The following is a 144,179-nucleotide window of genomic DNA, read 5'->3' on the forward strand; positions in this document are numbered from 1 at the left end:
CATCTTTTGTGGATTAAATTGTAATATATATCGTTTATCCACCGATTCTCATGGGAAAGGATCGACTCTCATCTTCCAATGGAGAGGAGGCTTTTGCTCAGTGATCGGACACACGCATAATCTTACTTTAGTTTATATATTTTTTATAAAATATAAAATGACAGATGATGTGTCAATACCTACCATTTAATTTAAACTCGATAGTTTAAAATTCTAATACAAAACCACAGTAGCATGTTAGCATCGAGTTGGTTTGGTATTTCAATGCAAATAAGTGCAAACCATAAACTAAATTAAATGATGCTAATTATGATACAAATTTCGATTATTCAATTTAAAATAAACCACGAATAATATATAATAAATGCCAAACATTATTTCTTTTTGAGGAAAATATAAATGTGTAGACAAAATTTAAATGATTTACTTTTGACTCAACAGAAAAAAAAATAACAAATCATTGTTGTTGTTCCCGTTTAAATTGAGAGCAATCCAATATAATTATAGGCAAAGGGAAAACATCTTTGATCCACATTAGAAACCCGGAGGCTACCGAGGCGCTTTCTTGAAGCAAAGAGAGTAATGTTAAAAAAATTTGGAAATTTCTATCGCAAACTAGAAATAAGTAATAGCTACACTATGACAGCATTTAGTATTTGATTGTATCAGTCGCTGTTTGTGCTTATAAAATTTTAAATTCGGAACATAAATGCAAAAATTAAAAAAATATATATATGCAAAGGAACAGACTCGGTGGTAGGGCTTTGTGCAAGCCCATCTGGGTAGGTACCACACACTCATCAGGTATTCCGCCGCCAAACAGCAAAAACAAGTAATTTTGTGTTCCGGTTTCGAGAGATGTAAGGAACGCCAATTTCTGGGGGCGGTGGTGATAACTTAACATCAGGTGGCCTATTTGCCCGTCCACCTACCTACCTACAGCATACAAAACACCCATCAGTATTAAGTCTGCAAAAAAAAAATCTTTGACAACGTTAATATTAAATCAAGTGTTGACGTTACATACTGTTTTCTTGTATTGAATTACACCTAATATAGGTTATTCATATCAAAATAAATAAATATATATTAAGCATTTAAATTTTAAATACGAAATGATCAAAAACTCATCAATAATATTACAAAACTGGAACAAGTGTTCGCAATACAACATCCTAGCTCTTTATCTGACCCAAATGGTCAAACTTGGACAGCGTTCCCACTAACAGACAATCATTTACAATAGATAATGTAACTGGGCTTTGCCAATATATGCTTTTGATACGTCACACACATTAAATAAAATCAGAACAGATAATTGGAACGAACGCTAAAACCGTCTAGTATTCAGTAAAATTGTTATTAATATAATTACAATATTATTATAACGAATGAGTCATCAATGGATAATTATTTGTATTTTTGGAGCGAAGTTCCTTATCATCACGCTTAAGATCAATTCCCACCATATCAGTCGTGTCACTGGTGGGTCGAATAGTGGGCCCTGCCTATCCTGGCGTTGATAAAGCTATAAAAGTCCTTCTCTTCAGTACCAGTTGTATAAAAAAATAAATTGGATTAACTTTTTTTATGTAATAGGTAGACAGGCGGGTAAATGGATCACCTGATCGTAAGTGGACTCCAATCATAGACTTTGACGCTGTAAGTAATAATAACCATTCCTTACATTACACCAATACACCAACAACAATGGCTTACTCATCCTTCAAATTGGAACACAGCAATCCTAAGTATTCCTGTTTGGCTGTTGAATATCTGATGAGTGGGCGGTAGCTACCCAGACGGGCTTGCACAAACCTACCACAAAGTGAACTAAAATTTAAGTTGATGCTGAGACTACTACGAAAACCATGTTATATATATATTATATATTTATTTCTTTTTCTTTATGAAAACCAAGATAATATTTAGTATAAATAATAATAAAATGTTTATAGTCATCAATTAAAAAAAAATGTATTGATTAAGTTCACGATTTCAACATTTTAAAGATATATTGTAAGTGAATTTAAATTGCTGGAAGGGTCTTCTGCAAGCCCGTCTGTCTGATACGACCCATTCATCCCAGCATATCGCAATGTTTAGTATTGTTGTGTTACGTTTTGAAGCATGAGTGAGCCAATTTGACTAAAAGTATAAGATTGGTGCCGTATTTGACAATTTAAGTAATTACTGTCAGGATCCCCATTAGCAAATATACTTACTAATTTAAAAATTATAATAATCTGCGATTTGTCAATACTATAATACACTTAAATATCGTTTAAAATTTACATCGTTATAAGATAAAAATAATTCCACATCACGCGTTATTTGTACTGGGAATAATAGCCATCCTTTAGTATAGGTCAAGGTAATGCGAGATCTATACCCATAATTTTATCTTGATCTAACATCGTGACGTTAGAAACTTTGATCGCTCACATTAAAAAGAGGGTACTTACTAAGTTACGTAAGTCTTACGGTTAAGACACGTTAATGAACAATAAAAATTTTCGAATCAGTTAATATAATATAACCATTCTATCGTTCTCTAACCTCTTTAGAAAAACATTTTTAAATATATTGTAACGTAATACCTACGTTTTTTTAAGGGTTCCGCACCCAAAGTAAAACGGACCCTATTACTAAGACAGGCAAAGTCATATGATGTGTTCTTAAAAACCGGTCAAACGCGAGTCGGTTTCATGAACGAAGGTTTCCGTATCAAATCAAGTCAAATCAAAGTAAAAAAAATCATGTTTGTTGTGTGGGCTCCCCCTTTGACATTTATTTTATTCTGTTTTATGTATTTGTTGTTATAGCGGCAACAGAAATACATCATCCGTAAAAAAATCAAGTGTTAAATTATCACGGTTCATGAGATACAGCATGGTGACAGACGGACAGACGAACCAACAGTGGCTGTATTAGGGTCCCGTTTTACCTTTTGTGTACGAATCCCTAAAAAGAAAGTGATCTGCTTTCATATATAAAAGTTTATAAATATTCATGTACAATATTAAAGATTCTAACTATATGAATCAATAAACAAATCGTATAATATCAGAATCAAACTATCTAACTCACAACGCACCGAAAAAATTTTAAGCTAAAATTATTATTTATTCGATTAAAAGTCAATACTCAATGATATCTCCACGGCGTTTTTATAATGTTGGCAATACTGGCATGTAAATAAATCAATTAGCCTTCTGGCATTTGTTTATCTTATAAAATGTACGAATTTGTACTCATTTGATTGACTGACACATTTGTGACGTGACCGGTCGTGTCTCCACAACTTTCTAGTTATCTTAAATCGGTAGATGTATGAATAGTTCAAAAGGTTACCGAATGGACTAAATCTTTGAATGTTGATAAGTCATCCTATCTTTTAGCCATATATAATAATTTGTCCGTTTATTTTGTCTCAGTTTAGTAATATATATAAATATTATTATTATTTGAATTATGTCTGTTTCTGTAGAGATTTTAAGTTCATTATGGAAATTAATCGTTTCTAAAACGCTTATCAAAGTCAAATTAGGTAACAATTTTGCTTCAACCTGAATTGTAATTGGTTGATAACAGCTGATGAAATTATAGCCGACCAATGAGCGGTTAGTATTTAACCTGAATAAATCTCAATTTGAACAACGTTTTAAAACCGGATATTAGTATATAAAGGTGAGTCTCCGGTGACCCAGTGCTGGGCAAACACTTGGCAAGCTTAATACGCGTATTTAAGTGTGCTTAATTTTCGTTTTTAATTCATCTCGTGCGGCGAAGGAAGTCACCGTCAGCAAATGATACACCAGATGTGTATCCACCAACCCCACTGGAACAGCAAGGCGGAATTAGCGACAAACCTGACCTTCAAAAGAAGATTTGACCTTAGCCCAGAGGTGGGTTAGTTACATTGTTAGATTTTTTTACTTTAATATATTTGTTTAGTTAAAAACAAGATAAGCTTGAATCGTCTGATATATGTTAGTAAATAATTTATGTAGATATTATAGATATAATAAATTAAGTGCTATGCGTAAAAAAGCCTATGTTCTCTCTTGCAGCTCAAACTTCGTTCATAGCGAATTTCATCAAGTTAGTTTTTTCGGTTTTGCCGTGAAACAGCAATAGACAGATAGACAGTTTTACTTTCCCATTTATAAAATATATATAATATAATAATATGTCATACTAATTAAAATTTTAAATTTATGTTTCATTGAAATGAAACATCTGCGGCTAGTGTGGGTATATTGTATGTTTAGCATTTGGTATATTTTAAATCCTTGGGTACTCATGTTATCAAATCATAATCACGGCTGTAAAGCTTCAGTTTGTCGACTCAGTAGCGACAACTGTTTTTAATAATGAAATAAAACACATTTATCGACTTAGTATATCATGTTTCGTCGCCACATTGAAATCATTAATTTTGTTATGACTTCTGTTATGACTCACAAAACTTCTATTGGCAAATCTACAAATTTGAGTCAGAAAAAAGTCATAACACCTCTAATCTTACCAGCTTCCACTTTCTTGTACCACCAGAACGTGCTCCGAAAGTACCGGTTAGGTGTGGGAGTAAGAGGGCAATACATGGTCATATGCCTGAAAGGGATAGACAGTCGACGCCCGACAGGGACCACAACACAAACGCGCTTGCAGTGAACGAGATAAAATATCTAATATTGCTTGTTGAATTCTGCGTTTGATGTTGCCAGGCAAGTTTGACATTTCTATTAATGTTTTAAAGTTCAAATTTGAATGTATTGTTTGTGGATTTAAGGTTTTCCAACAATGAATTACAGGGTAGATACTGGGTTTGCTGACATCGGATGGTCAATTTGATTCTATCAGCATTTTCGTAGCGGGACGTATTCTTTGAACGTATGCCATTTTTTGTTTCGTAAATTATTGTTAGATTCTCGTCTTCATCTGAGATGTTTCTATTATTTCAGAGATCATTTAGTTTAAACTGTTTGAGTTGCAAACAATCTGTATATAACCTAAGATGTATTCGACCTCAAAATCCGACTGTTCTTTCGATGACACTAATACAGGAAATATTAGAAGTTACCTATATAATTGGGAGTACCCCGAGCATACTTCTTAGGTTTTTTTATATCATATGTTTTCAAAAGGCTAGATTTTTATTTTTAACCACTTTAAAAAGATTATTAACGCTCATATAACACATAGTACTCTAGAACCGCAATACTAAAAAAATATTTTAAGCTTCATGTTCAAATTCAATTTTCAATGTTTCAATGTTCATGTTTGTTAGATAATATTATAAGACATTTTAAAAACGTAACTTAACATGTAAACATGTTAATATAACAATATAATTATATAATTGTGACTATAAAGACATATTATTTGGGCGTAACAAATCTGCCCGAATCAACGTTCTTGTCAATAAGCCACTTTTTACCTTATAAAATAGATCAATACATCTTCAAATTGGAAAAGAATATTCATCAAATTCAGCACAGCATACTCTAGAGATAACCCGAGCTCTATTATGAATGCAAAGGTCTGTTTGTTGGCTTATTCTTCCTTTTCGCAGCAACGTAGCTATAGGTCGAGGTAATCTTGTTGTATAAATATCAGTTTGATCCTGGAAAATATCAGGCAAGAAAAGGAGGATTTCTATTAAGAAATGGAAAATACATTTTTAAGGAACCGGTCGATTGTAAAAATTACCAACAAATTTGAAAAAAGAATGCCCCAGCGTTTTGTTTATTTTTGGGTGCCATGACAATTTATATTTGTTTAATTTTAACTCTTTGCTTAGTATTTTGTTTTTTTTTTGCGCTTCGTATATGGAACATATATATTCGAAAGTTAAATAATGACGTATGCTTTTTTTACTCAAACGAACACAACGCATTTACGATTAAGGTATCAAATATCGTATCAACAAAAATCACTGTCACCGGGTCAAGGGTGATATCATGTCATATGAAACCTCACAAAATGCGCGCTAAGTAAATTTTTTTAACAAAGCGTGTCACCCAGTTTCTCCCTTTAAATAATTAGTGTATATAATTAAGCATTTAAATAATAAGTTATATTAAAATAATGATGAAGCATAACATTAATTAAACGTAAAAAATATTTTAAGAATAGAAATATAACCAGTTAAAAACCGCTGCTGGTCTAAGTCCTCTTCTCGTTTTGAATATTAAACATTAGAGTACAACATTAGAGAACAAAAAACTGGTTTTTTAAATGGGTGTTCTGTTCCAATCTGTTAATTATTGTTCTCACCTCAGTAAAATGTAGATTGATTTTTGTTACTTTATCAATAACGCTACTGGCAAATGTGAGAAAGTTTTCGGAGCTATAAAATTTACACTTTTTATGTAACAGTCAAATGAGAACGTATTTATATCCAGTGCAGAATCGTAAGGGGGTATGGAATCGTGCGTAATTACTAGGCAAGCGATTGAAGGACCCACCGACGACATCGGCGCTTGAATATCATTGCTATTCATACAACATATAACAAATTTTTGGTCATAGTTTTTGTTTTAGTGGCATGTTTGCTATGGCATATTATGTGGGTGTCATTTTTGATTAAAAAATTAAGGAAAATGTATTTCCAAAGTCTGTTTTAGTAATGAAGTAATGATCATCTAGACCAGTTACCAATTTTTTTGCGCCAAACCTTTTCCGACAAAAAAATTACCTGCCGTGAATTTAACATAATATTTTTATCATGTATGAGATATAAATCTTAATTATGACTTTAATCAAATACATAATTGGTTGTTTAGTTTGAATAGTTATCTTGTGAATAATTCAATATAGGTGTGTAAGGCACGGTTCGAGTGCATGTTGAGACATGTCAAGACTCGTCGAGCTCGAAAAGCGAATAAATAAATAATTAACTTATGAATTAGAATTGATTTTTTGAAGAAGATCCAAACGTAATTGCATGCCTTATCATCTTATGCCTTTTTGATCGGGAAATCTTGATTTAAACCAATAATATTTAATGAGCTATCGGAAACTGTCACTTTGACAGATTATAAATGAAATACATATTGAAACTCTTTGTTATCAACATTATAATAATAGCATGCTTATCAATCATTGCACCATCAAAATCATCTTCAGCATCAGTTTCATATAACTACAGAAATTACTATGTAAAAGGTCAATTAATCAGGATGCATGCTGTAAAACTATCAAAATCCATCGATTTAGATATTCTTTCGGGAAAAACACTTAACTCTCGAAACTCAAATGTTTCGACTTTTTCTTAGTTTGTCCTTCGTACATTTAGCGTTATACGTTAGTGTATTATTATAATTAGTGTACTCAACTCTAAGTTCAAACAACGTTTGACATTTGAAATTTTTGAAAACATATTTTTTTAATTGCTTCTTCAACTAATAATAGAATAACATGCCTTTATAATTGTCTAGCGAAGATAAATATATTATTTCAATGCAACCAGTAAAATAATGATAATGTTTGAATAAACAGACATCGTGATCTATTGATGTATAATGACGTTATTAGTTCACGTGTTCAAAACGCTCACTAAGCTTTATATATTGGTGATTCAGCCGATTTGTGACGAATCGATCTGACTTCCTGTAATATTTGGATGGATAGTATAGCGATGACTTTTATTCAATTGTGTATACAATTAGCGCTAAATGAAAGTCGGACTTTTACACTGGCTCACAGTTTATTTCTAACGTGACTCTCGTCAGCTGTTCCTTTAGCACGCAACGCTAGTTCAATTGAATTGTCATTAAAATGTCTCCTTTTTATTTGCGATAAATAAATAATTAATTCCCACTAAACCATTACGATAAAATACCAAATCGTAAGTGTAAATTTGGTTGTAATCACTGATTATAATTTAAAATTCGAATAGCTCGTAACACTCTTATTATTGTAAAAGTTGAAAAAAATAAATATTTGAATTGGCAGTATAGAAATTATTTAGTTTAAAAATGTCACCATCATTCATGCGATACAAGCATCAACTAATTTGATAAATTTCATAGGCGAAATTTGATTTTATGAATGCTGTAAGTAATGCAAATTTATTTTAATAGAGATAAGCACAGATTCAGAGATGAGCCTTACCACTGGTCATTGTGGCTGGAATAGTTGAATTTTAACCAGAGATTGCGTGTCCAACCCTAGCAAGCTTTTTTCATGTGATTAAATTGTTTTTAAAATTAATTTCGAGAATATAGTAAAGGCAATAAACGTCCTTAGGAAACTTAAATATCGAATTTCACTGAAATTCTCTCCCGAGTGCTTCCACCGACTTGCATTTGGACAACGTAGTGTAATAAGCTCTCTTCTCATCAAGAAAGGAGATCTTTGCCGAGCAATGGCATATTTACAGTGTTCATGTTACTTATTTTATGAATACACATCAATACGTACTTTCATGTGAACATCTCACATTTATCGCCCATAAATTAAAATAATCAATCATTTCTCGTTCGTGGTCCTTTCATGATCCCATACGAGCGTTCAATCACGGTAAACATTTGGAATGGCGTTCTTTTTCAAAAGGCGATCTCCGATTCAGTAATTATAAGGAATTCTATTTTACTGGTTCCGATTTATTTTTATTACATCCCTAGTGATGGTTAAGTTCCACGAGATTCGTTTTGCTATACGTACTTCTTTGTCAATTTCAAAAATCAAACAAAGACCAAATTTTTGATGGATCATCTCAACCTATCATTGTGTATCAATTTAAATATTAAGTACCTATAGTGTGGCCGTATAGCTGCTTATTTCAGTGAGGTTTATGACGTTATATATTAATAGCTTTATTTTTAAATGGTTTTATTTAGCTGGACGGCGGTGATCAATTACCAAAAAGGTCTCGATAATTCTTTTTACGATCGGTGGTAGTTATTTTTTAGCTTATCAATAGATTAAGTAATTAAGTATATTTTCATCTAATCTTTCGTAGATTTTGTATTAATTCGCGATTCGCGCTATAATGTTCGAATCCAGTGGAAGTCCAGTTCAAAACGGGGTGAAATTCTTTATAGCAAATTTAACTTTGAATTTCAAAGTGAAATATTCTGATAACCGCATGCTGTACTATTTATTTCATTGAATATTTAACTCTACGGATAAAAATCGTTTACAATATTTTAATTGAATTCTGATGAACTTATTTGTTTTAAATTGAAAATATAAACTGTTACATTAAAATTTGTAGTTTTATTGCTACAGTTCGGAAAACCTCATTTATGCAGATTTTAGCCATTATTTTTTATACATGGTTTATTTTTTGTTTAATATACAGCGTAATGAATCGACTGAGGTGACTGCCTCATTGGTCTAGTCGATACAATCCACTGATCCAGAGGTTCTGGGTTGAAAGCCCAGACCGGGCCGACAAATAGCCATTGGATTATATTCTGTGGAAAATTCTCAGTGACAGTCCGTTCTGTAAATTGAGAATGTGTACGTTCGTGCCCTGTTATGTACGTAAAGACGTTGGTTGTCGCCTGAACTGTTTCCGATCGTGTTGGAATTGCCGTCCCATTGTATTATGAGAATGAGAGAATATATTACCTATGTGCGCACACTTAACCACTATAATATGTCCAGCGTAGTTGGCTGGTATCCCTTGACATTGCCGACATGATCAAAATCAGTCAGGGAAATAACATCATCATCAGAATCACATCCAAATGGTAGTGTAGTGTATAAAATATATATATTATGTTCTAATATTATAGACGTTAGAAGTTAATACTTGCAGGTGGATACCACCCTTCCACGTTATCTATCTGTCTATCCATCCATCTAACAGAGATAGTTGCTGTTTCAATGTTTCTGTTTATAGTTAGTAATTATAGACACAAATGCGTTACATAGTCTAAGGGCAAAGGCCAATTACCGTTACGACCTATTTGCTCTGTATATCGAAAATGTGCCCAGTAAAATACTCTGTTTAAAATAATGAAATATAATGATGGATTGGTTGATAGTGATTTATTTTATTTTTTTATTTAGTTTCATATGTATTAATGATTGAGTTTTAATTAATCTTTTATATCGTATATCTCTCTTCTCCTTCTATCTGACTGTCTCTCTCTTAATCTTTATTTTTATTACTGTCATATCGGACTGTAAACTATTATTTGTTAAGTTTTAATACATTTATATTTATAATGTTTTAAAACTGTTTGTTTCCAAAATAAAAGTAAAAATTTGCATAATTGTGTTAAGTAAGAAATATGGCCCGTAATGAGCTAAAGCGTCTCTCTTGAGAATATTCCTCAAGATATTATCCTTCATCACCGAGTACGAGTTCTGCTTGGCTGGTCTTACGCCCCAATGTTTGTTTTTTACATTAGCAGCCTATAAATTTCCCACCGCTGGGCTAAGGCCTCCTCTCCCTTTGAGGAGAAGGTTTTCCACCACGCTGCTCCAATGCGGGTTGTTGCTCCAATATTTGTTTAAGTTTCACTTATTTGAACTTCTAAGCCATCCCAGTCTACACTCATATGTGCGTGATTTTTTACAAATTTCTCAACCAATTTCCATAATTCGTAACTTGCTAATTAAAATTCATAAAGTCGATTGTTAAGTTTAATTAACGTCCCATTAAATGACCGGCAACTTGTTCCATATAGAGTGTTTGTTTTATCCAACATAATCCAAAGTGGCTCTTAGATTTATAAGGAGCGGATGCTGTCCTGATTCCGTATCACTTCCTGATCTTAACTGACTTCCTGTTTACGCAAATATTAGCTATCCGAGGGAATATTAAGTGTAACACAGGTATACTTATCGTTCTAATGAAATGTATTAATACTTTTATCGTTAACAATCGATTATGTTATATTGTTATAATTAATTGTTAAGAGCAGAGATGGCCTAGTGGTGAGAACGCGTGCATCTTAATTGATGATTGCAGATTCAAACCCAGACAAGCACCACTGAATTTCCGTGTGTTTATAATTCACCTTGTACCCAGCGGTGAAGGTAATTATCGTAGGGGAACCTGCATGTGTTTAATTACAATGAAATTCTGTCGCATGTGTATCCACCAACACACATTGGAGTAGCGTGGCGGAATTCGTTTCAAACATACCTTTAAGTACGAGATTTGGCTAGCCCAGCAGTGGGAGATTTACAGGTTGTTACATTAATTGGTAATGCGTAATTTATGGATATAAAATTAATTGTTTTTGTTAGTTTATTTAAGGCGAAACATGAAATTAGTTGTTAGTACTCGCGGGAAGAATTCTAGTTACATCAGCTTAATATAGATGGCGTGAGTTGTATTAAACAATTGCTTAAAAAAATTAAATTAAAATATAGTATTTATAAAATAAACATTTTCTTTTTTTAATTCCTGTCATAAGTCCCAGTGTTAGGCAACGGCATTCTTTACTGTCAATATGTTTTGGACCTTATTCTATTTTCTCTATGAATTGGAAGATCATCTGAAACTGGCATGATTTCTCAAGATGTTTTTTCCTATAAATGTATAAATCAAATAGTTAACGTAAACCGAATTCGAATAATTCTCTGGCGAATAAAATTACTTATAAATAAAATTCTACAATTTTCCCATAATATTAAAAAAAAAAAAAAAACATTTCGTTTTTTTTACCAATAAAAAAATACCAAGCACCCCGTTTGATTTTTTTTGACCTCTGAAAAAGAATACCAAATCTAAATTGGTTCATAAATCACGAACTCGGTTTGCCAGTTTGCCCGATTTTGAACCGCAATCTCCTGTCCTCACATTCTATCCACAAAACCATCGCGACTCAGTCACTTAATTTTACAATTATATCAAGTTATTCGATCAATACGTTCAAGCAATAAACTGTTAAATTTAATTATTCCTGTCCTAGAGGGCGTCCAACAAGCCATTACTTGTCGCTAACGAACTTTTCTGAACAACATACATCAAAGTTAAGACTATATGCTAGTGACATACATCGAACAACTACTGCGCCACTTTATCGTTAAAAAAGAACCCCTTGGTATCGCCAATTGTCCCATATCATTTGCAAATGCTCTCACAATACACCTGACATCATGATAAACGATAATCACTCCTATTTTTAAAATGATAAAGTTGATTGTCCCGTTACAGTTACAGCGATCAAATTATAAATAAAAAAAGTGCGCTGATATGCGGGCGATCGGCAGATGTTTGTTCCATTGAATTATTTAGGCTATAATATTTTTTATTAAAACATATAGCCTACTATATCTTTAGACGACTTATTTATTGTACCTAACTCGGGCTAAATCGTAATTCTCATTATATTAATTTTGTTTGTTAATGATTAGGTTGGAGTTGATTTTTTTTTGAAGGATATAAGGTACGGTCAGCATAACTTTTTTTTTACCTTTTTTTATTTTATTATATTAAGTCGTCGGCCACGGCTTTGCTCGCGTTTTTGGGTATAGGCTTACTTCAGATCGAATTCCATCAAATTTATAATATTAATATAGATAAAGTATAATAGATTTTTTTCATATTGTCACAAAATAATAATTGTTATTATTATAACATTGATCCATATAATGTCCTTGCCTATGCAGAAGACTCTCTGACTACATCAATTAATTTGTATTAAATTAACTACTATGGTATTTGAATATGAAATTGGTAGTTATTCTGTTAGCGGATTGTGGGTAATGTTAGTCGAGTATCAATATCGGTGCTGAGATGACCCAGTATACTTTTTTAAGGGTGAGCGAGCCAGTGTAACTACAGGCACAAGGGACATAACAACTTAGTTCCTAATGTTGGACTGGTTCATATTTCTTACGACGCCAGTGTCGATGGATTGTGGTGACCACTTACTATCAGGGGGGCCCATTTGCCCGCTCGCCTATATTTATATTTCATAAAAAGCAGGTTCAAATGGTTTTTATATATTCAATATGTGATGACAAATATCTTGGACATAATTCTGCATTGGATCAGCGTGGTGGAGTAAACTCCAAACTACACTAGGCCGACACGAGCTGTTTGATAAATTTTTTTTACTTGTTTTATAGCCTTATATAAAAAATATAAACGTACTTTTTATTTAATACTAGCTGGGCCCGCGACTTCGTGCGCGTTTGAATTTAAATTATTTGGACATCGCAGCGTGACTTTATTTTAATTTTATATATAATTCTAAAATAAAAGAAGCCTAAGTTACTCCTTACTACATCAGCTATCAGTGAAAGTCCCGTAAAAATAGACAAAAAACAGACAGACCATTTATACATTCATATGCATTTAGAAAAAAGCTGTTATTTTAATATTACAAACAAACACTCTAATTTTATTATATGCATATAGATTAAATGTGGAATATACAAAATGACGTTCGAAGTTTAAAAACAATTCCGCAATGAAGTCAGACATGTACATTTATAGGTATTACTTTTTAATAAGGAATCAAGTCCAAACAGACATGGATTCCTCCCATTTGATAACATTATCAATGACGCTTCTCGCTCGTTATAGCAACTTAATAATATTCTTGTTAAATATCTGTAATCTGTCTAAATGTCTGCGAAGCAACTGTCTGATACAAACTTAAGTATTCTAGTAAAATAATTTAAATTTGAACTATTTATCAGACGCAATATTACGTTTATTTATTTATCACAATCAAAAGTAAACCATATGTACGAATTATAAAGTCCATATTGCAGTGCAACGTGCGGATGTGTACATCGCATCGTCCGATAAAAGTAATGTTCGGTTGTAAAAACGATACGCGTGTACATGTGCACTCGTGTCAGAGCTCCGCACGAGAGTGAGGCGTGCGCGGGGGGAGCGGGGCGCTTGCGCGGGGAGGGGCGAACAGCTGAGCGGGTATATTGACAGCACTCTGCACGTTGCCGACCAGTTAGTAGGTTCTCTGTCACCGCCGAGTGCTGACGTATCCGCCACGATCGCGATTATGCCACTCGCTTGATAACTAAGCGGTTTCGTCCCGCTGAAATTATGACTTATGGACTGATCGCCGAGGAACAAGACAGCGGCAGATTTTTAATTCTAGAGCGAAAATTAAGAATAGTTTCCAGATATTGGGAAGTCTTCGGCGATAAGTCCGCCGAGAGGCTCCCGCGTCGGAACAAGCAGAAACCGCTATTTGGACTGCAATAAACTTTTCAGGACTTGAACGAATTAATATTTAGTGTTAGTGCAATAGGTGAACTGTGTTTGTGTTGTTTAGGGGGCTTTTTTTTGGATTAGCATAATGGTACCCCAGCAAATTTCGGATGTGCGGTCCCTGACGCCTACTTCGAGTGGGGTCCCGGTGTTTGGATCGCAACTGGTCGACAAAAATTCATCAACGCCATATACTGATGCCACACAGGTAAGCCATTTACTGGAGAAAAATTAGGACAGTGAAAATGTGTAAACAAAAATAAAATCGGGTAAATCATTAATTCAAATAAAAACCGATAATATATAAAAACAACAGAAAATATAAAACGTATTAGAAAAAATACAATAACGAAAAAATAAATATTTTTAAATCTCCTACCTCCAAAAAAGATTATTCAAATTATAAAGATTTAAATCTTAATATTTATAGTAATGATAAAGTAAATAAAAAAGTCTCATTAATAATACTTAAACCATTCCTAATTTAAAATAGAGTTAAAAGAACTTCTAAACGTTACCAAACTTCCGTAAGCGCTACCTCCTGATTAAATTACCGTTGAAAATTCAATTTCAAAGTTTTGAATTCGATCACAGTAAAAACGTTGAAATATCCTTTTAAAAATTAAAATGTTACAAAATAGTCTTTTAATGTTTGATTGAATAGAAACAACAACATTATTAAAAAACGAATGCGTAATATACTTTATCGCCGGGAAAACGTTTAAATCGCTTAAAGAAATTCGTAAACATGTTTTTCAACACATCGTATCGTATTGGTAAATCAAAATAACAAGTCTATAAAATAATATTACCTAATTAAAAAGTTCATAAATAATGAAATTATTAAAATGAAATATTTAAAAATAAATAAACGATTAATTTGTTCAAATATCATTAACTGGGTAATTTAAATTTCGAACTGTTATATGATTTATAGTTTTTGCGATTAGAAATATTATGATGGTTTAAACACATTTAGTTTTTGTTTATACATACGAACAAAATTAAACACCTCGTTAGTGGAATATTAAACAGTAATCATGACATGTGTGATTTAAAAACAAATAAGTTATTTACAAATTAAAAAAAAAAATAACATGCGAATTAAAATAACAATTTTTAAAAACCATTACATCGCCTTTAGAAAAACCAAGAATAATCCGTCATCGCGAGTGAATATTAAATTTTTCACAGCAAACGCTGTTATTACTAATACAGAAATTAATTTTTTTTTAACGGGTCGGTAACGAAGAAAAATTATTATAAAACATGCAACTGGTGAGCTTATAGGGGAAAATGGATTTCCCTGGCCGATAAAAAATGAATCATTTAAAACGCTAAGTGCGAGTCTAGACTTAATAAACGAGTGAGATTATAAAAAAGTGTTTTCATGACATATAATACTTAAAAAAATGATATATATTACGTATATAACCTACTGTATTACAGAAAATGTTTGACGAACAATCCTCTAGTTTCAAGCTCATGTTTAAAACGAAATAGTTTTTGTTTTTAATCTCGCTAACATAATAATGAAACTGTGTCTGTATATCTCCAGTATTCTAGAGTTCAAATGAAATTAAGCAAGTGTTAGAATATGACATATTATATTTAAAATAAAATAAAAACAAGTATTTACAAAGAATATATTCATTAAAAATCTTAAAAAAAACTGGTGTTAACATCCATGTCAAAAAAAGATCCGAGTTTATTTTACGTTATTTTCAAATCGTAATTTACTTTAATTGTGCCGTGAACCTCAAGTGAATAATTTAAAAGTAATAAAAATGTTAAATTAAACATAAACAAAAGATATAAAGTTCACAAATTAGATTATAAAGTACGAAAATCTACATAAACCGTCCAAAAACTACACTTTTGTTTAATTTAATCGCGTGATCAAAAACAATAAAAATAAACCTAAATTTAAGAAATTTTGTGGTAAATGCGTGCGGATATAATCAAACTTATTTGTTTAAAATATTTGATAAGATCAGGAAATTGTTAAATATGCTATTAGGTACAGGAAAATAAGTAGATATATCACTTTAGATATGAAACTAAGATTAATTTTAAAATCTTTAATATTATATTTATAATTGGCATTTTTAATAATTTTTTGACATCGTTTTTGAAAATGCTTATTGCAAATAATTAAATTATCTTAAGTCACGACAGCAGTTTGAAAATGTTTCGTAATATTATAATTTAAGGATTTCGGCAAATGATTGATAATATTAATTAGCAAGATGAAATAAAATACGTTGTGCAATAAAATATACATGTCCAAAGTCACGTAGAACGAAATTCTAATCAAAAACACACGAATCTTAGAATAAAACATTGTATAGCTAATTTTATTTAAACTAAACTAAAAATAGGTGTAAAAAATTTATTGCTCATAAAATACAAGGACTGATTTAACTATTACAATGTTTTCCTTTTTTTGGTTACGCTTTTTTTTTGCTCGAGAAGCAATTTTGATTAATTTAGCTGAGGATTTGAATATTAGTTGATGATTATAGTATTATCCGTTTCAAAATTTATTGATTCTAAGAACCATTTAAAATTAGTATGAATCGTTTGCCGTGAGCAAAATAAACTTTTTCATGTTCTTAACCTACCAGGTCGTAATAAATTTAAACAGCTTAAAGTCAATATTTCTAGCGAAGCAATGAACGTTTAATATTATCAGAAATTAGATGAAAAAACAAATAAGATGAATTGCAATCGCTCGAATGACGTAGACGTGTCTGCGTAAAACGCGACTGGAACCGTCGACGCTCGACGTTATATATTTTACATTATCGCAGTAAACACACTTGATCACGCGATAGATACTATCAGAGCAATGGAAGTTAAAATAATCGATATTATGAAAAAAATGAGTCTCAATTTTATTACCGAGTCGAGGATCGAGCGAAATATCCGTAAAATGCGCCGGCGAACCCAAGAGTGCATTAACATTTCAATGTCAACTTGTAATATTTTTAGTCATCCTCTCGGCGTGTGTGAGTGGCCTTTCGCGTACAGTCGGTGAGTTCATGCGAGTACAGCTCTGTGTGTGTAATGCGTTCGCTACTAGGAAATGTTAATCTCAGGTCATTCGCGCCAGCAATTTTACCGAGAATATTAAAGGGAAATGAATTTTCGTACGCTCTTCTTTACTCACAATTTTCCGATTTTTTCCTATCAACGCCATCGGATATCTGATGCCTGAGACGTTTTACCAGTAATGATAAAAAATCTGTTCGTATCCGTAGCGTTTGATATTAATTTTCAAACTTATCTGTTGCAACTGAATTTTTGTTATCAAATGCTTTACAAAAGTCAGAAACACATTATTAGAAAGTAATGTTTATTCTATCAATAGCTTTTTTATATACTTCATATGCGTCAATTTATTTAACATTGTTATTAACAATTTATAGGAGGCCTTTGACCTGTAATAATTCAATAGAATATAAAATATTTTGAGCGCAAAGCGTGCTTGTAACATAAGGAAACGATTTATCAGGATTGTATCATTGTAATGTAACAGATTGCAGTACAATGGTGTAGATAATTAACACTATTTCATTAGTCACGAGATGATATTATATGTATAGAGCGTGATTATTATCATTATTCAATAGGGCAATACGATTGAGAAATGATCTAAGAATTATCGTCTATTTATTTTTTGTTGTAAGTAATAATTTATGTCGAGATTAAAAACGTTGAGGAATATTTTATTAAAGTCAGTTTATCTACATTAATTTACATCATCTGTAAAATTTTGCGCAGTGTACTTCTTTTTAGATATTAAATACGAACTACATTTTTGTGCTCGAATTCGCCAGTTTGTATAGCTCAGTGGACCACTTTGCAAAAAAAAACTAAAAGGGCGGAGTTTCGGACGGTTATAATCCGAACGTCGAGCTACAGACTTGTGTTGACTCTGTTTTTGTAGTATTTTTTATTCGACATGTAGCGAAGTCGAGTATGGCAACAGATCTATTTCCAAGGTTGCAACGTTCCTCGGCTTCATTTATTACTGGAATTGTGATTGTTACGTTCTCCTAACCGATTGTTAGATCAAAGATTGAAGGAAAAACTTGCCTCGCTCGTTTTTAATTTACTTTAAACACTTCCTTGAAATAAAAGGTACCGCGCGACCAAAGTTAACTTTTTCTTCGTGCCTGTCTGCTATAATGTTGAATACAACTTCCACTCACGAAAGGCTAGGTCTCGGTATTTAGGGAATTCTCATTAGCTTTGCTTTCAGTTTTTAGTTTCGTCTGAACTTTGACGATAACATCGGACTGAACTTTCTGGCGATACTTTAGACGGTATTTAATGAACTGATTTAAAAGATTACTAATTAAAAGCTCCTTTAAGCGGCATTACTGCGACATTTGAAGAAACCGAACCGTTTGCACGGCGAAACAATAAATTAAACGTTTAATGCTGCCCGCTTTCAAAATCAATTTCGTGTGAATCCTTACTCAAGTTTATCGTTTAAGTAAGCAAATTTATGTACTCTAATGCGCTCTTGGTAGCTTTGGAAATCAACGTTTGATTGTAAAATACGTACCCATGTCGGCAAATGCAATTTGCTCTACACTTGTGGGTGGTGTTTTAATGGTGCCATTATACTGGAGAATGGCGTTTGTTGCACAAGAATTACCTCCGTGTATACAGAGAGAGACATTACCTGGGAGTTTGTTTAATATTAAAATTTTAATGCGTTCAAGTGTTGACATTTATCTTCTGTCGCATTTATCAGAGACTCGAGTCGCTTTATTGTTACTGACCTTCAATTACTTTACATAGATGAGTGAGTAATGCTTGTATATTATATATTAATAAAATATGTTCTTTAACTATTCTCACTTTAAAATAGTTTTCTATTATTATAAGAGTTTAAATGTTGTAAATTGTCAAATATACAAAACTGAAGTAGGATATTGTACCAAAATATCAACTTGAGAAATTCGACCCGTGACATGTGAAAACAGAAAGTCCAGCAAATAGCAATAAATTCAACGCCACGTTGACGCCGACTGAAAATCGCTACGACCAACTTCTAGGCGAAACACCAAAACTCAGCCATATATCTTTCAATTCCGCATAAGCTTTAGTTCGCTATTTGATTGTAAACACACCGGACTTTAGCAAATTAAGTTGAAATTCATCCGTACAACCTATTTACGTTGTTTTCACGAACTGCTATAAATCAATATTATTGGTCAGAGAAACAGAGACCACGCTTCTTAAAATTCTCACAGTATAATTCTTTACATTTACCGAATGTCAATATTTTTTCTCTTTATTAATTCGAATGTTTCATTATTTAGCTTACTTTATTAATTTAAATGTCTAATCATTGAGAAATCAGGAAAGGAAAAACTAATAGATAATTATTGTTGAACAGTTCAATTCAAAATCGGCTTAACTATTATTAAACCTTTTATTACAAACGCTGGTTCAAGCTAAACAAATTCCTCTATCATTCGTTCGACTGCACGCGTGAAAGATAACATAATATACATAGGAATATCGTTACTCAAAACCTCTACGTATAAAACTGACGTTTATACATGTGCGTGATTGTTATTTGTATAATAATATTATATTAGTGTCGTAAATTTGTGATTTGCTTTAAGGATTCGGTTGCTTTGAATTGTAATATCTTTATAACTATAATTGGTAGAACAATAAACGGAATGAGGGCATCAGACACTCGAATAAGCTAAAACTTAAAACCTCGCTGTTTACTCGCGTAATCCTAACGACTGGTACAGTCTTACGCCATTAAGCGATTGCTATTATTGCTGAATGTGCAAGTTCAGAAGAAATCCGGAGTAAGTAAGAAATATTTTCAACTCTGCTAAATTGTTATAGATTTTCGTTTTTATTTTCTAAGCAGTCTTTCTAGGCTACGTTTCATTATATAGAATTTTCGTTAATTGGTTAATTATTTTATTTAAATTCTAAAATTATATGTTTCAAAGCATCCCATATTCAGATGCGTTTGATTTTGTAATAATAATACTCGTTACATCTTTATCCATAATAAATCTCCGAGCTTGGTTGATTAAATGTTCAGAACGGCAACTTTATTGTACAAGTTTTATTGGAAAGTAGAGGAAGTTCTCGTAAGGATAAACCCCATATTAACACAGTTTTCAATCTGTTCGTTGTTAATAATACTTTCGTCAGTACATATAGGTTCAAATTCCAGACTTAGTAATAAGCTATGCGTATAAGTATATAATATTATATTCAGAAAAGTGTTCTTGAAAATAAACGCATTTTATTATTTAAAGAACTCGTAATTGAAATAAGTGAAGTAAATAATTTTATATATTCTCCCGTTCATAACACATTTATGCTGTTGACGATTTAAAAGCTGTCTTTTTTTATAGTTGTATAATAAAACATAACTTTTGAGTTATTTTCACATGACTGACAATAATGGCTGTATTAAAAAGACTCGGCTCGACGTTTGTTGTCATTAAAGAGACTGTGAACTTTTCAAAATGAAATGTCGACCTATCTATAAAACTTAAATGTTAGATTACACTCTGCAAATGTGTTCTGTTAAATTTATAACATAAATCCGATCAAAAATTACTTGATAGGCTACAGAAGCATCAAAAAAAACTAAAACACTTTAAGTATCCTTTAAGAACATTGAAATAAAACTCGCTTTTGATAATTAACAGAGATGAACAATCATTGATGATTGCCCATTTTCGTTTAATTCATCGCGACGGTACACCGAAAATCATAAAGTTTACGACTCTCCCAAATTGCAGGACGCTCGTCCTTTACTTTCGAAAAAGAAATTTCTTAAAACTAGAATCACTCCGAGTTGCCTGTTATTTCACTTTATGACTCCTTCGTTATCAACTGTCCCGGTTTATAGCGTAATTAATTCGCTTATACGCCTTGCTGAGAATGCAATTTTTTATATCTACTTAAATCGAGTGCGCTTGCTTAAATTCTCCATAAATTCTTTTATTATACATCATTTGTCTTTCCTTAAATTATTCCGGTAATAGAATTATAAAAAAAATATAACCAAGTTACATGATTTTGTAAGTTACTTTTACAAACGACCTCTTTTTCATTGTATCATTAATATCTGAAACCAATTTAAATGTAGATTCGATAACTGGAAACACTTCACAAATATTATCGATCATTGATTCTTATTTTCTTCATGACTCTATAATATAGTATTTTAGTTATTAAAATGATATACAACTACTTTGATTATAGCATTATAACTTCTATTAGGTTGTAATACAAACTAATCTAGCTTGGCTATTGCTAATGCCAACCGTATTATCGACAATGACCTTTAGAACTTTTATTTCGTTCAGTTGGAACCGGTTTTCGATCTAAGCCAAGACCTGTTTTCGTGTTGCTATACCGAAGTGATTTTATGTTTCTCAAGTAACCGTATTATTAAATTTAACTAGATACAGCGTTTAAATTTCACTGGATATAGCAAAATTGTTTTCGTGTTACATTAATGAAGCTATTATCTTAAAAGTTAATTTAGGAAGTTTAAGTTACCAAGTAAGAAATTTTAGGTGTGAAATGAATGTCCAAGATTTAAATTAAGTTGGTAAAAAAACTACAGCGGTAGATTATAATCGGGTCTTGAACCCTACGTTTGCTTAAGAAAATCTTTAACTTTTCTTGTCCCACAACTTTTTCTACTGATATTCACTCGCTGCGGTAATCGTGTTAGCCGTTTAACTTGTGGACAGCTTCTTTTATACAATTAGCTTCTTATTGAATTGGAAAAAAAGTTGCGTTTAGTCAAGTTTATCCACTGAAAGGTTTAGCGGAAACTTTTGTTCATTTTCCACAAGTAATTGAATGAGAAGACTTAGATATTTTTTCGACGTCTTTTACAACGTCATTTATTCGAAACTTGTTTTACAAATACAGAATTTGTATATAATATACAATAAACAAATAACATGCACTTTACAAACTTACAAGTACACTATTAATTTACTGGAGTGCTATTATTAATGCCCGTATAATTTATTAAAGAAATGTTTTATTACACCGAGCTCTTATTTTGACTGCAGTCCAGCTAAGAAAAATGCAGGTGTTTTTAGCAGTAAAAGTTAAACGAAATAAAGTCAATACAAAATTCTTTGCACCCAGCTGCAGTGGCGTGTTGGGAGCTAAGCATTCCTGCTTAACTTAAAATTTAAACACATTGCAAGTGCAAAAAACCCGGACGGAATCCTCGGAAGTCTGGCCCCGTATATATTTCACTAACTTCGAAATTACTTCTCGCCATCTTCAAACTCATTTATTTATTGCTCTCTTAGAATTTTTTAGTTCTTGTCGCGTCTTTGCTATTACTTATGTCTTGGAATCGATTGTATAAAACAATTCAATGATATATCTCATTATGATGTCATATTCTCTTAATACCTTCCCTTCTCTTAAATTTGTTTCAGTCTTCCTTATGATGGAATAAATTGCTTCAGAATCGGAATGCCGTTTTAACTTCCGTTCTCACGGCTCAATTTAGATGATCTATATAAGAGAAATGGCCAGTCGAAATAAATTTAATTAAACAAAGAAAGTATCTCAAGGAACCCTAAAATTGGCATAAAGTACGGCATTCGGATGATTTACATCGCGAGTAGCGTGACTCCAAGAACGAAGCAAATCCCTTGGATGCCAGCGAAATTAATCACCCGCCTCGAATTTCCCCTTTCCAACGGGGTTCAGTCCAAATTCCCTTTCTAACAAACCAGTCAGTGTTTTTAATGCATTAAGTAGATAAGCTTTGCTTCTATGATGTTTGAGGAAAAAAATAGTTTAATTTTAGAATCGAAATTATGTATTCATTACTAGTTTTAGTGGAATAACATGAATTTGAAAGTAGTTCTCTATTCGTAATAGTTTATCAAAATAAAATAATAACTTACAATTTTAAAACCTCGAGATTCATTTTTGGTTATTCAAACGTCTACTTTTTAAGTTTCTTCATCAATTTAAATATCTTCTAAAACTCTAGTAACTTCTTGTAATATAAATATGCACAATATATTTTACTGATAATTTGAATTTAAAGTAATCAGGTCTGATACTTGCTCTAACGCGCTTACTTTACTAATTTTATCTAAATAGATTATACAATAGTTTACAGGTCATTTTAGTAATACATATTAATGAATCAGTTTTAATACATTACATGAATATTATGGAGAACATAGTATATAATTCCGATTGTGGAATAAAAATCTTGGAGTCAATTTGAACATCAATATATTTTAAATCCGATGTTGTAATTGAAGCTGCGGCCTATTCAGTCCCAATAATGTTCTGATTATCCACACCATTAAATTCAAGTAACGGATCAACGATGGAAACTTCCTTTATAAGACCATAAAATTCTCATCGAAATCAGCGGCTCCGTTCTAAAGTTATGTCCGGACAGATATAAAAACAAAATTGGAAGTATCCTTTTAACAAGTTGGGCCGTAAAATTGCTTCCATTCGTTAAAGTACTGTCACGTGATGTTCGTAAATATACATATGTAGGTTTAATGTAATTGTAGTGATTAACGATAATATTATGTATAATTAATTAAATTCTAGTAGTATCAGTTAATGATCTTTCAAATTGTAAAATGCCTTTAGCTGTTTAATTTAAATATTCTTAAATTCTACATCTAATTAGTTCAGCATCTTCAAATCAATTCGAATTTTAAAATTCGTTATTTTTTAATAACATTATTTTATGTTTATTCAGATTTATACGTGAAGCACATATTTTATCATATGTAGTTCACATTTTACAGTTTAATTGGTGTACAGTTTTATTTCCACTGTCCCTTTACACTATATAATAGAGCAATGTCAATGACCTCGTGTCCTATTTCGATATTAGTGTATACAAGTAATATTAGATATTTTCAGAATATTTTAATTAATATCACGAGCATAATGTCACCTTAATCAATTTGACGTAGCCATTAAATCAATTGAGTTACGGAACAGAACCGGTTTCGGCGTTATATGCAGATAAAATCATAAGATGCACTTTTCGAATTTTAATTTTAAATAACATTGATTTATAATACTTTTAAAAATATCATATATTAAGAATATATTAGATCTATGATAAAGGATACTGTATTCAACATGATTAATTGTATTACCAAGTATTTTTTGCTACATTTTTAATGTTGAAATAGCCTTTTATAACATTAAATCATGTTTTAAATTAACTTTAAAAATATTGTGATCTGATGCAAATATCGCTATGAACTATTCAAGTTTCTATATATCTGGTACGATGAATCATTTTCATCAAATCGTGAAAAATAGATCGACACGTGCAAACTGTTTGTGCGTTCTGTATTTATGATGTTTTAAATACGCTATAAGTTGAAAATAATAAACCGTGTATTATGCAAATGATAACAAACTTACGTTATTTATAAATAACTAGTCACCGCTTGCGGCTTCGCTTGCGCATGAGGTTGGGTGAAAGGTACCTTACGTATAGGCAATATTATATGACGATCGGTTGAGGAGTTAAGATGTGAACGCGTATCAAAGAAACTCACTATCGCATTTTTAATCCTGTAGTTAGTATATTTCGTCAAACAGGATAATAGAAATTATTAATTAAAAAATATATAACCTCCAAAAGACATCTTAAACACAAAGTAGATTTAATTGTCCAAATAGATGCTATACGATACTTAAAAGATGAGAAACAGCTAAATCAAATATAATCAACATCAAAATTATTAGACATTAATAGTTAAAGACGAACACCATACCGATAAATACGATCAAAAATCTTGCAAAGAACATGCTAGTCCCATACCAGGTAGACGGAAGCATCGCAAATCACGTGTAATAAATACAATTGTATGACCGTGAACTTAAAAATGGTTTATTCGCTTGCTTTAAACCAGTACTGCCTTAGGCTGATCGGATCAAGTACTGGTTTCATGTTAACGCCATGTTAAGTAAAATCAATGTCTTGATTCTAAAAGAATATTTTTGAGACAATCTGATCTTGCATTTAAAGCTTATACTGATTACTGATGTGTTTTATTACATCGTAGATGTTTTTAATAATAAAATATATTTGAATAATACACTTATAACTGATAAAGTTTGTGGTAGGTACTCATATTAATGTACATTGTCAAAGAACATCATTTCCATTCTTTAAGAAACAACTCGCTGTTTCCGAGAATTCGTAATCATTACAATGTTCTTCGAATGTTATTTCAATGGTAAGTCTGACGAAATAAATAGACGAACTAAATGTTTTAATGTATGTAATTAAATGAATATATATAAAGATCGGTTGGTGGCCGTAATCGAAAAATTCCTTATTATTATCGTCTACTGATGGGCGAATGACTTTGAACTCATTTATTTCTGTTAGCGAGTCGGATTGCGATCCGGAGCCATATTTTTAAACTCGAAAATTCATTCCTCTCCGTGTTGAGAAATGGCTTTGAAACGGGACTGTTTTAAAAAAAGATAATGCCAAATTCCTGTACACGACGAATACGGATATGTAGATCAGTTTATGCTGACGATTTATGAAGAAAACCAAGCAAAATATGGCGTCGTCGCGACAGTTTCCATTGAAACTTTTTTTACGGCTCCCCCATCTGATGGAAGATAAATTTGCAAATAGAACGCGCAGGACCACCCGGTTCAGTAAATAATTTTATTGAAATGCAAATCTGTTATCGCTATTTTTACATTTAAAACTAACACTACATCAACTAGACTTATGATGTCGCGTGATATTCGACTTGAGAACAAATTGGGTACATTGGCTTTAGAAGATTTATGACAAACGTGATTTTAAAAAATGATAATGAACAGCAAGTTGTCACAGTAATCGTATCAATAAAACTCTTTCGATTTGCTTTGAAGCTGTGCTATTCGAACTTCCAGTATTTCATTTGTCAAATCGATTGAATACACTAAAGTTTTATATTGTGACTATTTGATTAATGCCTAATAGTCTCCAGATCTTTTGAATTATTTATATATGTTGCATTATGTTTAATATTTAATATTATATCGATGTATTTTTATCGTTATCATATTCATACGATTCCGAAAAATTGACCTTTACATTTTGTTGAAAAACAAGTGTACACAATATCAATTCCCAACAATAAAATTGAAAGACAATATTAGCATATTATAGCAACAGTAAAATATTTCAAGAATGTATATGTAAATACCGTGAAGTAATACTCGTACCAATTCAAGCTTAGTTGCAGTTCAGAAGTTACACGTTACAGTTGGTAATACACCACCAATATTTGTTCTATCAAGTCCTTTGGGATCGGTCGGGACGTTTCCTTGTGTAAACAGTATCCCTCTGTCTTTGAATTCAACCGTTCCGCTTCGCAACCGCAAAGATAATGGCGATGAGTGTATAGTGTTCTCATTGAGACAGTATCAGTTTAAACGATACGTTTACAAGATCATAGTAAGCTAATTATACCTCATTGCAAAAGGTTTCTTTTATAAAAACGCTGAAGCGTGTGCATTTGAGTTCTAATGATGTAATGTATTTATTGAACTATTATATAATAAAACATGAAATGATACTGGTCCGTTCATGAATATATTAATTATTATAAGAGAAACGGTAAATTCTATTTAAAGAGGATTTTTATGATTTAATCTGTTAATGTATAGCTCCATAAAATCTTTATAATTTAGAAGTAATTTCTTATGAAGTCCGTAACTATTATTACCGAGCAAATGGACGTAAAACGCGAGCACATTTCATACACTTGACTCGCTAGCATTACGTGCCTGTACGTAGTTTTTATTAAGCGAGCGAGCTATAAATTTTACATTTACAGCGTCGAAAACTCGACCACTTTGTTGTTCAGCTATAAAAAGTTCAATTCGTAACAAAGTGTCGGGTGCGGGCTCACGTTTGGTCGAATCGCATCTGCGTCCGTTTTCGGATAAACTTATTGATTGGCTGCATCTGGCGACGGTATGCTAGCGTATGCTAGACGTAGGTGTCATTGCCCATCACCATATTCAAGTGGATGCGAGGAGAATACCCTAAGTGGCGCATTTATCGTTCCTAGATGCAAACGACGTTTTCTTCTATATTCAATCGATTTCCACGCAAGTCACGCAAGCTAATGATAAGACTAATCAACGACGATTATTGGACATCGCAGCAAATTGTTTAAATTACAGGGTTGGTTGTGAGTTCCGGCCTTTCAAACGAAAAGGTTGCGCGAGATAGCGAAACCCCGGCGACTTTCTAGTTCATCTTATACCGCCGTCTATTGACTCCGTAACGCGTCTCATTTCCCGAACACACCATCTTTTGGGAATAAGAAAAGTTCTAACGCCTACTTCAGGAAACAAAGGGACTCTATTTGGGCAGTGTACTAGACTTAATGCCTTTGATCCGATACGGAAAGTTCGTATTAACGAGAAAACAAAGATGTTCATGAGTCACTGTATAAATTACGTCTAGAGTTACTAATTGAAAGTTAAATAAGGAGATCAATTTAGAGAGTCGTTTAATAAAGGCGATTAATTGGATCGTTCTCACCTTTTTCATCTTGTGTGTTATTAAATATGTTTCCTCGTGATTTTAATAGACAAGATCTGTTCGTACGTCGGCATCTAATGATGAATCATCAATCATAATGTGTATGCCCTTTCTGTAATGGCGTCATTAACGTAATTGCTTTGCACTAGAGCTCCCATCGGCAATTTTTTAGCTACGTTTTCGATATATCCCCCATTGTTGACTCGCTGGAGTCAGCACATCAAACAATTTACTTACGAGTCGCCTATGATTTCTTTATTACGGCCCTTTTATCCTTTTCTCTGCCGACGCTTTCTAAGCGAAAAATTCTCACTTCTTTACGTATCGTTTCACAGATAAGATACAATATAGTGAAACATAAGAATTCTCGACATGATTTCCTTCGTATTTACAGTACTGTATTAAAACAGAGCTGCGTGGAGTGGCCTATTCAGTAAATTGGGGAACCAATTCGCCTTACAATTTCTTCCGAAATTCGTTTAAGGATTAAAAGGGATCAGCGACGTATTTTTCTCGAGCAAACAAGAGACATAAGCCGCATTACGAAAAGAATTGTGTTCTTGATACAGTAAGGCTCTTACCTTAATGCGTTTATAATTATATGCCTATGTGTTTCGTCGTTCGTGACAGAGCAACAGCTAAATCGCTGTGATCACGTTAATGGGTTTCTGACCGTGAACTCAAATGAGAATCGAATAGCAGTGAACAGCTGAACGGATAACGCAAACGCTGCTCCATATAATCGGTATTATGTACGTAATTAAATCCCTTGCGAGTGTTAAACGGGCGTCCATGGCTGGGCACGTAATAAACAGTCTACGTTAGATGCCGCGTTCCCATGCGCTCGAGAGATGCAGCGTATCCACATATAGCTCCGTTAGGGCAAATATAGTGCGTCGCTCTAGAATTAACCGAGCAACACACGGAAAATTACTGTAGTATTTACGGGGCGTTTTTTTCGTTCCCATACATAGAGGCATGACTGTTGTTGGTCTATGATGTCATTATATAATTATATCAGCTGCTCTTAACAAGTTTCTTCTAGGTATTGTTAAATCTGCATTATAGTGTACTAAGATCGTTCAATTTTATCGGCTTCTTTTGGAAATAATAAAATTAGGATCAAAGATTATTATACTAATTCCAGAATTAATTTAAAAAATCGTGACCGGTGTTTAAATAGATATTTCAATTAATAAAAATAATTATACGCCAAACGTGTAACTGATTTAAATGATACTGTGTGTTTATTTCGATGTCTGATTGCATGTTTGGCATGTTTTCCCACCTCGTGTTTGATATGTCTTGCGTCATTTGATCCTAAAGAAATAATGATCATTTGATTATGTTAAAATGTGTAAGTCTATCTTCAGTGATACGAATTAGTGCAAACGTTGCAATCTGACCGACGTAATAACAATCTGCGTAGTATGTAGCGTTGAATACACGTGTCGGCTTTTCATATTCTATTTTTGTTGTACGACTGCTTTGATGGAGTACTTTCTAAGGATCCGAGTTAAATAAACCTTGGAACATCATTGTTGCAAACTATTACAAATACCTATTAGAATTAGATCAAAGGTAAATCTTCATTAAGAAAAACTCTTTTTTTATTAATATTTTCACTTGAAATCTTTGTATAGACTGAAGTTGATTTATATTAGATTAAAACGATTTAAAATTAATGGATTTGATTGAATCGATTGAAAGGTTTATTTTTTTTAAAGCTACTTTAAATGTAAAATACTAACATCTCATACGAGGTCAAACGGCTTCTAGGGATTTGAAAGTGCTTCCTTTAAATCAGGTTTAGGGGCAATTAGAGGAACGAAAGACGTTTGATGGATGTGCTGTTATTAGTAGATAATCTTAATGTTTGTGTTTACAGTTGAGTTGAGTATAGTTGGCTTCTGATCAGAACCCTGCTGAGAGGACAGACGTACAGACGCCAACACATCAATCGGCATTTGAAATCATAATAAACGTAGCCAATTTCAACAACATAATAATGATACCGAAGAAGCTAATTAATCACATGAACTAATTAATACTATTTACATAGATTTCGATTTGAATCTCGTGAACTTGATGTATTTAGTAATTGAATGAAAACAACGGATCATAGATAACATGGAACTCGAGATTCTCAACAATCGTTTAATGATTTATGCATTTATTAAATAGCTTGACAATAATATTACTTTATAATATCCATTTTATTATTTCTGACGCAGTGACCTAGTAGCCCAGATAAATGGACCTTATTTTTAATAAATTAGCATTGAATGACCCGTAGAAATAAACCGTAAGGGATAATTCCAGAATGTATACTGACTGACTCTGACTCATCGTGTTAACATTCACCAAACAATGATGGACGGTATAAATTATTTAAATTATACAAACAAAGAAATAATTTATTAAGAATATGAATATAACAATAATTCGTTAATTTAAATAGAATTATTATCAAGAAATACTAATGAAGCAATCAAGAGTTTGTCTTCGAAACATTGACCTTTAAATTATTCGTTCGCTTTTTAAAATCTTTAAAATTAATAAGCAATCTTCTGAAAACAAAAACAAACAATCATTAAATATAAAAACTAAATTAAATAACAATGAATCCAAAACAATACTCCAATTTATCTGTTAAAAGAAATACAATTTTAAATCAGAATAACAACTGGTTTGCTCAAAAAGCTGCTTTAAAGCAGTTAATCCTTTAAAAAAACCTGCTAAAATCCTAAGCGTCTGGACATTTCGTTCCCTCGTTATCTTGGTAAAGGATTGGACGATCCGTTAGAGAAGAATAGCACGAACACGCGTCGATAAGACGAGCAAGAGCGTGCCAAAACTCGAATTTATTATGTTTTGATCGAAAATCACAAAGTTCAACATATATTCGAAATCTAGCAACAGATTTTGTATCATATTATGAAAACGTTCGAACGGAATCGGTTTTAACAAATATACTTTATATATCAAAGCGAACATTTACAATTAATATATTTTCTACTGTTAGTAGTTAAATGATGCAAACTCGTCTTGGTAATTGTTTTCACGTCATCGTGTTTGATTTAATCGTTTGACGTTCGTGCATATCTACCATCGCCCATTTATGATATTTTTTTTATTATTTAATTATTGGGCAAAAGTTATATCACATTTATTTGGTATTTGGATATTTTCGCTCTTGGAATTTCACTATAAATATTTTACGTTCAATTTAATAGTACAGGATGCCATGCAACACTGTAACTGTAGTACAAAATCCATCATAACAATCGTATCGCTACGTTACATCATTACACGTGCTCTCCTGCGCCTGCGCCGGTTTATTAATAAACAAACCACGTGTGCGATATACGTGCGCTTGCGTTTATTGGGACACGGGTACAAACTAACGGCAAGCGGATAATGCGAAGTGTTTACTACCAATTATCTATACCTCATTAATAAATTAGTGATCTTCTATTTAGTTAGGAGCAAAATGATTTGTATCAATTTCAATACATTTATCTTCAAAACATTTGTTATTCATACAATACTATTTAATAGGTAATATGCGTGGTGGAATATGCTCCATACCTTCTCCTCAACGGGAGAGGAGGCCTTAGCCCAGCAGTGGGAAATTTACAGGCTGATTATGTTAGGTAATATGTATAAAATATGATTTATAAAATGAAAATAGTGTCTAGTCTATCTAAATTTATTCTATCCGCTCGTCGATGTTTAGTTTGACCTAGCCGGCTTATATCTCACCCGCGCATGTTAGATAGCAGTATAATGTTATGGACTCACAGTAATGTGATCGCGTTACTATTTAGTTTATATATACAGTTAATGTTTAATGCAAAAGTAAAATATCGCTGAAATGTGTTCAATGGTTACATTACAATCGATGCTCTCAAAGCAACTTCAAATGTTTTCGTAACTTCATTTAGATTTATTTCAATACAGTGTATTCTAATTTGTATTTCAATGCAATTTATTATTTGAAACTGTCGTACTTTATGTTCACCTGTGAATGTAGTTAAAATATATCCATTTGAGTTATTACAATGATTTGTTTGTATTACTCTGTGTGGTCGCATAGTGGACTTATCTGTTTCGTTGTCATTTGTTATCGTTGAAATAGCCCTTACTGTCCTGCTAGAGGTCGAAGGCCTGACGTTGATGTTATATTGTAATGAGTGATAAATTTTATTGGCAATGTCATTACTCTCTTCTCCTTGCCCGTTGATAACATCACTTAAACCTTTTAAGCGTTCAATCAATTTAAATATGCAAGACAGTAAAACTATAAAACTGAATGTCTGCCGCTCGGTTGCAGCACCTATTAAGTTGATGATTTGATTAATTATGCAGCAGTACTTTTATGTGTAAAGAAGTTAGCCATATAATTTATAATAGAAAATACGATTGAAGTTAATGGGAATTTATTAAGATTAAAAAACCTCCTTTCCTTCGAGATATAGCTTCTGTTTTATCAAATGTTAACCGTATTGTAGTATTATACCGTGCCAAATCTAACTAGTGAATTAAATATCGTAACGAAAGTCATGATAAAGGTACTAAGATCAGAAATATCTTCGTCGATACATTTTAGATAGCTAAGATTTTGTTAATCTGTAATATATTTATTTTCATTCTCTGTATTCTTAATTGTTTAATTCATAAGCGTGAAAGACAAGATCATTTAGTCACGACGGATGTGCATACATAATTATTACAAATATACCTATTACTGATAGTATAGATTTTATAAAGTTAAGAGAAAAATATCTGTAGGTAAGTGAAAATATTTTGACATCATGTATCCCTGAAATAGTGTTCTAAAAAATTTAAATCAAGAATTAAAAATCTCTATCCGAATGACTGAATCTGTTATTTAACATTTTTTATTATTTTTTGTTATCATTGTTTATTATTAACTGTTAATCTAAATTCAATTGTTTATACGTCACTGCTTCCTATTTCGTTTCTTAAAATGCAATTATCTGCGAATGAAGATTTATTATCAAGTAATACGTGAGTGGAATGAAATGACGCAAAGCCATTACTCTTAAAGAAATGGTCTACACGTGCAAATTTTTCGGTTTAAAATACTTGACGTTGAAGCGTAGTACTTATCAGTTCTACGTTCTATTCGTAAATGCGTCGTATTGTTAACTCGAGCGCTAGCTTCTTTTACATTTATAATTTCAACTGTTAATATTTTTGTGTTATTACTGTGAATAATATTTTTTTTCGCATATTATGATTTACGAGGTAAAATAATAGGTAAAGAACTATTAAGAATATAGGTAACTTGTATTCATATTGATTTATAAACAATGAACTAATCTTGAGAAGTGATATTTTTGAATACAATCGGTCGACCACCCAGTGACGTTTATCGCTGTAAGAATGATTCGATCATTTTAAAGATAACATGCGGATACAATCAAAACCAGTGATCGATAATCGTATGGAAATGACGATCAATGTTTATATATTTTTAACAACATTCAATTTATTCTATAATAAAATACTTAATTCAAGATATTTCAATAAATAAATATTTATAAAAGCTAATATACTTTCTACTTATATTTATAAACTAGGTACCTAAATCAGCGATCTCATTTCCGTTGCCATGACCTATTTGTTAAGTAAAATATCTTGTCCTGCGTCTTAGAAAGATTAGGGAATTTCGTGGATTTCCTAAGTCGCGTGATCCCAAACTAAGTCTCGGTATTCTTGTAACGTAATTGGGACAGTTTTCCGTCTTAATAAAGAAGTTTGATAAAATTTAACAGGTGTATCTTTAGGCGTATGTTAATGTGTACATGCCAATGAATTTTAAATCGTAAAATTAACGAACTTGTTGATGAATCATAGCATGATCAATAGAATTAAATCTGATGGTAAAAGCATTGGAAGGATTCCTAATTTTATGTTCATTTATCTTTAGTAACAAATCCATCCATCCTTGGGCTATTGTTAACATTGGTTCGACATTAGCTTTATGCGAGCAGATTAAATCAAGTGCCGCTTCATATCGATCGATGGTTAACTAACCGTTTGTTTGTCTGTGCATAATTCATAAGAGATCGGCGTTAGATATCTATAATCAAGACCATTCTGATTGATATTCTCACCATGTTTTAGAGGCATTTGAAATTGAAAGCAGCTATATATGTAGTATTTGTTTCCTTGTTTCTCGCAGTTTAATCAATCTTAAGATATTGCACGACGTCCTACTTTAGGACATAGATACGAAATCAAGTGTTATGAAAAAGCATATTGCTAAACAGCTAGACCAGATACTTGAGTAATATTTATATTATTTTCAGCTTCTACTATCTTTATTTCAATCCTAAGCTTGATCCATGTTCCATTTACTGTAACCTAAGATAGCGAACTTATACAAACGTTGAGAAATATAATAATAGTATTTCCTTACTGGGTTATCATAATAAAGTTAGTGTATTTATCATGAGATATATCATTTGCCGCTTTAGCTCAAACTCTTGCGCCAACCGGTTTCACCACTAAGTATTATTTGCACGAAGATAAGCATAGCTCGCAAGGCTGTAAGGCTCAACACAAATGTTTGCTCAAACAATATTTTCTTTCGAGCCCCCACTTGATGTCGACATCAAATTAAACAAGTTTTAAACCAAGACCGCTTTCAGAGTATTCGAATGATAAAAGAATAAATAATCAACAGCTTTGATGTTGATGATAAAAATATTTGTATCGTAAACGAGAGATACGAAATGAATGTTCTAAGAAATCATGTACGATTTGCAGATTCAATACTTTTCGAGTAAAGTTGAAGATAAAATAAATAATAAATAAATATTGGACAAAATCACATACATTACTCTGATCCCAATGTAAGTAGCTAAAGCACTTGTGTTATGGATAATCAGAAGTAACGACGGTACCACATACACCCAGACCCAAGACAATATAGAAAATTAATGAACTTTTTCTACATCGACTCGGCCGGGAATCGAACCCGGGACCTCGGAGTGGCGTACCCATGAAAACCGGTGTACACCCTACTCAACTACGGAGGTCATCAAATGACTGATTGATTGATTGAAATGAGATGAAATGACCGATTCACTTCGAAATATAATAAATAAAATGAAGGTGAGTTAAACAACTGAAATTGACACTTCCACCTTTACTCTAGATGTGATAGCTTTAAAGGGATAATTATCGGTTGCAAATCGTACCAACTGACTTCAATCGAATAGATAAACTTTTGAACACTTGTGTAACGAAACGACCAACACCTGCCGAATTCAATTAAATTTTTAATACAATATATTATAACTTATTTCACCATCTGAATAAATAACTTACGTATACAAGTAAAGTATTCGGTTGATGGTTCCTGTATTACTGTTATCAGATCCGCGAAGAAAACTGCTCGGATAAGTTAAGATTGCTAATGTGATTTTAATTACAGAGTAAAATATAATCTTAAGATAAAAAATGCTGCAAATATTGTTATAAATCAATGTTTTGTTTCTACACCCGCAGTAAAACCCAACATAGCATATCAATTTGCATAGAAACTCGATGGCAATAATAAAATAGAATATTCTACGTTGGTAAATGGTTAGACGTCAGTGATATAACAGACAAAAGAACCAACAGAGAAAGACAAAAGGTCCATCCTTTATTCAAAACCAATTTTAACTTTACAGGATTTTATTTATTTGGCCGTAAATAATAAAGTCTATATTGGAACGAAACAGAACCGAGACCATGAGGGCTGTGTAAAGTGCGGTAGCGTATAATAAAAAATGATGCAACGAAAAATGGTTTTTAAACGAAAACATAGTAAAGGAGATAAGGCTGTTTTATTGTGCCACAACATGGGGGCGGACGGCGAAACATACAAAAAAAGAACCCAATACAGGCTGTTCCAGTATCACGTTACTCAAAAATCCATCGGAATGCCGATAAAATCAGAGAAACGAAAAAGCTACTAAACAAATATTTCCATATAAGATCCCGTTACGTTAAATCACAACATGTCGTTAACAATTAAGATTGTTTCCGAAAAAGTATTTTTACGTAAACGCCGTGTGTAATCCTATATGCTAAACATAATCACTTTTTATTTACCCTGGAGTAAGTTTATTATTCATATAAAAATAATAAAGTTACGAAGTATTGAAGTCCATTTTTATCGTTTCCTTTGAAACACTTTTTCACGAAACATTAAAGAAGTAATATATACAACACATTACGATTATCTGACGTAGCTCCCGTGGCATATGAGGCATGTACGATACGCATCTAATAGAATAATACATCAAAACGTCCTGTGAGTATCAGATATATAAACGTTCTACCTGTCTTCATCAATAATACTTTTTATGAAGCGAGTTTCTTCCTAACATTGTCTAATGTCTGCTCGGTTTGATTGATGCGTTAGATTATTCCAGGGCTTGAGATCCTTAGTGCATTAAAATTTGTTCTTGTCAAATACGAAAGAGTTGTCAGGTTTGTCTTGTTCTCTATCTGGATTAAAAATATATAATCATTACGAACTGGTTTTTTTTATTATAACTATAATGACAGTTCCTAATCTAAAACGGCAGACTAGATATTATTAATCTCAGATGAATTTTAAAGCAATAAAAATGTAAAAACGATCTCCGAATCGATCCTAACATGGTAAATGCACATAAAAGTACTAATTAAAAGCCGGACATTGGAAAATCTGCGCGGAACCGGCTACTGAGCAACGAAAAATAAAGAAACCTCGCTCCCATCCGGGCAATCTCGATAAAATTGTATAAGAGGATTAAAAGATTTATTGTATAAACCTCTTCAAAGGATTTTTTCGGGTGTTCCCATTTTATTTTGTCCGTTTGTTTCTTCGTCGTCAGTCGTTGTACGTGCCGTCGCATAATTTAACTGAAATGCTTAAACTCGTTCGTTTATTTGGCTCGTTCATGTTAATGTTCACTTGTTTTAAGTTTGTAGATTCTTTTTCTGGTGTCTCCAATGTTGTTTTTTCGGGAACGCTAATGGATTCGGCTTGAGTTGCTCTAGAAACGTACAGTTACACTAATTTCTGGCAATAGCGCTCCGCCTCGTGTTTCGATTTTCATTTTGGGTATAACATGCGCTCTGGTCACGATTTCTGCTCAAGTTGATTTTAGCTCGTGATCTTTTCCGATTCAATCTCGGTCTCCCTATCGAGGAATATCTTGGTCATAAACATAACATTCTAGTTTCATATTAATGCAATATTTTTGTTGAATATTTAATGTCTTAAATAATAGTTTGCTTATAACTTCAACCAAGAGACTAAATATAATTAAAGCAATAAATGAGCCGAGTGTTGCTATAGCAAAACACAAAATCCACTCCAGCTTTAAAATATTTCAGTAATCGAATTTCTCAGGGGTGCAGTCACAGACAATCGTTTGTTGCAATATAAAGTACAAGATGGATTCACCAGACGTCTGCAATTAACGCGTCTGCTACACCGGCGACGAGATCGCTGGAGATATCTAATGGATCAGGTTTAAATTATAAATAAATGGAATTATATAAAATTTTCGTTCCAATTAATTTGCTACTTTACTCGTATGTATTTTATCATACGTTTAAATTGGGTATTAAATATTCGTTGACTGGTTTACTAAACTAATCACTTCTTTAATAATCACGATTTCCGCTATAGCAGATGTATGTCTAATATTGCGTTTTTGGATTCACATAAAACCACCTGCAAATAAATGTGCAATAAGACACTAAGTATGTATAGTCATTTGGGTATTTTCTATAAATATCCACTTAAAAGTCACAAAATATATTAGATATTAAATAAAATGTTATCATTTATCACAAAACTGTTTATGTTTACATTAAATATTTTAAGAAAAAATTTTTCTTAGAATCGAAAGATTTTCATTTTTATTACTTTTATCTTCTCGACCACAAACGGCCTAATTATTTGTCTGGCCGGGATCGGCAAGAGTGACTTCTGCCTGACCTTTACAAGTCTTCAGTAAGCTAATGATAATTTAATTTTTATGAACTTTATATTAATGACGTTATCACGTGAACTGAAGATTAATGTCTTTTGATCTTAAGAATTGAAAATAGATGTAATAAAATACCAAAATATTTAAAGGAAAAAGATTTTTAAACCGGATCTCTATATGTTCGTCTATTATTAATTGAGGACGACACCTAACCTCATTATACGATTTTATTAATAGGACCAAATTAATATCATTGTTCTATCTAATGACTAGTGCTAATCTAGGTTTAGCGTTAAAATATCATTTGTTTCCTGCTCAGTTTTTAAGTGACATATTAATTCGTTCGTCCACTTAAGTATCCACATCCTCATTAAGCGTTTTGTTATTATTTATTCTGTCTCGACCACTTATTCTTTCTGAAGTCACCTTAATGTATTAATATACTCTCTGCTTCCTATTAGGTAAGCTGTTCGGTAAGATTCATTTATCTAAATAAGTATTAATGAAGCATAATGTCTGTTTGTAATTTTTTCTAGCAAATTTCTTGTGTGCTGAATCTCGCGTATTATGAAATATGTCAAGATCACTATTTGAGAAATTTTGTATTTGATATGCTAACTTCGACATTGATGTGTTAAAATTGACATGTTGGCACTTATATTTTCAAATAAATTAATTACGGTGAACGTATGACAAAAAATACATCAAAATATCGTATAGACATCATGTTTTAAACTTGTACATATATCGTCTACAAAGTAATATTAATCAGTAAATGGAAAAGCGAGACGGTACACGTCAATAAAACTTCAAAGTAAGTTTACAGGGTGTCGCCCAAATTCCTTTTGTACTTTACCTTAAAACGCTTTTGCGCCTCGTATTGAAATTGTTTTAACTACACAATACGTTTGTCTGACAGAATTTCAATGAACATTCTGTCATCTTCGCGCAAACAGTCGTATTATTTTCTACCGTATAAATTAATTCAAACATAATTTCACAAAATATCACCAAAGTTTTGTAAGAGAATAAAAACAGGAATAGATTGTTGTGATCAGACGTGTGGAGCCAGTTTCCTTTAACAACTTAACGGAGTTTGTACTTTATTTAACGTCAGCCTCTTCGCCGGTCATATGAAATGCTCATCGAAGTTAGAAAAACTTTTAAGCTTTACAAAGTTCGTAGTTCTAATATTTAAAGTATTTTTTATTCAATATTACAATTACGAAATATAACTAAACTTTTATTATATCCTTCATCCTTGTCACGATAAATTAAATTTAGCTTCATTTTATTGCTTGAAGAATTTTGTTAACTGACAGTGATATTGAGGTTATTAATTTTCGCCGACGATATAAATTGAATATGCTAAAATATTAGTAGGTATTTCAATCGACGTCCATCAAAATATACAAAAGGGATAATGACACAAGTTGGGGGATAAAATGGGACATCTTTTGTTTGCTTTACAAAGACCCCCACTGTCATTCCCATTGAATTTCTATCGGTCTTGACAAATTGAAACAAACTGGAAAGTTAAGTTTCAAAGTCGGTAACTGCCTTCAAACGGGAGCAAGGATCCATTAATTCACTGTAAGAAGTTGAATTAAATCACTCGAACATTTAGCTCGTTCGGATTTGGATGTTTCGTTTTTCTTAAATTTGAAACCCATAAAGTTATTTTAACGTTATATTGAATGAGAACATTATTTTCCTTCGCGATCCGCTACCAATTATATAACTTCGTTACAATATAGTAACTTAAATTGGGATCTTATTTTATTAATCTCCAATTTGCTGTATTCAAGAACACGAATTAGTCTTATTCGTATCTGAATAAATAAATCACTTTACAATTTATTGAGGCTACAGAAATATATTTGAGATCATAATAATGAAGTTAACCCTTTCGATCATTTCTTTCGCTTCAGTATTATGTAGTATAATGAACCAGTGGAAAGTAAGTTAGCATTAAGTATTCGCATTTTCAGAGCTGTCTCTGTCGAGGCAGTTAAAATTTCACTTGGCTAAGCAAAATTTTCTGTCCGCTGCAAAAATCTTCCCCTTTTTAGGGAGAGGGAGTTGCGAGCGAATTCTTGCATAAAATTTACATCGAGCGGTCCATACAAATTACCATTTCACTTCTTACTCTGATTAAATGTTGTAGAAAAAATATTGCTCTCTAAATGGAAGAGAAAATTCTCGGTTTTCGACTCATTAAAATTGATGTTTTGTTTTTTTTCTCCCGCTGGCGTCCGCCTAAGAGTGATTTCCTTAGTTTAACATTTAATTTTTTTCGGCTCAAGGCTAGATGTTCTTCGTGTTTACGTAATTGCTTAATTTCTGTAACGGGAATTTTATGACCAATTTTAAAACGAAATTAATAAATATTATTGAATGATCTTTTAAACGGTACCAATACTTTTGTAAACTAACACTTGTTAACGCAGGGCTCTGTCCATATACAGCGTTATATTTTGCTAATGTTCAACAAAACTTGGCAGTGTTTAAAAGAATTTCTTCCAAAAAAGGTGTGTGTTACAACGTCTTTCGCGCGGAAGGGTGAGAAACATTGAGAACAGGGTAGAGGATATTTGGCAGGCATCTACAAGCTAATGATCCTCTTGATTGCGGTAAAGTGTCGCTATAAAACGTCTAGATGTTGCCAACTTGAAAAAACAGTTGCCTCTCTAAAGTGACTATTTTTCCTGGCAGCCAACCGATATTATGAGACAATTGCCTTTAGTGGCTCACAATTGATGCTTTCCTCCCTTCTGCAAACTAACTATCTTTTTCACGTTAATTTTATTAGCTGAAGCAAACACTATGAAGTATGCAAGCGAAGAGAAAATCTGTACTATTAATTTTATTAGTATTCCAAAAAAATTTTCAATGAACTTATAAACAATAGTTGTTAATAATTCGATTGCATTGTTTAATATCAATCTACTCGAGATTGATAGAAATAACAAAGGCAACGAAGACAGATAAGTCGTGAGTGACATTAACAATATGAAATAGATTTTTAGCCTGCAGCAATTCGTGAACTAGTCATCTGCTACTGTCAGATAACTTATTCGAATCCATGCCCTTTGAAATAGCTCACGGCAGGAGAGACAGGAATCAATTTTGAATTCATAATTTAATTTAGCAGCAGTCGAGGCTATGAAAATGTTTAATTTGTTCGTCAGAAATATCATAGATATATAGCCTTGTTCCTCCCTTCCATTTAATTTAACTTTTGATGTGGGATCGTGTATTGAAAGGTTAATTAAATTGTAATAGTACTTCATATACTATAAAATCCAAACTTGTTTTTAACATTTCCTTATTAAACGACAAAAGGTTTATTGTATCTGTGTTATTATATTATTCGGAAATCTTTTAATAATTTCAACTTGAAATTTCCTAAAGTTTGAAATATTAATTTTTAATAATGTTTCGAGACCGCGAAACCATTGCGCTGCCGACACCGCAGCGTAATTTTTGGCCCGACTTTATTAAAAGTTGATACTAGGGAGGCAACTGTTACGCCACTTCACCAAGTAATATAATACTTTTGCGTTGGTCGAATCAACGTTTCAATATTCAGAGGGTTCATTAATCACAGTAAATTGACAGGAGGGGACTTGGACCGATATCTGCCCCCACTTCTCGGGATCTTCTGTTTTTATTTTGTGACGGTGCAAATATTTTCCCGCGATAATTTGGTAATAGGGAGTGTTACTTTCTAAATTGTTTTAATATTAAGATTTGTCGATTCCCTTTTTTGTAGCTTGCTAGATTTTTTTTACTTTTTATTTAGTATTAAACCAATCAGTACTTATAAAACATTAAAATAAAAACATTTCACATAAAATCAAGTCACAACGCAGCTTGTTAATTATCTCAAGTTAAACGACGCAATGTTCGAGATATCTTCTTAAATAGTATATCATAAAACATTAATGACGAAACCAAAAAGGCCGTTGAAGTTAAAATTAATAAAGCTTAAGCAAATGGGCGACGAATTAAATATTTATACAAAATCACGCCCTTTTAGAACGTCTGTTAACTCCGCGTCTAGTTACAGTAAAGGGATATTATCGCCTCTTAGCGAATTTAATCTTTCGTGTAAAAGCATCCATTAATCATTAATGGAGCATTCATCATAAATCAGAACACCAAACAACTGTATTGCTGTCCCTTTTCTTTGCCATATCGCTATCTTTATCCAGATTGCGACATTTACGTCCAAGGGACCTGGAGGATTTGCTTGACAAATTACTTTTTCTCTTTCCTTGTTTATAAGAGGGGTTTGTTCCTTTTTTCGGTATCGGAAGAGTATTGGTCTGTTTACTCCGAAGTTTGCTCGAGTCGTTTGGGAGCGATTTTTATTAAGTTTCAAGGCTTAAAAATAAGAGCAGAAAAGTTTGCGCCTTTTCGTTTAACTTTACGTTCATCGGTTTTACAGCCTCGTTTTCGATTTTATCATTGTTTTTTAATGCGTTTTGCTTAAGAATAAGTGGTGTTTTTAATATTATCGACTTTATTACATTTACTTTTACTAACAATAATAAAAAAATTATATCGATTTTTATAGTGGCTAAATTGATGAAATCGTTGACTCCGTTATATGAATCTCGGGTCCCAACCTAACAGCTTTGGCCAAAGGTTGCAGCCCTTCGTAAAACTTATGCAAATGTCAATTCCACGACCTTTATCGAAACTGTTAATGTACCGTCAACAACGTAAGTTGGATCCAATTTAAATTTTATATAATAGAAATCGAAATGGTTGAATTATTACATAAAATGCACATCGTATAAAAGTCAATAATATTAGAATGTCCACTTGTAAATAAAAAAATGAAATGGTTTTACATAACAGCATCTTAACGTTATCGCCTTCTTTTAGTTTTACAATAATTTTTGTGCCGTTAGTACGCCGTTAGTTGTTTTCAATTAGTGACGACATAAGTCGACTAACTCAATCAGTACAAACAGCCATTACAAAAACGGTAATCGTAAAATTACATCTACATTGTGGTAATAAATACAAAAACCAGCTCTTGTACTATATAATGGGTCTAATGATAATCTATGGCCATCGTTTCGGCAATTGCGTTCTTATTGCTTTCAATTAAGGGTTTAAATTTGAATGAATGGTTTCTGGTTCTTAGAAGCTGATCTATGCCTTCCAGCTAGGACCGTGTGGGTGGTGTTGTACGCAATTTCGAAAGCGTCTGCGCAATATTAAGGACATTTTAGATAAGACCTCTAATAAGCGTGTATCGTAATTAATTATTGTTCACGGAAAATTTGTTGTCTTACGAACTGTTACTATATTAAATTCCCCATAATGATCACATTAGATTTTTTTATTCACAAAATATTTAAAAAAAAAAGTCTGTTACCTCATTGCAGTGTTTGTTTCTATCTGTATCCTTCCAAATATTGCATTTAAATATTTTATGTAAATAATATTGAACTAATAAAATTGCAAAACGTTATTTATTTAAATTTTATTAAGTGGTGTAATTAATTTTTTATTCAAGCTCAATCCAAGGTTTATTCACGACGGGATTGATTAGTAATACCGGCCCTACTATTAATATTTATGCTTGTAAATGATATTCAGTATACATTTTGATGTGAGTTTAGACCACAGGCGCCACCTGGCCTATTACTTAAGATTTACAAATATAATTTATGCTAAGATAAGTAATAACATCCAAGTCATCAGCTATTGAGCTTGTTCCGTTGGGATAATTTATATTATAGACTATATTTATAGTTTTTTTTTATGTATCTAACAACATTAGATCATTATTTATAGTTTTTTCATAAATGTTATGTATATAGTACATATAAATAACACAAAATAACTTTCATAGTAATAATTCTGTTTGCAAAAAAATATGTAAGTACATATTAATAACACTTCTAAGATAAAAGTACAAATATTTGGTTACATTGATCCGAAATTAAGTTTTCGTGTTGACTAATATAATTAATTATCAATATTCAGATCAATATAATATTAATAAAAAGTACTTCAAAATATCGAGCAGAATTACAGAGTCCCAAAGAAAACGAGCCAACACGTTGACGTTCAATAATTCCATATAAATTTCGGTGAAAAACTAAGGTCAAGTTTCTTTAAACTCCCGACCGTGATAATGGTATATAATAAACACGTAATACGTTCATGCGAATGTTTCGTAATTTTCGCCGAGGCTACAGATAAAAAAAACCTTATTACAATACAAGAATTGTATGTTAAGGCCGATACTTAATCGTCGTCGAAATTAAACTCAAAATTGAGCCAAGTTAAATGATTGTAGATTGCTTTTAATTACTTATATAAAATAGTTAACTAGGTCGAATGTCCGCATTTATTTGATCCCTATTATTTTTGCATTTAACTTCCTCGATTTAAGTAAAGTATACATCGAGTATCAATTTTTTATTATTGCTATACAACACCGTTGTGGGTGGATAAACTTATCTCTTACAAATAATTTACCGAAACAGTATTTCAAAACGATATCTAACTTTGCTTAAATACTAACAAGTAAATACGTATTTCTAAATAAAACAATGATTACAACGTATAATATATTTTTATATGCAAAACACGAATGCTTTTTGGAGGTCAATCGGTAGCAATCGTTTTAATTGATGAGGTAGTGATTCTCAGTAATAAAAAATAATTTATAATAACGGATAAATCAATCAATGCAAAAACAAAAATATAACGTATTAATTTATTCAAACGACAAACAATATTAGGAAGTTATTAAAATAAATTGCAAAGCAACGGCTTCGATACGTAGTAAAAAATTTGTAAGTGATGTATTACTAGTGTATGAATCGTAAAACGCTCTGATAGATAAATCTCGACGTGTTGAGGCAAATAATCTCAAATTAATAAAAAGGAACGTAAGCAATAGCACAAGTAAAAATACACACATTGAAAACGACAATACGAATATCTAAACAATTCAAGAACACTCCTATATCAATGATGCTATTTCAACAGTCGGATTAAATCCTTGAAGTTTAAATATCAGAAACCTTTCTAATTCACTGAATTCAGGCTCTAAAGTAATCATCAAGCTGGAACAATCAGTACTGTTGGTATAAATGAAATTTTTATAGCGTTATGATAACATGTAATAAAAATTTAAAAAGTTATCTATTCAGAGTCGGCAATTTGGAAAGAACTTATTGAATTTAATAGATATTTTAATAACGTCAATTAATGCGTCTGCTATTGTTTAAGTTTCGGTAAATTTAATTTGCTTCGAACTACTAATTTTCTTGCCGGTTCGTCTCGGCAGAATCTATTCTAATCTGGTAGTAGCTTACCATTAAATATAATGTTAAATGGTGATTCAAAAGTTATTGTAAAAACTCACTTCAATACAGTATATTTCCATTTGATTTGACTTTACGATGTATCGTTTTCGTATAGATCATTTTGTACGGATAATTAATTAATTAAAATATCAAACCTAGTTAGAACCAAATAGTAGAAAACATTGTAAGAAAAAAAAAGATAGTCTTACTTAAGCAGTCAAAGCAAATATCCATTTTCAACAGAAGCCATAATATTCAGTAAAAAAACAGACATCAAACGAAGTCTTACTGCAGTGTGTTACGTCACCATAAAATTTAATAAAATGCAAAAGATGATTGAACACAAAGGGTACAGGTGGCCAAGCTGAACTTGCCAGGTATCACAATAGGTTGCTATGGAAACGGAATCAAAGGCGTCGCCTTCTCACGGCTTCTTCCCAATATCGGTATAACGGGTAATAAAAGTCAAGAGCGTTTGCCGCACAAATTGTATGTACGTGAGTTGTAAGTGTTTAAATTGGATTTTTAGAAGTATCTTGGCACCATGTTTGAGGATTAATGTTGATACGTGTAGCGGAGTCTCACTGAAATGGTTTCGTATTTTGTGTACTTAGTGCTCTTGCTGTTTTGTTAATTACTTAGCGGGATAATATTACCCTGATATTTAATTATTTTTGTATATTAGCCTTTTATGGTCGAAACTGATTTCTTGTTTAGCATTTTATATGTTACTATTGATAGTTGTTTACTAGATTGATTAGTTGTTGTTTATTAGATACTATAGTTGTTTACATTATGTAATAATCTTAAATTTGTAAGTTAAAACATTATTAAAAGGGACTTTTATTAAGTGTCTAATGACCTTTAATGTTACAAACGTTTTAAAAGAACACGATGTAGAGTAGATTAGACAGGAAACCTTCTCATTCGTAATTAGACAATCATTTAATTACAAAAATAACTGTTTAAGTGGGTAATACAAGTGATAATGGTGCGGTAATAATTATAATAGAACAAAATATTAAAAACGAAGCAATCAACGTTTTATATAACCCGTGTTCAACATTTCAACATCTCATTTTAACGATCTTGACGACTAAATCGTTGACGCTGTAATTATCGTGCCCATTGTTTTAACAAATTATAACGCTGCCAAATCGAAGAGCGGAAATTTAATAGGTAACGTTTGTAATAAACTAACGTCTATATTTGTTTGAGTAATAATACCCCAAATTTAAAACGTGGAAGTTATAACACGCAAAGTAATTTCGTTAAAGATTCTTATCTATCCAATTGATGCTTACATAGTTACGAAATGCTTGAAAATATAAGTTGATGAAGGTTAGATCAGATTGATGATTGAGAACGAAGTGGTTATGTTTTTAAGATATTGTTTTTGTGTTTTCTTTTTAGTTTTGTGATGTAATCATTAAAAATATAATTTGATTAAATCCTCCTTATAGAGTTGTTAATCATTATATTTTCGCTGTATACAAAATTAAGTGTCCCAGTGTGCTTTATGATTAATTTTAAATAAAACTGAACTGATAATAAAGTTTCTACTTTACTGAACAGTTTAAGTACTTCTGCCCAATCTCTCGCCGTCCTCTTGGATTGATATGCCATCTCCATGCATCCCGTGACTGAAGTTCGTTTAATACAATAACAATTTTTCTGAAATGTACTTGGATTCTTCCGCTGTGTTGGTTACGAGGAAATCTGTGATATTTTTAATGGTTGCTTTTTCAAAAAACGGTTTATCTCAATTTTATATTTTACCTCTCGGTAATTAGTCGACTGAAATAAAACCCTTTCAGATTCCTCGATTTGATCTCATAATTTTTTATTGCTGTTTAACGTGCCATTTGTTTGCGTGTTTATTTATTTGTGTTTGTATCAAAACATGTTATTGAATTTGTCATCGAACATTTATTATCTTTAAAAGAAAATATTTCTCAAAATTTCATCAAATTAAAATTTTAAAATAATACATTGAATATTGTTACAAATTTTAATTTGATTAATTAATTTAATGTAATACTGGTTTATGACCATCACGGAATCATTATTAATATACATAGTACAAATTAAAAAAATAATAATATTGCTACCAAGAATTATAACATCTTCATCGATAAAGTAAATAATATCAGCAACATTTCTTATATCATTGTCTACAAATTCACTCTAGTACCCTTTTTTTTTCTTTTTTTATGCTGGAAAAACGCATAACACGTTTCCCCCGCATGTTGTGTGGGAGCCAGTCAAAGCCAACGTTCCACAATATGGGACCGAGAACCGACCCCTGCGGAACGCCGCAGCCCACTCGACGCCGGACAAGTCGCCCATCGCTCCCCTCCCAAAGAACAACTCGATCCTGGAGGTATGCCCCCAACAGCTTTCTGAGATAGGAAGGCACCTCGTGATATCGAAGTGCAGCCCCTATTGTCTCGAAAGGAAGACTGTTGAAGGCGTTCGCCACGTCCAGTGATACCGCCAGGACCACGTTCCCTCGAGCCACCGCCTCCATGATTCGGGTCTTCAGGGTGTTCAGGGCGTCAATGGTTGAGCGACCCGCCCTGAATTCGTACTGGGCTTCTGAGAGACCCGGTCCCACCTCCTCGAGGTGGTGGTCGGCGTCCATTGCCGAAAACAACAAATAGCAAGAACAACAAAAAACGAACCGACAAAGAAACAAAAGAGAAAACAAACAAAACAACCATACCAACAATAAACTACGTCTATAAAGACCTAATCCGAACAAACCTAATCGAAGCAAAAATGACCAGATGTGTCGCATTAGACATAACAAAACAATAACAAGGAACCAACAAACGATAACAAAATGCTTATTAACTTCATCGATTCGACCAATCTTATCACAGTAAGAAACACAACCTCTCTACGACGTCCGAAAGACGAATCCACTCTAAGTACCCTTTAAACAAGCATCGTATTTATTTCTCCTTCCAGCGATTCGCTATTTCCCATGCTTCGATTTCAAGTGAACTCGGTGCCGGTAAATTGTAAATTGTATAGCTATTCCGTCTATCTGTCTAGTGATACGTAAAATGTTCGACCACGTGGAAGAAACGATTAGTGAACGGCATCAGGGATCATATTCCGCGGACTCTCCTTGTTATGTCGCTCGAACAGTAATATCCGAAATGTATCTGTATTGTAAAATTATTAAATCGAGTTTCGACTATATGTATTTATGAGTTCTTCTTGATATTCCATCTGCTTTGGGATTGGAAACACTTCCATTCCATTCCCAAAATTTAAAAGTAAAATTAATTTACGGAAAGTCATTGCGGAATATAACTCTCGTATCACCGATACTCACGATGATATACTAAAAAACAGATAGAAACATTTGAAATAAGTTACCACATTTTTTTGAAGAAATTAGTAAGAACCGATTTTTCCATCTATTCACATCAGATGTCAGAACAACTTAAAGTAACTACCTTTGTTAAGTTCATTCATTGTGTTCAAACATTCAATAACTAAACATCGAAGGCCGATCCAAGTCGTGGGTATTTAGAACCCTAAAGGATTATTGCGTGTGGATTTGGTTTAAATAACCTCTCCATAAAGGTTATTATTGCGTGATCGATTCAAATAATTTTCTATGATATTAACGTTATACATGAAGGTGATCTACGATTACAGTCAAAAGTGAATTATTTTATTATTAAATAGACGAGTTACTTAAGTTATTATACTTGAGTTATTGCAGACTAATTTATCAGTCTGCAGTTACCAAACATTAAATTATAAATAATTCTTTATATCCACGACTGATTCGAATAAAAGTCTCAATGGGTTTTATAAATGACATAAATGCACCGTTAAAATCTATAAAATCATACATTAACTGAACGTCATCAAAACAAAACTCATAAATTGTAATCAAGAATTTTCCTATTAAGGTCAAGATTAGATTGCAACCTTCATTTAAATTTCGACGTTCACTCCGATCAGCCGTTATGAGTAAAATAACGAGATAAAACACCCACAGTGTACAAGCTGCCTTATATAGATATTGACATCTCGTAATAAATGAACAGGGTCAAATTTCAAGAGCCATAATCTTTGCTACCTCATTAAAATATAATTTTTAACGTGACGTCCTCTTAACCACTTGAAAAATTTATAAGCAATTTATAAATACTGTCTAAAAATGTATTCAAATTAGGAGCTGTGTCCGCTTCGTCGCGTACGCTTCAGATATATAAATATCTATGATGTTAGCCGTCAGACATAAAATTAATTTAATTATTATCTAAAACAATATCAGAACCACTTATTAAGCTAAACAGTTTTATAAATGGAGCTAATTGTATTTATATTAAGTATGTATGGAGTATTAGAGAAACAAAGTCCATTTTTATTCGGATACGTTATCTCGTGTCCAAATCCGCATCTTTTCTGTTGTCGTTAAACTTTGTTATGAGTTTTCTTGTTTATATCAAAGGTCATAATTATCTGCTGTTCATATTATTTGCTGTTTATGGAATATTAACAATCTACGTTAACGAAAGCGACTATTTGCTATCAGGTAGCCGTTCGGTTACCTTTTGGTACTCTATAAAATTAATCAAATCTCCGAATGTAATCGGTCCATCGTTATAAAAAATCATATATGTATGCTGTAAGCTACGAATCTATAGCGCGATCCGCTTTGACCCGAACGACATTAAAACTTTTTATTGAAGTTCTTTTTTTGTGGAGGTGCGTGAAGTTCTGTTTTGGATGATATTTCATTTAAGTTATTATTATTTGATTTATGACTTGGTATTATTGACATTTATCATAAAGCCCAACTCGTTCTGATCATTCTTATAATAATAGCTTCAGAGACTGCTTTTGCAGTTCCATTGTAACATTTCAGATTTATATTTAAATAAATTTTTCATTTGCATGCAGTTGGAACAAACCGTGTAGAATCAACAAACGTGATATCAAAAGCAACTAAAAGACAATGGCTATATTTCTAAATATAAAACAGAGACGCAACCTTTATCATAATGTTCGTATAGTCTTAAAACTTTTAAATGCGCCCTTTTTTTTTGTTATTACGTATATTTTGTGGGTAATCGTCGTAAATTCTTTAAACGTTTCCTTTCAACGTTACGGTTGAGACATTTTCGAGTTAGGTAAGAGAAAATCTCCATATACGACCTTTTTATTACATACCCCTTATTTACGCCGGAACATTAAACGGAATTCGTCTTAGGTACAAATATATTTTAGAGATAACAATTTATTTTCATCATTTCAATAATTTTACTTAAAGATTTAAATTGAAAAAAAATATTCCACAACAAAATCTATGTAATGAAATTTATGTATGCTCTACTCATGTCTTAATCTCCTAAACATATATACAGACATTAGTATATTAGGATATTATAGGTATTAGAATATATACCTACATAAAAATCCTTTACTAAATATTAATAAGAACATTCTTACGCCGTCATCTGATTTATCAACATCAGAACCCTCCCCTAAACAAAATATCTCCAGCTTAATATATTTACGTTTGTTTTATTTGGTAATATTCCCCCCCTTTATCACTAAAGCGTTCAAAGTTATCAACTCTGTATATTATGTTTCAACACCCCTGTGTAAAGTATCAACTTTATTGGCTGAAATTGTTTTGAATATAGCATCTACAAAAAACTGGCTTTCACCTTAAGTAATGTAACATTGAGCCGAAGACTTATTTCGTTAAATTAAACGAAATATATCACGCATGGAGCTACCGACATCAAATACATTTCATTTAAATTCTTTGACGTGTCTTTTTATGTGCTTCTACTGGAGGTTTATTTCGTTGTTTATTTTTTTCTTTCTGTATTTAATTTCGTTGAAAGTCTAGAAATGTAAATAGTTTTTCTTATAAAGCCTTGAATATATTCATCAAATATATTAAACATTATATTCATAATCTAACTTACATACCGTAACGTTTGTACGAGAATGTTCTTTAATAAAATTTGCTTCATTTTTGCAGAATGAACTTGAAAATACAAAGTAATTTTGTTTAATAAAATCTAATACCTTATCAAAGACTTTTTCTAAATTATCCCAACGTTATTTGAACATAAACGTGAGCTAAACGAAGCGAAGTTTTATATTATCATTATATCTGGTTTCGTGTAATTTAGAACGGCAAGGGATACGCCAGTAGCCTGGAGGGGGGGTAACCACGAGCCTCTGGGGGGAAGCAACCAAGCATAGAATGGGTAATACAACCATATCACCCGTATACGCTGCGTACGATGCCAACAATTTACCATAAACTTTAATAACACCCATTCTTTATACAACAGAGTATAGATAACCAAAATTTAAACATTTAGATCGGAAATATTGGAATATATGAATGGCGTTCACGTGAAAAATAGACACAAGATACTCATATGGACAGTAAACTATGAATAATGTATGCTTATATGCGATATTAGCATTTTTTTTCTTTTTGAAATCTGGGTGGAGATTTTATAAAAATTTTGCCGGTCATTCAACTTGAGGTCAGTCTTGAGCGATGCTAATGTATTGCGTCATATGTTACGATCCTACGGAACTTGTCAACTGAAAATTTATAGCAAATACCGATACTATTCTTCATAAACACATAACTTTAAAATAATTAATACTATAATTTTTTTGTTATTTTTCAGGTAAAAATGTTGCTCGGTGATTACTGTAATTACTTCAAATTCGTAAGTAATACAATTTTATAATATAACAAAAAAAATTATTTAGTTTACATAATTTAAGTCCATAGAAAACCATGAACCATAATCATAAAATTCCCTCTAGGCTTCCCCATAGACGAATAAAAAAATTACACTCTCAACAATATAAATTTCATAATAAAATAAAAAAGTTTCGTCATTATAAACAAAATTTTTCACATCTTAAATTTAACGTGCGCGCCTTAACGATTTATTTTCAATACTGTATACGATTGTACTTAAAACGGCGGGTTCAAAGCCCTCATTATCAAGCTCTCGCGAATAATATATAGGGCAATTTTCGCGTGATACTATCAAACGATTTCGTCACATTGGCGTCACTCGAACGAACATCCAAATCAGAATTTCATACTACGGCCGAAACGTATTATGGTGATAAGTTAAAAAGTTATATATACGAACGTGATTCATATTTCAACATTTGACAATATAAGATGAACGTATTTAAAAGTAATTATTTAATTTATATGATAGAAAGTTAAAGGTCAATGAACTAGAATTCTTGACATTTAGTTTTAATTTCGAACTATATTATACATACATAAAGTATATATTTACATAATTACGATGATGTGACTAATTTTAATATATATAATAAATCATGTTTCCTTATAAAACTGTCAATATAACGACTCGAATCAATTTGTCTAACCTCTAAATATCGACAGGTTTATAAAAGGGATTTTTTATTTTATTTTTTAATTTATTACTTTTTATTACGACATTAATAGAATCTTTAAATGTATACAGATAATATATATAAAGATAATATCACTTTTTACAGCTTAAGTAATACATTTTCACGGCTCAAGTTAATGTCAATGAACTCAATTTCTCGTTAAATACTAACTTAAGCTGATTTGACTGAGTTTCAAAAGTTCATTAACCTATTTTTTTATGTATACAAATGTCAACACAACAAGAACATACTTAGTAATTTATGAGATTCGAAATATTTAAATCAATTTAACGATGTAATACGAATAAAATCATATTATTCAGTGTACTGTACAGAAGCCTAATTCATAATAAATTATTTAAGCGAGTGATTCGATTCTTACTAATTCGATTCGCAAAAGAAGATTTTTAAAAATAGAATGACAATATTCTAAAAAATCCACTTTAAAAAGGATTTATATTTATTTGCAGTTTATTGTGTACACAGATAAAATAGTGTTTGATTGCGTTTACTTCTAGAAATCTTCTGCGATAAAGCAATTGATACTCGTCAGCCTTCAATGTAATTTAAAAATCATTATATTTAGTTTTACAATCGACTAAATAAATGTTCTCAGCGTAATACTTTTATTATCACGCATCGAAGGAGGTTAATCGACGTGTTTATATATATGTTACAGCCTAGATCCAAAACTCTAAATCTTTCGTTGTGAAAGTCGATTGTCGCTTGGTCTTATGTCGTAGAACTCAAATATGTTCCGCCATATTTGATTTTTCTCGGGTGCTATGTACTCTATATCTTTTTCTGTTTCTCTGAAAACCAGTATGCAAAGCTACTATTGGTCGAGAAGATGACGTTAAAGCGTAAGAAACAAACAAATAAACAATAGTTCAATTAGAAGTGTCAATAGTGCAATGGTTGACGGGCTGTCTAACGATTAAAAAGTCATAAGTTCAAACCTGACTCTTCAGACTATTGTCGTTCCTACTCCCAGCCGAAGTTTCAACTAAAAAATAAATAAACAAACTCACTTTCGAATTGATGATATTAGTTAGCATTTTTACACACACACACATGCGGAAAAAAATCCGATACATTGAATGCGTAGACTTTTTGTAAACACTATGTGTTAAGTATTTATTTACAACGTTTGCGCAGTCACACGAAATGAGTGCGTTGACCTTCTTATATATGTCGTATGAATAGGTTCATATGTTAACGTCTATTAAACTAAAGTAACATTTCTTTGCGACGTCTCGTTATGAGATGAAAATTTATACGTCTGCGTTTTTTTAAAGATTCATTAATAAATTATCAAGGAATACTTCCAATGTTTTTATTTTCATTTTAAATATTTATTTTAAACTAAATATAATTCAGTCTGAGTGAATATATAAATTTATATTTATTTATTGAATAAAGTTGAGACTAAAACTATTTGATAAAATTAGTATTATGTTATTAAAATCAGTTGATACATTATGATAGAAGGCTTGTAACTCATAAAGCTAACAATTCGGCTATGTACATCCGCTAACCCAGATTGGGTTCAATTCGTCATATAAGTTTTCTTCCAAATTAATGTCAAACCCCATAAATACATAAACATAATCAGCCTGTAAATTTCCCACTGCTGGGCTAAGGCCTCCTCTCCAGTTGAGGAGAAGGTATGGAGCATATTCCACCACGCTGCTCCAATGCGGGTTGGTGGAATACACATGTGGCAGAATTTCGTTGAAATTAGACACATGCAGGTTTCCTCACGATGTTTTCCTTCACCGCCGAGCACGAGATGAATTATAAACACAAATTAAGCACATGAATATTCAGTGGTGCCTGCCTGGGTTTGAACTCGAAATCATCGGTTAAGATGCACGCGTTCTAACCACTGGGCCATCATCGGCTCATGTCAAACCCCATCAAGTCTAAAACTCAAGTCTTTGCACGGATTTGAACGTGGAACTTTCATTTAAGATTCTGTTCTAACGACAACAATGTATATAAATATATTAAACTTTTAACAAGATATTTGTACTAACAAGTATACTCATTTACAATCTGGTATAGTTGACGTTTAGTGTTGTAATTATATAGGGAATGATAACCTAGGCAAGACCTATGTTCATGGCTGGACTAGGATATGTAGACGTCTAGGTAATTTAAAATTAAATACCCTATGTCTTGAAATTATACTTTAACATCATTCTAAATTTAAGTTCAAAAATATTAAATGTTATTTGCCCAAATATTATATTTTTATGATATAGGTAGGCAACGGGCGAATGCGCCACATGGTGGTAAGTGGTTACCATCGTCCATAGACATTAGCACTGTCAGAAATATTCATCGATCCTTACATCGCCAATACGTCAACAACCATGGAAGCTAAAATGTTAAGTCTCTTGAACACAACAATGCTAAGCATTGCTGTTTGGCGGTAGAATATATGATGAGTGGTACCAGTGACTTCGCCTTATACGTTTATTACTATGAAGCTAATCCGGCCCTGTATTTTATCCTACTCAATAGTACCTAAACAGCGACTATTTTGTAATATTTGTGTAATAATTCACACATTTACAAATGACCCGGCGATATCACAGTTCCTTAACGTCGTAAACAATGATAGTAATTAATTAACTCATTTAATTTAGCCAGAGCCGAATATTAATCGATTTTAAATTCGATGTTATGTAGCTTTGATGGAGCATTTTTATTGGGCTTATTTGACGTCACGATTAACAAAAACCGTTTTATTGCGTTCCGGTTTTAAGGGTGAGGGAGCCAATGTTGGTACAGGTACAAGGTACATCTTAGTTTAAGGCTGGTGGCCTTTTATATAATGTTTATAGTGGCAATGTATACGGGCGGTGGAGACCACTTACTGTCACATCACGGAGCCAGGCTACTTAAAAATAAAAAAAAAAAATGTTACGACCAAGGCAAGAATCATACTGTTTTATTGAAGGATTTATTTCGTTTTTTTTTCGTTGCTGTTAGTGTTGAAAGTCGAAACCATTTGAATCGTACTGTTGACATTTTGTTTGTTGTCGATTATTGAATAGAATATTTTATTATCAAACGTCGAACCGTCACGAGTATCCTTGACAGCTAATCCCATGGAATACCGACAAATATAATCCGGGTTCCGCATAAAAAGTGGAAATTCGACATTTTCCGATATAACGCATATAGCATATGGATTAAGCCGTCCGTCGGTGCCACTATTGACCGTGCCCGGCTGTTGTGCGACGATAAACGTAGATTAAGCCAGGATCTACGTCCCGTTAATCCGCCGCCGAACTCGATCCGGTATTTTTAATACAACGCCGATTTCATTCCACTATGCGGATTTTTATTGAATGTGGACAGCGTTCGGGGACTTGACTTTTTTTGATTACTTTTTTTTTTTTTCGAATTGTAACTACACAATAAAAAAAATCGAATGTATTTTTTTATTGTGAACTTTTTTTATTGTGAAATTGTGAACTTATTTTAACATTTATAGTTTGATGATTCTGGTTTCTGTACGTTAAATTTTCAACTTAAAATGATTAGAGCTGTTATTGAGGCAATCTGAATTAACTATAAATGACATATCATATCATTATTGTGCTCAGTTTTTTAACTCGTCTAATGCTAAAAACGGACTCACCATAATTCGCTCATTTAATGCGTGTGTTATCGTGATATTGATTATAATAGTCTATCAGTGGTCGAAAGTTTACCAAAATCATTACTGTAAATTAAAAAATATATATACTATAATTTGCAGCTTAGAACATTTTTTTTACTGTTTTTTTTACTTCTATTTTCGTTTTCTTTACTGGTAACACTAAAGTTAAAGGGGAAGGAGAGGTTTCGTGGGACAACCGTTTGGAATGAAGTTGCCTATGCTATATATCATGTATAAAAAAAAGATACGATTAAATATTAAATATATATTCTTTGAGAATAATTAAATGAAACCATATACTGTTATTAAAAATCCCATGTGAATTACAACAATAACAAAAGATTAGTTCAAATAATGTTATGTTAAATAGAAAGAGACAGAAATAAAGAGAAAGGGACGGAAAGATCACCCGGAGTGGGTATAACGCTTGACGATTTCGGCCAGTTTACACTCAATTTTTTTTTAATGATATAAGTTGTGACCATTATCATTATCGTATTAACCGTTCCTTATATCGCAAATGCGCCACCAACTAAGATGTTATGTCCCTTGTGCCTGTAGTTACCCTCGCTCAGTCACCCTTCAAACCGTAACACAACAAATCTGAGTACTGTAATATTTGATAAGTGAACGGTACCTGCCGAGACTGGGTTGCACAAAGCCCTACCACCAAATAATAAATAAGTCCTGTTCAAGAACATCATTCCAAAAAAAAAGAGAAAACGGTTCCTGTTTTATCTCTGTTTATAATATGAGTAGTTAGTCACGCATCTCACTGACATTTCACGGTATATTATGGGTACCTATTAAATATATAATACTAAAATCCATTGTGCTTACATTGAATATAAATTCGAATACAATTTTTTTCAATTATTTCGTTACACCAATTTAAGATGAAATATTATTCCATTTCAGACTAAAGTAAATTAATCCTATCTTTGTATTTTGCAATTCGAAGGACCTATCTTGTATAAATATATTTTTAAACGTTCTTGATTAGATTCGGTTGGAAAGAAAGAAAATGAATTCGTATTATACATTTTTACTTTTGTTCTATTTCATATTTGTAGGTTTTTTATATCATCATATTTTTGACGGTGGGGCCACGTGCAAGACCCGCTGATTAGGTACCATCATATGTTGGGGCACTGTTAATATAAGGAACTTGTGTTTCCAGTTAACATTAGGCACCCCATTTACTAGATCACCTACTAAAGACATAAAAAATACATACATTTTAATCGAACATCATAAATTTGAATTTAGAATCACTTTTTTCTTTTTTTTTAAAAGGTGCGAAACTCCAGTCATATCTATGGGAAAACATATTACATTTTAAAATACAATGTTATATATTATTAATTCAGACATAAAAGTCATACACTGACTGCTTCAGAAAATTGATTGATGAATATTCGTTTTTGTTCTGATTATGAATTTGAATCCAGAACCTTTCGTTCGACCATATAATCTAGCGAAAATACCAAAGCAGTTACCCCGAAACAACGAAATCACTATATAAAGAAAATGTCTGTTTATGTCATGCTATTTAACAGAACTATTTGTGTTTTTTTGTCGTCTAATAGCGAGTTCCTTCAACAATCCAGTATTTGGTAAATCAACAGACTTGCAAAGCTGCGATTAACTAGAATTTCCATATATCTAGGTGGGCAAATGGCAATATATTGTCGACACCGATCTCCGAAAAGACCATTTACGCCAGGTATTGTAGCGAGCGAAGTTTTTATGTGTGCGTTTTGTATTATTTCTCTGAAATTGGATGCAACACATCTGGTGCAGGTCGGGCCAGGCCTGCGCGCTTTTATTGCGATGTTATGACTGCAATTCGAATGGGCCGCGCTACCTTTTTTACTTATTTCATTTATTAACGCACTCTGCTCCGTTTTGGCGAATTGAATTTCACACTCGATTTGTAAGTTCGCTCGTGAGTGAATTAAAAGTCAAACTCTAGCAGCAAAAGAGTGCAAATTTAAATTTGGAACATAAATAAGTAATAGCGTATGGGGTCAAGTGAGGGGTACATTTACCCTATACCTGATAGATATGTATCAGGTAACGTGTTAAAAATTCATCCGAAATGAGTGGCCTAAGCATGGGCTCAATGAGAAGATTTTGTCATTTTTCTACGAGCTGGCCTAAAGTGATAAAAAAACACAGTGCACAGTAACCAGTCGTGCTTGCACAAAGCTCCAACACCAAGTGAATATCATAATTATAAATAAATAAAAACTCTATGTGGTACCGTCGTTACTTCTGATTTTCCATAACACAAGTGCTTTAGCTACTTACATTGGGGTCAGAGTAATGTATGTGATGTTGTCCAATATTTATTTATTTATCTATTATAATATAATATAATTTAAAAATAACTCCGTAAATGAAACCAAGATACGAAACACGGGTGGAAATTGAAGAATGTTAAAACAGTTTTTTCATTAAACACGGATTTTCAACGAGATATAATCAGGCTGATAATCTCTTAGTACTGTTGCTCTTAAAACAGAGTTCAATGAACCCAAAGAAAAACAACGTATGTAATTATTTATGCACCTATACATACGTTCATATTATTGTATATGTATATAATGCACTAATGGCTCCGCGCGGTTTCACCAGGGTTAAGCGGTACTACTCAGGCCTACTAGGTCGTAGCGTGATATTCTGTCTCTCTCTCCTGTGCATTTATTGTTCCCATCTGATGGTGGGGTCTGCCTTCCTAGTCTTTTGCTTCCACTTCGCTCTATTTGACGTATCGTTTTCAGCAGGAACTAAGATATTAAATAGCCGAAAATCTTCCTCATGAATTGGGCTATTAAATGAGAAAATATTTTTTTTTAAATCAGATAAGAAGTTCCAGAGATTAGCGCGTACAAACAAACACCTTTATCATATTAGTATAGATTGTATTGTATATAAAGGTCATTCTACTGAACCTCGGTGCTACGACGCTTATAACTTCTAACTGTACAATTCATATTTAAATTAGCAAAAAATTTGAAATCCTCGTTTTAACTTTATATTTTGGCGAAATCTCCTGAGACTGTTGCCAGCCAATTTTAATAAATAAACATTAAAAACACTTTAATAACAAATATATCTAGATGATTCTTATCTAACCTCCAAAGACTAATGATATGTGTTGAATATATATTAATCATATGTTAACAATTATATTGTTGTGATAAAATATTTAATTAGGTTTCCATAAATCTGATGAAAATAACTTAGACTTAGAATTAATCTCTTTTTAGGTTCGTTTCTCAAAGTATTTTTCATAATCAATTAAATTTAATAACACATAGGGCATATAGCGTAATTAAACACCACTTTGTTTAATATTAAAATATATTATATACTCATTAACAGTAAACATATATTTTTACTATAATTTTAAAATATTGTAATGAAAATGTGCGTAACTGAAACATTTAAACTAATTAAAACAGGGGACTTCACCATAGCCTTCATACCAATTAAATTTGTTTATTATAAGTCAAAATAAAACATAATCATCTAACTATAAAGACTCCCTTGCCGCTAAATTAATCTTATCAAAATTTAATAAACCGTAGTGAAGATCGCACGAACGAAATTCAGAACGCGCCATGCGTCTCGAGCGAGTAACTTTGAAAAATGAAAAGGCTCGAACGACGTCGTCAAAAAGCCTTCAGACCAATCATTTTAGGCGGTCTCTGAAATATTACTGCTTTTAAATATTGAATATAGATACTCTGTTGTCGAGAAAATAGTAAATATCGCATTTCAAAATACGAAGATTGAATACAGTTTGAAATATGCCGGAGGTATTACTGCTGCAGTTCTAATGGTCTGTATGTTGAGTGAATTTGATATATAAATATTGAACGTTTTTGTTGGTTTGTGTTTACACTGAATAGTATAAGCCGTAGTGCCCCGAGCGAATTTGTTTGTATCTTCGGAAATATCTCGGAAGCAACGGATGAATTTTGAAGTTTTCATTAGAGAAAAGTATAGAAAATTTATCCGATGGCTCATTAAACATAGATTTTTAATCCGTTAAATACAGTATAGCCATATTCATTATATAAATATATAATGTAAAACTTGCATAAGGTAACACGATTTTGTTTAATTGAACATCTATAAGATCTTACAGATTAAAAACTACAATCATTTAATAATTAAATATTATTAATAATTTAAATAATAAATTAACTATATATCAAATTCGGATGTATAAAATTGATCAGATATTAGTTTTAGAGTTCATAAATTAACCTTGGCTTCTCGAGTCCAAATATATGGACCTTGGGTTGTAGCGAAGTGAACAAACGCATCGCCTGTCATGTTCTGTGATTTATCAATGTAACGTCCCGCGACCATTAGTTACCGCTAGCGAACACGCAATTTATTGAAAATGGTTTAATTGTCACCCAACGTGTGCTATCTCGACAATATTTACTTGAGTTTCATATAATATAATGATATTATTATATTTGTGGCAGTGATTGCTTAGTTTGGCCATGAATTTAAATTGAAGATTTTAGACTCAAATATGAGCAAGCACCACTGCTTTGATATGATAAATTTGTTTTTGAACTCATCCCCTGCCAGTCTCGGATGAAATTCGGCCGTGGAATAAGCCATGGAACAATTACAGGCTTTTTAATTAATCTACTTTAATACATCTGTGTCAATAATAATATTAATGTAATTGAATTAGACATTCACAAAACCTTCGTATATCCAGTGTCGTTATTGTAAATTCCGTTAACCGCAGAACTATGATTGAAAGCAATTTCTTTAAACACAATAAGTTTCGTAAGTCCGCGTTGTATAATTCTAATAGAACGAAGGAACGTAATTGACAAGAAACCATTACCTATCCGGAGTTACCGCAAGCTTCTATCCGACTAGATTCCGTTCGAAACAACTGTGTTCGAATTAAATTCGAGTAATGCATCATTCGCCTTATCATTCTCTGGTTGCAAATAAACTGCTTTGGAGGCATCTGTTGCCGCATGGTTTGACTAAATCTCCATAGTCAAATTATTCACTTTCGCAATCCAAGCAAAGCCTCCAACATCGCTCCGGCCCGTTCGTGTAATATTAAATTATAGTGGGCCAAGTAAACCATTTCGAAATGGAAAATTGTATCCAGCTGCTAAGTTTTGTCAGGGCGTTTACGAAGCGAACTTTATTGCTATTACGAATATTCTTAATGAGACACAATAATAATTATTGTTTGATTTATTTTTGTATGTGTACGTAAGCGGAGATGGTGCAGTGATCAGAATACGTTCATGATTGCGAGTTGAAACCCGTGCACGCACCACTGCCTGCATTTACATGTTTATCAAATAACGATATATCGTAAAGAAATCTGCATATTTCGGATGAAAATCTGCCACAGTGTAATCGAGAACCCGCGTTACAGTAGCCTTAGTGAGGCCTTAGCGTAGAGTAGTTGTTGAACAATTATAGGTTATTACTCAGATCAATTTGTAAGACGTTAAGTAAATGATGATATTCACGTATTAAATGTACCTTTACTTAGATAGTCATACTGGCATTAATAGTGCGTATATTAGAGGCTCGGAACGTTTGCAGTGTCCATAGAGATAACGATGTTTATACGAACGTATCCGAGTTAAACACGAAGCGGACGCAAGCTGGAAATTGTGAAATATGAGCAAGGATCACAACGTCATTCTCTTCGCCGCGGGAAGAATTTATCACGACACGGTGTCAGTTAACATAGTGGACACACAAAATGTACTACATGTAAATAAGGGTGAAGATCTTACAAAAGCATTGCTAGACTAATGAATAAGTTCCTTGCTGGTATACCATTAAAGCAAATAAGATGCATACTGACGTGGAACTTATTATCATTCTGCCATCCCCGAGCGTAACGTCCATTTTTATCTTCAGCGAAATACATTTAAGTATTCTTTATGGTATAAACACGCAAAAAGGCGGAGCGCAAAAACAACAATGGACCGAATCCTTAGTTTTAATTTATTCGGTTTCCGTTTGCGAACTGGACGTCATTTCATTTTGCGTTAAAACAACACGTTTTTGCTTTTATTTCTTCATTGGGACTATAAAAGATATTTTCCCTTTGAACAGTTAGAACAAAATAATTTCCGGCAGTCCCCTTATATAATTTAATTCGTAAATTTGTTTGGCTTTCTTTAACAGTTAGTTATTTGTTTAAAGTTTCGGACGGCTCCGGGTTGGCAGTGATAAGCGCTCAGAGTTGTCTCGTTAGCTCTGAGTTTAAGTGAATTAGGGATACTACTTAAGACGGAATCAAACTTTTTAAGGTGATACTTCGTAACGATCCCCGTCCAAGAGAATCAAAGTTTCGAGTTGAAAACTTTGAAATATAATACGAAATTGCGGCTTGGTAATAAAGGCTGCCTGTTGTTTATGTACGCCATCAAATGAAGATAGCACCAGCAGCTTTACATCCCGGGCTTAAGTTAGTGTCATTGTTTTGTTACTTACAAGTCTAAGCGACATTTCACAACAGAGCTTGGCTTTAACATTCATGAATATCATTAAACCTCCCCCTGTTTTGAATATTGTGAACCTCTTTCCGAACGAACTTTAGCTGAGTTTTGTTAACGCTTATTGCCTTTTAGGCGACGACTATTTTTCGAGACGACTTTACGACTATTATAATATGCACAACTACACAATGGTACGACGCGACTCCCTGCGGGACCGAGTTAAAAGAACAATCCGACGTTCGGAGGCAATAAGCATCTATTTGAGAACGTCCCAAACGGTTTGCTCTTAAAACAGACCACCTCGATTGTAACCGACATGCAAAGCGTCGCATTTAAAAAGGAGGAAGGAATAGAATCGCTGTAAGCAAACAAGAAAGTTGGCTGCGAGCGGGCGTTCTTCAAGTCGAATGAAACAAGTTTCCTATATACATTATTAAGTTGTGCCCGAAGCGAGCACAGTATTAAACGTATCGGAGTTTTTAAAGTCGGGCTGTCGATACGAGCAAGTTGGTAGACCGCGAAACAGCCCGACTTGAAACAGTTGGCAAGGGACGCCTATTTGAAAAATAAAACGCAGGCAACAGTTTGCCGTATCGACTGCGCGAGCTCGTGAAGCTAAAATAATTATTATTAAAAGTAGGGAGAACTTGTTTATATTATATCAATTCCTCTGAGGACACAAAGTAATCACAGATCTTATTAGAATAGCACCTAATTAATTCTGTATTGTCATTAAAATGAGAATAATTTCATTTGTCAATATTATTCATTATAAGCCGACCGCAACAAATACCTTGCAAAACAATTCCAAAACAAATAAAAGTTTGAAGGATCGTTATTGAATGAACTATTTGAAATATAAGAGAAACATACTTTAAATTTAAAACTTTTCATGCTCAGAAAACTGGAGCATATTTCAAGGGTTCAAACAGTCGTAGGTCCTTTAAGCAAATTGCCAGTTCAACTCGATATTTGCAAAATTCCCCGAACCCTTTGGGACAATTTTGACAAATAGTTGTTGGACTAATAAATTTTCATTGAAACCCCCGATAACTTTCCGTCAGCCGAACTCCGAATTGGGACATTTGAGAGAGTTAGCTTTAACTTAATTACGAGTTGAATTAGTCTTGAGTTAAGTATGATTATGACTTCTTAAGATGTTTCCACTGAATATTCATTCCTTGTATTATTTGTATATGTTTATTTTTTCTTCATATTTTATTAAATTAATTCTCGTTGAATATATTCATATTAAATCGCATATTAACGATACATTTACCCACAAACAAAGGTACAAGATAAATGACTGAATATGCATTTTCATATTCATGAAATGCATTGGTACAGTCACGCATAATAATAGATCTACTTTTTGTGGACCCCGCTGATCGGATTCGTTGTTAAAACAATTTATTTCCTTTGTTAACTAAAGCAAAATATTAATCAAACAAGTGTTAAATTGTAAGGTTTCAGAACAATAAGTTCAAGGATTCATTCGAAGTTTTGCATAATTAGAATGGTTCACGTGCTCATATATTCATTGCGTGTCGTAGATGTTATCATACGTTTATTTTTTTCAAGTCCTAAGGAACAGAACATACTTCGCAATTATTTTTATGTGAATTCCGTTGTTTTAAAACCAAAAAAAAAAAACATTCGAAACATTCAAAATTTGATTTGTAATAAATATATTATTATAGACTCGGTATATGCAGTCCATTAAAACATACAATTTAATCTAATATACTCATAAATTATCATAAATAAGATACTACTAAATACATATAAGTAATATTTGGAAAAGGAAGGTAATGAATACGATCGGTTGAATGACGTAACAGTGTGTAATCTCCTTTATATAGTTGAAATATCAAAATATACGTATAAGTCGCGTGCTCTCTTATGCAAATGATGACTTGGTTTTTTTTCATTGCTATTATCGCACAGTTTAAAAACCTTGATTTTGTAATTAAACGCAGTGTGAAATCTTTTATAATTGTAGGTTATACATTTTAATTTTCTTATATAATATTTGCACCAGTTTATGTTAAAATTATTTGTAATTAAACGCAATCAATAAACTTATCTATGATAATGCTATTTATTTGCACGTGTTAGGCTTTTACCGTGGCGTTACTTTTCTTACTCAATAATAGTCTTTTCGTCGTCCCAAGTTTTGTATACAAGGCTTTACCTGACATCGAGTAAAGGTCGGGTGCGGTTGTGGAAGAATTTCACCGAGCAAAAACTTTGCGTTTCGCGACATCGAGAGGGGGTGAATTTACGAGTTCCCCGTTCAGCCCCAACGGGGATGAGCTGAAATTTTTAGCGAGGAAAATTTAATATTTTATATGGACGATGTAAGAACGCCCTGGGATGGAATTGGGAATGTTGACGAGCCAATTTTCGACGGCATATGAGAAAACTACGTTTAATACAGTATTTAATATATTGAGGATAGAAATAAATTTTCTCATTGTTTCTTTATTTTTATATTTTTAATCTTTTCACGTTTATTATGAGTAACAACTTTAAATCCTTATAATCAAATCAAATCAAAATATACTTTATTCAAATAGGCTTTTACAAGCACTTTTGAATCGTCATTTAATAAGCTATTTAAAGTAAAGCTACCATCGGTTCGGATTGTAGATTCTACTGAGAAGAACCGGCAAGAAATTCAGTAGTTACTCTTTTTCAATATCTAAAAAATACACTCATGTTAGTTAAATACAATTATCTATGTATAATTAATTAATTCTAAAATTCGTAAAATTAATTTCATTGTTAAATCTCCTTTATTCGTTAGATATTTTGATAGTTTCATGTGATTTCTGCAGTCGACAAACCATGAGATAAAGAATAAAGGAAAACTACAACTAACACGGTTTTCGAAATTGAATCAGAGGGTAATCTAAAAGAAACAAATGTTGGTATACGGCTTAATCTCATTCGTGTAGGATAATTTTGTTACACTTCAGGTAGTTAGTAACTACATTATTTATGTGGGAAAGTTTATAGGCAACTTTACGAATCCTAACTCAACCAAGTGTTATATCTTTAAATTAATATGTTATGTTATTTCCTCTAACGTTGGTTTCATCGTAATCTTCAAATATTTAACATTATTTCGATTAATCTTTTTATATTATTTGTTTATTTTGTAATGTTCAGGCATTAATTTATCACTTCAAGTAATACCTGTTGTTTTTAGAAACATTTGACATTATTTCAGCTTGTTGTTTGCTTGTTGAGTAAAGTCATTTAAAATAACGATAAAAATAGAGGAGAACGTCACATAAACCTTACTATTTATTTGACACTATTTGTAAGTGTAAAATAATTCATTGAAACATTATCTATTGTACATCATAATGTCTGTGTGCGTATTCATTTAAATTTAATCTTACCTATTGCATTTTGATATGAATATATATTTTTTAAACCTCCCAACTATATTTTTCCGTAACTTGGTACGAGTATTTACACAGACGGTAGGATCAACAAAGTCTTACGGTTTTATGAGGTAGAAAATTTTAACTTTATTCCATACTTTGCTCTATGATAATAAAGTCATTTATTACGCATGTAAAACTCATGAAACTGTAGCAATGTAAGCGAAAAGTTTGAGCTAAGTGTTATTCTGAATCAACTGAAAAGTAGTTCTTGGGAGTGTCTGATGACTCTGTAAATATAGTTCTTTAAGAGATCTCGAAAATTGTCAAAGTTTGTCACAATATTGCATATGAAATTAATGTATTCCTTTTACACCTACAAACATATAAAGTGAAGCATTTGATGCGCTTGCTTTTATATCACATGGATTCACTTGTTTTAATATTGAAAAAAGTGACAAAGATGATGAGCATATTTAAATTTAACGTGAAAAGTAAACGTGAACTCGAATGAGTCTCGCTTTTGTCCTTTCGGAGATACCAACCCATCTATTTTTATTTGTCGTAAAATGAAATCTTTTCATATACTCCGTTCTTTTTAGACGTTTTATATTACAATGTTTTTCGTCACCATTGTGCTATAAAACAGAGAATTAAGTGGGAAAAATACTATAAAACTACCGTTCCCCTTACAATCTCGTTGAAACTTTGAAGGTAAGGTTAAGATTCTCTTGCCATACATTTTAATAGTTATTTTAGAAATAAAATTGTATGGATAGATAAATAACCTTGTATTTTAATGTAAGGTATTGGAATATATTATTGATATAGATGAACTAAATCTAGAAGTCGAAACGAAAGCTGAGTATTACGTTAGATTATACACCTTTCTAGCTCTCAAACAACTCAGTAGTTTTATGATTACAACGCCAATGAATCGACTGCATAAATAACATAGATTAGTATATGAATTATTTTGTAACAGTACTGAATATTTAATTTTTAATCCAATCAAATATCATATTTCAACCGGTACCTTTTCCACAATATATTCCTTTAGTGGATCCAAGCTCTTATTCTCCAGGGTATGAATTGTAGAAACTTGGAACTTGTCTCTGACATTACAGGCGTCTACAATATAATGACAATGCAAATTGCAATGTGCTGCACCTCCGCGTCAGGAGTCCCCTTTATGTCGAATGCAGAGAAAAGTTCAAAACTAAGTGTTAAACTACTGTTATTTGTAATGTTGATTTGTGTATAAGTTTTCCACAAAGAATCCGTGATCACTATACATTTTTGTTTTATCTTCAACTTTTTCTCTTTCAAGTTTCTCAACGAAACGTATCTTATTTTTATTTCGTTTGTGAAACTATTATTAATATATATAGCGTTCATTGCTTTTGAGATCGTTATGAATATGCACAAGTACGTGATATACTGACGAAAATTATTTATAACTTCGTATAAAATTCACAGACGCAAATGACATTAGGAGGTGGACGTACCCATAAAGAACGCACTGTTTGAATTATATTTTAGTTGGACATAAAATTGAAAAGAAGAGCAGACATCAATACATCGCGACCAATGACTCTTCCATTGAAATTGTCTATTGTAAGAAATATTTTCTGTCTCAATAAACTTTGTCATAACTTCCATCTAAATAAGAATAATGTTTGTTATAAAATCGTTTATGTTTTGAATAAATTTCTTATTTTAACTTACTCGTGTTATTGTTTGTTGAATTGCATATAAAGGTAGATAATACGGCTATAGATCCTTCAGATTTCAAAATATATATTCCATTAAATCTGATATGGCAATGATAATATTTCGCTAAGTTCAGTTTAAGGTCATCATTTTTGCAAGTCGAGTCGCAAAGGTTTGATCTACGCAATGCGATACAGGATTCAATAAACACTGTGTGGTGGGGCATAAAAAACTGCCTATCGGTAGTCCGCACACATCGACTTACGTCGTACGTGATCTGTGAGCCGAATAGATTACGCACAGAAACGTTATACGAACGTATTGTATGTCTGCCTATGCTTTTCTTGACTCTCAGAGTTACTACCTGCACGATTATTCTCTTGTTATAATTTAACTTCATTTACTATTTGATTTATATCAGGAGTATTAGAACTAGCTATTTTAATTTTAATAATAGGAAGTCCTTGTTAATTTTCATATATGCTCGTATGGGTTTGCTTAGTTTCAATTAAAATTTGTTATTATTAATCTGTACTCTATGGTTATGACGTCTAGCACGTGTAAGGTGCATTTGTATGATTTTTATGGATACTTAGTTGGTCGCCTTGAATTCAATGTTGCATTTACTTACTATAAATTTTCCCTTATTTAGAAAGCTGTTGTAGGAAATTCATGTCTAGCTTAATTGCGTTATTTATTACTCTTTGTAGTTGAATTTAATGTTTGTTCCATTGCAAGCTACGCGTGATCGTTAGTCCATTTTGTTGTAAAAATGTAAATAGGTAAACTAATTATTTTTGTAAAATGTTTTTCGTGTCATTTTCTTTAAGCATCATTTGGTTCGCTTCCCCTTGGTATGTTTGTTCAAATACTAAATTTGTGTGATTAAACATCTCTCAAGAATTTTGTTCGTTCAATTTGTATTTGTTGATAATTTTGTCTGCTCTGCAGTTTTATGAACTATGACAACCTTCAAGCACTAGCCGGCTCGACCGCCCGACTCGAATACATTATAATGCAGGAAATCACGAGCCAGTATTAGAGCTAGTATTCAATTTATCTTCTAAAATCATAAATTTAAGTGTAATGATATTTTGCATCCGTTATATGTGGAGTAACACAGCTTTTGGCAAGTTATTTCGTATTTTGGTCATCCCTGTAATAAATATTTGTTTGCTCCTTAGCAACGTGCATTATAGCTGAATATTTCAAAACATGGTGTGTTTACGTTAAAATTGAATTTGTAATGTATCATTGTTAAAATGCGGTTTAAAATAAAATAAATGTAATGTAAGTAAGAACAATGAATAAACCTGAAATATTTAGAGTATATTTATCAAAAGGATCTGGAAATTTTATACATCTTAAATATAAAAATGCTCGGTTATATTTTACGTTACAGTAGTTATTCTTAAAGATAATATATTTCTTCATGAAAATTTATGTATATCACTGTCTTGAGTCCTGCGTAATAATTCGGATATTTTTTTTACATCCCAAATGTAATACGAACATTTCAACAAACGTCGCTTCAAAAAACACAAAAAACAACCTTACAGTATCCTGACTTAGATGAATTATCTAATACAATAACAATATTTAAAAAAAAAAGAGAAATAATTTAGTCTTACTTTTTAACCTTTTACTTTTAAAAAAGCGTACATTAAATACTTTTTAGTATTTATTCTTTTATAATGTTTTCATAATTTTAATATTTTGTGCATATATCATAAACAATCAAATAATACAAACAATTTCTCTTAAGTATTCTTAAGTATTCTAGTAAGAATACTAGATTCTTATATCGTTACAATTACTTAAGGGTTATAGAGGTCAAATGAGACCAATGTTTCTGAATAAACTTTATTAGTACTTGCTTTAAATTTGCTCTACCTAACAAGATTTGCAAGCACATATTGGACTTAGTGAGTTTCGTTTGTTTAAAATTTCCGATCGAAGTTGTTTTAATTAATTCCTTTACTAGGGTGCGCTTGAATTTTTAAGATGGTTAAACGTTTACGTTTCGGGGTTTCAGAGTTTTGTTTTTAGCTGATTTTTCGTCGAGAACACCTTTCGAAGTTTTTGTATGAGAAACGGTTTTTTCTTAACGGTGTAATATAATGTAATGAAGGACATTTTATTTTTAATTCGAATCTTTGTGTATTTTTTCATTAAACTTTTTATTTTAACTTTTTTTTTTTGTTTTAATTTATAACAAATTATATTTAGTTTTTTACCTTTAAAATATATTTTATATGTGAGGATATTTACCTAAAAGCACTTTTATTTTTATCAATACAATAAAATATAGAAATAATATGATACCTTGTTATAAAGATTTTTAATTAGATAAATTACTTTTAACCGCTATATTTAAAGTAACTGTATCTTTATATTAACCAACCGAGGGAAAGGCAATACCGATCTAGTTAGCATTATAAGTTTCACCTCGGACTAAGTGGTTAATAATCGATAATTGTCATGTCAGGCATTCGATTCCTGTTCTAAGCCCGTTTCTATCTTGACCTAGTGAGAACTAGATTATTCGTTAATACGTTTATATATTTATCATTGGGAAGGAACAATCTGTTATTAAGGACGCATATTGTAAGTGTTAAACAATCTCCAATTTCTGTAAAACATATGTCAGAATAAATTAAAATAACTAACCCAATTCTATGATAACGTCGGATTACCGCAAACTGTGGTTCACGTGTGACCCACAAATTATCTCTAATAAGTTACAAAAGGTAATTGCCCAACGAAAAAATCAGACCAAGATTTGTTTTCTCGACCTTCATTTTACCTTCCATGGCTATAGTTATATTACAAACTATTATTTGTGGCGCGGAGAAAAGCAAAAAATCAAGAGTGATTACCTACAGAACGTGATTAGACCGGTACGGTCGGCAAAAAAGTGTTAGAGGTTTTTGAATGATATAGCAAAAAATATATATATATATACGTTATGTTACAGGGAAAGAGATTTTTTTGCTGAAACATGAATACAAGAAAGTATAGATATTTTTTTTTTTAATTGAAAGCAAGTTTGATTGATAGGACTAAGAAAACGATCAAAAGCTAAAAAAATGTTTATTAACGTTATATAAATTTACCATTTCAAAGTAAAATACATTAATACCTCGTTTCGAAATAAAATATACGTAATATAAATGAAATTAATTCGATACAATTTTAATGCGTTGACCGTATTTTGAAGAATTAAAGTAATAATAATCAACTGCTCAATTTTGAAGTATGATAAATGTATAAATTTTATTTGTTCTCAAATGCCCGGGGCGCGTGTTCGACCTTGCGATTCGTAATAATTGTTACTACGGAACATGTTTATAGGTCCTATGGTTATATTTCGGTTAATAATTATTGTTTTAATAACATCACGAGTTAAATTATTCTTGCATTCAATATAGATATTTTGTAGGTTATGTCTTTAGCGAGCCCATTGATTGACTTGATCATTTTATTTAATTATCAAATTAATATTACTGTTAAATTATCATATTAAAAATTGATTTATATTAAAATTATATGTCGTTTAACATTTCTAAATTAGTAACAAGTTTTTAGATGAGTAACTCAAGGAGTCCTACAGGGTACTTTATATAGTCCATTTTAATTTAATATATTCAATTATAAGATGAATGACTGTCTTTCTTGAACACAAAGGCGATGTCTAACGCCATAACATAGGTATATCCATGTTAATGAACTGACAGGCTTATTACGGTTCAGTTAGTAAGCCTAGAGGCGATAAACACGAACGGTTTCGAATTCAATACCCAGTGTCTGACGTTTTGTTGACGTATTGACTCGGGGTTAAATACATATTGCTAGTATATTATAAATATTGTTTCGATTAAAACGTCTATAAGATTAATGAAGTGAATTTAATACAAAATATGTAAATATAAACATTTAATGCGTGCTATTGGATCAGTGTTTTGTTACATAATATGTTATATATTACATAATAAGCGTTTTGTAGTTGTTATTTATACCGAAGCTGCGCGTATCACAATCGATATAGTTTTATAAAACTGAAAATAGAAATATAAACTATGACGAAAATATATGAAATATTTTTTCCTTGTTTAATGGAACTCACCAATGGTATATCTATAGAATGTATGTACTGATTGTATTATTGTTATCATGTAATTATAAATAAAGTATATTTAAAAATTTTTTTTCATTGATGTATGCAAACCAGCATTACGACTTCGTACATCGTCTGTACCTTGCATTAGCAACAAATCTCGACCTGACTTCCCGACACGTGTCAACAGTCACGATGAACGCGGGCGTTTTCTAAAGATACGTCAATTCGACCCCTTTTCGCCATAATCGTCTATTCATGCGCGCATGCCTTGAATCTCAACTAGGCGTACTATATATGTAGATTATCTTTCCACGTTTTTCATAACATGCAGGGAATAACTATGGGGTATTGTTTGATGATCGGACTGTTTAAGTTCTTTTTTCCTAATACGTAACTCCTTTTGAGGGCTATACTGAATAAAATATCCCATTGGTTGATATAATATCTATAAATATATCCTAATCTGACCAGCTGATTTGTAAACATATTAAATCTACAAAAGCAGCAACTGATCTTTATCAAAAAATATAACACGTAACAGTGAAAGCAATGCTTCCGTTTATTTGGGTTAAGTCCACTCAAAAGGATTCTAAATAAAATTTCATAGTTCACAGCCGCTTCAAAACAAAGCCACATTGAAGTACTAGTTAAATGAAAATGTATGTCGCTGACCATTTATGTGTTTACCAATTTGGTGTATCCATATATAGCAGAGGATTATTATTGTTTCATTGTACGTACTGAAACAAATTCGTGCTATACATCAATTTTATGTACGCCATTTAATGCTTTATTACAGCAAGCTACAGTAGAAAATAGCATGGACATTTTTCTCATATAGCGCCATAACTCGTAAACGTTTTTGTGCTTGTGTTACTAACTCGATAATGTATGAGCAATAATTTATTACAAGTAATTCGACGTCTGCGGTCGAGTCTCTGTAGTGTCCTTTTAGATTCAAATTAAAAAACACCGATGACTATTAAAAAAACATTACAAAAACAAACTTAGTAGTCAATTCATTACGGTATTCTCTCTAAATTCGTAGAACAAGGTGTTCGTAAATAAATAATGCATGAGAATGTTCCGCGTTGGGCTCGCCACTCTTAGTTTCAAGCTCGATAGCTGCAAAAAGTTAATGTTTACTTTTATTATCATATTTGAGTTCATACTCTTATTCCTTTTATTTAAATCCATTTATAAAATTACGGACTTATTGCTTAAGTATGGAAACATTAAATTATTCATCGCACTGAGTAAAGACAAGAACATAATCAATTCAAATTGACTCAATTTACACGCAATAGTTTTATTTTAGGAAATTCGTCGAATACAAAGATAATGATTTGTAGTTGTACATTAAAATTATAAGAAACGTGTACAATAAAGAACAAACATTACCCTTCTTACGTGCTCGGATAAGAGCAAGAATTCAATCAGCATCCGTTATTGAAAATGAACCACGTTAGAATTTCAATGTACCTACGCCCAAACGGCTCAAGATTTATTGCTAAAACCGAGTAAAAAACGCCTCAGCGCGAGAGTAGGTACGTGATGTTACATATTACAATGCTAAGAACCTTGGCATATATGTCTCGCTCCGTGGCTTCAAAGGTGAACTATAAAATTTTGATACACAATTTAAAATAATTATTATTCATCATATTACTTACAAAGTTAAGACAGATTTTTCAGAAAATCGACAACATGTTTTGCATGTATCTGAACGATATATTTTTAATGATAGTCCCATTTAAGTACTTTTATATGTACAATTTTATTGAATCTACTTTCCTACCGAATAACGAATGAAACGGTTGATGTACTGAAAAACGAAGAGAAAAAAAATCCCTTTTCGTCGACGCAGTCACTTGACTTCATTCGACGCGTGTTTTGCCTTCCAACAAGACTTCAGAACTTGACAGTTCGAATGAACGAAAACTTTTTCGTGCGGCTGATTTTGATACAGTCGACAAATTCATTTCCAAAGATAAAGAGCAGTTACGAAAAATGAGAGATTAAATTATATTACGATATTCATTTGCAATTATAAATCAAACAGGCAATTAAGGATAATAACAGATAAATGATGAAAATGTTAAGAAATATTATAGAATCAAGAACTTGGTTGTCGTAAGTCAACAATGGACTGCTATGATTACAACTATTGAAAGTGTAATAACCCTGAACTATGACATATGATGGATGGACGTAATACGTTGAATACGATAGAATTTAAATCAAATAATAATTGCATCAGTATTGTGTATTCAAACCAACCTTTTCTATCCAACCATTTTGAAGTATTAAGCCACGTCATGTGATTTTTTTAACAGATAATAATCCACTAAAACTTGAATTGTTTTTCACTATATATTTCTTCCATAATTCCGTATCAGTTAAAAGTTGTGTATCGTACCATAAAGCGGTAAAAATACTCGGTACCACTTAGGCACGGCTTATTCATGACTTATACGCAATTTATATTCGCTTCCTGGTACAATTTTATCTCAGCCTTTTCTCTAGTCCTTATTTAACATATATCGCGTCGACAGTGCCCCTAGGAGACGCTGATATTTAAATTTAAAACAATTCAACATCTCCTTGTATTTTCATTCTTATTTAGAGGACTTGTCGAGCCATTTCTTTTTCATCTTAATTTGCTTTGTTACGCTAACGTTGGTGAACTTTAAAGCTATTTTATAAATGGTCGTGTAAAAAAATATAGAAAATGCAAATGATTATTTTAGTATTTTGTGATATTTCAATAAATAATACATAATCGATTTAATTTTAAAAATGTTTAAAGAAAAAATAAATATTTAACGTTGTAATAATTTCTCTGAAACTCGAAATTCCTCTCAATAAAGCGCAAGATGTCGTCTGAAAAATTCCATTCTTTATTCTCAAACGAACCCGATCAAATTGCTTCAGTAATAAGGGTCTGCCTTAATAAAATGATCAGTGAAGCGTGAATTTGATATAATATTTTGTAGGTTCTATTTATTCGGAGCACCGAAATTATATTTAATATAGCGGTGTCATTTCAAATTGTATTTCATACCGCTCGAACAGTTTAATGTATGATATATATTTATTAGTTAATCGTGATCAACTAACCACACCTATGCATTGGGTTTATTTTAGTATGTAGGAAGTTATTAAACTCATATTCATTATTACTGTTATAAAATCAATGATTATGAATATTAGTTATATAACAGTCCGTGAGCATATTAAATCAATTATGTCCGACAATGACCATTTATTTCACGTTCCAGCTTTTGAATTCGAAGGGACCCCAAAAAGTTTCATTTCGACTATTGTAACTCATTATCAGCAAACACAAAAGGTCTCATCTGTTGAGGCCCTATTACAATGAGGCCCGGCCTAATCGCCATCCTCCAAAGCTTTTGTTCGGTGCTAAAGGACTCGGGATTGTCAACATCTTCATTAATATTTTCTCCTACCTCGCATTATACGCTAAAACTCTTAAGGGCTTAGAGCACTTCAAGTAAAGTGTCAGATTTAGCGTGGCTATTCTGTTTACTGTTATCTGATGCTATGTATTTTGTCACTGTATCTTCCATTTTTTCTGGTGTCCATAATTCATTATCACTTATTCACTAATCGTTGCGGTAACTATAGTAAGTGTATTAATTAGCATATTCAATGAAATGATTTAAATATTACGTAAATTATTACGACTCAAAGGACTGATACCGTTTCCAATATTTCTTTGTCATTAGATATACTAAAACACATAAAGCTGTCAGGCGTTTCTCGAATAAATTAATCTCATATACTTTGCTAAGTTATTAATTACACATTAAAACCGCGTAACGCATCAAACGAAATCATTTATCTGAACGATTATCGAGAACCAATTCACATATAGTTTAGAGAATTCGTTTCCTCGAAGGAAGTTGTTGTAAATCATCTTTAAAAACCTTATCGTCGCGACCTCCATTCGGCTTGCGAAAACCCCGGAATTGAATACGTGCTTAAAACACGGAAACGCTATATGTTACTCAGCTTGAGTATCGTAACTTAATTTTTTTAATGTCGGGCGTGGCATTTCGATAGGTAAACAAACAATTAGTCTTGCAAATGTTATTAATAAAACATGAGAATTATTTCACTGATTCAATTGTAGATTGAAATCATACGTTCGAGCGATAATAGACTGTATCGCTTTGTAATGTAAATTCATATTCGCATCACCCGCTTTATCTCATGATCGATCGTATTGCATGTATTGATGACTTTACTCGTGTATATTGAAATTGAAACTGTGTTTTTTTACGATAATTGTTAACAAAATATAAATAAGTTGATCATGGTTAATTATAATATGAAATATCAATCCATTTTGGTATTACGTATTACTTCAAATCACACATGAAGCATAAACAAGCTACGTTATACCGTTTACGAAAGTAGCAGAAAAACTCGCGTTCAGATTAGAAGGTGAAACCTTAGCAACGAGTAGATCCATTCATAAGATATATGTCATGTTCAGGAAGCGAAGTGGATGCCCTTGTGATGCCGGCATAGTCAAACGACGAGTGTGCATTGACGTTACTCCCAATAGAAGGTTGCTCGACTGTATAAAGGCGTCACGAGCATGCTTTAGCTGTTTCGTTAGGTTCCGTAATCATTTTTTTCCTTTTAAGAACAGATAAAAACGGACTTATTTAAACTTTAAAACAACTCGAATACATTAAAGTTCTGAATGAGTACTCATTTATAGGATAACTTTAATTAATATAAATAGAACAATTTCTCTAAAAATATAAATCAACATAAAGTTTGAGGACCGTAAAATTAAATTATGTCTGCAAATCCAGTGTCAGTCACTCCCTGAATACATAATAAGATATTTAACAAAGTAAACCCAGGAATGAGACTCGAACAAAAAGAAAAAAAGTTCGAAGCATGAAAAATGAAGCTTTAAAAATAGAACCACCTTGTAAAAATTATACAGTCTGTTAAATATCTAGCAACTTCTTTGTTGGTTGACTAAGGTACAATTAGCCTATGAATAGTTTAGCTTTTAATACTTTTCGTGAAATCGCTGTTCTAGGTAGCGTTTTCGTTAATACCTAAGAAACAATTTCTTGATTACGTTATATCGACTTGGAGATATCAACAAGATTTACCTTGCTTACTACTTCAATCAATACTCACCTATGTATTTACATGCCATTATAATTTTAGATTAATTAAGCTAAGGTGACATAAATAATAATAATACTAGCATCGGTAACCTGAATACGTTCGAAAAGTTCTGCAAAAAACCTTCTACCTCAGTTCAGTTCACCTTGAAAGCCGGAGTGGGCGTACCAAACTTGATTTAGTCGCCATCTGACAAACCCCTTTTTTTGTCCTGAATATAAATAAAACGAGCAAAAAATATAAAGTCGAGTGAGATTTTTTTCCCCTCGCTGTTACCATTGGGACTAAAGCCGTGTTTAGCGAAAGTAAGATTTGAATAATAAAAACATATTCGCTTATAGTGCGGTACCGTTGTTATTTGTATCGTTAAGATTGTATGCACCTATTTCCGTGTAGCCGAGTATGGACTCTCGAAATGAATAGGTTTATCTATTGTATGTCTATATTTTTTATGTTTATGGACGCAAGGAAAATGTCTATCATCAAGCACCCTGAATCGTTTTTAATTCTTCCTTCACGATTTGATAATTACTTCCCGTGTCGTCTAATATCCTCGTTGGTCAATGTTATTAAAATGTATTAAACTCGCGGAAGTAGTGATATTATTCGAAATGAGTACTTAGCTAATGTATTACAAATAAAATCCAAGTTATTTGAAATAGATTAAAATTGGGTCACGCGTAACATAAACCAAACACACAGAAATCAAATTATCAGTCTATTACATATTCGAATAGCGTTGGCGTTGTAAAATTTTCCTCCCACCAACTATTTGAATTGATTACATTTATACATGTTTGTAATAATAGTAATAATTCCTATGATAACAATATCATTAATAGTAAGGACGCAGGCTTAATGGTGCAACGTCATGCATACTAATTCAACATAGCCAGCTCTTTGCCAGAGCTCAGCATATCGGACATGCCTGAAATAATAATCGCGTTCCCCATAATTTAACTGATAACACTGATTTCCTATTTAAAACATAAATTTAAGATAATGTCATTTAGAGTTTTCTTTTTCAATGTAATATCAGGGTAATTTCCACTGTAACTAATCTAGATATTTCTTTGTTCACAGACGAAAAAGAACAATCCAAATCACATTAAGAGGCCGATGAACGCATTCATGGTATGGTCACAAATAGAACGCAGAAAAATATGCGAGCAAACGCCCGATATGCATAATGCAGAAATTTCCAAAAACTTGGGCAGAGTGTGGAAAACATTAAACGATGAAGAAAGGCAACCCTTCATAGACGAGGCGGAAAGGCTCAGGCAGCTACATATGCGCGAGTACCCCGACTACAAATATAGGCCTCGTAAGAAAACGGCAAAGCCGGCGCAACGGAGTGGCGCTATTACGAAGCAAAAACGTAAACAACGGGCTGACAGCAATAACAACAGAGGAGTGTCGAGGAGGCGAACGCGGCCAGTTCCTAGTGTTCCAAGTGTTCCTATGGAAACACCCGCCCCTCCACCACTGCCCGCGTCTCCTGCGGGGGCGCCTGATTCTCCCGAATCGGCCTGTTTCTATGATGACAACACGCGGCGTGAGCAGACGGACCTAACGGATCTTTATTCGATCACGGATTTGCTACCATTACCAGCAGACTGTGAGGTCGATCTAGATGCATTGACGGACATGGAGTCCTTCGAGACGGCATCCTCCTCTTCCGGATCGCATTTTGAGTTCTCATGCACGCCGGACGTGTCTGACATGCTAAGCGAAATCGGCGTAGCGGGCGATTGGGACGACCACACGTTCTCATCGTACCTCACGTCGTCTTAAAGAGGTGCTCGGGTCGCCACGGCCGCTGGCCGATACCACTGATCTCATTTTCGAGCCGCCACACGGGGGCCGACGACGCGGCGACCGCTCGCCGCCCCGCCTAGAGAGTGCCTACATCCAATTGACGTGTCGACATTTGGATTCAATGTACAAAGTTATTTAATAAGATTTGAGGGTGAAATTTTTTTTCTAAGTTCATCAGCCACATGGCTGCGTTCGTCTTCAGTTTTCTTGATTTAATATTTCATTTTAAATGCGAACTATTCGGCAACGGCTCCCCGGCGTAGTGCCGGGTTTTAAACCATAGGCTGTGAGTTGGTTCTCGTTTCAAGGTGTTGCTTTTTTTAGATTTTTTTAATGTAATCGGGGTGATTTCCAAACGGCACGTCTCAGACGCATCTCAGTAAATAATCCGTCTTACTCTCCGTCGCCTGATTAGCAAGCTACGGTCCAGTCAGGTCACTCGCATGTATGCACCGCGTTGTCGCGTCCGTATTCTATATTTGTACATTACTCGACTTGGCTTCTAAAATAAGTTCGCAAAACCTTCGCTTTTAATTTTACTTCCTTAACAATTTTATTGTAAGAACGTTGAATCGTTAATTTACGTTTAAACTTCGTAGGTGAAACATGTATCGTTCGATTGATAGAAAAATAAGACTAGGTTAAAATCATATTCGTCTTGCGTTCATTTAACGTACATAAGTTCACTTTATACTTTGATGCACACATAGTTAATAGTTCGACCTTTATAATTTTACTGTTGGAAGCTAATCGGTATGTCATTTGAGGAATTTCGGTACGAAAGAAAGCGGAACTTTCGAGTAAGGATTTTTTGGAAGCAGTTGGTCCCTTGCCGTGTTGAGTTTCTCGTTTTCTGAAACAAGCCACGCGTGTAATTTTGTCAGTCTTTACTCTTTTATTGGTCGCGCGTGACTTTTTTCAAATCCATTCAATGAAACAATGGTAAGGGATTTGTGTAGGTGTTTCGAGTTGGTACGTCTTGCTATAGTGTAAGTAAGGTTGTTGTAGAATAAGTTCAATGGTAAGGTACGAAAAACTTTATATTGCAAAGAAATGACACCATCTCAGGATCGATGCGAAGGGACACTTCAAATTTCTTCTTTTCTTCAGTTTACATCTTCACGCTTCAATTGAAAAAAAAAAAACGTCTATAGAAAGATACATATCAATAAAGAAAATGTATTAGTTCGCGGGACGGTGATAAAATATTCGTATGAAGAAAATACTAGTTCGGTTCCCAATAAATATTTTGCTGTTTAAACTCTGTGATTTACTTTATGAATTTTCTAAATTATAAGAATCTAGTGGAGACTGATATCGCATAGATTAGTTTTAGCAGCGCTAGCTTCTCTAACTTTTTTAATTTTTAGAACTGGGCATAATTTACTAATGGAAAAACGATACTTACATATTTTTGATAATCTGCTTTCCTGTGGAAATCGGGAAGTGGTCTCACAAAACATTAGCAGACGATGAGTTTCTATAAAGAAGCTAGATAACGTTTTTTACGAATTTATAGTTGCAAAAATATCAACATCAAAACATTCCCGTCCGACGTCCACAGCAAAGCACGAGCTAAACACAATTTGTATAAAAAATTTCGCAAAAAAAAATATAAATAAACTGTCAATTCATTGAAAATGGCGTCAGTTAGTTAGCGGGGTAAAGTTTCAGAAATGAATATTACCTCAGTCAATATAAGATATAATTATAAATCTTCTAAAATATACTGTTTCAGATAACGAAAACAATATTTGTAGATATTCTGTGTCCCTAAGATACATATGTATATTTCATAATAATAAGGGATCCGTTGTGCTCTGATCGATAAAAAAAGTAAATGCTTTACTTATATTATTATATTCTTATAAATATATTATGTAAATGACTTCGTGTAATAATTAGTGAGTGTCTACGAAATCCAATTATTTTTAAAGAAATGCATAAATACACGTTATTATACATTGTATTGTAAAACTGTAAGTAACTGTCTCGTGTGTTGTAGACGATATGATGTATCATACTTATATGGATAATAAAAAGGAGGAATAAATTTGTGCCTAATGAATTACTTGAAAAAAATAATAATTTCATAATATGTATATTTTAGTGATGCTCAATATATCTTTATAAGCGCGTAGTAGTTTAGATGCTGTTAAAAAAACATTGTAAAATTGTATACTTAGTCTTTTCGGATGCCAGATATGCATTTTGTTTTTCATTTCTCTAAGGCTTTGCTATCACGCTGCTAAGTTAAAGATACCACTTGCGTTTTCAATCATAACATTTATACAATCAATCCTAATTGTTGCGTATACTTTCAAACTTTAAAGGCTATTAACATACGAAAACAAAGATCTGAATGTTGCTGTGACAATTAGTTTGTCAATAATGTATACGTAAACATCATATGGTATTAATAACTTAACTTCTAGTATTATAATGAAAGAAGTGTTTGGTAATGTATCGATTTCTAAAGTTTCATTGCAGACACTTTTGTCATTAACGTTTTTTAATAATACATCGTCTATTCAATCATTTCGAGATACGTAAATTTTTAAAGGTTTATGTGATTGTTTCGAAATAGCTTTTGCTTCGACTAGTTCATTTTTTTTCGTTCGGAATTTAACGACGCAAATTTATTAATAAAAAGCAATACAGATAATAACACGATCGCTCAAATTAGAATTAAATCTCCTTCACTAGTAAAAATAACACAATCGAAGTTTTAATGAATATATACGTTAGTAGAATCGGTCTCATCATTGTCATCGCTGTCAATTTCAGTATGTCGTATCCCACATGTTGTAGTTACGAGGAGAATAATTAGCATAACCCCGAGAGTATTTGTAAAACAACATCGAATTTATTGTTGTATTTAGCGCTTCTTGTTGTGGTTTTTCAATAATTGGAATTATCAGGGTTTCGATGTTTTGTTTGAAATTAAGATTGTAAAAAGAAAATCTTTTGTAAAAAATAGTTATCCTTTTATCCCCTTGATGTAATCTGTTCTAAAATGTTTCGAATTCTTTGCTTAAATGTATAAGCCTCTTCTTTCGTAGCCTTTTTAAAAATCTATCGAGGTATTTTATAAAATTGTAAATAAATAAGTATTGAAACTGTTTATAATAATGTAAAAGTCAAAATAAAGCGACACTGTGACAAAAAATTAGAGGGTATGTATACGCGTCTCAAAGAAAATAAATATCATAGAAGACGTAGTTAGTTGTTGTAGGTTATACATGTAATTAAAATTAAAGAAAAATCTTGTTGTGTACTTCTTTATGAACTCAGGGCATTTGATTCTATAAACACTTTACTTTGAGAAAGGATAGAATCAGATGTCCGGAGTGAATTCTTCAGTTGATATCTACGATTCTCTAAACTACAATTAAACTGTTGCAAATATTTGTCCACATCCTTCAAATTTATTACCAAAAATAATTATCAATGTTATAAAAATTCATGAGATATGATCTCGTTTAACACCAAAACAAACTTCAACAGGATTGAGTTTAGAGAATTTAAGATGATCCAACTTTGAATCTATGCTTACAAAATCGCTTGTCATACAAGTAGATTGATGTTTTCTAACGGCATTGTATGTAGGCTATAAATTGTGTATATTCGACATTATACATAAGACATTTAAAAGCGTTTCGATTGATGAAAATGTTAGTGATTCATTCACAGAACTGAAAGCGTTAAAAATATTCTCGTTATGTTGTTTGAAAAAAAAAAAAAAAAAATGATGTCTATATTTCTGTATAGTATGTATGTATTACTGTTGTTGATTTATTTAATAAGCGTCTTCTATCGTAAGATTTTGTTCAAAACATTTCGTTTTTACAACTTTGAGACACAACGAACAATTATGTTTCATTATCTTGATCAATAGCACATAATCCCTATAAATATTTAATAATAATAACTGATATATAATTGGTGTCTATAGGATGATTAAATTTAAACAATAATAATAATTAACCATTGTATTCTATGTCAACTTCAACCTGTAGTGGATGCGTATTATAATGATAATATAAAACATTGTTGACGTAGCTGTTTCATTAATAGTTATTGGTATAACGAAACATTTAATGATAATTATAAAACAAACGAAAACTTCGCACAATCTGAGTCAAGGAACTAACATAGGAAGTATAATATAGGTATTAATCGTAATATACATAGTAACATATAAGATACAGATGTAAGCGTGATACTTTCAACAAGATTTCTTCTTTGAGACATATATATTTCAAAAAAAAAAAAAATATATTTTTTCTGTGTTGTGTTGATCTGCCAGTTTATCATTGTAAATTTTCTTAGAATATACAAAAAAAAAAAAAATCTAAATATTTATCATTCGTTTCCTTCAATCCTGAGTTTTTAATTGTTATCGCTGTGTAGGATTTCGATCAAATTTTTAAGGAACAAAAAAAAATTATTAAAAAAATGGTCCATTAAATTCTATCAAGTAATATAATAAGAAAAATGTACTATTAGTAGCAGCAAACGTATACTTAAAATGTGTGCTTATATCTCGTATTAAAGAAAGGATACGTAACATGCCAAACGAAATCTATTTCTTGAAGCTAATAAGCATGGCTTTAAACGTTATAATGGGACTGAAGTTTCATGTCGTTATTGTAATTTTTTTTCTTTTACCATTGGACATTGTAAATATCTTGTTAATAAGCTACTTAAGGCCACATATTTTATAGAATTTCTTTGTAAATCACACAGTAACCGTGTGTTCCGATTCATTCTAGTCTACGAAGATTTTGGGCAAGTTAAGACAATATCAGATTATCTCGTGTCTTCACCGATTCGAGTCGATTCACTTGCGTGTTTTTCTTGAGGACAATCGTGGCCTTTTTCGTAATTGATACCTGATTTTTTATTATTTTTTTTTTTCAATTGATACCAAAAAATGTTGAAGTTGTTAGACACCGTTACCGATGGATCTCTCTTTTTTAGCACTAAACAGTTACGGTTTTTTTGGCTTACCAAATAGTGGCGACGCTTTTGTGTTACCAACATCGTAATCGGTTCTAAAATGTTGTACATATTAGAAGAACATTGTTTTAAGTGATACGCACGGTTCTTTAAAATGTGAAAAATATAACCCACTGTCGGGTTTTATTTTATTAAAATCTATTATCCAGCAAGAGTTTTAGGATTAATTTTTTTTAAATATAAGTTATTGTCAAGCGAGGTTTGTGTAGTTCTGATAAAACTCCCTCGTCCGTTGTATAAATTATTGACTTCGTATCTCATAAGGTACATTCTGTAACTGCATATATTGTACGTAGTTTTTTAAACTGTTAAGTATGAAATAACTAATAACATTACTGTAGTTTTGGATTTAAGGCAAACGTGTACATTTTGTATCGTACTTTGTTTCAATAATAAATATATATTATTATATGGTAAAAATAAATGATCAAGTTTTTAAAAAATAACCCGATTTTCATTGAACCTATCCCAATCCTTCTAATATTACGAAATGTGATAATGATGCTAAGAAATATACATTTGATTTAATTGAAATATAAAAATTATAAAGGAGGATGTGGTCATAAGGAAGTATAGTTTTAATTACTAAGTTTATAACAAAATAACTAGGAAATATGTATATCAGAATAATTTGCAATATCATTCTTAATTTATATTTTATTTCCCTGAGCATAGATCACGAATACTATTTCACATATATCCGTCTGTTTGAAAATAGAAACATTATACAAACTATGATTTTTTTAATAAATATAACTGGATATTTTTTAAAGAAAAAAAAGGCGCCTCAGAAAATTATTAGGGACACATGCTCCAAGGTTTTAATGATTAGTGCGATGAATCTGTTACTATAAATATATAGTATTTAGTTTTTTTGGTTAAAAAGTAAATAAATCCTGATTCATTGTTTATAAAAGTTATTCTTCCTGTTTTGATAAAATAGGATCTGAAAGTGGTTTGGTATAATTCACTATATTAATTTGATGGTGAAATTAAGATATATGACAGGAACTTACTAAAACTACAAAGTCATTGCAAGTCATTTGAGATATTATAAATAAAGTTTATAAAATTAATAAAATATTATTGAATTCATTCTTTAAAGTGGACTGTATAAAAGGCTGCAGTTATTTTAGACTCATAATTTTATTATTAGAGCAGATGCAGTATCAGAGAGAAGTCCACATTCTACTTCAAACAATTTCTAATTTTAGAATTACAATTACAATAAAAATATCATATGACATTACAGATTGAAACAAACAATTCCAGTAATCACCGAACCTTTAACAAAATATACTAAAATCCATCCAATAATTTCTGCGTATTGTGTGGACAGATGTACATTTCCAAAATTTGTAATACCGACATTGGTATCGATAATAATGTCAAATCATTATAATTTGATTATACGTATAGACGCAGCGACAAATTCAAATATCATTATGAATTCTGGACAAAATTTGATGGCGTCATCAAAAATGAGTAATGAAAAGTGTAATATAGGGGGGAAGGGGCATAAAATTAAAGTAATAAATTTGAATAATAGTCGAGCTGGGACGCCCGGAGCGCTCTCTCGAATCTTATTTGTGAGTTTGCTTAATTAAAGCCTCTTTAGAAGGTCACAGAAGGTATAACGGCTTGGTTTTAGAATTTACTAGCACTAAATAGGAAATAGTTGAAGGTCAGATTACGGGTGGTCCAAGTTTAGCCAAATTTTAGTGCAGAAACGAACTGTAATTTAAATGTGATGATGATTATAATAACGGTAAACATTAAGTTTGTTGTTCGTAATCTGTTGTCGAGGACCATCATCTCGGATAGTATTATCCAATTACAAACGGATCTTTTTTTACCTTGATGATCGTTACTTAGGGTTTATTACCGGTATTTTGTATAAAAACCACGTAAGAACTGATGTTTTAATGTTTATTTTTTAATTTTCATTCACGTAGGTGTCATTTGACCACCTGTTAGTAAATATATCTCTATAATCACCGCACTATCTATGATTTTCCTATACATTTACAATCACATATAGTCACTCATCAATCATCATTCGATCGGATAAATACTATGTATATCAACTGCGATATAATTCTTGTAATTTTTTTTTATTAATTGGAATTAATTCCTAAAAAAAACTCGCTTAAAACAATGATGTTATCCGGAATGATGACCTTAAAATATGACCTCACTAAAACTATAGTGATTGTAGGTGATTAAAATTGACAAATGATATTAGAATTTTTATAGATGACAAAAACAGAGAGAAGCAAGGTCATGTGATATTAAAGACATCGCTGAAACATAACATATTTAATATAGTCTCAAGATAAAAAGAAAGTGTTTATAATTAACTCATTCATTCACAGAAAGAAATAGATCCTACCATTTTCGCTCGGTACTGGAATGACGATTTGTGGTACACTCAGACAATCAAATAACTGAATACAATATGAACGTGAACGGAATGTCTGAACGTGAAATATTATTTGAAAAGTTTAACCTCGCAAGACATTTTACATGAACGAGGAGAGCAGTATTGAAATAAATCTATTTTAACAGATTGAAACCTTTTATTTCGTTTTTAGTGCAAATTAAATATTTTTCAATTTTACGAGGTAAACGAAGAAAGATACTTCAAACAATCCAAGATTGTTTCGTAATCTGCCATGAAAAATGCCAGTAATACAAACGCACAAAAGTCGCGAACGAGAGATGAAACGAGAAAAAAATCAAGACCAAATCAAGAGCTACCTGAGAATTAAAAAATCTTAATCATCGGATGATATTGTCTCGAATAAAAATAAAAGAACAATTGAGAATAAGGCGGACGTTAATTTCAATCAACAAAATGTACGGTACAACGTTTTCTGTACCGTTTTCTTTTATCACGACCAATAACAACGCTTTCGTTAGCTGAATACTAATCAAGGATTTGCTATTCCAAACCCGGTGTTCTGACTTTGACGTTAGATATGAACGTACATGCTCGAAACCAACTCTGCTCGCTACAAGCACCCGTTGGTCTAGTGTGTAGTTTAGAAAGTAGATTCCAAGGTAAAGTTACAGCCTATAAATGTCCCACTGCTGGGATAAGGCCTCTTCTCACTTTTGAGGAGAAGGTTACCTACTCCAGCACGCTGATCGAATGCGGGTTGGATACATATGTGGCAGAATTATAAACACCAATTAAGCACATGAAAATTCAGCGGTGCTAGCTTATGTTTGAACCCGCAACCGATCAAGATGTACGCGTTTTGTTGGGTCGTCTCGGCTCTCCGACGTACGTGATTTGAATCTCGATTCAGACCCATAGAAACTAATTAATTTAAAAAGTTTGATGTGTTACACTCTCGTTTACATAAAACAGCTGGTCCTCTGCACTCGTATTGGATTGTTGTCTATCGGACTCTTAGAGTGTGTTTATAGAAGATACATCTGTGTTTGAACATAAAAAAAAACTGATGCGCTTCAGCTAGTGTTTGATTTTTGTCACTGTAGCCAGAAGGAAATCTATTATTGAGATTTTTTTTGTAATGATTATCTTATTTTGGTTTTCAAGCATTCGTTTTAAATAGATTTGTACCTTTTATAAACTAAATGTAAGTTCTAGTTCTAGTTCCTTTTTCTTGAATTGTATTCTCGGTAAATCTAAATGGGTATATTTAACACAGGTACCTTTACCCGATAAATAAAATAAGTGATGAATAGAGAGTATCGACCCAGACGGACAAAAGGTTTGCAATAAGCCTTACTGGCAGGTAAAATACCGGAACTATAATAACAATTACTTGAGCGTTTGATTATCATGATAATCACTTGATAATAAACTGAAACAACAAATAAAACACGCTGTTTCCACGTGCTAATTTATACCAGTAGTTTAGGGAATGTTACAAGGTGTGATACTTTGGCTTGACAAATCTAAATATAGCGTATTCAAGTAGGCATTTACAAGCACATTTGGATGCTCATTTTACATAATTTTACTAAACGTAAAGCTACCACTGGTTTGTAATGTAGATTCAACCAAGAAGAACCAAAAAATAACTCGGTAATAACTCTTTTCCAACATTTGAAGTAAGTTATGCCCGCTAAATATAATTGACGAGTATTTAATTCGATTGAGATGTTGAAAAAGATTTGCATACAACAAAAAAATACCATGGAATTAAACCTTATTTTTCATGAGTGCTATTGCAGAACTTTGTTAGTGTCATGTTCATTTAAGTTAATAAATAAGAGCATACAATGGCCCCCACTATCCACATATGGCCTATATGTGGATACGGAAACACATACAATATAAACACAAACGTCTATGCCACGACATTTATGGTTACAAAACGAGACAGAGGCCAGTGAAACAAAAGTCCAATCTGACGCTGAATAAAGCATTCAAGTAGATTATTATAACAAAGAAATTAATTTCAAAGAACATCAGTCGATTCTGATATTTCACTAAGCTGTTTTTGATATCAATGATCGAAACTAAACTTAATTTGGATCGTCCTTGTCAATGGAGACTTTATTGAACTGGTCTGATTAATTCAGTTGCTATTAAAACAACTGCTACTAGGGACCGTGTCGAAATGAATTCTAAGTAGTCTGACCAAATTACCTTGGACTATTCTTGTTAAAGGTTTTATAAGGGACTTAAGATTAAGAAGATGATTGATTGTTGTTTTAGGTTCAGGATTTTAAACAAATTGTAATTGAACATAAAATTAAATCCAAAATATGTTTTGTGATTTTGATATACCTCAATAAATTTTCTTGATATTTTTCAAAAGGAAGACGATTAAAGTATATGAGATTCAAGCGTGCGAAGATGTTAATTAAGGAAGTCGAAAAGCTAGAACATGAATCTTAACCGATCGGAGATTAAAGTCCAGGCTTATTATTAAACTAAATGTAACAATCAATCAAATTTAATTTCAAATAAATATTAAAATACCCGAATCAATTAAATTAGTATAAATTAAACTTATTATTGAATATACACTTCCAAAAAATTGTGTCCATTTATTTCCATACAAGTACAACAAGTTTAATGACGTCACTATGCAGTATGCATTAAAAATTGTAGTTGAATCTAAAGATGGGACTACCTTTTTAATCGTTGAATTTATTTCTTCTTTCATAATTCATGTATCGAAATGTTTCAATACATGTTCAAGTGATCGTGCTATTTATCATGGAATACTCCATTCTAATCATGTCTGGCAGACAATCCGTCGTTTTGATAAGATATCATATCACTGCTATTTATAATGCAACGTTATAACTTTCGAAATGATGCTATATTTTTTATTAATAGATAGAATAAATGTTAGTTTATTGGCTGGGCTGGTGCAGGTTCACCTGGATAGTAATTCGTCATATTGTAATAAGCCGGTTTAAAGGTTTGAAGCAGTATTGAATAAGGCAAAACTATTCAAATTCAATAAATGTTAAATACATTACATGAAATAAAATTGAAAAAGTATAAAGTTATTTATGAAGATCCGATTAAACAAATGGAAGAATTCACAGAGGTGCTCTTTTTTAGTCAGACGGGCAAATGAGCCACCTGATGGTAAGTGGTCACCACCGCCCATAGACAAATGAGCTGTAAGAAATATTAACCATTTTTTACATCTCCAATGCTCCACTAACCTCGGGAACTAAGATGTCTCTTTTGCCTGTAGTTACACCGTAGTTACACTGGCTCACTCAGCCTTCAAGCCTCAATAACCTGTTGTAATTGAAAAATTTTACACGGTACGAAAACAAATTACGAAGGTGTTGATTTTTGTTTGATAGTTCAATGAACTTTAATGTTATTAATAAAAACAATTTTTCGAAACATTTGACTTTGCACGTTTGCATATGTTTCTCTGACTTTAAAACTGGTTAAATGTTTTAAAATAATATTGAATTCACTACATTAGTATGCTATTATGGGTATAGGGTATACGCAAACTATAATGTGCTATTTAAATTGGAACTAAAATCTCAAGGATCTCCTTGAGATTGTAGCTTCTTTAAGACGACCATAGAGACGACTTTTGAAAGTATATGCTATGGCAATAAATATGTGATTGTGTTTATTTTATCCCATTTTGATATACAGACGTCCATATACTATAAATGACCTGAAGAAGATTTCGGGATCTGACTGGATACCAAAAGTGGAGAGCCGGGAGCTTTGGTGCACATTGGGAGAGGTCTATGATCAACAGTGGATTTAGAGTGAAAAAGAAACAAGAAACGTATATTATTTTTAAGTTATGAATACTACGTAGTCATCATTTAACCTACTATCTTCTTTTTAGTCAACTTACAACAGTACCAGCATCTATTTCCGAAGCTGACCATCAGGTAACTAAATTTCGAAAAATATATCATCCTCGTAAATATTGTTTGTTATAATAATAACACCGAAAAGCGAATCCTAATAAGTACACTCTCAGTTAGACTTAATGTTACAAAACTTTAAAACTACAGAATAAAATTTACAGTCAAGTCTATATGCGGATCTGATGTATTTTATGGGCGATATCTTTCGAACAATTGTATTATTAATGTGAGAAGTATATCGCAAAACATTGTCAATGCGGTCTTAACACAGAAATGGAAGACGTTTTTCTCGTATTATTCAATTAATATCACACAATAATAACATAAAATATCAATATCAACAAGGACAGGATATCCGGTCCTTGTAATATGAAGTGGCACAACAATTATGAAGTCAATAAAATGACTAAGGATAACACATTAATTGTATTATAAACGATTGCAACATTAATTTTATTCTTGTCATTGAAATAATTCATCAATGAGAATAATCCATTTTGGTATTTATCACTTAATAACAATAACAGAACATATAATTTCGTACAAAATTATATCACACCAATTGTACGAAGCATGTTTTTTTCGAATTTCATCCAATAAGTCTTAATCTCATCGATATGGAATTTTCACGTAATGTTAGGATATAGTTTTAGGACGAAAATATGCTTATTTAGCACGTTCATATTTTTCAGATGATTGCTGATCAGAGACTGACAATTGACAATCTGACAGTTTATCGAAATCAAATCGAATCGAAACGTGTTCTTTGCCGTTCAGCCGACTACCTATTCTACAAACGCAAACGGTTCGGTCACAGTTGGTTCGGAATATCGGGATCATATTGTAAGCGATATAATTAAGAAGAATTGGTCCCCTGAAAATTAAATTACCCATCAAAGTATTGATGTATGGCTAAAGTATAATTGAATGAGACTCGAAATCTTACCATCAGAAAAATCCTATCGGGATTTATCGCTTAAAAAAAATGAGTTCTATATTCAAATTGAAGAATAATTATGGTTTTTACATTACTCCAAAAAAAACTAAGATTAGTTTTTACTAACGGTCGGTCATAGAAATCTACCTGAGATGATTAGTTACCGGTTCAATTTTTTTTTAAATGACCATGGATTTCGTATAAGTTCATAATTATTGCGAAACTTACCATTTGAAATAACGGTAAGCGTTGACTAAAAATTGCTTAACATGGAAAATATTTTATGTTAAATATATTCTGAAATATGGAATATAAAACACACATATATGGACTGTGTGACAATATATTTTCGAATTATAGAATGTGACCAATTATATATTATGTTTCATAATATTACATAATATTAAATCACTCAAACTTTCTCAAATAATACTTGATTAAATGAGTTATCAGATATATCAAAGTGCATATTTTTATAGTTTTAAAATTGTTCTCAAATTGATTTTCGAATTTTACATCAACTTTAAATATATTTATATGTATTTCTATTTTTTATTCATATATCCTACCTCAAGGTCAAAGGTAGTTTAGAAAAGAAGTTGAAACAAAAGTAAAAAAATCTGGTATTTATTTTTCTTTAAACACACACTAATTTCACAATCTGAATTACAGAGTATGTTTTTATTGTAGTTTAATATCAACTAAAACCTATTTACAATAAATCTGTCATTATAGATATAATGAAACTTGGACTATTGAATGTTTTCCTTTGCTTATTGTATCAAATATATTGTGAAAAAGAAAGTAATTGATAATCGCACGGCAATAAGATATTATTATCAGAATTTTCGCTGATTACAAAATTTTGATAAGGGTCTTCGGTAAACAACTTATCGTGTGTGACGTCAGAACGACCTTGGTTCGTCAGGAAATAGGGCATTGACACGTCCGGAAGGGCAACGTGACTGCAATGTTTACGAAAATATTTCACGATTGGGTGTTTTTACGTCAGGTTTATTCATAGATTTTAGAAAAATTTCCAACACAAGTGCATTGAAACCGGACATGTAAAAGACCTAATCGAATGCGCCAATGTGAGTGACCCTGACGTAAATCTGATGCATGTGACTGACCCTGACGTGGCGTAAATTGATGTGACTGACCTGACGTAATGATCCTTTGCCAAATAAATTATAGGTCGTTGATTTATTTTATTTTTTTTGTATTATTTTAAGCACTTGAGAGACATATTTGTGTTCATGATATTATTCCTTCAGTAAAATTTAATATATATTTTATTAGTAACGTTTAAGATCTTGTAATTAAAACTGTTTACAATACTTTATTTATTGTTATTATTATTTGCGACCTCCGTGGTCGAGTAGTGTGAACACCGGTTTTCATGGATACGCTACTCTGAGGTCCCGGGTTCGATTCCCGGCCGAGTATGTATGTGATGTTGTCCAATATTTATTTATTATTTATTTATATTTATTTATTATTGTAGATTGATGTGAGTTTTCTGTTGAAAAATAGTAAACGTCAATGACAAAAATTAGATCACGTATTTATATCAATAACGTACTTATAAATGTTCCACTTCTGAGAAAATTGCTAGATCTAATATTTTTAGAATTACTACTGATAAATGCAAGTATCCTCAAGTATTTTTTTTCCTTCAATATATAATGAAATATAAGCAATTTGGCATTTGGAAACTGTATTGGTACCTTTATTTGAAACCGTTATCTTCAATTGAGATGTTTTTTATTTCTTTATATTTAGTAATATGACATACAGGTAATTTGGTAAACTTTAATTATTATCATCATCAATTAGAAATATTAATTATATTAATTAAAATTTTAAGTAAATATTATCAAAAGGGTCTCTCTGACACGAGCGCTTAAGAGTTCTCAACCTTATATGCCGTTTTATCATTAAAATTATTTTTTTTATTTTGTTACCTTGTCTATAAAAATGGATGTTAATTTTGATATACTGGCATAACATAAACATAACATACATAATCAGCCTGTAAATTTCCCACTGCTGGGCTAAGGCCTCCTCTCCCGTTTGAGGAGAAGGTATGGAGCATATTCCACCACGCTGCTCCAATGCGGGTTGGCGGAATACACATGTGGCAGAATTTCGTTGAAATTAGACACATGCAGGTTTCCTCACGATGTTTTCCTTCACCGCCGAGCACGAGATGAATTATAAACACAAATTAAGCACATGAAAATTCAGTGGTGCCTGCCTGGGTTTGAACCCGAAATCATCGGTTAAGATGCACGCGTTCTAACCACTGGGCCATCTCGGCTCATACTGGCAACTCAAAATGATTTTTTAGATTGACTTGCAACGCTACTTTAAGCGATCGCCATGACAGTACTAATATATTATATCTATATTATCGTGATAAAATATTTCATAGTATCCACTTACAGACTGTTAATTCTATACTGTGACTATCGGTAAATATGAGTTTTTATGCTATTGCATATTTGTGAAGCAATCCTTTGTAATTCACTTTTCTAGTTTGAAGGGGAAGCTAGAGTAATTACGGGCATGTAACTTCTTAGATCCTAAAGATGCAGCACGTTTAAAATATAATAGACTTTTTTTTTCATTATGAAATTGGTTGACGGTCGGGCTTATGGGCCAACTTATGCTAAGTGTAACTGTGTAACTATTCCTTACATCGCCAGTGCGCCGGCAACTTAGGGAACTGAAATGTTATATCCCTTGTGCCTGTAGTTACACTGGCTCACTCAACCTTGAAACCGATATACAACAATAGTTCTGCTTGGCGATAGAATATATGATAGGTGGTTGGTATTAATTGAATAGATTTATTACCAACATACAACTATTAAACTAGTTTAAAATAATATATAACGAAATTTGCATAATTACGTATTTAATGTAAAGAATTAAAAACAAATTTACTTTATAATTACAATAACAAAAACTTTTAGTATTATTAACAGTTTTTTAATTCTGTGATTGATTTAATGCGAGCAATTTGAGAAGCGTTTAAAATTTTCAAGAGCTCTTTTAATATACATGTATTTTACAATGACCTGGTTATTAGGTGCCCTATTTGGCGGTAATTAAATATTTAACTAACATTGAAGCTCACACGAAGGGCGTGGAATTAACCAGAAATCAACACGAGCACTGACTCACATTTAGATAAAATACAAGGTTACGCGATGATTATACAAAGTGCGAAGTTTCTATACAAGTCAGTATAATTGAGTTTAGTTTATATTTTAATAGTAAACTAGTAGCCGATCAAGTCAATATTTGGCAAGAACATCATTCAAAGTAACGTTTTTGAAAGGAAGATGATAACAATGATGTCCTATTGGTCAATTTCTGCCGCTTATTCTCAAGAGAGACTAACCAACTTCACGACATATTATAGCCCTATGTCTGCCCAAACACAGGTGTATTTTTATTCCCTCTAACTCGTATTATCCTAATAGACGTTTTTTTTTAATGGACCCCAGGAACTTTACCTTTACGAGGCAGTCAGGTTTTTTTTTAAACCATCAAATCTCCACCGATGTGACGTCTGTGCCTTTGATGTCTTTCGTGCCTTTTTATATGTGTGTCTCTTTTAGTATATGTGTGTGTTAATAATTATTAAAATGTTACTGTGTGAATTGACCGATGGCAGTTTTACATGGATATTGCATACATATAATAATACAGTCACCATTATGTGTGGACGTTAAAGTAATTAGTATTAGTCATTCAATTTCTTGTTTTCATTGTGTTGCCAATTGCTAGATGTAACGTTGGTCCCTTGTATATGTTATTACACAGGCTTAATCAGTATACAATACACAATAAATATAAAGCTGGTTGAGAATATAAAATCGTTTAAGTGTGAGAACAAATATACGTGCACTTTCTGAACAATTCGATGGGATGGCTATTTGACAATATTGGACTTCAAACGCAATCCCAAAACATCTCTCGACAGAAATGTACTTTATTACACGAGATTCGAAACAGTTTATTAACAGCTTTATTAAATAGAGAGACCAGCATGAATTTACGAAAACGAAAAATTAAAAACAAATAAATCAAGCAAAGTCACATAAAATGAAAGTATTCTATTAAAGGTATATATTTACTGAAGTCGGTATGTACAGCAGTGGCAGTGTTGAGTGTACACGCGATTGTTGAATCACACTACTTCCTACATAATTTATAATTTCATGGCGGATCGGCGTATCTGGGCTAATTGCGCTGATTCACGGCCGTCGTTTGTTTTTGGATATATGCTTTTATTGTATCTACTCGTGTCTATATGGTTGACAGATTTGATTGTATGTTTTATATAAACAATACGCTGTGTTCATTTATTGCATTTTTAACACCAATAATTTATTTAATGTACCTCATTACTTTGTTAGACTGTAACACTGTGGGCTTGCCACTAAAAAAGTTTACAACACATAACGCTAAGTTAGGTCTAACCATTTTGTCTGGTTCTCATAGTCGGATGGGATAATCTGTTGAGCCATGTTAATAAATGTATTTAGTGCATGTATATAAATGTTTGCGCAAAAACTTGTGCAACAATATATTCTGCACAGTTCTTTGAGATTAGCCTTAATCGACTTTAGGTCAGATCATTTAAATTTATGTTAAAATGTTACTAATGTTCTTAAACAAAGAATGTCTGATAAAAGTACTAAGTAGTCATTTTTTTTTTAATTTTAGGATAGTAATATTAGAATATATAAAAGATAAAAAGCTTGTGTATATTTTAGTATAGGTAAATATGTAGGTATTAATATGTAAATATTGTTTTTTTTTTCATATAACCTTTTTTTCATTTTTCATATAAATTTAAGGAGAAAAATACAGGCTGATATATTTTGAGAGCCACTATACTCGCAAAAAAAACTTAATAAGAGAATAATTCAAAGACTTACAACATTCCTTACTAACAAAAAATAGTCTTTTTTATCTTAAGAATAAAATGTATTTCAGCAATTTTATAACGCCTACCATTATTAAATTAAATATTCATAAAATTTATTTTTATTATTAATAAAAAAAGTGAAAGTATGGATCTACATATGTGTGTCATACTCACACAGAGTGTTCGAAGGATAATGATGTATTTTATTGACGGAAACTAATAGACAAAATATATATTTTATTTATTTATTTAATACTAAACCCATAATAAACTATACCCATTTTAAATTTGCACTCAGAAAAAAATTACCGTTCCAATACCGATTAACTCAATTGACATTTAAATTGCATAATTTTGCAAAAATATATTATCAAAATGAATTATATTGCATTGTTTGTCGATAAATATTTCAAAGTCGCAATGTCACTGAACTTTATCACAGATAAATAATCTAACATGTACATGAGTTATACGAATACATGCGTGATGAAGGGACGTTGTATAATAATTTGAAATTCTTGCAGATTATTATCAGGTGATGTTCAATGAATACCAAAACACTTCAATGAGTATAAAAGGGGAAGCTGACTAACTGAATAGTCGACAATGGACTGTCCGTATCATTGTGAATAGGAGCTTGGAATCATAATTCTTATAAAACGTAAACTTTTATAATAGGTCTTACAAATTCACTCCTTTGGTTGTTTTTATACGCTCAATTTCAGTGAAGAAATTGATGGCTTCCTGAACGATTTCGGCAACGGCAGACAAGCACAAGGGAGACTAACCAATAATGCAGGGGATATTATTATAACGCACAAGTATCTATGCAAATACTGGTGCACACTCTTTTCCCTTAGTCTTGTAATGCCAAGAGACGGCAAATCTGATACGATCGTAAGGAGTTCGGGAGGAGGACTAACAGTGTTACATACTTTCCGAGGCACAGGATTATACCCACTTCCGACTTCCAAGATTCGGGCTGCTAAGACTAGATTTTTTCTAAAAAAGAACCCAATAATTTATATTTGCCCGATGTCAGGTTTAAATCCAGGATTGCGGATCTGATCTTATATCTAGCCACTAAAATAACGAGGCAGGCAGTAATTGTTAGAAGTTTTTTTTTTTTTATGGCATTGATTGGCCGACGAGCATATGGGCCATAGACAAAGGCGCTGTAAGAAATATTAACCATTCCTTACATCACCTATGCGCCACCAACATTGGGAACTAAGATGTTATGTCCCTTGTGCCTGTGATTACACTGGCTCACTCACCCTTCTAACCGGAACACAACAATACAGAGTACTGTTATTTGGCGGTAGAATATCTGATGAGTGGGTGGTACCTACCCAGACGGGCTTGCACAAAGCCCTACCACCAAGTAAATGTATTGAAGTGAGACAGCTCGAAAATGTCCGACTACTGGATAAAGATTACCCATTCTATCCAGGAGAAGTTTTGGAAATTATTTCACCAGAGTGCGCCAGTGAACTAAGCAGATATTTATGTTGCAAAATTGTATCTAACATCATGCAGGTTTCGCGATGTTCTTCTTATAACGCAAAGAAAGTACTTTAAAAAACCATATGACTGAATTTGGACCGTTTTTCGGTGAAACATCTCGTCTGCTAAATAGGTGTGTATTCGTGTGTGTAGTCGTGTGTTATTGTGACCTCATAGCCAATAGCGGCATATTATCACGAAACCAATAGCCCAAAGCATATTATTACGGAAATATCAAAGGATAGACAGTTTAGAGTGAACTCGAAAAATAATTTTAATTTGATTATTTATCGCGTATTTTCAAGGTCTTAATTATATACCAAGATTCATAAAAAGTACAAATCTATTGCTTGTACAACGCTTATATAGCAAGTTTAGTATATATATTACTAAACCGTTTTATAGTGAACTTTGTCATTATGATAGGATTTTATATGAGTTTTAGTGATATAATATATTTTAATGAGATGAATATTTTTTATGCGTATTTTTTCAACGTCGGAGAGAAAGTTGTCGGTCCGGACAATTTGCAAACGAACGCTGCCAAAACCATAACAGATAATAATAAACGCGAAAAGGTTGTATGTGAAATTTGTAGATGTTCCAAATGTCTACAGTCCGCGATAGCATATTATATTTGCGTAATGGGAAAAAAATAACAATAATTTTAGACACCATTCCGTTTTATAAATTATAAATCCTTATCAACTCGCTTACACTTTCCGACGTGGACCGGTAGTTTAAGATATGTTACAAGATTAAGTAAATGGAAAAATACATGACTTTAAGTTAGATGTATAGCATACAATCACAGTAAGGGTAAGAGCTCTATACTAATATTATAAACGTGAAATTAACTCTGTCGATCGGTTTTTCTTTCACGACCAAACCATTAGACCAAGCTTGAACCCCAAGGAAGGATATAGGCTATTTTAAAGCCTAGCACCTGACGACCAACCGCTAATTCGCAATCACAGCCACGGGCGACAACTAGTTGCTTATAAAATAAATTAATCATCACAATAATAAACTATATGATTTTTTATTATTAGAAATTCAGCAGTCTATTTGAGTTGCTTCTAACCAGTTTCTTCAATTCGTTATTGGTCAAGGTGATTAATCTGTATTATAATATAGGTACCTCTGACAAATATATATCTATTGTAAGACTGCTGGATCTCGTGTAGAAATGGAGCAAATGCGGAGCATACATACATACATAATGAGCCTGTAAATTTCCCACTGCTGGGCTAAGGCCTCCTCTCCCTTTGAGGAGAAGGTTTATATGGAGCATATTCCACCACGCTGCTCCAATGCAGGTTGGTGGAATACACATGTAGCAGAATTTCGTTGAAATTAGACACATGCAGGTTTCCTCACGATGTTTTCCTCCACCGCCGAGCACGAGATGAATTATAAACACAAATTAAGCACATGAAAATTCAGTGGTGCCTGCCTGGGTTTGAACCCGAAATCGAATGCGGAGCAGTGTGGAGGAAAAACAAAATCCTCAAGAAAAGCGCTTTACGCTCATATGTGGGATACTTACTACTAATACTGTTACTATTCTACCAATATGAATGTGTATTTTTAGTTATTATTGGAAGATAGGTGATTAATCACTTGGTGATAAAGGTTCACCTTCGGCTATACAGACAAAATATATAACTCTCCCTACCAATCAAAGACGTGATGTCCCTTTAAAATGTCAGAAACACTGCCGTCGGTTACCTGTTAAACCGAAATACAAAGTGCTGATATTTGGCGATTTTTAACTGGGTGGTTTCTATCCAGGTGCGTTTCCTGCAACCGATAACATTTGTTTCCTCTTTCGTCTACTGTCGTCAGTAATCATTTGCATGTTCTTTATTCAAAAAGTCGTTTGCAACTTGATTTTATTTAATAATAAACACAGAAGGACGATTAAAATTCGGGAACGCCCCTGTATTTCAAGTAATGGTTATTAATAAATCGCAGGGGATTTCCCATATCTGTGATATCACTGACAATTTTTTTTATCCACGGTAATTAAAACACTCGAAAGGGAGGGTCTTGGCAATTGTGTAGGTAAATATTGTATTTACAATCAGGTTTGCTGCACAGGCTGTAGTGTGTAAAGACAAAATCTATTTCCGCCGAAGGTTATTAATAGTCTAACCTTAAAAATGGTAAGGATTTCTGTAGACCACTATTAATCAGCTATTCTGCAACCAAACACTAATAATTTGTATTGTTGTGATCTGGTTTGAAGGGCAAGCGAGCCAGTGTAATTATACACAGAAGTGATACCTTAGATCCTATTGTTGGCAGGATATTGATTATGTATGGAATATCTTAGAAGGCAAATGGGATATCCAAATGAATAAAAATATACTTATAAAATCCTTTTTATGCGGTGAAAACACCTTTAAATCTCATGTATCATATAAAAAACGATCCAAAATTATTTGTAAGAGTCTAGTTCTATGAAGTATATTTGATGTGTTATATTTATTGGATTGCTTTGAGAGTAAGACCGACTCGTATACTGTGACGTCAAACGGCATGACTCTCTTATGACGTCACACCTCCGTCACCACTCTCTTATACATGTGTGCGTAGCATATGTTTCCGTTGCTATGCATTATTATAATATTATGAAAAATATATTTATTTTATCAATAAAAATCTATGTTATTAAACATCCATTTCGATGTAACACGTCTATTGAGAAATCCGTGACGGCCACATTATGATCTTGATTTCATAGGAGGTCATGTTTGTGACAAATATGGATTTGGACTTGAAATATCAAGTTGTTTTTGTTTTGATATCGAGTCAACGTACTCATATCAAACATCAATATCACGAAATTATTATCAAATCTCATGAACTTTGCGAAACTGATAAACAATTGATATAGTTCGTTACTATTGAGTTTGCCTGCTAGACTCTTATTTGTGTTTGACTGATTGTTGAGGAGTATTGTTGTTGTAGGGCTGTCGAGTGTTACACAAATGATGAGTAAGGTTTTCAACTTTTGGGTACTTGAAATGAGAGAATTATACTTGATGGTAGGGTTTCGTGCAAGTCCGTCTGGGTTGCAGCAATACTTAGTATTTTTATGTTCCGGTTTGAAGGGTGAGTGAGCAAATATAACTGCTGGCATAAGAGACCTAACATCTAAGTTTCAAATGTTGGTAGCGCTTTGGCAATGTAAGGAATGGTTACTAGGAACTTCAATGTTTCTTACTCTAAAAAGGATACAGTGCTACTACAAATTTTCTTCTCGTATTTTACTTTTATATATTTAAAAGAAGAAAGAAATTCAGATATGAAAATTATACTCCTGTATCCAAAAAAATAAGATGAATGAACAACCACAGTTTGATCTTGAAATCAGAAGACATCAAGACTGATGTACAGAGTCTCGGGCGGTGGCTGACAATTCCAGGATGATGTTGCCTTCTTTTTTGTCCTTATCTTCTTTTTTCATTTTAATACCTGTATTTCAAATTGAAAAAATAATATTAAATATACTATTATATCCTATGATTTCTTAAATGCTAACAATTATAACTGACTTAAATTTTTAAACAGCAACCTATTTCCATATTTCTCGCGACGAAAATGAAAGGAATTAAAATAATGTAATCTATACTAATATTATAAATGCAAAAGTTACTCCATCTGTCTGTCTGTCAGTTGCTATTTTACGGTTAAGCCACTGAACTGAATTTGATAAAATTTATTACGCTTGATCTTAAGCCCAAGGTACTCATTAGCAGCCTGTAAATTTCCCACTGCTGCACTAAGGCCTCCTCTCCCTTTGAGGAGAAAGTTTGGAGAATATTCCACCACGCTGCTCCAATGCGGGTTGGTGGAATACACATGTGGCAGAATTTCGTTGAAATTAGACACATGCAGGTTTCCTCACGATGTTTTCCTTCACGGCCGAGCACGAGATGAATTATAAACACAAATTAAGCACATGAAAATTCAGTGGTGCCTGCCTGGGTTTGAACCCGAAACCATCGGTTAAGATGCACGCGCTATAACCACTGGGCCATCTCGGCCAAGGTAGTACATACCACTTATTTTTATACCTAATAAACACAACACACAACATTAGTAAAACGCAGTTCTTATTTTACCTTATTATGCGTAGTTGCCAATAGCTCTGAATAGCCGATAATCAGCAGACATTGATAAAAGAAACTCTAATATTCCAAACGTACGATAAGTACAAAATTTAGCCTAAAGTTCAACGCGCTCTTATCTCTGACCTTTCTCAATGTCCGATAGCAGGTGACCCGCACGTGTGATTGCCCGTAATTAATCTAATAAAATTTATATATTCAATGTTTTTAGAGTTTCGTAGATAAGGATTAAAGTTTGCACAGACACTACGCGTAAATTTTACGTGTAATACGTGGAGCCCTTCCATTAAAATTTATTCATAACAATGTTTTGTTAAAAATATATGTATTTGAAAAAATGTTCTTTAATAAGGTTTTGTTGAAAATATTTGAATATATAATTTTTTTTAGTTGGGTATAAAATTATAATTTTCGGTTTTATTTTTATGAAATGAATTATGAATCGTATATTTAACGAGGATGCAATTTAAAATATCGGTTACATCGGTAAAAAAAAAATCTAAAACAGATATTATTTACGACGCGAAAAACGAAAATACTATTTAATGACATGACCCGTCTGGTTTTTATATCATTATATTTATGGATTACTAAGCCGTCTCGTTAGTCTATTGCGACATATCATGGGGTACTGGGTTTGAATTTCGGATCGAATTAATAAAACTATTTTATTTTATTTTCATTATGACAACCAACAGTAGATACAATAACACATCCAAAAAAAAAAAATTACATTTCAAAATTATCAAGGCAAAAGTTCTACTACTTAAAGGTAGTCTCACCATGCATTATCATATTAAACAAAGTAATTATTGAAAATATGAATTAAACATAAGCCTAATAATTAAAAATAAGAAATACAATACATTTTTTAAACGATTATATAACAAATACTAATTAATAAGATAAAGCATATGATTAGGATTGAGCACAAATAATATTCTTTATTTTTCGATTGAATTCAGGGCGACTATCGTGACATATGTCTAAATCTTTTACTTTAACTATTAAGTTCTTCAGTCATAATGTTATCATTAGTAGTTACATATTCACTAGAATATAAATGCAAGTAAAACGAACACGTGATCTCTTTCTAGCCGCATCGTGAAGGGAAAAGTGAGTTTGCTTATGTTTATGCGCACTCTTGTGCAATATTATAATACCTCCTTCGTAATTTGCTACATTACGGAAGTCGTTATGACGGAAATTGACTGCTAAAATGGATACATTCTTTTTGGCGTCTATGATAGACTAATTTATGATCTCGACCATACCGTACTGTGTCCGTGTCTGAATTCATTTCTCGATTTCAAGTTCTTAGGTAGTTGAAGGGCCTTTTGATTTCTCTTGATGCCGTGGTCTCATTTGTGTATTTTTCCATCGATTCAATATTGCAGAACTACCCATTGCGAAATCACGTTGCTAATTCTGGGGAAGCATATTGATATTATTATTAAGTCAATTTAAATTAAATATATTTATTCTGAATATAAAACAAGTTCGTAGAAATACAATTCAAAGTTATTCTGAACAAATTCTCGGGAATCACATAAGTAGATAATACCATAATTATTCATTATTTAGTACACGTGCCTCATGAATATGTTGCTCTTGAAGCCGGGAACAAGGTTTTGGAGATAGCGTTGTGTTAACGGGTTCCATGGATCTGCAAATAGAAACCCTACTATGAAAACTCGATGAGATATTTTTAATTTACGATTATGTGACCTCAACTAAACAAGCTATTATTGTTAATGTTATGGCGATAGTAATCACTGACCAACGACACAACCAACAGTCCAACGACTGTCTAAAACTTTTCCAATTTTTTTTATATGGATATGATGTTTCTGGAAGTTAAGATCGAGCATCGGGTGAGTGAGTGAGAAAAAAATTTTGAAGAAATTTTCATATTATTTTGCGAGCAAATCCGATATCAATATCCGTTAATATATTTGCGTGCGTGAATTAAGTAGATTACTTGATTAAGCTTCGCATCCATTCTTAGAAGCATAAACTTGCCTATCCAGTTTTGTTACTTTTGTAAAAAAAATAATTGTTTTAAATTCTTGAAATATCTTAAACATTTACAATTGTGTTTCTAGCCAAAAAACAACAGTCAAAATTTGAATAATCGAAATACTTTTATTCAAACGGATTCTGTATCTGCAGAATCGTCTGTAAAGCTGCGGCACATATGCGTAAGCAAACTGGTTATAACTAGAAAATAGTGGTTTATTCTCACTTAATCTTATCAATATTTACCGTCTATTTTACTGTAGCTTTTGCCGTAGTTTCATTCGTGTCTCTACACGAGCCTTTGTATCTCTATGTGTGCCATAAGATTTGTATTAACATTTATATAATTATTAATTTCACAGTGATGTGACCTCAGCATAACAATTTCATAGCTTGGGGATAGCTTCGCTTAGTCCCGCATGTGTAATCGATAGCCTTGTCTCTGAATTATAATTTAATACCTAACTGTATAATTAATTAATAAATACTAACTAAATATCCTATTAGGTACCTCATTATTTGTATCGATACAATGTTTGTGGTTAATTTGTCTATTTGCATAACAAACGATAAACAGTGATGCGCTGGATTTATCGATACATGATATGAGTACATAATATTGTGTAATGTTTGAAGTAATATATTAAAAATATATATCTATGCTAATATTATAAATGCGAAAGTAACTCCGTCTGTCTGTTGCTCTTTTAAGACCAAACGACTAGACCGAATTTGATGTAATTTGATATGAAGGAAGCTTGTATTCCAAGAAAGACTTATATCTGACTATTAAACTTAAAACACGAAAATGAGGGCGACAACTAACTCTTAAATATTTCAACAACAACATTAACAGCCTGTAAATTTCACACTGCTGGGCTAAGGCCTCCTCTCCCTTTGAGAAGGTTTGGAGCACATTCCACCACGCTGCTTCAATGCGTGTTTGTAGATACACATGTGGCAGAATTTTGTTGTAATTAGACATGCAGGTTTCCTCACGAATGAAAAACGTTTTCCTTCACCACCTGAATGTGATACATTATAAACACAAATTAAGCGCGTGAAAATTCAGTGGTGCTTGTCGTGGTTTGAACTCGCAATCATCAGTAAAGAACCGCGCGTTCTAACCACTGTTCTGTTATAATATTCTCCCTCTTAAATATTTTTTATTTCTTATTTATATTTAAACATGCTATTAGGCGTTATGCCATTAAGGAAAATAATATTAATAGTATCAGGATTTACTACCTTGATATTTTTTCCTAGATATGTATATTTAAAATAAGGAGGAAGGTTGACTAAGCGGATGGTAAGTGGTCACCACTGCCCGTGACGTTGACTCTGTAAGAAATGTTATTTCCTCGTAATCTTATGCCTATTTATATCGAACATCACAATAGTAATTAATTAATGTTGATAAATTAACGTCCACAATAATTGAAATACGTACATTTTAATTATAGAATAATTGAAATGACTTAAATCCATATAAAAATAGAATTGAATAAATTCACATGATTGTTTTATTTTGTCGTATTAATAAAATAACCACAGTGAACTTTAACTCCATGCTATTTATATTATGCTTTTAATAATAAATTATTAAATTTTTAATGATATTAATTGTGCAATTTTTTTAATATGTTCCACTGCTGGGTCTAAAGTTTATTATTTATGGCAGAGTGATCGACGTACGGAATAACAGCAGTTGGCAACTAAGTACACGCATACTAGTTTTTTTTTATGATATGGGTAGGCGGACTAGCAAATAGGCGACCTGATGGTAAGTGGTCACTACCGCCCATAGCCAATGGCGCTGTAAGAAATATTAACTATTCCTTACATCACCAATGCGCCACCAACCTTGGGAACCAACATGTTATGTACCTTGTGCCTGTAGTTACACTGGCTCACTCACCCTTCAAACCGGAACACAACAATACTGAGTACTGCTGTTTGGCGATAGAATATCTGATGAGTGGATAGTGCCTATTAGACGGGCTTGCACAAAGCCAAGTAATAAAAATACTAGTAAAGCAGTATGACATTTGGCGAGTGTCAAGAGTAGCTGTCACACAGCAAAATAATAAAGTCGGTCGGTTTGTTTTAGTTCTTTTGTAGAGCGAGACTCAATCTAGAAATATTAACAATAAACAATTCGATACGTCAAACCTCGCATTGTTCACATAGTAGGGGATGAAACCCTTAGCAACCCTTCTAAAGGGCATGAGGATGAATAAATAAATGCTGTCAATCAACCCAGCGCTGTTGCGGCGTAAGCAATAACACTCCGATATTGTTAAGCGCGATGTGATGCTGACACTAGCAGTATTATATAGTCAAGATGATTTTCTTACAAAAATTCAATTCAATTATCTATATAAAATGTATATTTGACTATGAATTCTTGCTAAAAACGTATACCCTGTTTGAATAGTAATTTCGCGTTCAATTTTATTGTTTAATGAGATTGAATAGTACTAATTGGAGCCTACTTTAATCTACATTCATAAATGAGATGATTTTTTTTTGTATGCTGTACCAGAAGATACAGCGCTTTCCTGTGAAGGTTTGAGTAAATAATCTATATTAATAATTCCGTGCAGCTCTACGATAGACCCGATCGAAACCTATCCGCAATTATAGATCGTTAAAAAATAATATAATTTTAGATACAATATATATACGCAAAATTCGTATAATCGAGATATTTCGATATTAAATCGATAAAGTTCAATGACATGACAGTCCAACGGCGGCCATTTTTAACGTTTACGGATAGTGTTAAAGATGTTTCAAAATCACGTTTACGAAAATGTTTTACGTTTACGTTTCAGGTAAAATATACCTGAAACGTAAACGATAGACCGTATTTGTTTAGTTTTATTTATTTTACCCGAGCGAAGCCGGTTTTTCATCAAGTATTATTATAAAGTAGCTGCGCTTCACAGTAAAACGTCCTTTATATTTAAGCTATTGAAGTTATAGGCGTGAATTTCATGTCCTTGTGATATATAGACGAATTATAATATTACAAAATGCCAGTGTAATGCATACCCGGCAGATATGAACGTCAAAGTTTATAGTTATTAAATTGAAATAATAGCTACAATCTGATTGTATAAATATACAGTACAATAAATAGGACATAAGACTCTCATTACTAAAATAAATATATATTTTTTATTATTTTGACTTACACGCACAAAAGGTGATAAAGAGCTTCGGCGAGGATAGTCGCCAAAAGGCATCAATAGATATTTTACATTAGAAAGTAATGTTTAGACGCGGCACCTATTCCTAAGAAGGTCTACCCAACTGCATTGGCCACATTATAGACCACACGTGTGTGCGTAAATAAAAGTGGACACCCTTTTGCTTCACACACTCCCAGTAAATAAACCATTGTCATCTAATTTAAACCATTTTTTTTTTGGTGTCGAAACAAAATCTCAGATCTCGTATATCGGTATGTAAGCAAAGCCAGATGCATTGACCGCTGCGTCGTATCTTCTTCTCCTTATACTAAAATGCTCCGTAAACACCATCGAAGTTTCTGCAATAGGTCCTGTTGATTCAATTTATAAAAGAAAATTTCGTATAAAAAATTTCGAGGGATCTCTAAATAATGGGTCGTCAAAGAAATTATGTGATAATAAAACCCTTAACAGTGAAAAGAAATTCGTAATGAAGCTTAATTAAAAAGGTTTCGAGGCGTATTACCAGGTCGGTTGATTAACTCGACTTTTTGGATGCGTCGTAAAAACTCGAAATGAAAAACGCACCGTAGTTAAGCTGGGTACAGAACTGTTACAGTGTAGAAAAAAAAAACGTACGAATTCGGAATTTCATTTTTATTTCGTTTAAATGAAATGAGCCGGTTGTGTTCTGTTTTTAAGAGATATGAATAGGGTGAATATGTATTTATGTAGTCGTAACATTTGAAAGAGTAACCTTCTGTTATATACTTTATGAAATCATAAAAAGAACTGGGTAAGATTATATAAACGTACGGACTTTGAATGGTAATTTCGGCAATATTTTTAAAGAAAAATTTAGTATTTTCAGCACCTATATATAGGTGTATACATTATATAAAATAGTATATAATATAGGTATATGCCTTATATAATAAATTACATTTAAATTAATCTATAAACATCATTTTAAAACTCGCTTAGTCGATTGATTTTACTTCCTTACGGATCGCTAAATAAAAAGTCCTTTTTATAAGTTTTCTTGGATATGAAAACTTTATTTATGTATATATTAGTTTTTATTATATTCGTAATAATTTATTGTATTCACAATTTATTTGACCAAAGATTAAAGTCATTAACTTTTTTGCATTTTACAACATATAACATACAATTATATAATGCTATCAAGTACTTAATCGTGTATCATAGTACAGGGATGGTGTCAAAACCCTGACTACGTTTTACTGATAATTTTAAATAGGATCTTCACGGTACTGCGATGTTTTTAGCAAACATCCTAAGATCATACGTAGTTATTGTTAAAGGAATTTGTATCTTATTGCGTATATGTTAAGTTACTTTTGCTTCGAAGAAAAATCCTCGCTACGCTACTGTTTTTGTTAATTTTTCAACGTGCTTGTACGACAATTTTTAACAAGGTCTGGAATCGTTTTGTTAACATGTCTCAATAACTTTTAATGATATCTTAATTTGCAGTTTAATTCGATCCCGTTACGAAATCGAAAATACTGCGAACGACCTTGGTATTAAATTGAATTTCGTGGTATGTTTTTGTGGAAGTCCGTATTGCACCCACTCATCACAGATTCTAACGTTAATCAGCAATACTTAATATTGTTGTGTTTCAGTTTGAAGGCTGAGTGGGCCGGTGTAACTACAGGTACAAGGGATATAGCGTCTTAGTTGCCACGGTTGTTGCCGCATTGACTATGATGATGATGATGAAGATTCTTTATTTATATATTACATTGCGAATGTCTATGTGCGTCAGGCTCATTTGCCAGGCTACCTGGCTATTTAAAAGTGAAAGGAAAATAAAAACAATCATAATCCAACCTTATGAAAATTTTATTTAAAATCCTTTCAGCCGTTCAGAAAAGGTTGCATAATTTATGTATTAGATAAAAGAATTGTACTTAAACAATTATTACGAAAGAGATCCATTAAATATTCTGAATACGAAATGCTAGTTTTATGACGTATGATGTATTCAGTGGATTTTAAGATGTGTATTCCTTTAATGTATTCCCACTAAAATCTATTATTATGGTAAAGAGGTATTGTGCAGTTTTTGTGCATTCCCAGCCAGTATAAACATGTCTTGTCGCTGCGTTCCAAACGCAATACAGAGTATAAAATATTGTTTATGTCAGCATGTTTAATTTTTGAAGTCGAATTTATGTGGGCGTTTCTATATACGTTTTTGTTGCTAAGATCGAAAAAGGTGTGGATTCGAGAAAAAAGGACTGATTATGTCTTTAATCTATTTTTAAGTATTATTATTTAATGTACATTTAACGGTAATAAATAAAACAGCGTGAAAAACCATCCGAAAACCTGTAGTAATTCACTCTAAACCTTCTTTTCAACCAGGACAGGAGTTTTTTTCCCACCAGTGGGGCATTTACGGACTGTTAAAATACGTTGGAGTTTATAACTTTAAAAGCCCAAGCGTATAAATCGTTGGTCTGGTGATGTCAGATTTCCGTGCCATCAGTTATGTGAGTGAGGGTGTATACCTATATTGCGCCTGTATTTGTGAACACTTTTGTGCGCTACTCGTATAATATCTTATGCGTAGTTGGCTTGTCTCCAAGTAGTCAGGAGGATATCAACATCATTATCATTAATAATCTTATTAATCAAAGCGAAAATAACCAAACACGAGTCTAGTTCAAAAATAATTTTCTCATCTAACTGTATTTTCTATGCTAGCTCCATTGACGAAGCAAAGGGGATCTCTAGTTACAGCATCCAAGATAAAGTTAAAATATTATCGTCCAGGATCGAAAATGGGAGTCGCGCGCGAATAAATGCTCTAATATATTTCGAAAACAACGGTTCAATTTTACCCCTCTATCCTCTGTCCTTGGACAGGAGGAGGGCCGGGTGAAGTGGCTTAAAAATTCAATAGAAACTTCTAAGATATTGAAGACTCCGTACGGAAAATATTTACCGAATTTCGATTAAAGATTCCGTTACTTTGATAAACAGTGTATTGACTTTTATCATAGATATTACATCATATTTTTAGAGTATAGCTTTTACTCGCGGCTTTTCTGGGTAAAGTATATAGTACATTAAAATAAAAAATATGTATGTAGCATTTTTATTCGGCGTTTTTAGCATTAGCAGCCTGTAAATTTCCCACTGCTGGGCTAAAGGCCTCCTCTCCCTTTGAGGAGAAGGTTTGGAGCATATTCCACCACGCTGCTCCAATGCGGGTTGGCGGAATACACATGTGGCAGAATTTCGTTGAAATTAGACACATGCAGGTTTCCTCACGATGTTTTCCTTCACCGCCGAGCACGAGATGAATTATAAACACAAATTAAGCACATGAAATTACAGTGGTGCCTGCCTGAGTTTGAACCCGAAATCATCGGTTAAGATGCACGCGTTCTAACCACTGGGCCATCTCGGCTCTCATTATCCATATCTCTTATTCGGCGTATTAAATTTAATTTAGAAAGACAAACGGGAAAACGGGCCTCCTGATGAAGAGGTCTCTTCTCTGTTGTCACTCTCAAAATTATGAACTAATCCTTACAGCATCAACGCACTTCCAACCTTGAGATGTTATATAACATGTACTTGTACACTAGCTGACTCATACTTCAAACTAGACTACAGTAACACAAATAATACAAAATGATAGAATGATTATAAAAAAATTTGGTAAAGCGATTCGATTTAAGAAATCTTTTAAATAAAAGCGAATACATTTATTTATTCGATCTCCTACATGCAGAGATTCACACGGCATCTAAACGCGGGCACCGCTTGTTCTTTTAATAAAATATCTTTTAAGTTTTAGACAACCCTATTTAAAGTATGTACACCCGTTGCATGCCGTTCCGTCTATAAGGGATATTAGAATGTCCGATCAACTGAGGTTTTATAAATGAACACCCGAGATTGCATGCCTTCGAAACTATTTCTGCTGTTTAAACAGGGACACAAAATATTCACTGGGAATTGTTCAGCGTTTAACTTGCTAAGATGCGTCTCTTTGTAACAACAATGCATTTCATTGATATTTGGAAATTCAAATTCTGATGTTCGAGGTTTCAATTTGTATCTCGGAGATTTTCTCTAAGAAATCACTTCGTATCTCATTCGTGTAATATTGATAGCCGCAATGAAATTGCGGTGAAACGCGATCTTGATACGAGTCTTTATATTCTTTAAATGTTATAATTATCACAGTGTTGATTATTACTATCAAACATATCATGACTGTATGAAAGAAACTTCTCTTAAGGAAACAGTTACTATATTCTCGTGACTGATATCGGTTTCTATGGCTATTCTCGATAGGGATACAGCAAACTGTGCAAGGATCAAGTCTATGCAAACACGTGTGCACTATTTTCTCTCTTATAATCCGATGGGACGGCAATCCACGAAGTTATTGCAGAGAGTTCAGGTGAAGAAACGTCTTAGAGTGCTTTCCGAGGTACGGATTACGATTGAGAATCTCATGACAGAAAAACTCATATACCCGTTTGAAACCAGGACTGCGGAATACTGCCCTTAAGCTAATACACCAAAGGGGACATTCAAGCATAAGATTATCGATATATTATTATTTAATTGTGTGTTATTTGGTGGTAGGGCTTTGTTAAAGTCAGTCTGGGTAGGTACCTCCCACTCACCATAATACTTAGTATTGTTATGTTCCGGCTTGAAGGGTGAGTGAGATAGTGTAAATACAGGCACAAGGTACATAACATCTTAGCTCCCAAAGTTGGTGTCTCATTGGTGTATTATTGGTCTAATGGCGTTGGAGACCACTTACCATCAGGTAGCCCAAATTCCCGTCCGCCGACCTGTTAAATAAATATAAATGTTTCGTGATGATCTCGTGGTGAGAAGCAAGCTCCGAACCTTCGTAATCCGAAAGATTATTTTGCCCAGCCTTGGGATATGGAACATCAAAATATGATAGCATACGTAACATGTAAAATTATTAAAGAGACGTATCACATCGAAATGACGCCATAAAGTAAGAAATAATCTGAATTGTTAACAAAAAAGTTTCACGGGAAAAAATTCCGTCCAGCGCTATGTTATTTTAGGCATTTTCAATTAAGTACGGACTTCGTTTTTTTTTATACTTTTCCGTCGTCTGGGACAACTATGTGACTAGTTATTCTCCTTTTTGTTAATGTTTTATATGAGATAAACGTACTGTCGGTAGCTTGAAATTAATTTTATATTAGCTTGATGCTTGATTAAAGAAAATAATACGCTGCATTTCAAACATATCTTGATTATCATTAGAATCAGTAAATATTACTGATATTCTGATGGACTTCAATATAATTGTATTTATTAATTTTAATGTCCCACTGATGGGCAAATTGAAATATATTAAAATATATTTAAATGCATTGCTCCTATAAGGGTGGAAAGTTAAACGCGACTTTTCATCAAGAGACCAGGCAGGTTGTCTATTGAACTCATTCTTCTATTCACGGCCGAGCGGGATAAAATATAAAAACAAATTACAAAATAAAACAAGTGTCTGTCCAGGTTTTAAGCTTAAATCCTTCGTTAAGATTCATCTATTCTAACCATTCGACCATATACACTCCATTACATAAACATACTCGAATTCGATGCTCATAAAAGTTTAACTTTAAAAAGTTGCAGTATTATTTTAACAAAGGAAAAATATTTGAAGGGAAATTTAGTATAATTAAATACATAAACCGACACGGAGCGTCGCCAAGTTTTGATCCGACTCTCATTTCAAGTGACTTTATTAAAATTCAGTCTTGCTGAAACTTGTTATTATTAGTGGCCTGTGTCGTTTTAAAGTACAATGTTTTGCCGCTTGCTTCTTTTTCGTCCATTGTTTTATCTGTAATTTAATATTAATTTGAATTTCAAATTTAAAAAATATTATCTGTTGTTCTTTAATAAAAAATATTGTCCTTTAAGAGCAACGTTTCGCCGAATTATCAGTCATAAGCATATATATTTTAAAATTTTAGATTTATTAACAGATAAGGAAGAATTACTTTTCCGTTGGTTTGTATTTAATTTAATGTTTTTATTAGTGCATTCTACGTATTGTGCGTATTATAGTTTTCAGTTATTTAAAAAATAAATAAATAATGTATTGTATTTTTGAGGGAAAGAACAAGTATGACACAAAACTCCAGTGAGCCAGTGTACTAGGAATATAAAACCTTAGATACTATATATAGTCGCACATTGATATCAAAAAGAATTTCCTATATTTCTTTGCTTTAACCTATCTATATGCTTTACCTTGATAGGAAAGGAATATTCAATATATACTTATATAAAAAATTAAATTATTTTTTAAGTGGTCACCTTCACTTAGACTAAATTAAAGGTTACACCATAACTATTCCTGTTATAACACGGACTCCCTCCCTCCTCCCTCACCTTTCAAATGGAACGAATCGATACCCAGTATTCATTTTTAGTTGTTGATTAAACGATATCTGTGTTGTATATATGATAAAATATGTATGAGTGTGTGTGTGTCACTCAGATACAACTTACAATGTATGTAATCTTGTCAACTCTTATCCTGAAAATATTTGATACAGAAATAACAAACGAAAACGACAAATATAATAAAAAACTATGCGATTGTATGAATTCAAATATTTCCTACCGAAATCGAAAAGGTATTTCAGAACCGCGGAAGCGAACACGAATAGGGGTTGCGATAAAGGCTTAATAACCCTCCTCAAATAATGCCTTATTTTCGCGCCGTCATAACTTAAGCTACGGAATAAGGCAAGCAGTCTGCATTTCGTGAAACAATAATAAAAATAATAAATCCCACTCAAAGCCGCCCGACAGCCGAAGAACTATTCGACGACGATTGTAATGTGACTTCAATTTTGAATATTGATGGACGGTTTCTAAAAATTATATAAAATTGAAAATGTTTTGTTCTACAAGATTATTTTAAAAATCTCACGGCAAAACTAATGCAAAATAATTTCAAATGAGGTAAGGCCACGTTCTATTATTAATCATCAAACTGATAGCTGATTAAAGCGTCACCATTGATAGCTCTTATGCTGCGCTATGCAACCACGCGCTTATCACCTCAAAGCGTGATTTTATATTACACGTAAAACGTGTAAATTAAATCTTGCTATAAAAATAAATTCGAGATGTTTTTTTTTTTTCAAATGATAACAGTGTAAAATAATTAATATCCAGGACTAACCTAAATAAAAGTATATTAAATTATGGTCATCCTATTAAAATCCCGTCACCGCCAGCAACTTGGTGTGAATTCAAACGAAAATGCGGGAAAATTTTGTTTTACATGCGAAAATGGAAAATTTTCTTTACGCGATTCTTATACAAGCGAAACCGGGGAACAATTGAAAGCGTTCCGGTCTATAGACGCTTGACAGCTTGCCAGTTGAGAATGGGTTTGACTCTTTAGCTGTCAAAACAGTTTAGCCCGGTATTGTATAGAGTTCTTGTATTGAAGGAAAATGTGGAATGAATCTTTGAATGAAATTGCGAAATCGAAGTTGTTCTGCTACGAAATTACTATTTGATAAAATTGTATTGATAAATAAACTCGAATTGTAACCATTTTAAACGTGTAAATAAAATACTAACTAATAGTAGCAAAAGCCTGTAAATGTACTAACATACTTAAATTTACAAGACTTATGTGACTAGATTAGTTTTTATTACCAACTACCGAAAAGAACATAAATACTTAATACTAAATAAAAAAAAAATCATCAATCGATTCCCACGATGCAATACGATACAAATTTTAGACGAACGATGCGTTAAATTCCAACCTATTTTACGAAATTATATCCTAAAGAACCTCCACTCGACTGCCATTGAACACCCTCTGGACTCTAAGAAGATATTCAAGGCTCATTTCATTAGAATTTATTTTATGTTATTATACGGAATTAAAAATACCAACTCTCGTAAAACACATCACAGCGGCCTTAATAGACTTTATTGTTCGTGGATTGAGATATTATTAGCGTGAGGGATGAGCGGCCAATCATTTTAAAGGCTCTAGAGGTTATTCTGTAAGAATAAATTCGAAACATAACGTTGAACTCGTGTATTGTGTAATGTAAGAAGGTTATATGTGATATTTTTTACAATAATTCGTTTATACTAGTATAGACGACCTCCGTGGTCGAGTAGTGTGTACACGTTCGATTCCCAGCCGAGTCGATGTAGAAAAAGTTCATTAGTTTTCTATGTTGTCTTGGGTCTGGGTGTATGTGGTACCGTCGTTACTTCAGATTTTCCATAGCACCGATGCTTTAGCCACTTACATGGGGATCAGAGTAATGTATGTGATGTTGTCCAATATTTATTTATTTATTTACTAGTGTGTGCCCATTGGTAATTATTGACCGCAATTTGAATTCGACTTTCATTAATCATTAATAAAAATATAAATTATATTGACTGAGATAGGAAAAATGAGGCTCAGCTGAACGATACTTTGTCATTATTACAATAAAAAATATATATATTGATGTCAAAACCGTTAAAGTCTATAAATAATGATAAAAATATATACATATATACTTAATTTATAGAAACAATGTTTTCCCTACGTAAAGCTATAAATCATATTGTTGTTATTTAAAATAGTTTTGTAAATTTAAAAATTACAAATTGACTACCGATAACACAATCGGTAATGTGTTTTGCAGTGACAGGGTCAAAACGAACAAACAGTTTTATTACTTATATCTCATAAACAATAAAATGTTAATTAAACAATTAATTTATTAAACACGTATCCTCGTGAGGGCCGTGGAACGAGCGATAACTGCCTCATAGGTTTGTTGGTAAGCCTGTTCGGCTGCAGTTAGTTCCCATGTACGATTCCCGAAACACGCAAGTAAAAAAAAATGATTTTCTGTTAAAAAAATCTCAATAACAATTGCGATTATTGCGATTATCTTAACCGATGATTTCGGGTTCAAACCCAGGCAAGCACCACTGAATTTTCTTGTGCTTAATTTGTGTTTATAATTCATCTCGTGCTCGGCGGTGAAGAAAAACATCCTAAGGAAACCTGCATGTGTCTAATTACAACAAAATTCTTCCACATGTGTATCTACAAACACGCATTGAAGCAGCGTGGTGGAATATGCTCCAAGACCTTCTCCTCAAAGGGAGAGGAGGCCTTAGCCCAGCAGTGGGATATTTACGGGCTGTTAATGTAATGTAATTGGGAATAGCAAGTGAACAGTTTAAAGGTGCCTCAAAAACAGATAAATATTTGGTCCAAGAGTGGACATGTTTGCGTACACATTTGTGCATTATAAGAACACTTAAACAAAGAGGTTGGTCTTAGTGGCCAAATTCGATCAAGAAATGAAGGCTCGAGGCACCTTGAAGCTAAACCAACTGTCGCCCTCCTTAGGTGAAAAGGAGCATCTTAAAAAAGGATATACCAGACCCCTAGCACGTCCAGAGACTAGGCCCAAGGCGCATTTTATACCGCCAGCTCGATGGAATCCATTCCGTAAGGGCATTTATTTATTGGTTTACACCAGTTACGGTCAGTCATCATTCTATTTAATCTTTGATCACTTTATTGAAATTTGATGTGGTTGAATCTAAACGATTTTTGATAGGTACGGAAAATTGGCAAAGCGAAATGTTATAGATTTGTGCTTACTCTGTACACTGTCAATACGCCCCAATCATATGTTCTAAGATGGTTTATCCCTTGTGCCTCAATTATACTGAACCAGCCCTAGATGGTCCTGTACAAAGCCCTACTACCCGGTACAACTACATACTAATAAATCAAAGTTGGCACAGATTTCGTAAACATATTTACATGGAAAATGTTATTAACATTTAATGTCATTCACATTGAATTAAATCTTCGAGAAAAATATAGTCTATATTTAAATGTAATGTAAGATTAATAAAACAAAATACAACAACAATGACACAAAAATAAACTCTCTACATGTCCTTCGTTTGAGTTCATTGTACGATATCCGCGTTACGCTAACGCTCCGGTACCAGGCATGCGCTGAAGCGGATTATTAAAAATATTACCCGAATAAATATTTAATAATATGACATATTATTTCGTTCATTGCCTTACCTTTCTTTTTAAAAATAAACAAACAATGACAAACATTTTATATGAAGATATTAGTATTTTTTTTTTTAATTTTAACATCATATTTATCGATGTCACTTTAATAGCATATAACATATACATGAATATTTGACATTTTCTCACAAAACTATTTTTTCATATACATTTTAAAATGCTTTCAAATACATATATAAAATCACATACAAATTAATTCATTTCATTCAAGTCGAATAAATAAAATTATATATTTTTTAATCATGTAATATATATTTATTAAATGTAAAAAAACATGCTTATCGTATAGGTTCATTAACGTCTAAGAATCTCTCGAACCTCTCACTCGCACCGCCGTCAAAGATAACGCAGGAGTTAGAGATATCATGATCAACTGTCAAGGTGCGAACTCGCAGACTCGACGACGACGAACGCACGATAACAATGTTTGTTTTTATGTTACATCTGACACATAAACAGTAGGTCTCTTTTATAAGAATAAAAAAAAAAAACTTACCCATAAAATCGAAATGTAACAAGCGACCTCAGTTGACTAGCAATATTTATATCAATGGTCATTACAATTAAAGGAGACAAGCATCTGCATTAGCGTGTATATTATAAGTAAATTATGATCCAATCACCTTGATCCTATTATATCCTAATATTAGAATGCGTTTGTAAGAGACTTGCGAAGAATAATAAAAGGATTTTTAGTGTCCCATCGTACTGCATACTCCATATAAAAAAGCTGTATAATATAATATTTCAATGATGCTCGCAGGGTTAGCCCTTGTCCCTTAAATTTATAGTGTTAAGGATAGTCTTTAAACAAATCACCCTTAGTTATACCGACCTGCGTGATTTAATTATGCAGTAGGCAATAATTTTCAAATTTTAATTTTTATCACTAAAGGCTACTTTCTAGAAGGGCTTTGTAAGCCCGTCTGGGCAAGCGCCACCAACTCATTATATTATATTCTACCGCCGAGCAACAATGCTTAGTATGACTGAGCCACACTAATATTTTACGATGCCAATGTGCGGTGGTGACCACTTACCATCAGGTGACCCATTTCTCTGCTGTCTGCTTACCTATACTATAAATAAATGCTATTTTTTTGAGTAGTGCGGCCATAATATGTTTGAAAATCTCATTTATGGAATAAAGAAAAAATTATAATATTTTAAAAATAGAACGTAATTCCAATTCATTTGATACATAACAAAGCCTTATCACTGTTATCTTTGAGTTAATATTATCCATAGGCATAGAGACGCTGAATTGTAAACAATAATATTTTATTAAAATATTTGTTTTCTGCAATTTACACGGAACTCTGAAACCTTACAAGGTTGAAGAATTGATAATAATATAACTGGATCGATTCTTGAAAATACAGCAGTTTAGTTACAAACAATAACATTCCTTAACTCATCACTAGTTTTTACCGGTTTGATCTGACATAACCGGATTGAACTGGTTTAGAGAATGTTTTGATTACTTATTATATTAATAAGTTTTTGTGATCAGAATGAAACAGTTAACGTTTTTTTTTTTAAATATAAACATGATTCCATGACTGTTATGAATGTATTCTTCACAGTGTACATATGATATTCGATTTTTATCTAAAGTTGTACGTTTACTTAATACTGAGCTTATAACCACCACAGATCCAATTCTACCTTGTAAGTACCCAGCTTAACGCCGGCTTAAAAAATGTATTATCGTGGATAAAATACAATATAAGATAAATAATAAATTTCATAAATTATGTTAGTTACTCCCTTTCTAATAATAATGTTCATATTGTTTCAAAATCTGTAAATGACGCCGAGGATTTTGAAAGTATTAGGTAGCATACTTAACTTCCCTTTAAAATGGGTCTAGAAATCTGCTCGGTACCGGAGCGTCATAAATTGAAGAGGATAGAAAACCCATTAGGCAGAGATGTCGTAGTAGGTAGGCTTTTAAAAATTCTATTAGTCTCACGAAAATAGGGCTTTGATAGATAAAATCGAACGAATCCAAAGGCGCCCTTAATCCCTCCATCTGACTTGGGCAATAAATATTTATTGCGAATAAAACATTTACCGTAAGCGTTGGGAGATGAGCGTTAATATTCATTGATATAAAATTAATGACATATTTTTAATTTCTATAAAGTTATGTATATAAATAAAATACAATAAATATTTATTTCGAGCACGATTTTAAATATACGTACATGGTATATGTATATATTTTAGGATGTAGAGATCTGGAAAGGCTTTAAGAACGGAGTGCTGGGTTTGAAAGATGACAAGACAAAGATACCAAAAGTTCTCTAACTTAGAAACTGATTTTGCTAAATACTTAGAAGAACGATGATCATTATTTTATAATCAGATTTGTATATTCAACACGATGTACTTTGTGAAAATAAAACTATTTTAATAGTGATTAAATTTAAAGAATATCACTAGCTATTTTTAGCTATCTTTCCATTGGACTATAAATAACGCGTCTACTTATGTTTTGTACCAAACAACAAGATATAAAATCTATTTGTGCTGCATGTCGATCTGTCCCTCGGATAGCAATTGCCCGATACAATCGCGTAATTGAGGAGAACTAGCTCCGTCACGTTAATTGTTGAATAGTTTTATATGCCTATTAATTAGTTTTCAAAGATTCGTTATTGGCTATTTATATTGTATGTACTCATGGTCCATTATCAGAATGAATCCTTACAATAAAATCTCCTTCATCTCGTTATGTTTTCTCTTAGAGTTTTTAATAAATAAAAGCTACATTTAAAACAAAATTTAGGCTGACGGAGCATATATTGGCTGAAAAATGCCAATGGTTTTGATAGAGTTCAAAGACCAACTTTCCCCAATAGTCGCCGAACTTCGTTAGGCGATAAGAAGACGTATTATGCTTTAAAGGAAACTAAGGAAATAACTATTGATAGTTTCAATACGTCTTACTAAGCGTCTAGGCATCTTGATAATACAATACTATTTCCAAATATGTGATAAATTTGTTTTATGTAAAAAAATATCTCATTTTTTTTAAAATATAAAACCAATTTTATTTTCAGACATTTTTAACTTTGCCGTTTTATGGACTCTAGTCATTTGTAAAAAATACATTGGTAAAGAAGGCATATTATTCGATACAAGATTATATAGATGATAAAAAAGCGTGGAGTTAATGCTTGTTGACTTCCAGGCAGGAGACATAACACACACAATTATATACTTGTATTTATCTAACATGACTGTATTTTTAGATGTTGAAAAAGAGTAACTACTGAGTTTCTTGCCGGTTCTTCTCGGTAGAATCTACATTCCGCACCGATGGTAGCTTTACTTTAAATAGTTTATTATTAAATGACGATTCAAGAGTGCTTGTAAAAGCCTAATTGAATAAAGTATATTTTGATTTTGTTTTTTGATTTTATCGTTAAACAAAAACTAAAGTAGACCTGTTAAATATCTCTTACAAGTAAATTTAAATAGTCCTTTTATAAGACAAATTAAATGTATTGATTCCAACCGGCAAGTACTCAGTTGTTATTATTTTTATTTTAATAATAAACATCGATCCTATATCATGAAAAGAATTTCACTTTAAATAAAGTTGAGGATGTTTCCTGCTCTAAAAACCTCAAATGATAAATCCTTAGCATTAGCTACGAACTCGAGATTATGTTGATATATCTTATCGCCAAGAGCAGAGATATGATGTCCTACCTAGTTATCATCATTATCAAAGTAATAGTAGATTTATATAAATATTTTAGGTATCAAATACTGCCCTCCTAATTGAGACGACCGTGACTGCGATTTTTATGCGAAATTAGTTAATACTTGATTCGTAATCAGCGCGATGAGATCTATAATCTCTTCTTTATTTTTGATAAAACTTACAGAAACCGAGATAATGTTTAGTATAAGCGCCGTAATTAAATACTTTTATGTTTGTTGCTAAATTTAAATACCGTAAGATCGCCTACATTTGTTATGCTTAAAATGTTTGAATGAGCTTGATCATTCGTTAAAAATGAGTACCAAATATAAACACCGTAAGATGATATACCGCTGATATCTGAACTACATTCATCAACTGTGCAAGGCTAATACTAAACATAAAAACAGTAACAACAACTTTCGGTTCTTTTGCATAATGATAGGAATTATTACCGGACCTATTTACTACTGAAAACAAAGGTATTTGATCTTCACCGTTGTCATATTTAGTAAGCGATAACCTATTTGATATTTTTTCCCAAATATAACAACCGTAAACGCGGTTATACGCCTGTTATGTGTAGTAATATTATTGGTTTTAAGACGCGAGGGGTTGAGGTATGTGCTTAACGGACGGTGTATCGCCAGAGTTCGTGGGTTTCTATTTTTAATAACAATGGTTCTAAGGCAATTCAACAGATATTTCATATGATTGTATTTATTTAGCCTAAATTTGTTTTGTTTGTGATAGTGTATTGTGATAGCAAGTCTATAAGTACGTATTTTTAGGTCTTGTATAAAATCATTTATTATTTTGGCGTTATGCATATCATTAAGATTCGTTTCAAATGTCTTACTTTACTGTTATTAAATTATTATATTTTTGTTGCCGTCAAATGGCGTCCCAAGACCGAATACTTACTTTAACAACTAAGCCTAATTTTATCTTACCTCGTGAGGTAGACACAGAAAAAAACAAAAATAACTAGAAAATATAATATAAACTTATCATACAAATTTGTTGAAAATAAAATATTCGATTAATCCGGTATAGATTTCGAATGTCACGAAGTCTTTGATGAAAATATTGATATTTTTCATGATTCAGATAATGACAAAGACAGCGATTATATTTCTGAAGCAGATGAAACGAGAGGATTAGATGATGAAAATAAAGAGCAAAGAGATCAAAATCATACATGAACGGAAAACATTTATTGAGGAAGGCAGCAATGACTGTGACCCCGGTGAAAATTAGACACGGAAAAAAATACCGAGGATGTAAACCAGCAGACACGTGATAACAAAGATGTTCAAAATGAAGATCATGGTTGTCTCAATTAGGAGAGCAGAATAGCTATTTAAGCTATTACTAAAGATAAATCGTTTAGTTTGTTAAGCGTTTCTGAATTCATAGTATTTCTTTGCCAAGCAGGTTCCATTACGAGATTGCAGGACGCTATTGTCATCTTGACCAGAACTGGTGATATCGTCCGAATTATAATTTAATGGCAATACTCGTATTTATCTATCTTTCCTTAAAATTGATTTCTATCTTAAATACAATTTTCGAATTGAGATATATATAACTTTTTTTTTAATATTTGATAATAATTTTCGTTTACCAATGAAAACCTTATATCTTATGTACCTGTAAAAATACTGTTCTTCTTCCTCACACATATCTATGTTGAAACAGACTGTAGTTAATCTGTGTCCAAACATTTATCATATATTTAGGCCGCGATCACGTGCTCTTAGATTCAAAATCCAGAAAGGTCACAACAAAGCTACTGGACTTTTCCGTCAAGATTTTTTTAAGGTACAGCCTGAAGATTGAAGTGGATACAATAATACCTTCGGTACTGTCCCAGTGGTATCGGATTACCCTCTTCTCTGATTATGAAAGTAAGTATATATGTTGTATCGGTATTATATATAACGCAGGTGGCGTTTTAGTATTTAGTTCTTTTAGTCATAATCATATGTACCTATGTGTAACTTAATAGAATGCCTATATATGTGCATGTTGAGCAGAGGTTGTAGTTTATTTCACCACACTGCTCCAATCAGAGTTTCATATCAAATAATATTGCACAATGCTTTTTTCTTAATGCAGGTGGCACTTTCATTAGATAATTATAAAAACAAATTACGTACATGTAAACCTCGCTTGGAGCATTTTTGATGAAGATTCTTACTTGGCTAAATTTGTGCAAGCCCGTCTGGGTAGGTATCACTCATGATATATTCTACCGTCAAATAACTGTACTTATTTTTGTTGTGATCTGGTTTGAAATATGAGTGCTGTTCCAGGCACATGGGACGTAACATCTCAGTTCCCAAAATTGGTAGTACATTGGTGAAGTAAGGAATTATTACAATTATTCATGGTGGCAGAGATTTACCATCAGGTGGCCCATTTACCGGTCTACCTACCTGGTAGAACCACTGGAAGCAAAATCGTGGGACGATAATTTCGTTTAATTATTTAAATATGTTTTATTATTAAACTGATGTTATAAAACACCTCTGTCTCCAATAATATATCCTGTATCATATTCTTATAAACAGCAGTCTAGACACCGATGACATTGGGTTAATTTCACAAGTTCAATGATCTGAAGTTGAAATGGATTGCGTGATAGTCTTTATAAATATCAATAACGACGTGCAATTGAGCAAAGTTTTTATCTGACTAGAAATAACGAGATAACGATAACGTTCTATCATTAATATATATTATAGTTACAATTTAAAGAGCTTTTAAAAACTTTTGACAAGTCATTTATTCTTTTCATTCTGAAAATGGAATTGACGTGTCACCTTGCTTTGTTGTCGTTATATTGGGAAAAGTAATAATTTTCAGTCGATCTTCGCAACTTTCGACCCCAAGGGAGGGAATTATCTACATGTAGCCCTAAATGTTCGACTATTGTATTTAAGTTTAATATTATTATAATTGGTGGTCGAGTAGTCTGTACACCGGTTTTCATGGGTACGTCACTCCGAGGTCCCGGGTTCGATTCTCGGCCGAGTCGTTGTAGAAAAAGTTCATTAGTTTTCTGTTTTTTTTATGATATCGGTAGGCGGACGAGCAAATGGGCCACTTGATGGTAAATGGTCACCACCGCCCATAGAATATATATGTTGTCTGGGTGTTTGTGGTACCGTCGTTACTTTTGATTTTCCATAACACAAGTGCTTTAGCTACTTACATTGGGATCAGAGTAATGTATGTGATATTGCCCAATATATATATATTTATAAAAAAAAAAAATTAAGGTGCTTTAGAGTTTAGGAATAATATCTGGTCCAGTGATTTTGGATTATTGGTGGGAGATGACTTTTACTTGGTGGTAGGGCTTTGTGCAGCCCGTCTGACTAGATCCCACCCACTCCTCGGATATTCTACCCCTGTCCCTTGTAAATACCACACAATCATTAGTTCTAAACATTTTGTACAAAATAGTATAAAATAAATAAATCGAAACCACAATCAGTTGTTCGGCGGTATAATATCTGATGAGTGGGTGGGATCAACCCAGGCGGGCTTGCAATGATCTACCACCAAGTAATTAATGTAATTATTTCTACCGCCTAATTATTATATTTTAATAATGTATGCTGTGAATACCTGTCCATTTACAGGAACATTTTAGATTTATTTTTTTCTTTCGAAATGTATAGTAGTTGGTGGACTAAATATAGAGAAGAAAAATAAACAAATACAGGCCTTAGATTGTATATTATCATTCAGTTTTTTTGGTTAGATATACGCAACCCTAAAACGAAAGGCAGGGGATTATATACAATTTATTAAATAACATTTGGTTCGTATAGCCATAAGCTTTAATAAGTGTGAAGTGAACTCGCGTATATAAGCCTAATAATAACAAAATCCTAATTAGGCTCCGCTCCTTAATACGGTTAAGTCCACATTCTTATTTTTTCTTGTCTTATCTGTATAATCTTGGATATCTTTATTTAAAATCACGAGGTGAGTGTTATTATTATTTAAATCCATATTTTGAAAGATTTTATCTGGAATAGTGACATCGATTATCTTTGCGGATTGTCTATAAGGATGATTTGGTTGCAAATTCGTTTTCAATTTGAGTAATTTTTTAATTTATAATAACATTTAATCATTGAACTGAGAATAAATGTGAACTGGATTTTTTATTTAAGCCGGAGCTTCTTAGAAATAAGGCCAGCAATTATAGGATCTAAATTTTTTTGCGGTGTCTATGATAACACTGGCTTACTAAACTTCTAAGGTGGAATATCATCATACAAAGTCCCAGCTTCCATCACTCTATCCATATTTTTCAGATGATATATTTTCTTTGCTGATAGGCTGTGTATATTGCCAGGATATATTTTCACCTTTTAACATAGTCCTCGCAAAATTCCAAGTGAAGTCGAGTGCTATTAGTGTTTGTATCGGAAAACCATTCTCTAATAGCAAAGTCCACAGCCACATTACGAACAGTTTATAAAGTCCCACTGATGTATTTAATATTCTGGTTATTCCTTAAATTGTCTCGTTCTGGAGATACAACGGCAACTACCTATTGTCTCCTAGGGAATTACAACTACCCGCACATAGCCTATTACTGTTAAACAAATGATAACCTACCTTAAAATCCGCGATATAAAGTCCAAATTTATTTGCGAATAATTTTAGATACATTATATTTAGCATTACAGAATTTTCGAATTTATATTACAGTTATAGAGTTTAGTTTTGTTTGGAATGTTGGTTTAGTAATGTCCTTTAGTTGTCGATAAGTTATCGACATTGGATAAAGGGTCTGCCATTAATCGCACGATAATATCGGTTTGGTAATCATGGATTGCTAAGTGATAGGCTAACGTTCCCTGGTGTCGACGGCCCTTATGATAAGATTTTGCGAAAGATGAAATGCGAGGGATGTTTCACTGATTATCTACTTATTGTGCAGCAATAAACTTTACATCTAGGCTACAATGAATATTACATACTAGCAGCTGAGCGTCGTGCTCAATTTTTTTTTTTTTTGTGTAAGTTTTGACAGAAATGAATCTCATGAATTCGTTTCTTTGATGAATTTCACAATAAAATGCCCTGTAAATAAGTCATCCTGGTAGGTTTTTGTAATCCAGTACAAACTGGATTTTATTAAATTGAAATCCAGTAATAACCGGATTTCAATGTAAACCGCGATATGTGATCTGCGACGGATAAAGCAAAGGGTAATGTTTAAAAATATCTTCACTAATCTTATAAGGAAGTCGTTTATGTTTTTTTTTATTTCACAAGAGCGCTAGTGCTAATTTAATAGACATAATTTTTATTTATAATTATAGCCTATTACTGTTAAACAAATGATAACCTACCTTAAAATCCGCGATATAAAGTCCAAATTTATTTGCGAAGTTTCAAAATTAACTTACGAGTTCTATAAAATGTGTTTTTTAGTACATTTTGTAATTGATTTTAGAGAGTATAACATTTGGCCAAGAGAAGAACTGATATTGATTAAAATAAAATCTTAACCAAAATTTTTAGATCCAAAATCCTCGTAACACTGAATTTTTTACACCACATTTGCATCCACCAACCCGCATTGGAACAGAGTGGTGGAATAAGGTCCAAAACTTATCCTCGACAGCAAAGGAGTTCTTAACAGTGAGACATTTACAGGCTGTAAAGCAGGACATTTTATGGTCTACAAGCGTGTTGTAATATTTTTGTGATGAAATAAGAGTATTGATCAACAGTGAAAGAAACTTCTTAAATTTCTAGAAACTATTTTCAATTAACTTACTTTAATAATTACAAAGAAAGATTAGCTTTTTTTGTCTCTCTTACGAACTCAAAAAAGCATATTTCTAAGAATCTCTTCAAATGAAATGTGTAACAGTCTTAATAACGTCTGTTTACGTTTAAATGACGTAGAAAAATCAACCTAAGTGGTATTAACACAGAGTTCAAAATAGCATTTCATTGGGATTGAACAAAATATTGGGTATTAAAATCGTTCTAAGAATTAGTATAATCGTTTCTTTCTTAAGACTAGATGTTTTATTATGTTTTTGGATTTTAACTGACAAATATATTAACGTATGGACGACTTAAATGATTATATGATGCTACTATAAACTGCGCTCGTATATCTGGAAGCGAAGATATAAATGGAATCTCACCTTGTAATAAAACCGATTCATCTGGTTTTGGGCACAGTGACCAATCTCAAGAGAAACTAACCAACCATGAAGTACATAATATCCATAAATGTGCGCAAACACAGATGCACACTCTTATACCATACTCTCTGAATCAGGTGGGACAGAAAATCTGGTCAAATTGGCAAATCAGTGGGATTTGCTGTCGTGTCAGATTTCAAACGCAGGACCTGATTTAATTGGAGTACACACTTCCAACTTTAACTACGAAATGTTACTGTCAATTTTGGTAGAATATATATACGTGAAAAACAAATGCAGCCTTGAAAATATTTCTTCTCCTATTTAGAAAAAACTATAAAGAACGATCGTGTTTAAGCTTGTTGCCATATTTATACAATATTCCCATTTTAATTGATATTCGAAAGCACTATATTAAATAAAACTTTTCTTAGACTTAAGCCCCTTAAAAGTTCGGCTGGAACTTTGCAATCAAATTTCAGTATAAGCTAATTGAACTTTAGGGAGACTGAAAAAGCTTTGAACATTTAAGCTCAGTTAATAAGTCTTTCGCTTCAACTATTTTCCACGGGCTCGTGTGAGAGCTATTACTATATCTTGTGCATGCATCCTTCACAAGTTTTTGTGAAGGCAACACAGAAATAGAATATCTTCGTATAAAATTATACGTACTATTTCAAATGTAATTTTCTTCAAAGGACTTCCTCTGAGACAAACTGCGAATAATTTTTCGTCGTGTATTATAGTAAATCCTCTTAGTGAAAACTTAAAAGTTTTCTTGACATTCCATAACTTTCGTGATGAAAGAAAACAGCGAATAAGAAAAAAAATATTATAGTCAAGCCGTGTTGGAAGAGCCGAGTCAAGAATGTTTATTAGACGCATCGTCTAATCGTTACTTAATATATTTAAGTTCCGATTTGAGTGTGCTAGTCTATTGTAGGCACAAGGAACATAAGATCTTAACTTCCAAGGTTATTGGCGCATAACAAGGAATGGTCAATATTTCTTACAGCACCAATGTCTATAGGCGGTGGGCACCACTTGCCCTCAAGAACTGAGGCATAGAATCGATCCCCAGCCAGCCAGCAATAGCATTCACAGGGTTGATTGGCCTCAAGCAAACATCTACCTGTAGTCTGCTAAATCATTCTGATAAAACATCACAATCCAATTTGCGGAATGTCATGTAATATCAAAGTAGAAGCAAAGTTATAGCTTTTAAATATCCCACTATTGGGCGAAGGCTGCTTACTTCTAGAGGAGAAAGCTTGTCCTTTTCTCATCATGCTTCAGCACCTGCAATTGGGTCACCAATTACATGCGGATGGAACACTATTTCAACCACATCATGCGATGGTTTGATTCTCTTTCTCTTTCTCTCTATTTGAGCTCTCGACTGCTATTGAGTATTTACTGGCTAACCCTGGGATTCGAACTTAAGACCTCATGTTTTGCTTTATAAGCAATCCACTTCACTAACAAAGTAGTTTAATATATTACAATATTATGAAAATACTTAACTGCGCAATGTAGCTTGCTAGCTAATTGAGATATTTTAATAATCCTTAGTGAGTTATTATGCTGTTTGCGAGGCCAGCTTCTAAAGCATTCGTTACAGTATCAAAAACCTCACAGAAACGAGGTACTATAGTAGAATAATGCCGAATTTCATTTCGTAAAAGCTTGTAAATTCATATTTTTATTAAAAAAAACATCAGACAGTGTAATCCCAAATGAGGAGCTGCGGCCGTATTTTTTCCTTTAAAACACAGGGTGATCCTTTTTCGCACATCCCAATAATGCGATTTCAGTGTACGAACTAATTGCGTCCGACTCGCTTTTGGTTCCAATAATGTTTACTTTTTTTCGTATACGGGGTGATTACATTTTTAATGTCTGCGGTCTGAGTGAATTACGATAGGTTTACAATGTTTTATACCACGCATATGACAGTTTGATTAAATATTAAAAGTGTATAGAGTTCATTTACAGAAAGGTAATTGTTATATTATATTTAAAATCAGAACGCAGAACCGATTGTGTGCTTAATGTGCTTTACCAATTAAGTTTCGAGCAGACAATTGCGAAATAATATCTAAAAATAAACTCATAAACGTGACTGGAGCCTCCTGTAAGGGAATTTTTATATATTTAAACAAGTTAAAGTTTTGCATCACTAAATGAGATGTTGAATGATTTCTCACTGTGATTTAATGTGTATAATATATCCATATAAATAAAGTATATGTTCATTTTATATAAATAATTACTTATGCTTACGTAGATATTTATTAATTTGGTTTAGAATAAAATAAATGTAATAAAATAAAATAACAGCCTGTATATCTGTTAAGGCATCGCCACCTGTGACAATGGACTCTTGGAAGTGGGAATCAAACAAAGTAACCGAGACATCGGCACAGTGAAACAGTAGTTTCAAAAGAATTCTCAGCTCATATAAATACAACGTAACACAACGTCCCAGTATTACAGAGGTAAGGGATTAAATACTTAAGACTTAAGTTTTTTTTCATACGTGACTTTTGTAATCGAAAAAAAAAAATGTTTAAAGATGACACAAACTATGAATTTACTTGCGGCCGACTAACTAATAGTCACCGCCGCGCACATATTATACATCGGCGCTGTGTGAAACATTAAAGTTGCCTTATTTTGTCAATGCACCAACCTTAGGAAGGAAGAAATTATGGGTCATATTATATTGTATTTGTAATTACACTACTTCAAATCAGAATCAAATCAAGATCAAAATATTCTTTATTCAAGTATAATATACGCATTTTCGAATCGTCATGTTAAAGTGTTCATTTAAATGTAAAGCTACCACCGGTTCAGAAAGTAGATCATATCAAGAAGTAGCATCAAGAAACTCAGTAGGTAGTTACTCTCTACCATTGTTTTAATTACAGAGCATATCAGTAAAAAACAATATTTGTTTCTATAGAAATCAATATAAATCAATGTATTCTTGACATGAGCTTTAATTTTTTAATAGGCTAAGTTAAAAATAGCTGTGGATTCTTATTACAGAAACAAATACTGTGCCCCAGGAAGGATGTATTAACTTGCGAAGTCGGAAACTAGGTTGTTAGTTTAACTTTAATAAAAAAGTAAACATTATTGCCAATCAAAATTAATTATATTTAATTCACTAATTGATTAATATGCAAACAATTAAATTAACTACCGAGTTTCTTGTCGGTTCTTCTCGGTTAATCTTCTTTCTGAAATAGCGGTAGCTCTATGTTTAATTTAATCTTGTAATGTGACGAATCTCATCAATCAAACAGTTCGGATTATAATTTTTGACATAGTCTGCAGCTGTGCCATAGTAGATTATATCGCATCGCACGCGCTTAGGTCTGACATACTTGTGTGTAAATTAAATCCTTATTGCCTTTCAATCGAGTCTGAGACCTGCAATCGGACCATCAAAATAAATGTGATTATTACCCTCATAATCTAAAAACCAAATTATTATCCGCTTAAGTTAAATACATCGCTTTATATAATCATATTATTTTAATTTTTTTATTATAATTAATATTCGGTAATAATTTTGTATATTTAAATTTAATTCCAATTAAATAATAAATCGAATCATTATGTAAAATAAACATGTTTCAGAAAATTTATTTTATTACATATTCAAATTTTGCTTTTTGAACAAATATTTCAACGGCAACATTGTTAAAAATTAATAAATTTTATTCACATCAGCGGTCCGTAAATATCCCGCAGGTGGACAACTTATTTACTAAGCATTTATGGTAAAACTTCATATGAGTTTCCTCATAGCTGGTACCCAACACAAAATAAATTGTGGGCAAAGTTTTGATACCGCAACCTTCGATTAAGAACTAAAAGTTCTATAAAAGCATTTTTTGTTATAAAATATTAAGGTGAACGGGCAAATGGCCCACCTAATGGTAAGTGGTCACCGCCACCCATAAAAAATGGCGCTGTAAGAAATATTAACCATTCCTTACATCGCCAATGCGCCACCAACCTTGGAAACTAAGATGTTACGTCCCTTGTGCCTGTAGCTACACTGGCTCACTCACCCTTCAAACCGGAACACAACAATACTGAGTACTGCTGATTGGCGGTAGAATATCTAATGAGTGGGTAGTGCCTATTAGACGGGCTTGCACAAAGCTCTACCACCAACTAGTATGACGAGTGGTCTCTCACCCAGTTAAGCTTACCCAAATCCCACCAAGTAAAACCATCTGGATTAATCTTACATTTTTTTTATAAATCGCTCGTTTAATGGATAGCTAAAGCCGCAAAGATAAATAAATAAATTATAATATTGATAGTCGAAACGTTATTAGTAATGGTTATTGTATTACCTGTGGTTGCGGGGCGGTTTCCTGTGATAATGTTATCAATTAATCGATCGGATTGCGGTTACCATGTTTACGTAATGAACTTAAAACTGATTATAAATATCTACTTAATTTTTGTATGACATTACGGACGAGCTCAAAACATATTACAAATATAAATTTGAGTTATGAAATTGAATCCTTAGGTTCTAATGTGGTACATTTACTCAGAACATATCTTAACGACTGGTATTCGTGGTTGCATCAGCGAGCTATTTTTTTTTAAATAAAAATAAAATATGCTTTATTCAAGATGGCTGATCCGGTGGCTTATGTATTGGAATTTTATGAAATTTTAAATAAAAACTTACTCTAGAGTGTAGATTCTGCAGCTAAGAATTGACATGAAACTCAATAGTTAGTATATTAAAATAATAAAAACATATTTTATTTTATTTATTTATTTTATTTATTGGAAATAGTTACACCATCGACTTATCACTAACACATTCACTTAGCAGTAGATACAGGGTATTAAATCTAGGTGAATAAATCATTACAGGTGTAAACAACATTGACCTTAAGATAAGACTATACTAACCTAATTATATCTTTACTAAAAATTTAAAAAAAAATAAACTATAGATAATTGAACAAAACATAAAATATAATTTAAATACAACAACAAAAATCTACAAGGGTTGACATAATTTAATTTATGAATAAAATGGTTTTAAAGTTATACAATGAGATCTTTACAGAGCTTCACAAAAGTTGGCTTGCTTTGGGCAAAGATGTCGATATTGCCGTTAGAAGAATATTCATTATAAGAATTAATTATTCTGTTGAGGGGTGCATGTTTACCTAAATTTGTTTTAAAAGCTGTAGTTCTAAAAGTTTTTTTTATTGGGTGTCTAGGAATTTTGCGGGGAACAACTAAATTGATTTGCTGAAGTAGTTCAGATGACATTATTTGACTATGGATCAGTTTGTGTAGGGTCAAAACATCGCTGATTTCACGGCGACTTTTAAGTGATATCATTTTAAAATGTTTTAGCCTATTGTTGTATTTAGCGCGATAAGGACAACTAGTATCCTTGTATGCAAGAAAACGGGTAAAATTTCGTTGTATTCGCTCTAGTCTTTCGATATGAGTGTTATAAAATGGGTTCCATATATTTGATGCATACTCTAAATTGGAACGTACAAGAGAATTATAAATGCAGAGCAATGAGCGAGTATTCTTAAAATCCTTGCATGTTCGTTTTACAAATCCTAACATTTTCCAAGCTTTTGATATTATTTTGTCTAAGTGATTAATAAAATTTAAATTGCTATCGATAAGTACACCTAAGTCTCGAATTGAATTAACCTCGGATAGAGGATCGCCAGATATAGAATATTTGGATAATATTGGTTTTCTGTGTCTTGTAAACTTTATATGAAGACATTTTTTAACATTTAATTCCATGTTATTTTTATTACACCAGCTAGCGAGAGCGTCTATATCTGCTTGGAGAAGGTCAGAATCGGATAACGTTTTTATAGGTCTGTAGATTTTGAGATCGTCGGCGAATATTAAACATTTGCTAAATTTATCATTATTATACACAACTTGTATCATACTGTATAAGTTTTAGGTAGCATATATAGAGATATCCAATATACATCTGGTTCCATATTAATCTTGACCGTCTGACCACACTCCCATGCCTCGGAAAGGACATAAGGCCTTCGGTCCTGCGCCTGAATTATCTTCAGCCGCTTAGGTCAGTTCTCCCATCGAATTATGATACTCGTATTGATGGAGAAGATAGAGCATCTACATTTATGAAGTTCTAAATCTATTATTTAATATTTTAAAACAACTAATAATCACAAATCAATAGGTCAAGATTTGAAATAACATTTTAAACATAAAACATTGTCGAAAACGTATGGTTCGTCGTCGTCAGTCATACAGTGCGGACGTATTGCAAATTTTATTATTAAATTACAAAAAAAACAGTGTCATTAAACTTTCGAACTATGGTCAATTTCAATAAATATCATTTTTGAGTGAAACAGTGTTTGTGAATAAAGTCACTACGGTACCGTGCAAGACTCACGCGCTGCATTAACGCCCGTAAACCGCTCTTCACCCCCGCGGGACGAGAACAGTTGTAATTTTTTGACCCTTTCATACAAGAAGTGCACTGTGTCAACCCGCACACATAGAAATATGAGTTTTGTAATGAAATCACCACCTAGAAAAATACTCACGACGATAGATGCCGGTGGATCGGCACCGGATTTTTCAAAGATAAGCAATCTTAGTATGGATACGCAACCAAATGTAACTCAACGCAGTAAACGAAAATGGACAACTGACTGTCAATACTCTAAAGAACTTTCAGAAATGCGATCTGAAATGACCCGCATCAGCTCATTATTAGAAAAATATGTGAACTTGAATGAGCAGATCAACAAAAATCTACGAGATAGTATTTCAGATATGAAGACTCAACTATCCGAAATAAAGACAACTACTGAACAAAATTTGAATACTCTGCAAAACAAGGTAGATGGCGTTATCGGTCAAATTAATGAAATGAAATTATCTACTGCCACTCTGCTATCGGACCAAGAGAAAATTAAATGCCATTTGACAAAGTTAGATGAGTCGATTGTTATTAGTCAAAATAAAATAAAATCACTTGAGACCGAAGTAATTTAGTTACAGCATTCAACAGAAACATCAAGTAACTCGCAGAACAAGCTCAACCTCTGTGAACAAATTACTAAGGAAGTACAAAGTCGCAACAACAGGGAGAAAAACATTATTCTTGTAGGTCTTCCCGAGCCAAAATGTTCTTAAGCAGACTATTCTAAATGTCATCTCTTCACTTGGCATAGATATTCCGAAACCCGTAAGCATCTTCAGAGTTGGCAAACCCAACCCAAAGAAATCCCGTAAAATTAAGGTTTGCTTTGAAGTACAGGGGCCAGCGAAAGCACTACTTCGGAATAAAGAAAAGCTTCCTCGCGATATTAAATTGTACTCTGATCAAATTCCTGCGCAGCAAACATTTCTGGTCACTGTTAAAAATGAACTTAAGCTACGAGAAGATAAAGGAGAAACCGGACTCACCATAAAATACATAAATGGGACACCAACTATTGTAAAAGTCGGTCCAAAAAACTGAACATCACTAACTGAAAAGATCGATACCATTTTAAAGAATTTACTAAATGTAGTAAGAAACCAAAAAAAATGTGGACTTTAGTTAATACTCTAGCAGCTAATAAATTCACTTGCAATAGTCTTCGTACTAAACTTGAAATTGGTTCTCAAGTAGTAACAGATCCTTATACCATATGTCAAACATTTAACGAATATTTCGCGAAGACCGGGCCACAGCTCGCTGAATGTATTACCATGACAATTTCCAGCATGCTATGCCCTCAAATTACTCTATCAAAAAATTCTATTTCATCATTTGCACCATGTACTGAAAAATAAATCTTAAACATCATTGATAAACTGGACTCAAGTTGTAATGTTGGTTTCGATGGAATAAGTACAAAAGCTATTAAATCCATAAGAAATTTAATATGTAAATATCTGACTAAATGTTTCAACGGTCTGATATGTGACGGTATATTTCCAAATACACTGAAAATTGCTAAGGTTACGCCAATTTATAAATCGGGATCCAATACAGACCCTGGTAACTATAGACCTATATCAGTACTCCCAGTCTTGTCAAAAATATTAGAAAAAGTTCTAGTAGTCAGTACGGTTTTCGGGCCAGAAATAATACAACTACTGCTACAATTGACCTTGTAACCAAATTAAAACAAAATATTGATCGGAAAAATTTAGCTTTACGTATCTTTATCGACCTCAAAAAGGCCTTTGACACAGTAAGTCATCAGCTACTTTTAAAAAAGCTAGAAGCCATAGGAGTCACTGGCAAAGCACTAAAAATATTTAAATCGTACCTTACAGATAGAACTCAAATAGTAAAGTCGGACAGAGTCCAAAGCGACGCGTTATCCATTACCTGCGGAATCCCACAGGGATCAATACTCAGGCCTCTCCTATTTATTACATATATAAATAACATCTTTGAACTGGGCTTACGTGGACATATTACTTTGTACGCAGACGACACGTCCTAGTTTTATTTTGGAACTTCTATTCAAGATATAATATCTAAAGCTCAGGAGGACCTTAACACTTTGTTTAACTGGTTCCAATATAATTTGTTAACCATCAATATAATAAAAAATCCTATGTAATTTTTAAAGCCAAAAATAAACAATTACCCGAATTTGCCCCCCTTACAATTAATAATGAACCCATCCAACAGAAAACTCATGAAAAGTATCTCGGTCTTTACATTGACAGTCAACTAAATTGAAATACTCATTTACGGCAATTTAAAGCAAAATTAATATCACTGCGCGGCTCACCAGGTAGTATTACAAAATGCATCGCAATAAATTGAATAAATATGCAACGAATATTTTAATAGGACTATCTATACAAATCTTTCGTTCACTAAGCAAAACCAAGTTTTCGATCGCAGCAGTCGACGGGCTAGCTACATAATCGTACCGACACATCGCACGTCATACGGAAGAACAATGATAACAATTGAAAAAAATGACAGTATACCCTCACAAATAAAAAATGTTGACTCATTACATACATTTAAAAAACATTTTTTTTTATGGCATTGATTGGCGTACGAGCATATGGGCCACCTGATGGTAAGTGGTCACCACCGCCCATAGACAAAGGCGCTGTAAGAAATATTAATCATTTCTTACATCACCTATGCGCCACCAAACTTGGGAACTAAGATGTTATGTTCCTTGTGCCTGCGATTACACTGGCTCACTCACCCTTCTAACCGGAACACAACAATAAAGTGTACTGTTATTTGGCAGTAGAATATCTGATGAGTGGTTGGTACCTACCCAGACGGGCTTGCACAAAGCCCTACCAGAAATTAATTAATTAATTATTATTTAATTAATTAATTAATACAAATTATTAGATTATTTTTTGAATAATAACTAGATCTAATTTGTTATAAAACAATTAAATTTAATTTGAGTGTATGAGGTGGGACAAAGTTAAACATATAAATTATACTTGATTATTTTTTTATTTGTTGCTAGTAAATTTTGTTTTGTATACGTACCTACAATTATATTTATATATATTATATATATAATATTACATATAATGGCTACGACGATGAACTGCAAGTGAACATTACTTTAATTTATTGTTATCACATAAGTGACAATGTATGTCTTTTGTAGATAATAAATTATTTAAACCTAAACCTAAACGTATTAGAGTAATGATACGCATTTATATATCAAATTATGTTTAATAATCTTAGCCTTCGGTAAGAAAAGCCCTTGACTGGAACAAAAATGGTAAAAATAGTATCACAACTGGCCAGACAGCGCTGCGCGCGCGCCGGTCACGACATGTTTGTGTCGACGAACTAGCCTGGACTTGTTTTAATGAGTCTTGGAGTTGTGACTTTAGAATTATTACATTTTTTACTTATTTTTCTTGTAAAAAAACTGGGTATCTGCATAATGTCAAGTTTTATTAGTCATATGTTACAAATAGCTAAAAATAGATGATAAAATACATATTTTTGTAGGTATTCGCCGAGATTACTGGTTCAACCGAGCACTGATTGTGCTTAATTTGTAGCAATAATATATCTCGTGCATTGCGAGTTAAAACTTGCATGTTATTTTTTTATGTTATATGTTGGCGGACGAGCAAATCAGCCACCTGATGGTAAGTGGTCACAACCGCTCATAGATAATAGCTGTACGGAATAGTAACCATACCTTAAATCGCAAATACGCCACCAACCTTGAAAATTAAAATGTTATGCCTCTTGTGCCTCACTGAACTTTCAAACCGAAACACAACAATACTGGTTACTGTTGTTTGACGGTAGAATATCTGAATGAGTATTTGGTACCCAGGCAGGCTTGCACAAAGCCCTAACACCAAGATGTGTCGGTGAAAATTCAGCCGCATATAAAGTATCCACTAATCCATATTAAGGCAGAGTGGTAGAAAAAACTCCACACCTTTCAATAGAAGAGTTGGTCTTAATTATAGACTGACACCAGTATTTAAAGGCTTTCGAGCCATGTTTGACAAGTAGTAGCTGATTTTGAATCATTCATTTCGATCACGAAAATTAATCAGTATATATTTACTTTAAAAACTTCAATACATATTTCATATATTTATTAGGATTCGTTTAAGTAAATACTAAAAAATATTTAACAAAAACATAACGCACATGATTTTTTGAAAGAATTGATAAACTGCTCCTGTTTTTGAAGTCGGTTAAAACAAGAAACACCTGAAGGTATAATTAAATTCATAACTTCCTTATTTTGAAATAGGTTAACAAAAGCAGAACACTTAAAACATTGCTGTCAAAGAAAAATTATCACGCTTGTAAAGAAAAATTTGAAGAAATTGTATTTAGTGTATTGATAAACATTTATTTCATTGTTAATTATTAACTATTATTTCATTGGTTGCAAATTGTACTGAGTAAGCCTTTGTTACTTCAATTTTATTTAATAATAGTTTGGCATTAGTTAGAGGTAAGGCGTCAGGTTTTCACGTCTCCCCTTGAGGTGCAAGCTTGGCATACAAAATTTCATAAAATTCGTTTTTGTGGTTTGGCCGTAAAGAGTAACAGAATACTTTCGCCCAATATTAGTGTAGACTAGTATGGATAATCTTGTAAAATGATTTTTCGAAATTTGTATTAGCATCCTTGGATAAATTATACTTCGAATTTTTGTTACCAGTACCAAAATTCAGTTGCTAGGTTTGATCTAAATAGGCTGACATGTGAAGTTAAACAAAAACGTGTAAAATTATCTCACATTTTTTAAACACAGCGTTAACCGCAGTTAATTCCTGTGACGTCATATAAATTCTTACGATGTTTAAAGTAGTCATAATATAATAAATATATTCATCAACCCGCATTGGAACAGCGTGGTCGAATAAGCTCCATCTCTCCTCTCTTTTTTTTTTTTTAATAAATTTTAATTTACTCTTACTTTTAGCTTGAGCAGCTTTTGGTTATCTTCGAGCCAAACCCGCGTCATCACTCGCTTGGAATTCAGTTTGTGACGAGAACGCCTCTAAAATGTGTATACACCCAAAATCCCTAAAGGGTGAAAAACTAACCTATGTCCGACCTTGGAGATCAAACTTGCTTTGTACTAAATTTCAACAGAAACAATTCAGTGGTTAAGTCGTCGAGGCGTAAGAGACAGAGTCACTTTCGCATTTGTAACATTAGTACAAGTACTAAATCATTACGTACTATAATTTAATTTGCGCCAAGTGAAACGAATAGATTACAGCTAGTTAGTGTATCTATAATTTAAACTATACAATATTAAGTACACGTAGACAGACGTGGTGCATTTTTATACATATTATTTAGTAAAAAAGAAGGGGAATAAAACATTTATCGTTCGGAATGATATAGATATGATTTGCTCGTAAGAAATATATGGTCGTATTACGTGTAAAAAATCGGCGATCGACATGCGATGCTATGTTAAGCTATAAATCTGTTTTGAAATTATAATTCACAATACTCTAAAAGATAATAAAATACTTAATTGGGTATTTAATACGATATTATAACTGAAAATAAAACTATTTACGAATGATATACATATTTAATGAAGGGTAAAATGATTACTCTTTGTATTGTAATAAAAACAATATATATTTTACAAACAAAAAAGGTCTTATTTATCTTCTTGGATAAGCAGAAATCATCCAACTATTAAAAGAACAATATTAAAAATAAAAACAATATTGCTTATTGACAAATCTCAAAAATAGAACGTTTTAGTTTGTTATGTAAAATAATAAACGAGTTTATTAAAAAAACGGTTTCAACTAGTGAATTATTTCGTTTTGTTTTTTCGGGTTTCAAGCTTGATTGACGAGAAAAGTTTTTGGACTGTTTTGATAACATTAAATCGCGCCAACTATCTTCATTCTGTCAACTAACAAAAAGTATAATAATTTTTTTTTTTAATAGAGAATAATCATTTTAATTCGACTAAAATAGTGACAACCTTCTAACTGAATAAGACGTTGGGTTACAAGGAAAGTGTATTTTTAATGCAAATGAACGAAGGATCGGGTCAATAACTTAGGATTGTTGAACTGTGGCTTTATAATTTTTATTGACCGAGATCAAATGATAAGTGAAACGGGAAGCGTGATAATTACGATGCAAAGAAAAAAACCATTCACTATTATTTAATGCAATAAAATAAATATGGCGTCATGATGTGTTGACGCATCGACCACGGAGGTTCTTTATTTAAAGTTTATATATTTTTTCTTTTTAATTAATAAATTGAGGTACATATAGATGTTCTCGTATAATGATTGTTTTTTTTTTTCTTTAATTCGTTATTTTGACAAAGGTCTTATTTATTTGTTTCCTTTCGTTTATTATGGATAATTATAAGTAAGTACTATTAATTGATTATTTACTTTATTTATAATGTTGTGTTAATGACGTCGTTTGTGTTTTTTTTTATTTTTGGATGCAAAAAACTCGCTTCGACCAATATTATCAATGACTCTCTATGGCCTAGTGACCATATGTTAACCAAAAATTGCGGATTTAAATTCAGGCAAGTGAACATAATTTTCAATGTATTTTACTGTCATCTTGAACATCATTGGCACGGAATTCTTGACTGTGACAAAACCCGAGCGTGTATATTTAATTATATCAATTAATTAATAGTAATGTAATGATGTGCTTAGATATAAGTAATTAATTAAAATACGAATGTCGTGTTGCCATAAATAAAAAAAAAACTCATAAGTTTCGCGACGCAAAAGGCTATGTGGAGTAATCATTAATCTTTATAAAAAAAAAATGGGATGTATGGATACAAATGAAAGGACCAGTATGTGTTAAATTACATTCTAGTACAGGAGCATATAATTATTCAAACGTCCTTAGTTCGTTCAGAAACAAAATACTTATGTTTTGATAGTAGACCTAAAAAAACATTGGATTGAAGAACAAACAAAGAAGAACAATTGGTATAGAAGATATGAGAAGAATAGAAGAAAAAAAAGGCAAGTTTTCTTTACTTCTCGTCACGTACTTATTACTATTTAAAAAAAAAAAAGGTTTCGTGGGCCATCCGTTTGAAACGAAATTTCTTCCACAGTATGTTTTAAATGAAAGATGCAATGTAATAAATAAACAGCATTTGAGATAAAATGTTATTAAAATTTTCTTGTAAATTAAAACAATAACAAGAGATAACTTTAAAATATATTACATAAAACCGTATACAGACAGACAGAGAGAGAGGAAGGGAAACGTCACCTGGAGGGAAGAACTTCGTTCTTTTATGCAAATAAAGTCCATTTAGTATACTTAACGTTACCTAGACCTATGTAGGTCCTTATGACATACAGATGCGGTTCGAACCTTTTATTTCATTTTTGTTTAGCAACGAGTTTATTATTATATAAATAATGATGGACATAAAATTTTATTGTTTTCATTTACATTTAAATATTATTATGAATTCGCATATATGTGCATATAGTTTTATTAACCGCCGATGAACAGTTTTTATTGTATGTTAAGACAACATCACGTCATAAATCAAGTCATACGAAAAACAATTAAAAATATAAAGCGTTAAATCACGAAGCCGTGTTGATGTTTTAAAGTCACTTTGATAGAAATATCGTTATATTTTTTAATTAATAAAAATTATAAATTTGATGTTAGTGCAACCGATTGTTGGGCTAAATTAATTTCTTCTGTTCGCAATTGATTGGAATTACAAACCAGTAGGAACGATTAGTGAGAACATTCGTTGAATTCTATAAGGTTTCCTCATGATTTCACCTCAGCATATGCGGTTACAAGCATCCCTGGGAGTCGCATTTGTATTATATAGTTGGCGTATTCATTTTATTTGATGTTATCTTAAAATTTTATCACTAACACTAATACCTAGTTTTTTATGTAACGGTTTGATGTATAAGTAACCCAGTGGCGTCATGACCATGTTGGGGATGATTGATATTTCTAACAGTGCCAATGTTTAGGGTAATGGTGATCACATACCATCAGGAGGCCAACTTGACAGTCGGCCTATTTTTAAGAGCCCGTATAGTCCAGTGGTTAGAACGCGTGCATTTTAACCGGTGATTGTGAGTTCAAAACTCTAACACCACTGAAACTCCATGTGTTTAATTTGTGTTTAAAATATGTACATTTCGTGCTTAGCGGTTAATGAAACATCGTGAGGAATCCTTTCAATTTATGTAGCTTTCGATGTATGAATGTCACATAGCTAAATTTTAAAACTTTTAGATTATTGAAGTTATCACAAAACTGTTTTTACAGTACGTGCGTATTGAAATAACGATTAAAACGGCACAACAATCTAAAAATAATAAAAAAACACATAGCGACTTTTGCAGGCGCAACGACGATATGTAGACAAAAATAATCGAAACGAAGTATTAAAATATTAAGTTTCAACTTTCCAGAGTGAGATTGGTGCTCATTAACTCATATTATAAAAAAAAAAAAACAAGTTACAATATTAAGCAAACTAATCTTTAAAGGCGGTATCTTTATTACACAGTAAGATAAATTTACAAAAAAAAAAAAATATTAAGTATACTTTTTTATTTATTTCTATAAATCTTATCTCCAAATGTTTCATTCGTTTAGTAGATCCTTGAAATATAATATATTATGTCCACTAATTGTATTGTCGTGAAACTCTTTCGTCACAAGACAGAGAGCCCAGTCACTTCTTAGCAGTTAACCTTTCAAAGGATTCAGAGATAATCGCATTCATCCAATAAAACGTGTATACGGAAATCCTATTTATGACGCTCAAAGTACAAGTCATATAAAATATATCATACTTGTTTATATAAAACTTACGAGTATATGACTTATTTACCTTTAGTATATGATTTATTAACGACTAGCTATGCCTTACTGTTTTGGTCGCGTTTAATTTTTATTGACTTCCAAGCAGGATACGTTATATACATATAATTGCATTATCTAACATAACTATGTATTTTAATAGTTGGAAAAGAGTCAAGAGTCAAAGAGAATTAATAGAAGGAATCTTCACGTAATCACTTAAAATAGTTTAATAAAATGACGATTCAAAAGTGCTTGTAAAAGCTTACTTGAGCAAAGTATATTTTGGTCTTTGATTTTGATTCACACAGTAATTATGTAAGAAAACTTTAAATTGATATAACTCTGATATATTCAACCGATTTTGTTTAAGCAAAGACTACCCATGAAATCTGTCTGTCCGTGATTATGAACTTGATAGATAAATAATGAAAATAATTGTCCTTTTAGTTTTGGTAACAATTCTATATTCAATTTAACAAATGCAGTTATTGTGAAAATTACGGACAGACACTTCAATATGATTTATTTGTAAAGGATATTGCTCACTTTATTACTATAATATATTATTATTGGTTTAACATATATATTCGAATAATAAAACATAAGGATTCTTAAGAAGATATACGATATGATATTTGCAAACGACGAATGTTAAATTAACACTCCAGGGAAGTTTTCACTAAAGCCGACGAGTTACGACAAATTAATCGAATTTCCATAACAGCCAATCTTAAAGACTGCTACACAACCCTGCTACACTCTATTCTCCATGTATCCACATCTGTTCTCCATATAAAAACGAATATACTTCGTACTTATACATAAATATATGAACGCGTGACGTATATACCTCGATCACGCCACATCTAGCAGTGAGTCAATATATCTTCACAGAGTACTATAATAGTTTGCGCGAATAATAATTTTCCCATCACTGCGTTTACTTAGAACCGGGTATAATTTAATACAAGATTATTAATTATGATTATTGCATAATCATTTTATTCTCATACGTAATGTTATAAAATAATCAATAAAGTCAACTGGTGTGAGGATAAATTTAAAAAAAAATCCGGCAAACAAGGAAGATATAAATTCGTCTATAAAATTGATCCATGGGTGAAGTTCTTCTACATTTTGTATTATTTATACAAGATTTTATTTACTTAATAAAACTTAGGTAAAACCTTGTGAGCTCAATTAGAACCAATACCTTTTTATAAGGCATAGATTGCAAATGAGCACAACACTACCCTCCGTAGACATCTGCCACAATGCGGTGCTTGCAGGTGCGTTGCTGGCCTTTAAGGAACAAGTAGGCTGTAGTCCTACGAAATTAAAAATCTACAGGTTGTTTTGATTCTGATGGCAATGCATTTTTATGATAAACATGGCGAGATTCTACATCCAGGAGACAAAGACACAAAAAATATTATAGGTTTTTTTTTTTAATAATAATAATATTAATGTAATTTTTTTTTATCGTGGTAGGGCTTTGTGCAAGCCCGTCTGGGTAGGTACCACCCACTCATCAGATATTCTACCGCCAAATAACAGTACTCTGTATTGTATTAATGCCTTAAAAAAAAAAAGCCTGCCTATAAATAC

At 32.3% G+C, this 144,179-nt stretch overlaps 1 protein-coding gene across 1 annotated transcript; it reads left to right on the forward strand.

Moving 5' to 3' along the window:
- The first annotated feature begins 13,868 nt into the window (after positions 1-13,868).
- On the forward strand, positions 13,869-84,467 carry LOC113401049 (transcription factor sem-2-like). Its single transcript, XM_026640762.2, has 2 exons — positions 13,869-14,369; positions 78,265-84,467. Exons 1-2 carry the CDS (start codon positions 14,250-14,252, stop codon positions 78,973-78,975), a joined length of 831 nt encoding a protein of 276 aa, XP_026496547.1. The 5' UTR covers positions 13,869-14,249; the 3' UTR covers positions 78,976-84,467.
- The last annotated feature ends 59,712 nt before the right edge of the window (positions 84,468-144,179 follow it).

This window comes from Vanessa tameamea, chromosome 18 (genome assembly GCF_037043105.1).
Source record: "Vanessa tameamea isolate UH-Manoa-2023 chromosome 18, ilVanTame1 primary haplotype, whole genome shotgun sequence".
NCBI classification, from domain to species: domain Eukaryota; kingdom Metazoa; phylum Arthropoda; class Insecta; order Lepidoptera; family Nymphalidae; genus Vanessa; species Vanessa tameamea.

Coding starts and splice junctions, on each gene's coding strand:
- LOC113401049 (XM_026640762.2), top strand. CDS start 14,250: ATGGTACCCCAGCAAATTTCGGATGTGCGGTCCCTGACGCCTACTTCG. Junction 14,370..78,264: donor CATATACTGATGCCACACAG/GTAAGCCATTTA, acceptor CTTTGTTCACAG/ACGAAAAAGAACAATCCAAA.